A 144,179-nucleotide genomic window follows, 5' to 3' on the forward strand; every position below is an offset into this window, starting at 1 on the left:
CGGCTAAGGCTGCGGTCGTGCGCTCCTCTGTCCTATTAACCCTCTCTGCACCTTCCCAGAGGCATTTGCGCTCCAATCAGGTGTCGGCACAGGGTATATCAGGCGGCTCCTCCATATTGGTGGCGCCTGATTACCGTATGCATTCTGTACTCAGTTCTGGCCCCTTTCTGCCCTGTACTGCCAACCTGTCTGGTCTAGTCTTCCTGCCCGGTTCTACCTGTCTAATCTTCTCTGGTTCTTAGCCTGTGCGTCCATCTGAGTGTTTCCTCTTGAGCCGTCCCTCTTGGTGCCAGCTGTTACAGTACTTGACTCCCTCGGGTCAGCTGCTAACGATCCCTGTATAGGGGTTGGAACACCCAGGCCCGCTTGCCGTGGAAGCTTCAGAGCCCCGAACCAGAGGGTCCACTCTTGTAACACGTCTTTTTCTAGGCGTCACAACGCCTCTATGCAGGTGCGCTGACTTACTGCCCCGGTCGTGCGGCATGTTCCCCAGCATGCTGTCTGTGTCTCGGCTGCCCTGTTTTTAAAGGGTCAGCGCACGTGCCTGCAAGATGGCTCTCAGCAAATAGCTGAGACCGATTTAGGGGAAACTGATCTCTTGCCACCCTCACTCCAAGATACTTACTCAATATGGGCTCAGTTCTGACTGTCCCCAGCAGACAGATGTTACCCTTTCCCAGGCTCCTGGGCTTGCATGGGCCGGTGTGATACCCGCAGTAGGGCAGAGTCTCGTACGAAGTCCTGGGTGGCTGTATAATGCTCGATCAAGCTAACCACCTGGTCTTGGTTACCGGGTCCCCTTTCCCCACCCAATGCAGTTTTGGATGCTCACAGAGTTCACACCAAAAGGTCAACTATTACCTTCTCTACCATACGGGGTGGGCTCAAGGTCTCAGGCTGGAGACACTTATTCACTAACCACAAGGTGTCATACGCCTGGGACCCAGCGGGTCGGGTCTCCACAAAAGACCATTGATACCACACGTTGTGCTTGTACATAAGTATTAAACCCCAGTAGGGCAAGAATCTCACATTTGAATTTCTCATAGTCTGGAGCATCCTCCCGACTGAGGTCAAAGTAGACCTTCTGGGCATCTTCCATCAGGAACTTGGCGAGCACTTCAGTCCACTTGACATGCAGTTTTCTTTGGGGTATGCCTTTAGTTCACCGTGCCCGCATTCTCAACCATATGTAATGCAGCGGTGTTCACACAGTGTGATAAAGAGGCAGTGACCCAGGTTTGTTCAACTTAAAAGTATTTAATTTCAAAACTCACAAAGTAAAGGCAAACATTATCCTTCAGATTGCAGTCGGGACATCCAATACTGTCAGTTCCAAACCGATTGCCATGGGCGACTGCACCGCCATATCACTCGTGGGTGCATCAATTGTGTTGCCTTCTCTGGCCTGTGTTCAGTATTCATGCAGACCAGTACTGCACAGAGCTCTTTACTCTGCTTCTAGCAATACACAAACTGACACACCCAAACCTAAACTCAAAGTTTAAATGTGAATTGTGGACATGGACCACTCACAAAACCCAGAGTGGAGGGAGAGATCCATCCCACTACCATCCTGTAGATCTCTCTAAAAATTAAAGCCCATATTACATAGTTACATAGTTATTAGGGTTGAAGGAAGACTTTAAAGGGACTCTGTCACCTGAATTTGGCGGGCTCTGTTAATGGTCAGATGGGCGGTGTTTTCTGTTCTTTCATGCACCCCTTCCTTTCCCGCTGGCCGCAATATTGTCTTGAATTTGATTAGGTTTCCTCCGTAGTACACGTGTGCGCAATGCAATCTCGCCTTGCGCACGCGCAGTATGCTTTGCCCAACTGCGGGCAAAGCCGAAAAGCATTAATGCGCATGTGCCGGCGCACTATGTCCCGAAGCACAGCGAAATACTTCCGGGACATAGTGCGCCGGCACTATGGTAATTTTTATGGTAATTTTGAAGCCAAACACAAAAGTGAATCCAAAATAAAGGACAATTATGAAGAAACAATTGATATGTCGGTTTTATATGCAGCCCTGTGTCTGGCACACCGGACTGATGTACACTTCTGGTGCACAGACAGGCAAACGTACAACAAGTTGTCAAAGAGGAAACTACTACCGCCTGGCGGGCTAATGCGTCAGGAAGCAGTTGTCATGAAAATGTCTCTGCTTGTATTTTTATGAATAATTGCAATAAATTACAGTCTTTACTTGAGTTTCCCTCTAGTCCAGATGCGGATTGTTCTCAATATCCAGGATGCCCCGTTTCCTGCAGGGATGTCGGCGCAGATGTTTCCTGCTGGGTAAGGTGCCAAGTATCTTCTGTTTAGTTATTATTTTAGGCTGGAGCTGCGCATAGGCTTTTCCTGATTTACAGATGTAATGACATAACCGATATGCCTAACACAGGGGCCACGTACATTGACTGCAACATATAAAGGGTGAAGCAGTGGAAATCTGAAGTTTCTTCAATTCCTTAAAGCAGAAAAGTGGTTGTGTACAGCCGTTGTCCTGCTCATCTGTACATCTCTCATAGTCACGGGAGGTCCAAAGTTCCAAAGAGGACTTTATAGTCTTTACCTGGAAGAGTATACAATTGTAGTAGATGCTGCTGTACACTAGCATGAACCATGAAACCTTCCAGGCAAAGTGTTTCTCAGTCTGATGCTGAGGTTTGGCACGAGATCTATGAGACTTTAAAACTAAGGGGAATATGTTGTTTTATTTTAAAGTGTGCCTGCTCTAAAGAAGTGGACCTGTTTTAAAGAAAAAACAGTATAGGGCTGGGTTGTGAACAGTAATCAATATATTAATTCGTAATTGACAAAATTGCTCTGAACAGCAGCATGGACCAGTCATGGTCTGTACTGTCACCTGGTTTCCTGCCTCCATTATGGAACCATATTACAACACTACCTTAGCTAATGAAGAATTCAACCAGGGAAATCTTGGCCCATGGCCAATAATATTAGAGATATAGAAAAGCAGTTTTTTTGTGCAATTCTGATTAATTGGAGGTACTCTTCACTATTCCACCTTCATGAGAAAAAGACAGAACGTTTACTGTATAGTTTTAGTTTTAGATTATTTTAAAGTTAATTGTTAAGTAACAGATACATTCTTGAGTCAACATGTTACCATGCTCTGATTATTACATCACGCCCTTTTCTAATTTTCTTTTTCCACATTTCCTCACCTATTCTGTGACTCTGCACTATAGCTAAAAATGTGAATCCACCATCAAAAATTCTCTCCATAAAAAATGATTTTACAATCCAACATGTGAGATAGCGCTCCCTGAGTGTGTTGAGGGACACTCGCTTGGCAACAGAATTAAAGCACGTTTTCTCACAAAACAGTCTATCCGGTTTATTAAACATCAGAAATCGCACCAAGATCAGTTCATTATTTACATCAACGGAACATAATAACCACCGACAATCTGTTCCACTGGCAGATACTTCTCTGCCCGTAACCCCCTTTATCTGGAGTTACCTTACAGGAGCTCCTGCTCCACACAGTGACTCCTGTCAGTACTGGTTCCCAGGGCAAAGCTGCCTTACTGGGATCACTGTTCTTGTGACCAGGGCACTCCCGGCAGTCCAGACCCGCAGTAGGAACTGTAGCTCCCCACCAGAGTAGCCATCACAGGCTCTGCAGATACGGCCTCTCTGTACACTATTCAGTAAGTCCAGTCCCAGGCACTTTCAACATACAGGCCATCAGTCCATGGCCTCAAGATGTGCTTCCATGAATCCAGTCCACCCCAGGACGTTCCAACACATAGGCCATCCAGGTGTAATGTGCTGCTGCAGTGCAGTATGGAGCAACCTCCACCAGGGGGTGCTGGATAAGGAAAGGAGGCTGAACACACAGCACAGCTACACTGAACAACAACACAGGTGTAACAGGTAATGAAAGGGACATGAAACAGTCCAAGGTCATACACGGAGATAGCAGTGCGGTACAGAAGGGGCGAGCAGAGAATCGTCGGGGACAAGCAAGACGTCAGAACCTACCAGGAACGAAGTAACCAAAACGTGAGACGAAAAACGGAGTCGGGGTACAGGCCAAAAGTCAGAACAAGTATTATACGGGTGCAGGCAGTCAGAGGCAAAGAGGAACACTAGAACAGGGATCCAGGTCAGGAGCTCAAACAGTGCAGGATGAACTATGGCTGACACTGGCCCACAGGCTGCAGAGGACTTAAATAGCTCAGCCAGCTCCAGGGTGAGGCAGAAAGGATTAGCTCCCACATGACCAGTCCAGAGACAAGAGAGCTGAACATAATCTCAGAACTGGATCATGACACCAGGACTTTACACACTGACCATTCTGGTCCATACACTCTGGACATGTGACCCAAACCGTGGTCACATTATGTACCCGTAACCACCCCCATAGGTGGGAGGTGTGTGAGGTTAGCCAGTCCCGCCCAGCTCTCCGACTAACCGTGCAAGCCTCCTTTTTAACTATACAAATACTTGTGGGACTACAGGTCCCAGAACAACAATACTACAGGCTTCAAGCACAGACTTCCTCTGCGACACATACCGGCCCTTTACAATCAAGCCGGACACTGTTTCATTATCACCATTACAGACACCCCTCCATGCGTATCCTGAGGAGCACATACAGCGCCCCCTGGCTGTAACATGGGTCACTGCATCACAAACATTAAAAGTCACAGAATTCAACACCAATATGAATCTCAAACTAATTTCAGTCATTAGTCAATGCATACAAAATTGTGACGGCTAAGTGGTTGCAGTGGAGTTGTTGTAGTAGTGATCTGCAGTTTTCTGTATTACGTGTGTGTTTATCTTCTGGTCCCTATTCCCATTAAGTTTATTCCTCCCTATCCCTATCCTCCTCCCTATTGTTGGTTAGTACTTTTGTATGATAGATTTTCTGTTATCCCTGTTTTGCCTTTGTGTCTTGTTTACCTTACATTTCTGTTCCATGTCTCAAAGAGTGGGAGACGGGACAGATTAGGGTTTAACATAAGCATAGCAATGTCAGAAACCTGGGCCTCTCTACCTTCAAGAGTACCCCTGGGACAGGGATTGTTAGGGTCACAGCTCCAGGAACAGTTTCAGGCCTCTCTCTTTTACTGAACACCGTCACAGCGTGACACAAAAACACACCAAAAATGCACCTAACCCGGAGGTATTTGAGGCTGCATTTTCCTGCCAAGAGATGCCAAAATGGAGCAGAAATGTCTGCACACAAAATCCTCAACATGTGCACATACCCTTTAGGCCTCTTTCACACTTGTCGGCAGTGTCCTGGCCTAATGCGTCAGGAAGACGTACCGACAGATGTGTACAAAATAGTGTTAAAACGTACGCAACGCATCCAGTGTTATGACTGATGTGTCGCCTGAGTTTTTATGTTGTAAATTTGGGATTTCGTATTCCGAGGATGAGAGAGAGAGACTTTTCTCCTGGTTGGAATATGCTTCCAAGCATGCTCAGATCTAAAAACTGCATCTGTCACTGGATTCCTGCGTTTCACAGTGTGTGCAGGATCCAGTGTCCATAGGCTCCCATTCTGTGGAACGACGTATGCCGCAGGAGGCGTCGGGGAACGTTTTTCCACTGCAGACAAAAAACGTTTCATGGAACGTTTTTTTGAAAAGACGGTCCGTCAAATTCCGCGGGATCCAGTGCACGACGGATGAAACGTGTGGCCATCCGTCGCTAATACAAGTCTAAGAAAATGCAGGATCCTGCAAATTTTTTTTTGCAGGATCCTGTTTTCTCAAAAAACGACGTATCTCGACGGGACTACAAAGGCTACTTTCACACTTCCGTCGGTACGGGCCCATCGCAATGCGTCGGGCTGACGCACCGACGGACGTTGTGAAATAACTGCAAGACGTGGGCAGCGGATGCAGTTTTTCAATGCATCCGCTGCCCATTCTGCAGTCTGAGGAGGAGGGGGCGGAGTTTCGGCCGCGCATGCACGGTCGAAAATGGCGGACACATCCCACAAAAAAAGTTACATTGAACTTTTTTTGTGCGTCGCGTCCGCCAAAACACGACGGATCCGACGGATGCGACGTGTGCCCATCCGTTGCGATCCGTCGCTAATACAAGTGTATGGGCAAAAAACGCATCCTGCAAGCACATTTGCAGGATCCGTTTTTTGCCAATAACGACGGATTGCGACGGAGGACAAGAGACGGAAGTGTGAAAGTAGCCAAAGACGGAAGTATGAAAGAGGTCTTACTTCCATGGTTGGTCTGAATGTCACTGTGAAACAGTTGCAGTTCCATTATTGTTACATTTTTTCTATCACGTTTGCTACAGTATTCTGACTGGTAAGTGCTTGCTGATCTTTTTGTAGCCTTCACCTTTCTTGTGTAAAGAAATTATTTTCTTTCTCAAGTATTGTGACATTTCTCTTGCATGTGGTGCCACAGAAATAAAAAGTGTTTTCCTTTTTCCTTAACAGCCTTTTATAATCAACTGCCTGCTGGAAACCTATTTAATGAAAATTACCTGTGGTTGAATTCTTGTTCATTAGAATTTTGAAGTCTAAGCTTTAGCTTTGCTACTATGACTTTCAATAGGGAGTACTAATTTTTCGCAACATGGTCCTGAATGAATATATTAGGAAAATTATTTTTTTAACTGTGCAAAATAACAAATCTTATTTGTAATCAATGACCCACATTGGTGGGATGTTTTGAAATATGGCATCCCATAGAAAATGATGATTCTGAAAAAAAACTAAAGCTTTTCTGACAAATCTGTTTGTGCGTATTTATGCTGAGCACTATATACATATCATCACTATCACCAAATCAGAGATGGATAGTGTGATCTGATGCTGATGTAAATTGACCTCTAATCTTTTTGGAAGATTTTCTGGGCTCTTTGGTTACCATTTGAATTATCTGTCTCTTCAATTTGTCGCCAATTTTCCTCTTGTGGCCACCTCCAGGGAGGTTGGCTACAGTCTCATAGACAATAAACTTCAGAATAATATGTGCAACAGGAGTATTATGTAGTAACAGGAACATTAAGCTGTTTGGAGATGGTATTACTTTTAGGATGTTTGTCTATAAATATAGGTGCTTCTCACAAAATTAGAATATCATCAAAAATTAATTTATTTCAGTTCTTCAATACAAAATGTAAAACTCATATATTATGTAGTGTCATTACAGAGTGATCTATTTCAAGTGTTTATTTATGTTAATATTGATGATTATGGCTTACAGCCAATGAAAACCCAAAAGTCATTATCTCAGTAAATTAGAATACTTTATAACACCAGCTTGATTGAAAACAAAAACATTATTTTAAAATCCGAAAAGTTGGCCTACTGAAATGTATGTTCAGTAAATGCACTCAATACTTGGTCCGGGCTCCTTTTGCATCAATTACTGCATCAATGTGGCGTGGCATGGAGGCGATCAGCCTGTGGCACTGCTGAGGTGTTATAGAAGCCCAGGTTGCTTTGATTGCAGCCTTCAGCTCGTCTGCATTTTTGGGTCTGGTGTCTCTCATCTTCCTTTTGACAATACCAGGCGAGTTTGCTGCCCAATCAAGCACAGTGATAGTGTTGTTTTTAAACTAGGTATTGGTACTTTTGGCAGTGTGGACAGGTGCCAAGTCCTGCTGGAGAATGAAATTTCCATCTCCAAAAAGCTTGTTGGCAGAGGGAAGCATGAAGTGCTCTAAAATTTCCTGGTAGACGGCTGCGCTGACTTTGGTCTTGACTTACACCAGCAGATGACATGGCTCCCCAAGCCATCACTGTTTGTGGAAACTTCACACCAGACCTCAAGCAGCTTGGATTGTGGCCTCTCCACTCTTCCTCCAGACTCTTGGACCGTGATTTCCAAATAAAATGCAATATTTACTTTCATCTGACAACAACACCTTGGACCACTGAGCAACAGTCCAGTTCTTTTTCTCCTTGGCCCAGGTAAGAGGCTTCTGGCGTTGTCTATTGGTCACGAGTGGCTTGACACAAGGAAGGTGACACTTGTAGCACATGTCCTGGATATGTCTGTGTGGTGGCTCTTGAAGCAATGACTCCAGCAGCAGTCCACTCCTTGTGAATCTCCCTAAATTTTTGAATGGCGTTTTCTGAACAATTAGTAACATAGTAACATAGTAACATAGTTAGTAAGGCCGAAAAAAGACATTTGTCCATCCAGTTCAGCCTATATTCCATCATAATAAATACCCAGATCTACGTCCTTCTACAGAACCTAATAATTGTATGATACAATATTGTTCTGCTCCAGGAAGACATCCAGGCCTCTCTTGAACCCCTCGACTGAGTTCGCCATCACCACCTCCTCAGGCAAGCAATTCCAGATTCTCACTGCCCTAACAGTAAAGAATCCTCTTCTATGTTGGTGGAAAAACCTTCTCTCCTCCAGACGCAAAGAATGCCCCCTTGTGCCCGTCACCTTCCTTGGTATAAACAGATCCTCAGCGAGATATTTGTATTGTCCCCTTATATACTTATACATGGTTATTAGATCGCCCCTCAGTCGTCTTTTTTCTAGACTAAATAATCCTAATTTCGCTAATCTATCTGGGTATTGTAGTTCTCCCATCCCCTTTATTAATTTTGTTGCCCTCCTTTGTACTCTCTCTAGTTCCATTATATCCTTCCTGAGCACCGGTGCCCAAAACTGGACACAGTACTCCATGTGCGGTCTAACTAGGGATTTGTACAGAGGCAGTATAATGCTCTCATCATGTGTATCCAGACCTCTTTTAATGCACCCCATGATCCTGTTTGCCTTGGCAGCTGCTGCCTGGCACTGGCTGCTCCAGGTAAGTTTATCATTAACTAGGATCCCCAAGTCCTTCTCCCTGTCAGATTTACCCAGTGGTTTCCCGTTCAGTGTGTAATGGTGATATTGATTCCCTCTTCCCATGTGTATAACCTTACATTTATCATTGTTAAACCTCATCTGCCACCTTTCAGCCCAAGTTTCCAACTTATCCAGATCCATCTGTAGCAGAATACTATCTTCTCTTGTATTAACTGCTTTACATAGTTTTGTATCATCTGCAAATATCGATATTTTACTGTGTAAACCTTCTACCAGATCATTAATGAATATGTTGAAGAGAACAGGTCCCAATACTGACCCCTGCGGTACCCCACTGGTCACAGCGACCCAGTTAGAGACTATACCATTTATAACCACCCTCTGCTTTCTATCACTAAGCCAGTTACTAACCCATTTACACACATTTTCCCCCAGACCAAGCATTCTCATTTTGTGTACCAACCTCTTGTGTGGCACGGTATCAAACGCTTTGGAAAAATCGAGATATACCACGTCCAATGACTCACCGTGGTCCAGTCTATAGCTTACCTCTTCATAAAAACTGATTAGATTGGTTTGACAGGAGCGATTTCTCATAAACCCATGCTGATATGGAGTTAAACAGTTATTCTCATTGAGATAATCCAGAATAACATCCCTCAGAAACCCTTCAAATATTTTACCAACAATAGAGGTTAGACTTACTGGCCTATAATTTCCAGGTTCACTTTTAGAGCCCTTTTTGAATATTGGCACCACATTTGCTATGCGCCAGTCCTGCGGAACAGACCCTGTCGCTATAGAGTCACTAAAAATAAGAAATAATGGTTTATCTATTACATTACTTAGTTCTCTTAGTACTCGTGGGTGTATGCCATCCGGACCCGGAGATTTATCTATTTTAATCTTATTTAGCCGGTTTCGCACCTCTTCTTGGGTTAGATTGGTGACCCTTAATATAGGGTTTTCATTGTTTCTTGGGATTTCACCTAGCATTTCATTTTCCACCGTGAATACCGTGGAGAAGAAGGTGTTTAATATGTTAGCTTTTTCCTCGTCATCTACAACCATTCTTTCCTCACTATTTTTTAAGGGGCCTACATTTTCAGTTTTTATTCTTTTACTATTGATATAGTTGAAGAACAGTTTGGGATTAGTTTTACTCTCCTTAGCAATGTGCTTCTCTGTTTCCTTTTTGGCAGCTTTAATTAGTTTTTTAGATAAAGTATTTTTCTCCCTATAGTTTTTTAGAGCTTCAATGGTGCCATCCTGCTTTAGTAGTGCAAATGCTTTCTTTTTACTGTTAATTGCCCGTCTTACTTCTTTGTTTAGCCACATTGGGTTTTTCCTATTTCTAGTCCTTTTATTCCCACAAGGTATAAACCGCTTACACTGCCTATTTAGGATGTTCTTAAACATTTCCCATTTATTATCTGTATTCTCATTTCTGAGGATATTGTCCCAGTCTACCAGATTAAGGGCATCTCTAAGCTGTTCAAACTTTGCCTTCCTAAAGTTCAATGTTTTTGTGACTCCCTGACAAGTCCCCCTAGTGAAAGACAGGTGAAACTGCACAATATTGTGGTCGCTATTTCCTAAATGCCCAACCACCTGCAGATTTGTAATTCTGTCAGGTCTATTAGATAGTATTAGGTCTAAAAGTGCTGCTCCTCTGGTTGGATTCTGCACCAATTGTGAAAGATAATTTTTCTTGGTTATTAGCAGAAACCTGTTGCCTTTATGGGTTTCACAGGTTTCTGTTTCCCAGTTAATATCCGGGTAGTTAAAGTCCCCCATAACCAGGACCTCATTATGGGTTGCAGCTTCATCTATCTGCTTTAGAAGTAGACTTTCCATGCTTTCTGTTATATTTGGGGGTTTGTAACAGACCCCAATGAGAATTTTGTTACCATTTTTCCCTCCATGAATTTCAACCCATATGGACTCGACATCCTCATTCCCTTCGCTAATATCCTCCCTTAAAGTGGACTTTAGACAAGACTTTACATAGAGACAAACCCCTCCTCCTCTCCGATTTTTACGATCCTTTCTAAACAGACTGTAACCCTGTAAGTTAACTGCCCAGTCATAGCTTTCATCTAACCATGTCTCGGTTATTCCCACTATGTCAAAGTTACCTGTAGATATTTCTGCTTCTAGTTCTTCCATCTTGTTTGTCAGGCTTCTGGCGTTTGCGAGCATGCAGTTTAGAGGATTTTGTTTTGTTCCAATCACCTCACTGTGAATTGTTTTAGAAATGTTCTTACCTCCCTTCTGAGTATGTTTTCCTGGGTCGTCTTTGTTCGAGTCTAATGTTTTTCTTCCCGTCCCCTCTTCTTCTAGTTTAACGCCCTCCTGATGAGTGTAGCGAGTCTTCTGGCGAATGTGTGTTTCCCAGGTTTGTTGAGGTGTAGTCCGTCTCTGGCGAGGAGTCCATCATACCAGTAATTCACACCGTGGTCCAGGAATCCAAATCCTTGTTGTCTGCACCATCGTCTTAGCCAGTTGTTTGCATCAAGGATCCTGTTCCATCTCCTGGTGCCATGCCCGTCTACTGGAAGGATAGAAGAAAAAACTACCTGTGCATCCAGTTCCTTTACTTTCTTCCCCAACTCTTCAAAGTCCTTGCAGATTGTCGGTAGGTCCTTCCTTGCCGTGTCATTGGTGCCAACATGTATCAGAAGAAATGGGTGGACGTCCTTGGAGCTGAAGAGCTTTGGTATCCTATCGGTCACATCCTTGATCATCGCACCTGGAAGGCAGCATACTTCTCTTGCAGTTATGTCCGGTCTGCAGATGGCTGCTTCGGTGCCTCTCAGTAGTGAGTCTCCCACCACCACCACTCTTCGTTGCTTCTTGGCTGTACTTTTTGCTGTCACTTGTTGCTGTGTGCCCTTTTCTTTTTTGCTTGCTGGTATTGCTTCATTCTTAGGTGTGCCATCTTCATCCTCTACAAAGATTTGATATCGGTTCTTCAGTTGTGTGGTTGGTGATTTCTCCATGGTCTTCTTGCTTCTTTTGGTCACATGCTTCCACTCATCTGCTTTTGGAGGTTCTCTGACACTTTTTGCACCTTCTGTGACCAGTAGAGATGCTTCTGTTCTGTCTAGAAAGTCTTCATTCTCTTTGATGAGTTTCAAAGTTGCTATTCTTTCTTCCAGACCCCGCACCTTTTCTTCTAAAAGGGCCACTAGTCTACACTTCTGACAGGTGAAATTGGATTCTTCTTCTGGTCGATCTGTGAACATGTAGCACATGCTGCAGCTCACCATGTAGGTTGTCACATCTGCCATGTTGCTCCTAGATCCTGCTGACTTGCTGTGTGTTTTCCTTCTTGTGTAATCTACTCAGCCAAGCTCTCTTGCAATAATGTCCTACAGGCAAAAATTCGCGCGCCTTACGGCGCGCGGTTTGGTGATGCTTTCGAAGCAGCTGGTCCCGGCTGTACCCAACGATCTTCTAGCTTAGGGAGACTTCGCTTCTCCCAGAAGGCACCTGGAATATGCAAATTAGCCTCCTGAAGCTTGAATCCCTGGTTGTAAGGTGAATTAATAATTAACAAGAGGTGATTGGTATGGTTCTGTTAAAGGAAGAAAATTCCACAATGGTCACTGAAATAACTTGAAACTGACAAAAGTAATTTTCAATTTAAATTGGCTGAATGTCAACTAATGAAAATCAGACATTATATTTGAATTGTGGTTCAACAGAAAAAAACAACAAAAACAAATGAAAACAAACAAATAAATATTGGACACAACTGTTCCCGCATCACCGGGATCCCGGTTATCCCGGTGATGCGGTTATCCCGGTTGCTTGTGCACCTTTCTCTACCACACTTTTTCCTTCCACTCAACTTTCCATTAATATGCTTGGATACAGCACTCTCAACAGCCAGCTTCTTTAGCAATGATCTTTTGTGGCTTACCCTCATTTTGGAATGTGTTAATGACTGCCTTCTGGACATCTGACAAGTCAGCAATCTTCCCCATGATTGTTGAGCCTACTGAAACAGACTAAGGGACCTTTTTAAACGCTTAGGAAGCCTTTGCAGGTGTTTTTTGTCAATTATTCTAATTTACTGATATAATGACTTTTGGGTTTAACTTCTTGATTATATTTTAATTTTGTGAGAAGCTCCTGTATCTTTCACATTTCCTGAGACAACTCTTTTCTTAGCTTTCTTTGTTCCTTGTTCATTGTGGTCACACCATGACACCAAACAGCAAAATGACTACTTTTCACCCTTCAAATATCCAGACTGATTACAAGTTTATACAGGAAAGATATATATCTTGGTACCGTGTTAGCCAGTAGATAGAAAAATATTTAGAATTGAGAGTCCTCAGTGGTTGGTACCTTTTAATGGGTATCTGAAAAGAAGGTAATAAATTGCAAGCTTTCGAGACTACACAGGTCTCTTCATCAGGCACAGACTAAAGCAAATTCTGAAGAATCACATATTTATACGCATCACAGCACAGAGCTGTCATTATGCGAGAGTGCTAAGTGATAAACAGTTGTGTCCAATATTTATTTGTTTGTTTTCATTTGTTTTTGTTGTTTTTTTCTGTTGAACCACAATTCAAATATAATGTCTGATTTTCATTAGTTGACATTCAGCCAATTTAAATTGAAAATTACTTTTGTCAGTTTCAAGTTATTTCAGTGACCATTGTGGAATTTTCTTCCTTTAACAGAACCATACCAATCACCTCTTGTTAATTATTAATTCACCTTACAAGGCATGATACAAACGCTTCATGTTGAGGACTGAATAAAGTATAGAACACAATTCATTTTTCAATATTTATTTTAAATTCATAAATTCAATTCACTGTTTAGAAATTAAGCACATCCTATATAAAGATTTGAGCTAACATTGTGGAATCCGTGCAGATATCCCACATGTAATGTTACCAGTGTAACATAGTAATTCTCTAGTTTAGAGTTATTATCAAAAACCGTACGGACTGAATATTAGCTCCTGCTTACATTTGTATATAAACTCTCTCTGTTCTCCAGGCATGATATACTTACGATCCTCTACTCTAGAGAACATATTTGATATATAATGTTATATTACGTAATTACTCTTTGTACAATTAATAACCTGAGAGTCTAGACTATTGTCTTCTGATATGTTCACATGTGAATGTAGACAATTCACCATATTAATGGTCCTTTCGACTTTTCATCCAGTTTCTGATCTGCTCGACCTGTGCGACCACGCAGCTCTTTGCCGTGCCCCCTGCTGCAGTGTACTGTTCCACGCTGTTAGTATAGTTCCACAATTTAGACACGTCACTGGCAAATAGTGGACTGCATAAAATAGAGGCAGAACATAAAAATTAAGATATGGTAATATAAGAAATACGGAAGATATTCAGAGCAGTTTTGTCGATGACCTTCCGCAACCTCTTGCAATTAGGCGGGTAGGGTCTTCCAACAAGGCTGAGACGCCACACATATTTAATCATGAAACAATCACATGTATGTGCTAATTTCATAACTTTGATATGACTGTCGTGCTCCAATTTAGCACTAATAAAGGATTATTCTCCTTTCTGTTGTTTATAGCCTGTTACTTTGGAGAACAGCAGCAGAACATGCCCCGTGCTTACCGCAAGCTCTTTTCAATTGCGCTTGTAAGAACAGTTTGAAGCTGGCAGGGAGATTGATGGAGCGTGCGGTTACCTGTTAATCCGACCAGCTTCAGCGCATTGCTTACAAGCTAGGCAGCAGCGGTAGTCGGTCTCCTAGGCAACGAGCTGTAAACAACAGATATATTACTGCAAATTGTAATAAGCAGTAAGGCTAAGTTCACACTAGGCGTTTTTGTTGCTTTTTTTATGCTACTTTTCAGCTGTGTTTTACAATACCAGCAAATCTCATGCACACACATTGTTTTTTTATTTTTCAACACTAAATTTTATCAGTTTGCACAAGTGACAAATCTAGCATGCCAAAACCGCTGAAAAAAATGCCAGAAAAACCAAAGAAAACATGCTTTTTTTCTGCATCTTCTTTCCTACAAAAGATCAGTTTTTCCTGCAGAAAAAAAAATGCTGGAAAAAACCCTAAATTGTAAAGTGCTTGTTCTTATAAGCGCTATCCGACAGTATCCATCTATGAAGATGGGAAAAACCCTTAAATTATTATTTTAGAGGATTGAGTATTTTACATTTTAATGTTAAATAATCCAAAGCTTTGATGTGTGTGATGAAACCCTGAAAAACTGTAGAGGAGTTATGGTATGCCTCTGAATAGGGTATAAGAAGGAGCAGCCCACATACAAGTATGATCGGGGCTATCTGGGGGGCTCGTAACGCTGAAGTGCTCCCTGGTCACTGCAGTAAAGCTATGCACCACCCCTGCCTATCTGCTCTTTAGTGACAGCCAATCGAGAGCCCAGTATCTGAATGATATGAATTAATCTGTATAGTTGCTTTAGACAAAAAATGGTAGGACATTATGAATGGAAACGATTTACAAAGTTTCTACATTTTTCCTTTTAGATGCATTTGAGCAATACAAATTGGTAGAATGTGGACATAGCCCTAAGAAAGAGTAATACAGGCCTTATATATCGATGACCTATCTTCAGATAGGTCATCAATATATAGGATAGGTCATCAATATCAGATCAGCTCCAAACACAGTCTAGAGACCATCCTTGGATACTACAGCTCAGCTCCCATTCACTTCAATAAGAGCCAAGGTAGGACATCAAGATCTAAGCCCAGGGCAACCAATTTAAAGCCTTTACTGCCAGTGATCATCCGAAATTCTACACCACTCTCCATCTAATGATGGCAGAAGGACCTTCAACCAGAGGAGGGAGAGTCAGAATTAGCCTGTGGTTTATGAAATAGGTGCAAAGCTAAACATACTGTCACCAGTCTCATACCTGATACTCTTCAAATCCTCCAGTGACAGTTTATTGATTGCGAGGCCCTTGGTTTCCGCTAGCTGAACAACCTTTCCAGAGATTCCATGTGCTTGCCTGAAGGGCATCTATAATACAAAAACATCCAGTCACAGGAAACCATTACTAGCTTAGGCTGGGGTAATGATTTTCCTCCAGTCACTGCACTATCCCAAACATTTACTGCTGGTAAATATCACATTGTATGACAATAAATCAAATAACGTATTTTTCGAACTATAAGACACGCTTTTTTCCCCAAAAAATTTGGTAGGAAAATGATGAGGGGGTGTCTTATAGTCTGAATGTACCGCTTGCTGTGTGAGGGATGGCGGCCGTGGTGGTGGAGCAGGGTCACTGGAGGTAGGAGCAGGATCACCGTTGCAGGAAAGCTGGTAGCAGAAGGAGCAGTGAATATTCATTTCTCCATTAAAGGGAATGAATATTCACTGCTCCCCACTCCCATAATCCCGCAACCACCACTTGGCTCCAAAGTCAGTGATAGTAAATGATGGTCAAGATTTTTACTATCCCTAATGCTGGCGTCGAGAGGTCAGCGGGATAATGGACATGGGGAGCAGTGAATATTAATTTCCCTTTAATGAGAAAATCAATATTCACTGCTCCTGCTGTTGTGACCCCAATGGCGAGGGTCTCAGAGGAACGTGGAAGTCTGCAAGATACAAAAATCCAGCTCATAGGGCAGTGGTAACTGGGTTGACCATATATCTACTCCTAACGCCAACACTAGAAGTAGCCGGGGGTCATACCTACGTTGATCCTAGATGACTCGCGCCAGCCGGAGAATCTAAATACCCCTAGTAGAGGAAAACAAAGACCTCTCTTGCCTCCAGAGAAAGGGACCCCAAAGCAGGATAGAAGCCCCCCACAAATAATAACGGTGAGGTAAGAGGAAATGACAAACACAGAAATGAACCAGGTTTAGCACAGAGAGGCCCGCTAACTAATAGCAGAATATAGAAAGGTAACTTATATGGTCAACAAAAAACCCTATCAAAAATCCACACTGGAAATTCAAGAACCCCCGAACCGTCTAACGGTCCGGGGGGAGAACACCAGCGCCCTAGAGCTTCCAGCAAAAGTCAGGATACAGATTAGGAACAAGCTGGACAAAAATACAAAACCAAAAACAAATAGCAAAAAGCAAAGTAAATGACTTAGCTGAATAACCGGACCAGGATCAGTAGACAAGAGCACAGCAGATTAGCTCTGATAACTACGTTGCCAGGCATAGAACTGAGTGTCCAGGGAGCTTATAAAGCAACGCCCCTAACTAACGACCCAGGTGCGGATAAAAGGAAAGACAGAAAAACCAGAGTCAAAAAACTAGTAACCACCAGAGGGAGCCAAAAAGCAAATTCACAACAGTACCCCCCCCTTAGTGAGGGGTCACCGAACCCTCACCACGACCACCAGGGCGATCAGGATGAGCGGCATGAAAGGCACGAACTAAATCGGCCGCATGAACATCAGAGGCGACCACCCAGGAATTATCCTCCTGACCATAGCCCTTCCACTTGACCAGGTACTGAAGTCTTCGCCTGGAGAGGCGAGAATCCAAGATCTTCTCCACCACGTACTCCAACTCGCCCTCAACCAACACCGGAGCAGGAGGCTCAGCAGAAGGAACTACAGGCACAACGTACCGCCGCAACAAGGACCTATGAAATACATTGTGAATAGCAAACGACACAGGAAGATCCAGACGAAAAGATACAGGATTAAGGATTTCCAATATCTTGTAAGGACCAATAAAACGAGGTTTAAATTTGGGAGAGGAGACCTTCATAGGAACAAAGCGGGAAGAAAGCCATACCAAATCCCCAACGCGTAGTCGGGGACCCACACCGCGGCGGCGGTTGGCAAAGCGCTGAGCCCTCTCCTGTGACAACTTCAAGTTGTCCACCACATGATTCCAGATCCGCTGCAACCTATCCACCACAGAATCCACCCCAGGACAGTCAGAAGACTCCACATGACCTGAAGAAAAGCGAGGATGGAAACCAGTGTTGCAGAAAAAAGGCGAAACCAAGGTGGCGGAACTAGCCCGATTATTAAGGGCAAACTCAGCCAACGGCAAGAATGTCACCCAATCGTCCTGATCAGCAGAGACAAAACACCTCAAATAAGCCTCCAAAGTCTGATTGGTTCGCTCCGTCTGTCCATTAGTCTGAGGATGGAAAGCAGAGGAAAACGACAAATCAATGCCCATCCTACTACAAAAGGATCGCCAGAACCTGGAAACGAACTGGGATCCTCTATCTGACACAATATTCTCAGGGATGCCGTGCAAACGAACCACGTTCTGGAAAAACACAGGAACCAGATCGGAAGAGGAAGGCAGCTTAGGCAAAGGAACCAAATGGACCATCTTGGAGAAGCGATCACATATCACCCAGATAACAGACATGCCCTGAGATAGCGGAAGATCAGAAATGAAATCCATGGAGATATGTGTCCAAGGTCTCTTCGGGACAGGCAAGGGCAAGAGCAACCCGCTGGCACGAGAACAGCAAGGCTTAGCTCTAGCACAAGTCCCACAGGACTGCACAAATGACCGCACATCCCTTGACAAAGAAGGCCACCAAAAGGACCTGGCCACCAGATCTCTGGTGCCAAAAATTCCCGGGTGACCTGCCAACACCGAGGAATGAACCTCGGAAATGACTCTGCTGGTCCACTTATCCGGAACAAACAGTCTGTCAGGTGGACAAGACTCAGGCCTATCAGCTTGAAATCTCTGCAACACACGTCGCAGATCCGGAGAAATAGCTGATAAGATAACTCCATCCTTAAGAATACCAACAGGATCAGCGACTCCAGGAGCATCAGGCACAAAGCTCCTAGAAAGAGCATCGGCCTTCACATTCTTTGAACCTGGTAAATACGAGACAACAAAATCAAAGCGGGAGAAAAACAATGACCAGCGGGCCTGTCTCGGATTAAGGCGTTTAGCAGACTCGAGATACATCAGATTTTTGTGATCAGTCAAGACCACCACACGATGCTTAGCACCCTCGAGCCAATGACGCCACTCCTCAAATGCCCACTTCATGGCCAACAACTCCCGATTGCCCACATCATAATTTCGCTCGGCAGGCGAAAACTTCCTAGAGAAAAAGGCACAAGGTTTCATAACAGAGCAACCAGGGCCTCTCTGCGACAAAACGGCCCCTGCTCCAATCTCCGAAGCATCCACCTCAACCTGAAAGGGAAGTGAGACATCGGGCTGGCACAAAACAGGCGCCGAAGTAAACCGGCGTTTCAACTCCTGGAAAGCCTCCACGGCAGCAGGAGCCCAGTTAGCTACATCGGAGCCCTTCTTGGTCATATCCGTCAAAGGTTTCACAACGCTAGAAAAATTAGCGATAAAACGACGGTAGAAGTTAGCGAAACCCAAGAACTTCTGAAGACTCTTAACTGACGAGGGCTGAGTCCAATCAAGAATAGCTCGGACCTTGACCGGGTCCATCTCCACAGCAGAAGGGGAAAAAATAAACCCCAAAAAGGGAACCTTCTGTACACCAAAGAGACACTTTGAGCCTTTGACAAACAAAGAATTTTCACGCAAAATTTTAAAGACCAACCTGACCTGCTCCACATGCGAGTCCCAATCATCAGAAAAAACCAAAATATCATCCAGATAAACGATCAAAAATTTATCCAGATACTTCCGGAAAATGTCATGCATAAAGGACTGAAAAACTGAAGGCGCATTGGAGAGCCCAAAAGGCATCACCAAGTACTCAAAATGACCTTCGGGCGTATTGAATGCGGTTTTCCATTCATCACCTTGCTTAATGCGCACAAGGTTGTACGCACCACGAAGGTCTATCTTGGTGAACCACTTGGCACCTTTAATTCGGGCAAACAAGTCAGACAACAGCGGCAGAGGATACTGAAATTTGACAGTGATCTTATTTAAAAGCCGATAATCAATACAAGGCCTCAAAGATCCGTCCTTTTTAGCCACAAAAAAGAATCCTGCACCAAGAGGGGAAGAAGACGGACGAATATGTCCTTTCTCCAAAGACTCCTTGATATACGAACGCATAGCGGTATGTTCAGGTACCGACAGATTAAAGAGTCTTCCCTTAGGAAATTTACTGCCTGGAATCAAATCTATAGCACAGTCACAGTCCCTATGAGGAGGCAATGCACTGGACCTGGACTCGCTAAAGACATCCTGATAATCAGACAAATACTCCGGAACTTCCGAAGGCGTAGAAGAAGCAATAGACACAGGCAGGATATCCCCATGAATACCACGACAGCCCCAACTAGAAACTGACATAGCCTTCCAGTCCAGGACGGGATTATGGGTCTGTAACCATGGCAGCCCTAAAACAACCAAATCATGCATTTTATGTAAAACAAGAAAACGTATCACCTCGCGGTGTTCAGGAGTCATGCACATGGTAACCTGTGTCCAATACTGCGGTTTATTTGCTGCCAATGGCGTAGCATCAATACCCCTAAGAGGAATAGGATTTTCTAATGGTTCAAGAGTAAAACCACAGCGCTTAGCAAATGACAGATCCATAAGACTCAGGGCAGCACCTGAATCTACAAACGCCATGACAGGATAAGACGACAGTGAGCAAATCAAAGTCACAGACAGAATAAATTTAGGTTGCAAATTTCCAGCGGTGACCGGACCAACAACCTTAGCTATACGTTTAGAGCATGCTGAGATAACATGTGTAGAATCACCACAGTAGTAGCACAAGCCATTCCGGCGTCTATGAATTTTCCGCTCATTTCTGGTCAGGATTCTATCACATTGCATTAAATCAGGTGTCTGTTCAGACAACACCATGAGGGAATTTGCGGTTTTTCTATCACATTGCACCGAATTAGGTGTCTGTTCAGACAACACCATGAGGGAATTTGCGGTCTTGCGCTCCCGCAATCGCCGGTCAATTTGAATAGCCAGTGCCATAGCATCATTCAGACCTGTGGGAATGGGAAAACCCACCATAACATCTTTAATGGCATCAGAAAGACCATTTCTAAAATTAGCGGCCAGTGCACAGTCGTTCCAATGTGTCAGCACGGACCATTTCCGAAATTTTTGGCAATACACTTCAGCCTCGTCCTGCCCCTGAGACATAGCCAGCAGGGCCTTTTCTGCCTGAATCTCAAGATTGGGTTCCTCATAAAGTAAACCGAGCGCCAGAAAAAACGCATCAATATCAGCCAATGCCGGATCTCCTGGCGCCAGCGAAAAAGCCCAATCTTGAGGGTCACCCCGTAAGAACGAAATAACAATTTTTACTTGCTGAGCGGAGTCTCCAGATGAACAGGGTCTCAGGGACAAAAACAATTTACAATTATTCTTGAAATTCCTAAACTTAAACCTGTCTCCGGAAAACAGTTCAGGAATCGGTATCTTAGGTTCTGACCCAGGACTTCTGATAACATAATCTTGTAAGCCCTGCACACGAGTAGCCAGCTGGTCCACACTTGTAATCAAGGTCTGGACATTCATGTCTGCAGCAAGCATAAGCCACTCTGAGGTAAAGGGGATGAAGAAAAAAAAAAAAAAAAAAAAAAAAAAAAATGAGAGAGGAGAAAAAAAAAAAACTCAGAATCTTCTTTCTTATAATCCCTCTTTTGCAATGCATTAAACATTTAATATTGTCCTGGCAAACTGTTGTGACCCCAATGGCGAGGGTCTCAGAGGAACGTGGAAGTCTGCAAGATACAAAAATCCAGCTCATAGGGCAGTGGTAACTGGGTTGACCATATAAAGCCCCCCACAAATAATAACGGTGAGGTAAGAGGAAATGACAAACACAGAAATGAACCAGGTTTAGCACAGAGAGGCCCGCTAACTAATAGCAGAATATAGAAAGGTAACTTATATGGTCAACAAAAAACCCTATCAAAAATCCACACTGGAAATTCAAGAACCCCCGAACCGTCTAACGGTCCGGGGGGAGAACACCAGCGCCCTAGAGCTTCCAGCAAAAGTCAGGATACAGATTAGGAACAAGCTGGACAAAAATACAAAACCAAAAACAAATAGCAAAAAGCAAAGTAAATGACTTAGCTGAATAACCGGACCAGGATCAGTAGACAAGAGCACAGCAGATTAGCTCTGATAACTACGTTGCCAGGCATAGAACTGAGTGTCCAGGGAGCTTATAAAGCAACGCCCCTAACTAACGACCCAGGTGCGGATAAAAGGAAAGACAGAAAAACCAGAGTCAAAAAACTAGTAACCACCAGAGGGAGCCAAAAAGCAAATTCACAACATCCTGCGCTCAGTGTGCCTGTGAGTCAGGTGCCGGAATCAGAAGAAGACGACGTGCGCCAAGGGAGCGAATGATAGATGAGTAGAAATTGTTTAATGTGTAAAAAAAAAAAAAAGGCATAATGGGAGGCATATATACCAGGATGGGCCCATGATGGGGGACAAATATACCAGGATGGGGACATATATATATATATATATATACGGATGGGGGGCCCAGGATGGGGGCATTATTACAGAATTGGGGGACATTCGGCAGCAGACCCCCCCATAACAGTGCGTCATGACCACATTGTTTGATTCTTTTTTTTTTACTATTTTGTTCCTCTAAATCCTAGATACATCTTATAGTCCGAAAAATAAGATAATTCCTCAGGATAGGGTAACATTTTATAGTTTACATATTTCCACTGCAAATCTATAGCATTTCAAAAGCCATATATGTGCTGCAGATTATGCTGTGGATTTACCATGGCATTAACCCTGGAAAACGCCTGGATGTTTTTTTCTAGATCCATCTAGATGTATTGGACTACCACTGATAGCCAGCAATCCTTGTTGGCATTCCTGGGACTGGTTATGTATAACATGTATAATACACAACCCTTATGTAGATCAGGCACCACTTACCCCTTTCCTGACTAAATAATAAGCAATGTCCGTGGCCAACATATCTGGACTCAGCGCTTTCTCCATTGCCTCTTTGTTAATCTAGAATACAAAATTCCAAATATCTCAGTATGTGCTATTCCATATAGCTTGTAAATTACTGCAGAAATCCATACACAAAGCGCTACCAGAAAATACAGCTATGAAATGTGTTATGTTCAGTCCTGCACAAATCCAAAAATATTGCTGAAGGCGTCAATGAGTCTCTATATACTTAATGAATCTGGAGTTTGGCTTTCATCATATTGTAGGGAAGATCTATAACTGAGATCACGGTAGATAGCACCTATTTATGGACATATACAATGCATGTAAAAATTTGAGCACATCTGGTCAAAATGACTGTTATTGTAAACAGTTAAACAAGTTGAAGATGAAATGATCTCTAAAAGGCCTAAAGTTAAAGATGACATTTCCTTTATATTTTAGGCACAAAAAAAATTCTGTTTTTTAACTTTTAAAAATTACAAAAAGGAAAATGGGCTGATGCAAAAGTCTGGGCATCCTTGGAGATTTGTGTGCTCAGATAATTTTGACCAAGGTTTAAAGTTTCAGACCTTAATTAGCCTGTTAGGGTTATGGCTTGTTCACTATCATTGTTAGGAAAAGCCAGGTGATGCAAATTAACTAGCTTTATAAAAACCCAGCTTCCTCTAATCTTGTGCCAAAAAACTGCAGCCATAAGTTCTTCTCAGCAGCTGCCTAGCACTCTGAAAATTGTGGATGCCCACAAAGCAGAAGAAGGGTATAAGAAGATAGAAAAGCTTTTTCAAGTTGCCCTTTCCTCAGTTTAAAATGTAATAGAGAAATGGCAGTTAACAGTGACAGTGGAGGCCAAGATAAGGCCTGGAAGACCAAGAAAATTTTCCGTGAAAGCTGCCAGCATGATTGCTACAGAGGCAAATCAGAACACCCTCTTGAATGCAAAAGACCTTCAGAAAGATTTAGCAGACTCGAGTTGTGGTAAATTGTTCTACTGTTCAGAGACACGTGTACAAATATGGCCTTCATGGAAGAGTCATCAGAAGAAAACCTCTCGTGCGTTCTCAAAATTAAAAAAAAGTACAGGATTTCAGGAACAGAACATCTCACCAACCATTAAGCATGGGGGTGGATCATTCATGCTTTGGGGCTGTGTTGAAGCCAATGGCATGAGGAACATTTCACGGGTAGAGGGCAGAATGGATTCAATTAAATTTCAACAACTTCTTGATGCAAGCATAACACCATCTGTAACAAGCTGAAGTTGGAAAGATGATGGCTTCTGCAAATGGATAATGATCCTAAACAAAAGTCAAAATCCACAATAGACTACCTCAAAATGCGAAAGTTGAAGGTTTTACAATGGCCCTCACGGTTCTCTGATCTGATCAATCTTGAAAATCTGTGGCTAGACCTCAAAAAAGCAGTCCATGAAAGATGACCCAGGAATCTCACAGAACTAGAAGAATTTTCCTAGGAAAAATGGCTGAAAATCAATCAAAGAAGAACTGAAAAACTGTTGTCTGGCTCCAAAAAGCGCTTACAAGCTGTGATACTTGCAAAAGGTGGCCTACTAGGTACTAACAATGCAAATTTTTGCATCGGCCCATTTTCCCTTTTTGTAATTTTTAAAATGTAAGAGATGAAACACATGTTTTGCCTAAAATACAAAGGAAATGTGTCATCTTTAACTTTAGGCCTTTTAGAGATCATTTCATCTTCAACTTGCTTAACTGTTCACAATAACAGTAATTTTGACCAGGGATATCCAACTTTTTACATGCCACTGTACATATCTTGTAGTTGTAGATCAGTAATTTACATAAACTCTCATAAAAATCGTGATTAAAGCGATAGATAAAACAAGAGATTTACCTGTAGTGTGGAAATCACACCGGATGCCACCTGAAGCACTGCACATATGGTATCATAGACATCAAACATGGCCTCCTTGTCTTCCTATATGCCAAAATACACGTGCTTTTAATAACCAATTTATTTGTACCACCATTAATATTGTAAGTAAAAGTACTGTTGCTTCCATGTGATAAGGTATTAAAAGAGATGGCTTTTATAACATTTTGGTGGAATAGTCCATGTATAATATCAGAAAAAAATAAGCACATGTATGGCCACCATAAGGTGTTCCATTCAAAGGATGAGCATTATGGTGAATGATGGCATATTTACAAATGGATGCTTTAGAATTTTTCAAAGTCATACTTGCCTGTAGGTCCTTGTTATATGTACTTGGAAGGCCTTTCAGTGTCATCAGGAAACCAGAGCACTTGAAAAGAAATACATTTAGAACAAGTTTAGAATATTTCACTCAAACCATTTCCCCAAGTATAGCGAGTAATCCAGTGTATGACTAAAGATACTTGTCAACCTAGAGGCACACTGATGGGTGAGCTTTAGGTCTTCATATATAGAAATCAGAAATAGGGCTATATCCAAATCATGGATTTGGTAGAAAATTATACTGGCAATATATTTTACTAATACTAATAATATATTACTTTATGTTTTTTTCTACCCCAGACTCTGGCGTAATTACAGCAATAAACATGATGTTACCAGACTCTGAAATCTGCCATTCAGGATTCGAATAATGAATTCATTAACTTGTTCCTGTTCCTAATAGATGGTGCTCTATTTTTACCTGTCTGATGTGCTTTGATACCCTTTTAAGCACATGAGAAAATATATCTAATTTTTTGGGGCTACACATAATCTGGATTAAAGGGAACCTGTCATGTAATATAACCCCATTAACAAGTAGATATGGGGTTAATCTGCAGGTTAAGGGTAAGTGCACACGTATTTTGGAGCTCTGCGGATTTTTCCGCAGCGGATTTGAGAAATCCGCAGGTAAAAGGCACTGCGTTTTACCTGCGGATTTACTGCGGTTTTTATGCGGATTTTGTGCGGATTCCACTGCGGTTTTACACCTGCGGATTCCTATAGAGGAGCAGGTGTAAACCAAAGCGGAATCCGCACAAAGAATTGAAATGCTATGGAATGTAACCCGCAGTTTTTCTGCAGCATGCACACTGCGGATTGCGGTTTCCATAGGTTTACATTGTACTCTAAACGCATTCAAAGTTGCTGCGGACCCGCAGCTGCAGATCCGCTGCGGATCCGCAGCAAAATCCGCAACGTGTACACATAGTCTAATAGCGTTCTGAACCTGCCCAGTGCTCACACTTATTGCCCCTCTGCCAGGAGGAAATTAACTTTATTCCCCCTGGCAGTATTCGGCTTACAGTCATACATAGGGGCGGCGCCGAAACGTGTTCAGTTACCCTTATGTGTATAGAGAGAACTGGCTGTAACCGCATCCCTGGCACTGACTGACAGCAGGCCCTAATGCTGAGCTGCTGTCAGTCAGTGCTGGGATCGTGGTTACAGCTGTAGCTTTATATACTTAGAAATATACTGTGCCGACGCCACACCTATGACTGGAAGCTGAACACTCCCGGGGGAAATAAAGTTAATTTCCTCCTGGCAGTGGGGCTCTCAGTGTGGACACCGCATGGTGTCAGAACGCTATTAACCTGCAGATTAACCCCATATCTGCACGTTATTTCACATGGCAGATTCCCTTTAAATTATGATGCTTTTACACTTCCGCAATCTACTTATTTGGTTCCAATTTAGTTAAAGTGAATGTGTCAACAGAAAATTAACTATTTTTTTATCAGGTTTTTAAATTAAATATGCTTATATTGCTTATATTTCCTTCATAAAGTTATTCTTCTTATTTTTCACATCACTGTATATATAAAAATAAAAGAGAAATCTGGCAGTTTTCACACTGGCCACTAAACTCAATACTGGACTCATACTTGTTCTTTTCAGCAGCCAAATAGACATAGGCAGCGCTAGGCTGAATCTGCCTCTTGACTTTTATAGAAGCATTTCTGGTCATGTGCTGATCCAGTTGGGGGCAGATATACAGCATTATAGAATGCTGTATATCAGCCCTCAAAGGCGGTGGCCTTAAGTCGTATCAGGCAAACCAGGTGTCAGGTTCCCTTTAAACAAGTTATCCTTCACTGCAAACCTTATGAGTGCCAAGTTTTGTCTACTATACTATTTACGGATTGGAACCCTACAGGAGTGCCGTATTGTTTTCAACACTGTATAGGGAATGTGTCATTAACCCCTCTGTGACCTTAGACGTACTATCCCGTCGAGGTGCCCTGGGCTTATCTGACCCTGGACGGGATAGTACGTCATAGCCGATCGGCCGCGCTCACGGGGGGAGCGCGGCCGATCGCGGCCGGGTGTCAGCTGCTTATCGCAGCTGACATCCGGCACTATGTGCCAGGAGCGGTCACGGACCGCCCCCGGCACATTAACCCCTGGCACACCGCGATCAAAGATGATCGCGATGTGCCGGCGGTGCAGGGAAGCACCGCGCAGGGAGGGGGCTCCCTGCGGGCTTCCCTGAGACCCCCGGAGCAACGCGATGTGATCGCGTTGCTGCGAGGGTCTCACCTCCCTCCCTGCTCCCTCCAGCCCCGGATCCAAGATGGCCGCGGATCCGGGTCCTGCAGGGAGGGAGGTGGCTTCACAGAGCCTGCTCAGAGCAGGTACTGTGAAGCCTGCAGCGCTGCATGTCAGATCAGTGATCTGACAGAGTGCTGTGCAAACTGTCAGATCACTGATCTGTGATGTCCCCCCCTGGGACAAAGTAAAAAAGTAAAAAAAAAATTTTCCAAATGTGTAAAAAAAATAAAAAAAAATATTCCAAAATAATGAAAAAAAACAAAAATATTATTCCCATAAATACATTTCTTCATCTAAATAAAAAAAAAAAAACAATAAAAGTACACATATTTAGTATCGCCGCGTCCGTAACGACCCGACCTATAAAACTGTCCCACTAGTTAACCCCTTCAGTAAACACCGTAAGAAAAAAAAAAAAAAAAAACGAGGCAAAAAACAACGCTTTATTATCATACCGCCGAACAAAAAGTGGAATAACACGCGATCAAAAGGACAGATATAAATAACCATGGTACCGCTGAAAGCGTCATATTGTCCCGCAAAAAAAGAGCCGCCATACAGCATCATCAGCAAAAAAATAAAAAAGTTATAGTCCTGAGAATAAAGCGATGCAAAAATAATTATTTTTTCTGTAAAATAGTTTTTATCGTATAAAAGCGCCAAACCATAAAAAAATGATATAAATGAGGTATCGCTGTAATCGTACTGACCCGAAGAATAAAACTGATTTATCAATTTTACCAAACGCGGAACGGTATAAACGCCTCCCCCAATAGAAATTCATGAATAGCTGGCTTTTGGTCATTCTTCCTCACAAAAATCGGAATAAAAAGCGATCAAAAAATGTCACGTGCCCAAAAATGTTTTCAATAAAAACGTCAACTCGTCCCGCAAAAAAACAAGACCTCACATGACTCTGTGGACCAAAATATGGAAAAATTATAGCTCTCAAAATGTGGTATTGCAAAAAATATTTTTTGCAATAAAAAGGGTCTTTCAGTGTGTGACGGCTGCCAATCATAAAAATCCGCTAAAAAAACTCGCTATAAAAGTAAATCAAACCCCCCTTCATCACCCCCTTAGTTAGGGAAAAATAAAAAAAAATGTATTTATTTCCATTTTCCCATTAGGGCTAGGGTTAGGGCTAGGGTTAGGGCTAGGGTTAGGGCTAGGGTTAGGGTTAGGGTTGGGGCTACAGTTAGGGTTGGGGCTAAAGTTAGGGTTAGGGTTTAGATTACATTTACAGTTGGGAATAGGGTTGGGATTAGGGTTAGGGGTGTGTCAGGGTTAGAGGTGTGGTTAGGGTTACCGTTGGAATTAGGGTTAGGGGTGTGTTTAGATTAGGGTTTCAGTTATAATTGGGGGGTTTCCACTGTTTCGGCACATCAGGGGCTCTCCAAACACGACATGGCGTCCGATCTCAATTCCAGCCAATTCTGCGTTGAAAAAGTAAAACAGTGCTCCTTCCCTTCCGAGCTCTCCTGTGTGCCCAAACAGGGGTTTACCCCAACATATGGGGTATCAGCGTACTCAGGACAAATTGGACAACAACTTTTGTGGACCAATTTCTCCTGTTACCCTTGGGAAAATACAAAACTGGGGGCTAAAAAATAATTTTTGTGGGAAAACAAAAAGATTTTTTATTTTCACGGCTCTGCGTTATAAACTGTAGTGAAACACTTGGGGGTTCAAAGTTCTCACAACACATCTAGATAAGTTCATTGAGGGGTCTAGTTTCCAATATGGGGTCACTTGTGGGGGGTTTCTACTGTTTAGGTACATTAGGGTCTCTGCAAACGCAATGTGACGCCTGCAGACCAATCCATCTAAGTCTGCATTCCAAATGATGCTCCTTCCCTTCCGAGCCCTCCCATGCGCCCAAACGGTGGTTCCCCCCCACATATCGGGTATCAGCGTACTCAGGACAAATTGGACAACAACATTTAGGGTCCAATTTCTCCTGCTAACCTTGGAAAAATACAAAACTGGGGGCTAAAATATAATTTTTGTGGAAAAAAAAATATTTTTTATTTGCATGGCTCTGCGTTATAAACTGTAGTGAAATACTTGGGGGTTCAAAGCTCTCACAACACATCAAGATGAGTTCCTTAGGGGGTCTACTTTCCAAAATGGTGTCACTTGTGGGGGGTTTCTACTGTTTAGGTACATTAGGAGCTCTGCAAACGCAATGTGACGCCTGCAGACCATTCCATCTAAGTCTGCATTCCAAATGGCGCTCCTTCCCTTCCGAGCCCTCCCATGCGCCCAAACGGTGGTTCCCCCCCACATATGGGGTATCAGCGTACTCAGGACAAATTGGACAACAACTTTTGGGGTCCAATTTCTCCTGTTACCCTAGGGAAAATACAAAACTGGGGGCTAAAAAATAATTTTTGTGGGAAAAAAATTTTGTTTTATTTTTATGGCTCTGCATTATAAACTTCTGTGAAGCCCTTGGTGGGTCAAAGTGCTCACCACACATCCAGATAAGTTCCTTAGGGGGTCTACTTTCCAAAATGGTGTCACTTGTGGGGGGTTTCAATGTTTAGGCACATCAGTGGCTCTCCAAACGCAACATGGCGTCCCATCTCAATTCCTGTCAATTTTGCATTGAAAAGTCAAACGGCGCTCCTTCCCTTCCGAGCTCTCCCATGCGCCCAAACAGTGGTTTACTGCCACATATGGGGTATCAGCGTACTCGGGACAAATTGGACAACAACTTTTGAGGTCCAATTTCTTCTCTTACCCTTGGAAAAATAAAAAATTGGGGGCAAAAATATAATTTTTGTGAAAAAATATGATTTTTTATTTTTACGGTTCTGCATTATAAACTTCTGTGAAGCACTTGGTGGGTCAAAGTGCTCACCACACCTCTAGATAAGTTCCTTAGGGGGTCTACTTTCCAAAATGGTGTCACTTGTGGGGGGTTTCAATGTTTAGGCACATCAGTGGCTCTCCAAACGCAACATGGTGTCCCATCTCAATTTCTGTCAATTTTGCATTGAAAAGTCAAACTGCGCTCCTTCCCTTCCGAGCTCTCCCATGCGCCCAAACAGTGGTTTACTGCCACATATGGGGTATCAGCGTACTCAGGACAAATTGGACAACAACTTTTGAGGTCCAATTTCTTCTCTTACCCTTGGAAAAATAAAAAATTGGGGGCAAAAATATAATTTTTGTGAAAAAATATGATTTTTTATTTTTACGGTTCTGCATTATAAACTTCTGTGAAGCACTTGGTGGGTCAAAGTGCTCACCACACATCCAGATAAGTTCCTTAGGGGGTCTACTTTCCAAAATGGTGTCACTTGTGGGGGGTTTCAATGTTTAGGCACATCAGTGGCTCTCCAAACGCAACATGGCGTCCAATCTCAATTCCTGTCAATTTTGCATTGAAAAGTCAAATAGCGCTCCTTCCCTTCCGAGCTCTCCCATGCGTCCAAACAGTGGTTTACTGCCACATATGGGGTATCAGCGTACTCAGGACAAATTGGACAACAACTTTTTGGGTCCAATTTCTCCTGTTACCCTTGGTAAAATAAAACAAATTGGAGCTGAAGTAAATTTTTTGTGTAAAAAAGTTAAATGTTCATTTTTATTTAAACATTCCAAAAATTCCTATTAAACACCTGAAGGGTTAATAAACTTCTTGAATGTGGTTTTGAGCACCTTGAGGGGTGCAGTTTTTAGAATGGTGTCACACTTGGGCATTTTCTATCATATAGACCCCTCAAAATGACTTCAAATGAGACGTGGTCCCTAAAAAAAAATGGTGTTGTAAAAATGAGAAATTGCTGGTCAACTTTTAACCCTTATAACTCCCTAACAAAAAAAAAAATTGGTTCCAAAATTATGCTGATGTAAAGGAGACATGTGGGAAATGTTACTTATTAAGTATTTTGTGTGACATATCTCTGTGATTTAATTGCATAAAAATTCAAAGTTTGAAAATTGCGAAATTTTCAAAATTTTCGCCAAATTTCCGTTTTTTTCACAAATAAACGCAGGTACTATCAAAGAAATTTTACCACTATCATGAAGTACAATATGTCACGAGAAAACAGTGTCAGAATCACCAGGATCCGTTGAAGCGTTTCGGAGTTATAACCTCATAAAGGGACAGTGGTCAGAATTGTAAAAATTGGCCTGGTCATTGACGTGCAAACCACCCTTGGGGTAAAGGGGTTAATAGGCAACCTGTATCAAAATTAACGTTTCAGTTCTACATTTGGACCTTCATCAGAACTGATTGCCAGCAGAGTGTCTGGGTAAAAAGTCTTGCTATAGCGCTGGGTGCTACGACGCACGTTGCTCTGGTATAGCACCATTGCAAACCTCCTGAGTGCCAAGTTTTATCTACTACATTCCCTATAGAGGTCATATAATTGCAGATGAAAGTGAAGGAAATTTTTGGTCAGTCCTGGTGGGCTAACTAATTAGTCTACTGTGTGAGTTGGTGCTATAAGATTGTCAACTGGCATCAATATTCATGAATTAGAAGGAAGTTGCCAGACCCTTTAGGATATCCTTTTTTTCTGTTAGATTGTGCCAACATATTCCATGGCACTGTTCACAAAGAGCAATAGCTCACGTAACCCCTTTCCCACTCACAGTCAGTCAAGCACAGACACACCAGGACAGCTGATCTATCAAAAAGTAGGAGTGAGAGAAGAAACCAAAGTACCCAAGCACATAAGAAGAAGGTAAAAAGGAGTGTGCCAACAGTTATCAATATATTATTGAAACTAGGATAAGGATGTAGTGTTATATGAAAATAACTGTAGCATCTACATTGCAAGCATGTGTCCCACTACAACAATGTAAAGTTGATACACAGAAATATTGTAGTGATAAGTCTATTGCCCATACTCGGCCAAAGACACGTCCAGCTTTGCTGCGGATTAGTTCCAAACTGTCCGGGTTTTTCTTCTGAGGCATTAAACTACTCCCAGTACTGGGGAGAAATAAGATGAAAATTGAAGTATTAATTTTTATGATGTATGCACCACACTTCACAGCATTAAAAAGTTGTCAAATCTCATTAAAGGAAAGCTGTCAGTTGATTCATGCTGATTAAACTTCAGGCAGGGACAGGCTCGCTTATTGTAGGCATCTATGTTTTATTCTGATTCCCTGCAGTGTTTCCGAAAAAATGTACCTAAGAAGGGGATAAACAGTCATCAAGGGGGGTGTCCACTGTCTTCTGCACTACCGGCTAAAAGACAAATAAAGGAGAATTTTTTGATTCTAGATAGCAGAAAAAAGGAATTTCACTGCAGTTTGTAGGTCTTTAAGGGAATTTTTCAGCAGTATTTTTTGTTATATAATCTGAGAGCACCATAATGTAGGAGCAGAAACCATGATTTTCAGGGATGTGTCTCTAACTCGACTGTCTTTTTCTGTTTCAATACAATCAGTGTTTAATCAGCAGGGGATTATCACTATAGGACAACTGGCCTCGTGCCTTCTAGTCCAACCATGCCCCCAGCACTGATTAGCACCTCTCTCACTATACAATGTACATAGAAAGCTGTGGTGTAGGTGGAATTATACACAGCTCAACATCTGAGCCTTGCTAGATCTGCATCAGAGAACACTATGACTCTATCTTAACTACTGCAACCAATAAACTAAGCAGTAAATTGCTGGAATAAGGGTCTCTGTCCCTACCTTATGATGCTGTCAGATTGCATAGTACATCCTGATGACAGATCACCTTTAACATTGTAAGTGTTGGTAATATGGTACGCTATGTATAAACCACCAACCTGTAAGAGTCAGAGAGGGTAACAAAGCTGAACTCCTTAGTGCTGTAAATAATAAGATCTTCGGACATCTTACTAAGGTGAGTCATGCACAGAGAGGCCCAGAAAAGAAATTCCGCTGAAACCAAATCAGATGTATTTTGAGTGAATAGTAGCAAAGCGTGCAGCTCAGCGTATGTCAGCCGTGGCTTTCCTACCCTTGTTCTAACATAATTGTACAGTACAAGCACAACTTTTGTAATACATTGTCATAATGAGACCTCCACTCTGTCTTATGGAGAGAGGTAGTTACACAATAAATCATCTGTAGATCCTTTTATATGTATATATTACAGAACAAACCTTCTCTGCTCCTGTTTTACAAACTTACAGAGATTAAATAAATCAATAGAAAACGATTTCATATGTATATCTAAAGTATTTAGATTTTCGGAGAAAAATGTGTTGGTTTTACCTATAAAGTCTCGCTCACTGGTGGCATCCATGCTGTTCAGGCTCATTGAGTCAAATTTAAGTTCTGTCGATAATAAGTTTCCAAATTTAGATTCTTTAAGTTCAACACAGTTTATCATAAAGATGGCAGGCGAATAATGCTAACCACTTGGAGAGCTGAATTAATTCCTTAAGGGGTTATCCCACAAACAAAATACATTTAATCAATAGATCTTGGAATAAAAATAAGTTCAACAATTGGATGTGTAAAAAAAATGTCCCTGTGCTGAGATAATCTTATAAATGTGCCCCTGCTGTGTACTGTGTAATGGCTGTGTTTGACTATACAGGAACATGAACAACCAAAAAAGAGAGCCGAACAACCGCTAGGTGCGGCAATGGATACTATATGTAACTAGGTAAAACATGAATGGTGACCATATACATAAAATCCATACAAGACGTGGGTAATAATGAGTATAAATTTTATTGAAAATACTACATATAAATAGTACCAAATACGTACAGGACATAAGTGAAAAAGCAAGACACAGCTAAAAAGAGCAGCGCATCAGATGTAACCACGCATGGAAAGACTGCACAAAAAAAACGCGGATCACTGCTACACAGCCCACAGCCCCTGAAGCTTCGAAGCCAAGGGGTGAAACGCGCGTCAGGCTTTCTGCTCCCTGCTTGCATGCCGGCACCCTGTTGCTAAGATGTCGCAAGGTATCAGTATTCACTAGTTCATTTTCATTTTGATGTTATGATCTGTTTTACCTTGTGTAACGTGGTGCAGTTTCGCAGCCCAGTACCCTGGGTTAGCTCTGACACCACTTAGCTCGCTCCTTCACCTATCATCCTCCATGAGATGTTGTATTGGTCATTTGCAGGCGTCATTTTTTGCATCTAAGCTTCAGGGGCTGTGGGCTGTGTAGCAGTGTGTCTTGCTTTTTCACTTATGTCCTGTACGTATTTGGTACTATTTATATGTAGTATTTTCAATAAAATTTATACTCATTATTACCCCCGTCTTGTAAATGCAGCATCAATAGTAAAAAATTGGTCACACAGGGTTAATATCTGCGTTAATGGAGTGCGTTACACTGCGGTCCATTAACGCTGGCATTAACCCTGTGTGAGGGCTGACTGGAGGGGAGTATGGAGCAGGCACTGACTGCGGGGAGGAAGGAGCAGCCATTTTGCCGGCGGACTGTGCCCGTCGTGGCAATGGTCGTGGGCGTTTTGCCACGACCAATCAGCGACTTGGATTTCCATGACAGACAGAGGCCGCGACCAATGAATATCCGTGACAGACAGACAGACAGAAGGACAGACAGAAAGACGGAAGTGACCCTTAGACAATTATATAGTAGATTATAAAGCTGAGTATCTCAGGTTTATAACACCTAGGTCCCGTCTCATAAAGGCTGTCGATTTTCTATCCGGTCTTGATGAGGGACGTGGTGGAATCAGATGCTCCTGATTCATGAAAAGGTGCACAGTTCTTCATAAATCTGGAGCGTCTGACGAGTGGCGTGTGCCTCAGTAGGCCACGCCAGAAATCTGAATCCAGTCAGGAGGTGGAGTGAGATTTCTGTCATGAGTTAGACGAGCTGTGGCGTCACCCCAACACTACGCCCTGTCTTGCCTCAACTCTACCCTTTTCAGTGCAACTGGGAGAAACTGGCATGAAGACGCCAACATTTTGCCACTCTTAAAAGCTTTTACAACACTTTTTGGTGTAAAAGCTTTGATAAATTGGGGCCCATGTTTGCACATAACTTATTAAGACTACTCCTCCTGTCAGAGCATGGACTAGTTACAAGTATTCACAACAATGATCAATAGAGTAGCTTAGAAATAGAATCACGTATTGCGTAAGGGATGCCAAATATAAAGCGCTCATCTATATATAAAAATAAAAATTATTATTATTATTATCATCTATCTGCCCTGAGCCTTTAGTTTATATCTATGCTGATGATAGTTTGGAGCTGTGCTTTCAGTATGCATTTCCCATGCAAAGAGTATATGGCTAATTAAATTAAATACCTTGTCCCTAATGGCCTCAATAGTGAGACTGAACTATTTGCATTCTAAACATAGAAGGAAATATGGTTCAATGCTATTAATGAAGGAAATAAAAACTTAATTATCTAATAACCAGAGTTGCAGTGTTACGGATATATGTTATTTTGCAGAAGAATAACGTGGTAAACCACAAGTACCATTGCAACTCCAACGTCGATCTGCTCCTCCAGTGATAACGCACTGGAGAAAGTGGGACAGCTTGAAATTCTATCCTCGGCGTAAGACTCTGTACACAAGGAATACTATAAGTGCCATTGTGGATATCATACTGAAGGCAAGCACTGGATAGTGGAACTCCACCTTTATGAGGCAAAGGTACAAATGGATGGATAATGGCAATCAGTGTAGATAGGTGAGCGATTGGTATATGGCTTCTTAAGTATAGACTATTGTCATACTCATGACTAGTATATGGTTTGACAGAAGGATTAGTCTAAAAAGTCTCTAATAATTTGGGCACAAGACTACCAGGAAAGTGACTATTTAGATAACTAGGCATGTGCATCTACAATTATTTTAATAAATCTGATATCATTAGCTGCTGTGACAGGGCCAGGAGGACCATCAAAATTTGTGATCCAGTTTCCACTAAATCTATACTGTACATAAAAGAAAAAATAATAAAATTGCACCTTTACGAAGAAGTTCTCTGTCTATTCCTAAGGGATTTCCAGCTATTGCGCCACTGAAGGAAAAAAAAATAGAATGAATAAACATCTTTATTTAAAAAGGTATGTCCATCTTAGCAATCATTTTTGTTATCATCCGACGCATCAAAAATTAAAAATGGTACAATATGAAAATCTGGATTAAAAATATCAAAATTGTATGTAGTATAATTCTGAAGTTATAATTCTTTACTTCTCTCTCCTACCTAGGAATAATTGTCCTGGTTTTCACGGCTATCTCTGACTAGCTGTAAAACTGGCCAACTTTAGGTCAATTGAACTACTATGGATGCCACTTTTACTATCCAAAAATACTATCCCAATGGTACAGTAGAGTATGGCTTTACTGCTGTGACTTCACACCTAGTGTCCCGCTTAGGTTTGGGCGGCTTAGACACTGGCTCACTGTTAGTCAGTGTCTCTCTCCAATGGCTTTTGCTCTTGACGTTTCGGGCTTTAAAAGCAGGCAGGGTGCGCATGTCCAGCTGCTGAAATGAAGGGGTATATGGCTGTCTGCTACTAACCACAAGGAAAAATTCCACATTTAGCCTAGTGGATCAGGCATAGATGGAGCTATGAGGAACAGGCAATGGAGGAGTATGCCATTCACATAGGGAGAGACCTAACCAAGCACACCCTGTCTGATCATGAAAAACCACTGGCTTGGCTGGTGGTTTAACACCTGTTGACAAACCTAGTATCTGCATTCACTGACAGAATTATTGACCATTCCAATCCATCAATTTAGCAGCTAGGAAGGACATGGGACCCAGGTGGGATTACCACCAGAGATAAGACATTTATTTGGATTAAATGTCATTCATGGGAAAACACCTTGTACGTAGTTCCCAGAAAGGTTGGTAACATTATAAGAGCTCCTGAGTACTGACCCAATAAATTTATTGCTGGGACCCACTGTTGCCCAATAGATGCAGTGGCCGCACCCAGAATAAGGGGTGGCCGATCCCTAGTTTCTATTTAATGCTATGTAGCAAGTGATGTAGCAATGGATGTGAGTTAGAAGGATTAGCGTTGCTGCCATGATGAGGCCACTGCTAGTGACTTCTTCAAAAGGGTTTTTCAAAAATACAACTTTATGGGCTTCCTTTAGGGCCACACTATATATGATGATGTCATTAGGGTGATGATGATATCAAAACAGGAATGATGTGACAGGGGGCTCGAAACCATAATGTCAGTGACATTGCCTAATGTGTCCCATTTTAAGAACCCAGAATGACTAGCACTGATGGCACAGATCACTGGGAAGAGTAGTTGGGGGGCTGGAGTGTGGTGACCTCACAAGTGGTGTCTTCCCTATAAACTGAATGTCAGTGACGTGGGGTCCCCCCTTTAAGGCTCCATAGAAAATATGATGTCATTGTCTCGCTAATTATCGGTAGGGTGGAGGCATTTCAGGGAACCCAGCTGGCGAGTTCCCATAACAGCATAAGAATATAAGATTACATTACAGGGTGGTGTTCTCAGATGGATAACAATGTAAATTTAGGAACTGCCAGTGACACTGCCTGATGTGTCCCCACAAAAAATGGCGATGTCAAAGGTAGGAGAGTGATGTGCAGAAACAACATAATGTGTGCCAGCCAAGAGGAATTAGAAAAAAATAATTATTTTGTTATGGCAGATAAAGCTCTTGAGTTTACAGGGGATGGATGCTGTACTGATCTCGAATAAGCTGCCCTCTTTATCTTCTGTGTTCCTCCAGAAGTAGTATCTACCACAGCATACAAAAGTCTTGTCTCATTCAAATGCTTTTCACTTTCCAAATTTATTAACTAAACAGTACTATTATCCACCTAGTAGCGTGTTGGACCTCCTTTTCTGTTAATATTATTCTGCAGGAATATCAGCCTATACGGACACGGTAACTTCTCTAATTAAGTGGTTCAAACCCAAGAAGGACAACATCTGCAAGGAGTTTGTATGTTCTCCCCGTGTTTGCGTGGGTTTCCTCCGGGTTCTCCGGTTTGATTTCACACTCCAAAGACATACTGATTATTCCAGACCTATCCATGTACACCAGTTACATTTGTACGTGTATTTTTCATGAACATTGCATTGGTGACCTGTGTTCATGCTTCTGAGATGGAAGCAAAGCTGAACTTTAGGATCCTAAAAAAGCACCAAAAACCTGCGTTTTTGACGATACTTAGTTTCTGCCAAGAGTGCAGGTTTTGCTGCAGGAAAAAAACGCTGAAAAATCATCTAGTGTGAACATAGCGTAAAGGTGCACGATTAACTTGGTTACAAATGCATTTCATTCAAAATAATAGTAATAATAATTACTTTACCTTCCTAGGGGTAAAACATTGATTCTCTTCTGTATCTCCCCAAGTCTCTCAGCATCCCTACATAATGCCACAGCATGGCTGAGAAATAAGGAAAAAAATAATTACCAATATTGATTATGGCTAGAATTATATATATGTCACTAAAAATGCATCATGGCTTCTGTAAGAAAAGACACAGTCAGGTGAGGGGCACATGAGTTGTATGAAGCCGAGATTAAGGAAAAACAGTCCGATACCTTAGTATCCAATGACTCCATCGAATAGGCTGTGCTCTCTGCATGTGAGTATACCCAGGGAATAAAATATCAACCTCTCTGTATTAAAAAAAAAAAAAGAAAAGCAAAATGTTTGAGCTGCGTAGAAAAACCTATAAAATAAATACTGAAAATAATAAAAATTATAATCTCATAATATTTAATAGGATGCAACTAAAACTTTTTTTAGAGACTCCTGACGTGTCATGGTCTTACTGGCCAATGGCACTGTTTTCTTCCTTTATGGGCTAGGTTTTGTCAGAGTGGTCTGCAGAGATTCCCAGCTACTGTTCTCTAAAGCAGTCTTTATAGTAGTGTTAGTTACAATCCCTGTATAGACATGTAGATTATAGGAAGCTGAATAAAATGATATCTTGATATCGACAATCTGATGTCTTATTCCAGAGAAATCCACATTTTTATTACATACAAATGAGTGGTTGTGATCTATGGACAGACATATATCTGTATGAAAATCTGCCTTCAGAGCGTATTTTAAATGAAAAGGGATGTTACCAGTGAGAGACATGCAATGACTGACACTTTGCTCTCATAATCACACACAGCTCTGCAGTGAGATCAGAACTAACACAGTACAGCAGAGCTAACACAGTAAAGCAGAGCTAATAAAGTGAGCAGAGCTAACACAGTACAGCAGAGCTAACACAGTAAAGCAGAGCTAATAAAGTGCAGCAGAGCTAACACAGTACAGCAGAGCTAACACAGTACAGCAGAGCTAACACAGTACAGCAGAGCTAACACAGAACAGCAGAGATAAAGTACAGCAGAGCTAACAGTACAGCAGAGCTAACACAGCACAGCAGAACTAAAAGTACAGCAGAGCTAACACAGTAAAGCAGAGCTAACAAAGTGCAGCAGAGCTAACACAGTACAGCAGAGCTAACAGTACAGCAGAGCTAACACAGTACAGCAGAGATAACAAAGTGCAGCAGAGCTAACAGTACAGCAGAGCTAACAGTACAGCAGAGCTAACACAGTGCAGCAGAGATAACAAAGTACAGCAGAACTAACAGTACAGCAGAGCTAACACAGAACAGCAGAACTAACAAAGTACAGCAGAGCTAACACAGTACAGCAGAGCTAACACAGTACAGCAGAGCTAACAGTACAGCAGAGCTAACAGTACAGCAGAGCTAACACAGTACAGCAGAGCTAACACAGTAAAGCAGAGCTAATAAAGTGAGCAGAGCTAACACAGTACAGCAGAGCTAACACAGTAAAGCAGAGCTAATAAAGTGCAGCAGAGCTAACACAGTACAGCAGAGCTAACACAGTACAGCAGAGCTAACACAGTACAGCAGAGCTAACACAGAACAGCAGAGATAAAGTACAGCAGAGCTAACAGTACAGCAGAGCTAACACAGCACAGCAGAACTAAAAGTACAGCAGAGCTAACACAGTAAAGCAGAGCTAACAAAGTGCAGCAGAGCTAACACAGTACAGCAGAGCTAACAGTACAGCAGAGCTAACACAGTACAGCAGAGATAACAAAGTGCAGCAGAGCTAACAGTACAGCAGAGCTAACAGTACAGCAGAGCTAACACAGTGCAGCAGAGATAACAAAGTACAGCAGAACTAACAGTACAGCAGAGCTAACACAGAACAGCAGAACTAACAAAGTACAGCAGAGCTAACACAGTACAGCAGAGCTAACACAGTACAGCAGAGCTAACAGTACAGCAGAGCTAACAGTACAGCAGAGCTAACACAGCACAGCAGAACTAACAGTACAGCAGAGCTAACACAGTACAGCAGAGCTAACACAGTAAAGCAGAGCTAATAAAGTGAGCAGAGCTAACACAGTACAGCAGAGCTAACACAGTAAAGCAGAGCTAATAAAGTGCAGCAGAGCTAACACAGTACAGCAGAGCTAACACAGTACAGCAGAGCTAACACAGAACAGCAGAGATAACAAAGTACAGCAGAGCTAACAGTACAGCAGAGCTAACACAGCACAGCAGAACTAAAAGTACAGCAGAGCTAACACAGAAAAAGCACAGCTAACACAGTACAGCAGAGCTAACAGTACAGCAGAGCTAACACAGTACAGCAGAGATAACAAAGTGCAGCAGAGCTAACAGTACAGCAGAGCTAACAGTACAGCAGAGCTAACACAGTGCAGCAGAGATAACAAAGTACAGCAGAACTAACAGTACAGCAGAGCTAACACAGAACAGCAGAACTAACAGTACAGCAGAGCTAACAGTACAGCAGAGCTAACAGTACAGCAGAGCTAACACAGCACAGCAGAACTAACAGTACAGCAGAGCTAACACAGTACAGCAGAGCTAACACAGTATAGCAGAAGTGATCTTTGTCTCATTACAAAAACATTCATAGCTGTCCTCTCACAGTGATTCAGATTCCATCTCACAGGCAGCCAGGGGAAGGACAGTATGGCAGAGATGACAGTGCTGTTAGAAAACAACTGCAAAAGTTGTTTTTTAGAACCTGTTATAATAGTTTGCTAACCATAGCTTTCTTCTTCTGAGTTACATTAAGGTTTAAGAAAAGGGCGGGAGAAAACTGTCCAGGTTACTGGGCAAAATATATTTACCTGAAGATCGTTTTCCAGCGTGAATCTGGATCTTATGGATTGGAGGAACAGTTGCCAGGCAGTTTCTGGCTGTATTCTGCCCTGGGCACAGCAGAGTTGATATCATTCGGACAGGAAACTGAAGAAAACTTTTTCCCACTCACCCATCCTCTTTTACTCAATTTCTGTCACTTTTGCTTTATTGAAGGGAGGTAACACACAACCTCCTGGCTTGGTGGTTTGTATGGAATATTTAATGATGGACTGGATGGCGAATCGAGTCGAGTAAGGACTGAGTCATTATCATTGTTATATTATTATAAAATTTTGTTGGTTTAATCGGTTACTATTTAATAATTATCCTTAATAAAGCACTGCAGCCTTTTTTAGCCAACCAGTTGCTGAGTCTTTTATGTATGACTAGATGGTGGCCCGATTCTAACACATCGGGTATTCTAGAATATGTATTTAGGTATGTATATAGCAGCCACATAGTATATAGCACAGTCCACGTTGTATATAGCAGACAAATACTACGTGGCCTGTGCTATATACTATGTGGCTGCTATATACATACATATTGTAGAATACCCAATGCCTTAATACAGGCCACGCAATATATAACAGTGGCCACGCAGTATATAACACAGCTATATACTATATAACACAGCCCACGCAGTATATAGCAGCCACGCAGTATATAACACAGGACACGCAGTATATAACACTGGCCACATAATATATAGCACAGCCCACGCAGTATATAGCAGCCATGTAGTATATAACACTGCCCACGCAGTATATAGCAGCCACGTAGTATATAACACTGCCCACGCAGTATATCACAGTGGCCACGTAACATTTAGCACAGCCCACGCAGTATATAGCAGCCACGTAGTATATAACACTGCCCACGTAGTATATAGCAGCCACGTAGTATATAACAGTGGCCATATAATAGCACAGCCCACGCAGTATATAGCACAGCCCACGGTGTATATCACACAGCCCACGCAGTATATAACACTGCCTATGTAGTATATAGCAGCCACGCGGTATCTAACACAGCCCACGTAGCATACAGCAGTGTGGGCACCATATCTCTGTTAAAATAATAATTAAAATAAAAAATAGTTATATACTCACCCCCTAGGATCCACCGAAGCTCCGGCGATACGCACGCGGCTGGCGCCATCTTCCGTTCCCAGGATGCATTGCGAAATTACCCAGATGACTTAGCAGTCTCGCGAGACCGCTAAGTCTTCTGGGTAATTTCGCAATGCATCACCGGGAACGGAATATGGTGGCAGGCGTGAGCGGCTCGGCAGACTACGGAGGGTGAGAATAGCAGGTATTTTGCTTTTTTATTATTTTTAACATTACATTTTTTTACTATTGATGCCGCATAGGCCGCATCAATAGTAAAAAGTTGGGGACACACCGGGTTAATAGCAGCGGTTAGGGAGTGCGTTACCTGCGGCATAACGCAGTCCGTTACCGCCGGCATTAACCCTGTGTGAGCGGTGACTGGAGGGGTGTATGCGGGCACCGGGCACTGACTGCGGGGAGTAAGGAGCGGCCATTTTCTTCCGGACTGTGCCCGTTGCTGATTGGTCGCGGCAAAACAGCCATGACCAATCAGCGACTTGGATTTCCATGACAGACAGAGGCCGCGACCAATGAATATCCGTGACAGAAAGAAGGACAGACGGAAGTGACCCTTAGACAATTATATAGTAGATATTGTGTTTGTAATGAGACAAGGTTCAACTCTGCTGTACTGTGTTGGTTACAATCAGGTACAGCTCTGCAGTAGAGCTTCCAACACTATGAGAGAACAACTGCTGCTGTAAATGTATGTTAATGAGGCAAAAGTCACTTCTGCTGTACTGTGTTAGTTCTGATACACGAGGGTTGTTATGTGTTCTGTTGTGAATTCTGTGGCAGAGCTCCCTCCTGTGGTCACAAGTGGTACTTCGGCTGATTCTCTCTGGGAGCTTCCGTTTGTGGAGGAAACTGGTACTGCTGCTTCTGAGTTTCCTCCCTCAGGTGATCTGGTGAGGTCGTTAGGTGCTTCTCTACTTAACCCCACCTAATGCTTTGATTCATGCTTCCTGTCTATGTTCCAGTGTTGGACTTGTGTTTCTCTGGATCATTCCTGTGGTCTGCTGCTCTGCATAGCTAAGTGCTTCTTTGCTATTTGTTGCTATTTTTTCTGTCCAGCTTGTCTATTTGTTTTGCTGGAAGCTCTGGGACGCAAAGGGTGTACCTCCGTGCCGTTAGTTCGGTACTGAGGGTCTTTTTGCCCCCTTTGCGTGGTTTTCTTTAGGGTTTTGTGTAGACCGCAAAGTTATCTTTCCTATCCTCGTTCTGTCTAGAATATCGGGCCTCACTTTGCTCAATCTATTTCATCCCTACGTTTGTCTTTTCATCTTACTCACAGTCATTATATGTGGGGGGGGCTGCCTTTTCCTTTGGGGTATTTCTCTGAGGCAAGGTAGGCTTATTTTTTCTATCTTCAGGCTAGTTAGTTTCTCAGGCTGTGCCGAGTTGCATAGGTAGCGTTAGGCGCAATCCACGGCTGCCTCTAGTTGTGTTTGGAGAGGATCAGGGATTGCGGTCTGCAGAGTTCCCACGTCTCAGAGCTCGTTCTATTATTTTGGGTTATTGTCAGATCACTGTATGCGCTCTGACCTCCATGTCCATTGTGATACTGAATTGCCTCTCACAACAGTACAGGAAGCCAAAAGTACTAATGATTCTCAATAGAGGGAAAAAAGAAGTTCTGAGACCATTTTTTTTTCTCTGCACTGTGTTTTATCTTTTTTTTCCCCTAGACATTTGGGTGGTTCAGTACACAGGTGTAGCGATGGACATTAGAAGTCTGTCTTCATGTGTGGATCAGCTCATGGCAAGAGTACAAAAGATTCAAGACACTATTGATCAGAAATGTATGTTAGAACCAAGAATTCCTATTCCTGATTTGTTTTTTTGGAGATAGAACTAAGTTTCTGAGTTTCAAAAATAATTGTAAGTTATTTCTGGCCTTGAAACCTCGTTCCTCTGGTGATCCAGTTCAACAGGTTTTGATTATTATTTCTTTTTTGCGCGGCGACCCTCAGGACTGGGCATTTTCTCTTGCGCCAGGAGATCCTGCATTGAGTAATATCAATGCGTTTTTCCTGGAGCTCGGATTGCTGTACGATGAGCCTAATTCAGTGGATCAGGCAGAAAAGAATTTGCTGGCTCTTTGTCAGGGTCAGGATGAGATAGAGGTATATTGCCAGAAATTTAGAAAATGGTCAGTGCTCACTCAATGGAATGAATCTGCGCTGGCAGCTATGTTCAGAAAGGGTCTCTCTGAAGCCCTTAAGGATGCCATGGCTACAAGCCCATAATCCAGTATTGGATTGGAAATCCATGTCGGTGTCCAGCTGGGGTTGTCAGGGGGTACATGGTGATGTTCCATTTTTGTCAATTTCGTCATCCACCCCTTCTGAGGTTCCAGAGTTCTTGTCTGATTACCGGGATGTATTTGATGAGCCCAAGTCCGATGCCCTACCTCCGCATAGGGATTGTGATTGTGCTATCAATTTGATTCCTGGTGGTAAATTCCCAAAAGGTCGACTGTTTAATTTATCCGTGCCTGAGCACGCCGCTATGCGCAGTTATGTGAAGGAATCCCTGGAGAAGGGGCATATTCGCACGTCATCGTCGCCATTAGGAGCAGGGTTCTTTTTTGTAGCCAAAAAGGATGGTTCGCTGAGACCTTGTATAGATTATCGCCTTCTTAATAAGATCACTGTTAAATTTCAGTACCCCTTGCCTTTGTTATCTGATTTGTTTGCTCGGATTAAGGGGGCTAGTTGGTTCACCAAGATTGATCTTCGTGGTGCGTATAATCTGGTGCGAATCAGGCGAGGCGATGAATGGAAAACTGCATTTAATACGCCCGAGGGTCATTTTGAGTATCTAGTGATGCCATTCGGACTTGCCAATGCTCCATCAGTGTTTCAGTCCTTTATGCATGACATCTTCCGAGAGTACCTGGATAAATTCCTGATTGTGTACTTGGATGACATTTTGATCTTCTCGGATGATTGGGAGTCTCATGTGAAACAGGTCAGAACGGTTTTTCAGGTCCTGCGTGCTAACTCTTTGTTTGTGAAGGGATCAAAGTGTCTCTTTGGTGTGCAGAAGGTTTCATTTTTGGGGTTCATCTTTTCCCCTTCTACTATCGAGATGGATCCTGTTAAGGTCCAAGCCATCCATGATTGGACTCAGCCGACATCTCTGAAAAGTCTGCAAAAGTTCCTGGGCTTTGCTAATTTTTATCGTCGCTTCATCTGCAATTTTTCTAGTATTGCCAAACCATTGACCGATTTGACCAAGAAGGGTGCTGATTTGGTCAGTTGGTCTTCTGCTGCTGTGGAAGCTTTTCAAGAGTTGAAGCGTCGTTTTTCTTCTGCCCCTGTGTTGTGTCAACCTGATGTTTCTCTTCCGTTCCAGGTCGAGGTTGATGCTTCTGAGATTGGAGCAGGGGCTGTTTTGTCGCAGAGAGGTTCTGATTGTTCAGTGATGAAACCATGCGCTTTTTTTTTCCAGGAAGTTTTCGCCTGCTGAGCGGAATTATGATGTGGGCAACCGAGAGTTGCTGGCCATGAAGTGGGCATTCGAGGAGTGGCGTCATTGGCTTGAAGGAGCTAAGCATCGCGTGGTGGTATTGACTGATCATAAGAACCTGACTTATCTCGAGTCTGCTAAGCGTTTGAATCCTAGACAGGCTCGTTGGTCGCTGTTTTTCGCCCGTTTTGACTTTGTGATTTCGTACCTTCCGGGCTCTAAAAATGTGAAGGCGGGTGCTCTGTCTAGGAGTTTTGTGCCCGACTCTCCGGGTTTATCTGAGCCGGCGGGTATCCTCAAGGAAGGAGTAATTGTGTCTGCCATCTCCCCTGATTTGCGGCGGGTGCTGCAAAAATTTCAGGCTAATAAACCTGATCGTTGTCCAGCGGAGAAACTGTTTGTCCCGGATAGGTGGACAAATAAAGTGATCTCTGAGGTTCATTGTTCGGTGTTGGCTGGTCATCCTGGAATCTTTGGTACCAGAGAGTTGGTGGCTAGATCCTTTTGGTGGCCGTCTCTGTCACGGGATGTGCGTTCTTTTGTGCAGTCCTGTGGGATTTCTGCTCGGGCTAAGCCCTGCTGTTCTCGTGCCAGTGGGTTGCTTTTGCCCTTGCCGGTCCCGAAGAGACCTTGGACACATATCTCTATTGATTTTATTTCAGATCTTCCCGTCTCTCAAAAGATGTCAGTCATTTGGGTGGTCTGTGATCGCTTTTCTAAGATGGTCCATCTGGTACCCTTGTCCAAGTTGCCTTCCTCCTCTGATTTGGTGCCATTGTTCTTCCAGCATGTGGTTCGTTTGCATGGCATTCCAGAGAATATCGTTTCTGGCAGAGGTTCCCAGTTTGTTTCGAGGTTTTGGCGAGCCTTTTGTGGTAGGATGGGCATTGACTTGTCTTTTTCCTCGGCTTTTCATCCTCAGACTAATGGCCAGACCGAACGAACCAATCAGACCTTGGAAACCTATCTGAGATGCTTTGTTTCTGCTGATCAGGATGACTGGGTGTCCTTTTTGCCTTTGGCTGAGTTCGCCCTTAATAATCGGGCCAGCTCGGCTACCTTGGTTTCGCCATTTTTCTGCAATTCTGGGTTCCATCCTCGTTTCTCTTCAGGACAGGTTGAGTCTTCGGACTGTCCTGGTGTGGATACTGTGGTGGACAGGTTGCAGCAGATTTGGACTCATGTAGTGGACAATTTGACCTTGTCCCAGGAGAAGGCTCAACGTTTCGCTAATCGCAGACGCCGTGTGGGTCCCCGACTTCGTGTTGGGGATCTGGTTTGGTTATCTTCTCGTCATATTCCTATGAAGGTTTCCTCTTGAAGTTTAAACCTCGTTTCATTGGTCCTTATAGGATTTCTGAGGTTATTAATCCTGTGTCTTTTCGTCTGACCCTCCCAGATTCTTTTTTCATACATAACGTCTTCCATAGGTCATTGTTGCGGAGATACGTGGCACCTATGGTTCCATCTGTTGACCCTCCTGCCCCGGTTTTGGTGGAGGGGGAATTGGAGTATATTGTGGAGAAGATTTTGGATTCTCGTGTTTCAAGACGGAGACTCCAGTATCTGGTTAAATGGAAGGGTTATGCTCAGGAGGATAATTCCTGGGTTTTTGCCTCTGATGTCCATGCTCCCGATCTTGTTCGTGCCTTTCATGTGGCTCATCCTGGTCGGCCTGGGGGCTCTGGTGAGGGTTCGGTGACCCCTCCTCAAGGGGGGGGGGGTACTGTTGTGAATTCTGTGGCAGAGCTCCCTCCTGTGGTCACAAGTGGTACTTCGGCTGATTCTCTCTGGGACCTTCCGTTTGTGGAGGAAACTGGTACTGCTGCTTCTGAGTTTCCTCCCTCAGGTGATCTGGTGAGGTCGTTAGGTGCTTCTCTACTTAACCCCACCTAATGCTTTGATTCATGCTTCCTGTCTATGTTCCAGTGTTGGACTTGTGTTTCTCTGGATCATTCCTGTGGTCTGCTGCTCTGCATAGCTATGTGCTTCTTTGCTATTTGTTGCTATTTTTTCTGTCCAGCTTGTCTATTTGTTTTGCTGGAAGCTCTGGGACGCAAAGGGTGTACCTCCGTGCCGTTAGTTCGGTACGGAGGGTCTTTTTGCCCCCTTTGCGTGGTTTTCTTTAGGGTTTTGTGTAGACCGCAAAGTTATCTTTCCTATCCTCGTTCTGTCTAGAATATCGGGCCTCACTTTGCTCAATCTATTTCATCCCTACGTTTGTCTTTTCATCTTACTCACAGTCATTATATGTGGGGGGCTGCCTTTTCCTTTGGGGTATTTCTCTGAGGCAAGGTAGGCTTATTTTTTCTATCTTCAGGCTAGTTAGTTTCTCAGGCTGTGCCGAGTTGCATAGGTAGCGTTAGGCGCAATCCACGGCTGCCTCTAGTTGTGTTTGGAGAGGATCAGGGATTGCGGTCTGCAGAGTTCCCACGTCTCAGAGCTCGTTCTATTATTTTGGGTTATTGTCAGATCACTGTATGTGCTCTGACCTCCATGTCCATTGTGATACTGAATTGCCTCTCACAACAGTGTTCCCCAGGATGTGCACAGAAACATACTATATCCATTAGAGAGCATTGTAATTACAGTCACAGCTGTGATTACAATGCAAAATAAAAGAGAATGTGGACTTGGTCATACTATTTGTCAGATTTAAGAAAACCTGACATGCGCTATTATTTTTGGAGAGATCTGTAGGATGGCAGTGGGATGGATCTCTCCCTCCACTTCGGGTCTTGGGAGTGGCCATGTCCGATTTAAATTTTTAATTAAGGTTTGGGTGTGTCTGTATTGGGTTTTGTAAGCAACAGAACTGGAGCTCTGTGCAGGCCTGTCTGTGTGAGACTAAATACAGACCAGAGGCTTGAGCAAGCCATTACTGCACCCACGGATTATACAGTGCTGTAGTTGTCCACGGCAACGGACTGACACGGATGTTCCGGCTGCCAACCGGAGGATAAAGTTTTGGATTTCTTGTAAGTAGGAAAATAAAGTCGCTTTAAGTTGAACCTTTCTGTGTCCCTGCATCATTACCGAACGGACAAGAAAGTTGCTGCCTTATAATATACAGTTAGGGCCAGAAATATTTGGACAGTGACACAAGTTTTGTTATTTTAGCTGTTTACAAAAACATGTTCAGAAATACAATTATATATATAATATGGGCTGAAAGTGCACACTCCCAGCTGCAATATGATAGTTTCCACATCCAAATCGGAGAAAGGGTTTAGGAATTATAGCTCTGTAATGCATAGCGTCCTCTTTTTCAAGGGACCAAAAGTAATTGGACAATGGACTCTAAGGGCTGCAATTAAATCTGAAGGCGTCTCCCTCGTTAACCTGTAATCAATGAAGTAGTTAAAAGGTCAGGGGTGGATTCCAGGTGTGTGGTTTTGCATTTGGAAGCTGTTGCTGTGAGCAGACAACATGCGGTCAAAGGAACTCTCAATTGAGGTGAAGCAGAACATCCTGAGGCTGAAAAAAAAGAAAAAATCCATCAGAGAGATAGCAGACATGCTTGGAGTAGCAAAATCAACAGTTGGGTACATTCTGAGAAAAAAGGAATTGACTGGTGAGCTTGGGAACTCAAAAAGGCCTGGGCGTCCACGGATGACAACAGTGGTGGATGATCGCCGCATACTTAATTTGGTGAAGAAGAACCCGTTCACAACATCAACTGAAGTCCAGAATACTCTCAGTGAAGTAGGTGTATCTGTCTCTAAGTCAACAGTAAAGAGAAGACTCCATGACAGTAAATACAAAGGGTTCACATCTAGATGCAAACCATTCATCAATACCAAAAATAGACAGGCCAGAGTTAAATTTGCAGAAAAACACCTCAAGAAGCCAGCTCAGTTCTGGAAAAGTATTCTATGGACAGATGAGACAAAGATCAACCTGTACCAGAATGATGGGAAGAAAAAAGTTTGGAGAAGAAAGGGAACGGCACATAATCCAAGGCACACCACATCCTCTGTAAAACATGGTGGAGGCAACGTGATGGCATGGGCATGCATGGCTTTCAATGGCACTGGGTCACTTGTGTTTATTGATGACATAAGAGCAGACAAGAGTAGCCGGATGAATTCTGAAGTGTACCGGGATATACTTTCAGCCCAGATTCAGCCAAATGCTGCAAAGTTGATTGGACGGCGCTTCATAGTACAGATGGACAATGACCCCAAGCATACAGCCAAAGCTACCCAGGAGTTCATGAGTGCCAAAAAGTGGAAAATTCTGCAATGGCCAAGTCAATCTCCAGATCTAAACCCAATTGAGCATGCATTTCACTTGCTCAAATCCAGACTTAAGATGGAAAGACCCACAAACAAGCAAGACCTGAAGGCTGCGGCTGTAAAGGCCTGGCAAAGCATTAAGAAGGAGGAAACCCAGCGTTTGGTGATGTCCATGGGTTCCAGACTTAAGGCAGTGATTGCCTCCAAAGGATTTGCAACAAAATATTGAAAATAAAAATATTTTGTTTGGGTTATGTTTATTTGTCCAATTACTTTTGACCTCCTAAAATGTGGAGTGTTTGTAAAGAAATGTGTACAATTCCTACATTTTCTATCAGATATTTTTGTTCAACCCTTCAAATTAAACGTTACAATCTGCACTTGAATTCTGTTGTAGAGGTTTCATTTCAAATCCAATGTGGTGGCATGCAGAGCCCAACTCGCGAAAATTGTGTCACTGTCCAAATATTTCTGGCCCTAACTGTATGTACTCAAAAGTTTACATACCCCGGCAGAATTATTGCTTTCTTGGCCTTTTTTCGGAGAATATGAATGATAACACCTAAAATCATGAGACGCACTTGGACGTTCCAACATGACAACGTTCCAAAACAAAAGGCCAAGTCGGCCTGTCATTGGCTACAGCAGAACAAAGTGAAGGTTCTGGAGTGGCCATCTCAGTCTCCTGACCTCAATATCATTGAGCCACTTTGCGGAGATTGTTGTGAATTCCGCTCTTGGGCTCCCTCCGGTGGTTGTAAGTGGCACTTTTGTGAGTTCGGCTATTGGGCTCCCTCTTGTGGTTTCTAGTGGTATGGCTGCTCCTTGGAGTTAGCTGTCATCAGCTGCCTCCACTTATCGTCTCTTCTGCTCGGCTATTTTAGTCTGGCTCTATCTTCAGCCAGTGCCACTTGTAAATGGTTCCTGGTTGGATTCACATCTCTTTGGAGTTCCCTGTTATCCTGACCAGTTCAGCTAAGCTAAAGGTACCGTCACACTAAGCGACGCTGCAGCGATACGACAACGATCCGGATCGCTGCAGCGTCGCTGTTTGGTCGCTGGAGAGCTGTCAGACAGCTCTCCAGCGACCAACTATGCCGGTAACCAGGGTAAACATCGGGTTACTAAGCGCAGGGCCGCGCTTAGTAACCCGATGTTTACCCTGGTTACCAACGTAAAAGTAAAAAAGAAACAAACACTACATACTTACCTTCCGCTGTCTGTCCCTCTGCGCTCTGCTTCTCTGCCCTGTGTAAGAACAGCGGCCGGAAAGCAGAGCGGTGACGTCACCACTCTGCTTTCCGGCCGCTGTGCTTACACAGGGCAGAGAAGCAGAGCGCCGAGGGACAGACAGCGGAAGGTAAGTATGTAGTGTTTGGTTTTTTTTTACTTTTACGCTGGTAACCAGGGTAAACATCGGGTTACTAAGTGCGGCCCTGCGCTTAGTAACCCGATGTTTACCCTGGTTACCAGCGAAGACATCGCTGAATCGGCGTCACACACGCCGATTCAGCGATGTCAGCAGGAAGTCCAGCGACTAAATAAAGTGCTGGACTTTCTGCAGCGACCAACGACATCACAGCAGGATTCTGATCGCTGCTGTGTGTCAAACTGAACGATATCGCTAGCCAGGACGCTGCAACGTCACGGATCGCTAGCGATATCGTTTAGTGTGACGGTACCTTTAGTTTTTGCTTGCCCTTTTCTGTCCATAGATTGTGGACTTATCCATTCTGTGCTTTCTATGTTTGTCCAGCTTATCAGTGTGAATTAATTCTGTCTTACTGGAAGCTCTGGGAGGCAGATTTGCCCTCCACACCTTTAGTCAGGTGTGGAGATTTTTTGTAAACTCTGCGTGGATTTTTGTAGGGTTTTATACTGACCGCACAGTATTCCATCCTGTCCTATCTATTTAGTTAGACTGGCCTCCTGTGCTCATCCTGGTTTCATTCTGTGTATGTCTTTTCCCTCTCCACTCACAGTCATTATTTGTGGGGGGCTAATCTATCCTTTGGGGATTTTCTCTGAGGCAAGATAGCTTTCCTGCTTCTATCTTTAGGGGTAGTTAGCTCTTAGGCTGTGACGAGATGCCTAGGGAGAGTTAGGAGCATTCCACGGCTACTTCTAGTGTTGTTTTGAGCTTAGGGACTGTGGTCAGTACAGTTACCACTTCCTTCAGAGCTCGTTCCATGTTGCTCCTAGACCACCGTATCATAACAGGAGATCTCAATCGCGCAGTTCATGCTAGACAGCGCAGGAATTTATAGAAACTGGAGACTTTTTGCCAAGAAGAGTGGGCAGTTTTACCATCTGAGAAAATAAAGAACCTCATCCACAACTACCACAAAAGTCTTCAAGCTTTCATTGATGTTATTGGGGGCAATACATGGCATTAAGAAATGGGTTATGTGAACTTTTGATCAGGGACATTTGGATGTTTTGGGCTGTCATTATGATTTAAAAAGAGAAAATACAGTAGTTTGACAATAAATGGCTTCACCCGACCACTAACCATGAGTGGAGAAAAAGTTTTAGTTTTGGTGTCATCATTCATATTCTCTGAAAAAAGGCCAAAAAAGCAAAAATTCTGAAATTCTGCCGGGGTATGTAAACTTTTGAGCACAACTGTTTATGTATATATATATGTATACACATACATAGATACACACAGCATTATGAAAAATATTTGCTTGACAGCCTATGGCCCTAATGTGGCTTGAAATCTATGGTATTTTTCACCATATCAGTCATCTTTGATCACATGCATTTGATCATATCATGGCAGATAAATAATAATAATAATAATAATAATTTTTATTTATATAGCGCCAACATATTCCGCAGCGCTTTACAAATTATAGAGGGGACTTGTACATACAATAGACATTACAGCATAACAGAAATACAGTTCAAAACAGATACCAAGAGGAGTGAGGGCCCTGCTCGTAAGCTTACAAACTATGAGGAAAAGGGGAGACACGAGAGGTGGATGGTAACAATTGCTATAGTTATTCGGACCAGCCATAGTGTAAGGCTTGGGTGTTCATGTAAAGCTGCATGAACCAGTTAATTAATTTTTTTTTTTTTTTAATATAGGCCACACAGGGAGTGTTAGGTTAATGCATTGAGGCGGTAGGCCAGTCTGAACAAATGAGTTTTTAGGGCACGCTTAAAACTGTGGGGATTGGGGATTAATCGTATTATCCTAGGTAGTGCATTCCAAAGAATCGGCGCAGCACGTGTAAAGTCTTGGAGACGGGAGTGGGAGGTTCTGATTATTGAGGATGCTAACCTGAGGTCATCAGCGGAGCGGAGGGCACGGGTAGGGTGGTAGACTGAGACCAGAGAGGAGATGTAGGGTGGTGCTGAGCCATGGAGTGCTTTGTGGATGAGGGTAGTAGTTTTGTACTGGATTCTTGAGTGGATGGGTAACCAGTGTAATGACTGGCACAAGGTAGAGGCATCGGTGTAACGGTTGGTGAGGAATATGATCCTGGCAGCAGCATTCAGGACAGATTGGAGCGGGGAGAGTTTGGTAAGAGGGAGGCCGATTAGTAGAGAGTTACAATAGTCCAGACGAGAATGAATAAGTGAAACAGTAAGAGTTTTTGCAGAGTCGAAAGTAAGAAAAGGGCGAATTCTAGAAATGTTTTTGAGATGCAGGTAAGAAGAGCGAGCCAGTGATCGGATGTGGGGGGTGAATGAAAGGTCAGAATCAAGGATGACCCCAAGGCAGCGGGCATGTTGCTTTGGAGTAATGGTGGAACCGCAAACGGAGATGGCAATGTCAGGCAAAGGTAGGTTAGTAGAGGGAGAAAACACGAGGAGTTCAGTTTTTGACAGGTTTAGTTTCAGATAGAGGGAGGACATGATGCTAGAGACAGCGGTAAGACAATCACTGGTGTTTTCTAATAAGGCAGGCGTGAGATCAGGAGAAGAAGTGTATAGTTGGGTGTCGTCAGCATAGAGATGGTACTGGAAGCCAAATCTACTGATTGTTTGTCCAATAGGGGCAGTATACAAAGAGAAGAGGAGGGGGCCTAGGACTGATCCTTGAGGAACCCCAACAGTAAGGGGAAGGTGAGAGGAGGAGGAACCAGCGAAACATACAGTGAAGGATCGGTCAGAGAGATAGGAGGAGAACCAGGAGAGAACGGTGTCCTTGAGGCCGATGGAGCGGAGCATAGTGAGGAGGAGCTGATGATCCACAGTATCAAATGCTGCAGAGAGATCCAAGAGAATTAGCATGGAGTAGTGACCATTAGATTTAGCTGTTAGTAGGTCATTAGAGACTTTAGTGAGGGCAGTTTCAGTAGAGTGTAAAGAGCGGAAACCAGATTGAAGAGGGTCGAGAAGAGAGTTATCTGAGAGATAGCGGGTAAGACGGGAGTGGACCAGGCGTTCGAGGAGTTTAGAGATGAAGGGAAGATTAGAGACAGGTCTATAATTAGCGGCACAGATAAATGCATTTGGTGGTTACATGGAGAAAAGATGGGAACTCTATGCAGGTATTTCTCTGCCATAGACTTTGGGGTGGAATGTCTCAAGGGTAGGCAGTTCTTCATATCTATTTATGCCAATGACAGAATGAAATACAATTCTGTTGCTCAGGTATACTGTACATGTGACATCAAAAGAGAATTTGCTTTACAGAGTACAAGGACAAATCAATTACACTGCAAGAAGAAAGAGTCAATGGGCCACGAAGTATGTTGCAAGAGAAGGTCACTAACCCTATGATTACAGACAGTGGTCCTTCATTTCACAATCTTGCCATGTGATGGCAGGTAATCTAATAAATAGCAAAAAAAAAAACAGCCAACAGATAAGTTCCTGAGCCATAATGCAAATTTTCTAGCTGGGTCACTACCTACAATTTGACTTTATGCCCCCTCTGACAACAGACCTGGGTGTAACTGAAACCGCTCCACTAGAACTACCATATAAGGACACATAATTAAACATTAAGAATAGACAACACTTGAAGTTTCCCATATATTGCTCTTTTGCTATAAGAGTGTGATATCATTTGTTTGGCAGAAATAATTGTTATTTTTACTCAAACCATATGGGAAATTAATGATAATAAATGGGGGAACTCATTACAATTTACATTTTAAAAAATACATTTAATTGCACAATAAATCAGAATATTGTTTACCCAAAAGCAGTGAGCCCAAATACCATCAGTATCATATGTGTGCATCCAGTCCTTTACCTGTAGCAAGAGAATGAATGAGTGGCTGCATTACAGCTCCAGAGCTCCCCGTTCCCAGGGAAAACTCATAGGAGTGTATGAAAGTATCCAACATGGCTGATCCTCCTTTTTTCTGAAATTTCACATTCAACATTGTTTGCTATACCCCATATACATTAGATTGTCAAAATTGCCAACTTTTGTTTACGCGCAATCAGGCAACCCCCAACATTGAAATGACATCAGTATTCTTGACTTACATGGCTGCCCTGTCAACCATAGTCCGGATAAGACGAGTCAGATGCAGGTATAAAACAGAGCAAGAATCCCGCAGCCATAATCTCATGTCAGTCACAACCTAAATTGAAAAATAAAAACATCACCACAAACTGGAATTTACCATAGCAAAAAAAAAAAAGGTTAAATATGACCAATGTCCATCAGGTTAAATCTAAATTTTTCTTGCATTGTTGATCTAGAGACAAGCGTGTCTCTTTAAAGAGATTTTAAAGGTAATCATGGGATTAATCTGCTGGTTAAAAGTGTTCTAACACAATGCAGCACCGGCACTGAGAGCCCCACTGCCGGGAGAAAATGAACTTTATTTTTTTTTTTAACTCAGATAGATTTTTATTAAGAATAATATCACAGTATTCATAATACAATAATACTTTCATTTTAGGTTTTAATAGGAACAAACCCCAACATCCCCAACTTTTCCCCCCTCCCACCCCCATCCCACTTAGACAGCTCACCATCCTACATTAACATATCCTCCAAAGATGCACATTAGCCATTATCCCAAACCGTAACCATGTAGCTAGTACTTCCTCCAGATAGAGGCCCCCGAAGCCTTTCCATTCTTATCTGCCTTCTAGTCCATTTCCAGCCAAGGGGTCCACAATTTGTCAAACACCCTCATTTTCCCCCTTTTCTTGTAAACCCCTTTTTCCAGAGCAAGACCATGCTTCACATATTTAAGATATTCTCCTCTTGAAGGCGGTTCCTCTTTTATCCAGTTCCTCACTATTACCTTTCGAGCCATATATATTAATCTAGCGATTGCTATTTTCAGGGTGTTATCCACTTTAATTTTGTCTACATAACCAAGCAAACAAACCACCGGTTCCCTTGGTACCACACATCTATAAGCTCCTTCCACACGACTCAAAACCACCAACCAAAAAGCAGCCAGTCTTGGACACGTCCACATCATGTGAAATATTCCCGCATTTTCATTCTTGCACCTCGGGCATTCAGAATTAGCTTGCAACCCTGCTTTATACAAAACATCCGGAGACTTATACACTCTATGTGGAATATAGAGCTGAGACAGCCTATACGGTTCACTCAGTGACAATTTTGGTATCCATTCCAACACAGGTTCCCACATTTCATCCTCCAAACGGCCTAGCCAATTTCCCATTTTAGCCCTCACATTGATCGGGAATCCCAATAAATAAGTATGTAACAGATCTCTATATAAGGAGGAGATAACCCCCCTCGTAGTCCCTTCTCCACACACATATTCCAGCATCAAATCTCCTTGAATTTTAAGGCAATCCCCACTGTTTTGAGCTCCAAACGCGTGCCTCATCTGCGCATACTGATACTCCCCGGAAGCCTTCAGACCATACTCCAATTGCAACTGGGAAAAGGATTTCAGCTCCCGCTGCTCCACTATCTGACAAACATATCATATTCCCTTGGCCTGCCATTCTGGTAGAACTCCCAACACCATAAACTCCGGTAAATTACTATTATACCATAACAGAGAAAACCTGGTCAGACATGTAACCCCACGAATTTGTTTAAATCTACCCCAGAGCTTATGTATCAGAAATATAGTTGGATAAATTTTCCCAAGCGCACCCAAGGATTCATCCTTTAAGCACTGTATCACTGGACATCTTTTCGCTATCTCCTCCATCAGATACTGTACCGCACTGGAAGACGCCTCATGCGCCCAGCCCTTTAAATGTTGGCACTGGGCCGCAAGAAAATATATTTCAGGGTTGGGCAAAGCCAATCCTCCATCTTCCGTGGGTCACTGAAGCGTCTCCAATCGGATGCTGTTTCCCCCATACTAAACTCCTGAATAAGGAGTTAATCTGCTGAAATTTCCCACGTGGTAGTCAAATAGGCGCGTTGTGAAGAACATATAATATCTTGGGCATCAGAACCATTTTAATGAGATTGACTCGGCCCACCACTGACAAATGTAATTTAATCCAAGAACCCACCTTCGCCTTAAGAGCCCCCAGAACAGGAGTCAGATTCTTATGCAGATAGTCTGCAACCAGCATAGAGACCCATATCCCCAAATATTTAAATTGATTTACTACCTTAAGTCGCCCTCCATCTACGGACTCACTCACCTCATCCCCTACATCGTCAACTTTAAACAAAATTGACTTACTCCAATTTATCGTCAACCCTGATAAAGAGCCAAATCTCTCAATAAGCCCAATGGCACTTCCCAAGGAAGCAATTGGATCACCCAAAAACAGTAGTATATCGTCCGCGTATAGCACTATCTTTTCTTCTATTGACTCATACTTGAACCCAGAGACCTCAGCAGACTGTCGAATTTTGGCGGCCAACGGTTCCACAGCCAAAGCAAACAAAAGAGTGGAGAGTGGACACCCCTGTCTCGTCCCTCTATGTAGCTTTATAGTGTGAGATAGCTCCCAGTTCACCCTAATTCTAGCCTTTGGTTGCGCATACAGCAGCTGAATCCAAGACACAAACTGTGAGCCAAAGCTCAAACAGTGTAAGACCTGCCACAAATATCCCCATTCTACACTATCAAAAGCCTTGTGCGCATCTAAGGATGCGATAACTCTCTGACCATGGTTGTCAGCCCTCAGCTCCACAATCATAAAAAGCCCTCTCAGATTAACTGCCATAGATCTGTCAGGCATAAAACCAGATTGATCTGAATGTACCAGTTTGGAGATAACACTCGTTAGTTGGGTCACCAACACCCTAGCCAGAAGCTTGACATCCATTGTGAGCAAAGAAATTGGAAGGTATGACTCAGGTTGCCGTAAATTTTTATCCTCCTTCGGAATTACCACTATTATGGCTTCTATCATGGAAGCTGGCGAAATCCCTCTACTCTTAGCCTCCTCCAAAACCATCCTTAATCTAGGCACTAACACTTCCCCCATACTTTTGTAAACTTCAGCAGGCAACCCGTCCACTCCTGGCACCTTTCCGTTTGCCATAGACTGTAATGCCCGACACAACGCCTCATCTGTAATAGGTGCCTCTAAACTTTCCCTATTATCATCATCCAACCTAGGCAACTCAAGTCCCTCTAAAAATGCCACTGTGTCTCCCACCGATGCATCCACACGAGAGGAGTATAGTTCTGCGTAAAATTCAGTGAAGAGTTTCAAGATCTCCGGAGTCTCCGAAAACTTCGTGCCACTCTCTGAAACCAGCGAATGGACAAACGAAGTACTCCTCTGGGCAGAAGCCACCAGCGACAGCATATGGCCCACAGTCTCCCCCTCCCGGTAACAAGCCAATCTCTGAAATTCCCGTTTCCTCTCTGCCTTTTCCAAAATAATTTTATCCATATGATTATGAGCTTCTTTTAACCTTTTCCCAGTCTCAGGGGTACCCAGTAAAGCCATCTCATCCTCCGCTTCCCGTAGCCCATCTACCGCTGCTTTCTCTGCCTGCTTTGCCCGCCGCTTACATCTACTGATATCTCTAAACAGCAACTCTCTCAAATACGCTTTCATAGCTTCCCATATAGTGAGAATATCCGCACTCCCCTCATTAAACACAAAAAATTCCTCCACCTCCCGCTTTATGTTGTCCAGATCCATACTATGCAACCAATTAGGGTGAATCTTCCACTCTCTCCTGCTTATGGCTTGTGTCCCCATCGATCGAAACTCCACCTCAATTGGACTATAATCTGAGAGAGCCCTTGGTAGATACCTCTCGTCTCCTACCATTGTGTCTAACAGTCGATTGCCAAGAGCCATATCTATTCTAGAAAGGGTATCATGAGCCAGTGAATAACAAGAATACCACCTCTCACCAACATATCTTACGCTCCATAAATCAATCATACCAATTTCCCGAACAGAGGTACCAAACGCAGTAATGTGACCTTCAGACCTATTCTGAATATTTTTATTTCTGTCCCAAAAATCATCACATATATTATTGAGGTCTCCAATAATAAAAAGCGGTATCGAGCCCCCACGTCCAACCAGCTCCAACACTTCTCTAATTTTCTTGCTGGAATAGGGAGGCGGAATGTACACCGCCGCTACACACAGCAGCACGCCATATATTTACTGTACATTTCACCACCACATATTGACCGTCCGCGTCAACATTCACTTCCACTTCCTCATAATCACACCCGCGGGAACCAATACGGACACTCCCCTTGAATACGTAGAGAAAGTAGAATGATCATTGCAGTACACCGTTTAAGCCCTTCTCCTCCCTCCATATTAACTATTACTGCACCATTTGGCCAATCAATGAAAATGACCAAGCTCAACACCTCAAAAGTTGAAAATAGTCCAATTATTGAGCAAGTATATTATATAAACAGTTCTCCTCCTCCAGAAACAAAGAAATAACACGTATCTGGGTCTCCATGGATTCTCAGTCTCCTTTAGCTTTTAATTTCTTAGCATTAATGTCAATCCACTGGGTAGCGTCCTCTGGTGTCAGAAAAAATGGATTTTGTCAAAGGCCACCACTCTTAGCTTTGCGGGAAACAACATAGAATATTGCACCCCCAGCTCCCTCAGTCGTCTCTTGACACCAGTAAACTTCATTCTCTGTTTCTAGACTGCAGCAGAATAATCCGGGTAAATGGCAATCATCTGTCCTCCAACCGTGAGATCCTCCATTTCTCTGGCCTTTCTGAGAACAATGTCCCTGTCTGTATAGTTCAGTATTTTGGCCAGCATGGTACGGGGGTTAGCTCCAGGGGCAGGGGGCTGCAGCGGGACCCTATGAGATCTCTAAACAGCAAAAACTTTTGTCAACACCTCGACCCCAATTTTCTCTCTCAGCCAACTTTCAATAAACTCAGTAGGGTTTCTCCCCTCCGTTTTTTCAGACAGCCCCACTATACGGAGGTTGTTTCTTCTGGATCTATTTTCCAGGTCCTCATTTTTTGCAGCCAGTTCTGATATCACTTGAGCAAGCTTTTTCTCCGCCTTTTGCAGCTGTACTACATGATCTTCTGCAGTGCTCACCCTATCCTCCACTACACCCATGCGTCTGTCCATCTTTTGTAGGGCAGCGTTTATCTGTGTAGTTTCCCCCTTAACCTCCTGCATCTGGAGGGTTAAGGCATTTAAGGATTGCTTACACGAGAAGACTAATGCAAAAAGATCCCTCAGGGTCGGCTCTCCTTCCGGCATCACTTTTTCTGGAGCCCCTGCTACCACCGCCTTAGTGCTTTCCCTTGCCCCCTTGTGTACCTCATTCTCCCCTGCAGAGATCGCTTCCTCCTCCTCCTTATCAGATCCATCTCCGGCAAGTGTCTCTGCCTCCTCCGCTTCTTCCACCCGGGCGAACTGTTTAAGCTTTGCAGCAACCTCCATGCGCCGCTGACATGCGGCGTTAGCTTTATCGGCATCTTCTCTGACCGTGGCGCCATCTTGGATAGCTTCTGCATCCCCAGCACCCGCATCTCTCTGCCTCCGTCGGGTCATCTCCTCCTTTCCCCAGCCTCCAAATTAGCACCGCTCCGCTCCTAGCACCTTCGGCCAGCAGGTATGGCACAATTTAGACCCCACAGCGGTGTCTGCACAGGATTTTAGCGGCAATAGCAGCGGGAGCGCTCTTCTATGCGTCCGCTCACATGGCCAGCTAGGACACGCCCCCAGAAAATGAACTTTATTCCCCCCAGAAGCTTTTGGCTTTCAGTCATAGGGATGGCACTTATACAGTTTCAGTCACCGCTCAATGTATAGAGAGCGTTGGCTGGGACCGTGCCACTGGCACTGTTTGACAGCAGGATCAGTATTAGAGCTGAAAAAAAGAATGAAGCAGAAATGACTGAGCAAAAAATGTCCACTTTTGAACTAGTAACAGGTCCTCTTTAAAGAAGTGCTCCCATCAAAATGTTTATCTACTTAATATATTGCGATCATTACACTATATAGCACTGTGTACTTACACTTGCTCATTTTGCCTTTCTACCAAGCTAATTCTAGCTCTATTCTAGGTCTATGACATCACGTGATTAAAAACTAGCTGAATCCTTGTAAGGTCCATGTAAAGACAGGAAATATTTTTTTCCTGCATGAGTCATCACTGCATGCAGGAAAAAAGAGTCTTCCTGTATCTACAAAGAACTGAGGAGTCAGCTAGTCAGTTTTTAATCACGTGATGTCATAAACCTAGAATAGAGCTAGAATTATCTTGGTAGAAAGGCAAAATGAGCAATTGTAAGTACGCAGTGCCATATAGTATGATGATCACAATATATTAAGAGGATAAAAATTTTGATGGGAGGAGTGCTTCTATAATAAAACAATGCTGTATAAATATGGCAAATATGTGAATTTTCTACTCCAGACCTACTCCTAAATTATATCGGTACCAATTCCCTCAAGGAGAACAATTTCTACAACTGAGACAGAGTATATGAAATCATTTGTGCTGGAAGCAATACCTGATCATTTCTGCTTCGTCCAGTATGAAGCTTTCCTGCAGGCTCACCTATAAGTTCCTAGGCATACAACAAAGAAAATAGGAATTACTGAAGAATCCACTCAGGCATATCCACTATATAAAAATATGTCCTTGCATTTGTTTGGAAGGAGGGGGAATAAGGAGCCCTGATTTAGGCTTCTAGTGAAATCTATACAATGGTAGATGGCTACCATACATGGCCAAAAATATGTGGACACCAAAGATTATTGTTGTGAATGAAATTCCGGCAATCTACACTGCTGTAGGGTATCAATGCAAAAATACCCAGACTCATACTGTTCAGTATGCCAAGCAATTAATGCCTAGATACTTACACACAACTCCATGAAAATGATATTCAAAAAGGAGAATCATTGGAGTTTTTGGCAAACTTTCTATAACAACCTTTATTGAAACAGACCATCAAACATACTGTAAATTAACAAACAAGATTTAAAAGATGTGATTAAAAAGGACGCCAACACTGGCCGCACTCAGTACTAAATGTAATACTAAAGGGCTTCAATCAACATTATATTTTAAGGACCCCATCACCTACAATGTCCATCCACCTGCTCCCGAAGGTTAATGGAGGGAGGACATTAATCAATATAGCCCAGTGGCTATTGTAGAATCTTCTCTGGGGATTCCTCTCCCATACTGCTCCCTTACTACATATGGTCACAAAAATCAACCTATGTTAAGTTGAATAAAAGGGTCATCTTACCCAGACTGAGGCACACTGCTGGAGGCACCCCGACGCACGTTTCGCCACTCTATAGCCTTGCTTTCTCAAGGGGAGGTGGTAGGTATGTACATTTACAAGCAAGAGTGGAAAATAAAGAAAAGCAAGAACATTTCTATGTCCATTTTTTCAGGTGAATGTGGTTACCTTGAGGCGCCGCTCATTAGCAGTGTGAATATCTTCATCAGCTTTGGTCAGGACGAAAGTGCCTTGAGACCATTCCTCATGGATCTAAAAGGAAACAAACGATTACTCTAACAATGATGAGTAATATGAGTGAAAGTAACAGTTCCTTATCTTTCACAGCAAAGTTTTCTAGATTAGGTTCAGGGGTGGTTCAACTGCACAGGGGCCGAGAGGGTAATGGGTGCCCTTTCCAACTATATTTTTTAGAAATAAAAGATTGCCATCACTGACCCTGACGAGTGCCCTAGGCACTCTATGGCCATAGGAAGTTATAGAGCTTGTGCAAAATACGAAGACACCCCGACCACTTGGATCCCAACAACAAGGCTCTGACGAGCCCTAACCAAATAGCGTGGACGCTGTATATGCGCTGACGTTTTTATTGATACCATTTTGGTGTAAATACAATGTTTTGACCGCCTAATATTGCAATGTTGCTGCAACCAAAAGAACCTAATTCTTGCGCTTTGATTTTTATCCCATTACGAAGTTTACCGATCTGATTAATTTACTTTATATTTTGATAGATCGGACATTTCCTAACATAGCAAAACCAAATATGTTTTTTTTTTATTGTTTTATTTTTAATGAGGCAAAAGGTGGGTGATTTGAATTTTGTGTTTTTTTAAATTTTTTTATAACTTTTTACTTTACTTAATAGTCCCCTTAGAAGACTTGAAGCAGCGATTGTCTGATCGCCTGTGGTATACACAGCGGGGCTGCAGCGCAGCTGTGTACAGCAGAAATAACAATCTCCTATGAGTGCCAGCCACGGGCTGGAGTTCACAGGAGATTCACAATGATAGCCACAAGGGTCTTCTATAGACCCCCGGCTGTCGGTACAGCTCATCAGTGCCCGGCGATCACGTGACAGGACCCCAATGAGTGGGACTTGTGACGTGCTTCCGGCCAGCGTGTGTTAAATGCCACATGCCGTGTAAAATTGACAGCAGCATTTAACTTATTTATCTCAGATCCACCCGCAGCTGTTAGAGGCACTTGATGGCTGATTAAATCAGCCATAAAGTGCAGGGAAAGATGTGGGCTAGGTAATGGAGCCTGCATCAAAGGCAGGGATACGGCTGATGACGTATATATATGTCATCGGTCATGAAGAGGTTAAAACCAACCATCAACATATCTGAGCATTCCTTCATGTGCTCAATCTGATGACTAAGTTGTGTGTCCAGGTCAAGGTTAATCACAGTGATTTATTTATTACCTGATCAAGGCCAGTGACAATCTGTTCCATCTCAGAATTGCTCACGAGCCCAGCTTTTTCCAGTGCTTTCACATATGCTTGGCTTCCTCTTATATCAGCTGACCACATCCTCTGGTCATATGACACTGAAGAATTGAACATTTCCATAATGGGATCTATGCTGCCAACAAATCTTCCACCCCACAACTTATCACCCTGTAAAGAAATAAAAAAGAAGCATTAACAATAAAAGCAAACAATGTGATAACAAATGTAAAATTAGAATTATTCTGCTTAAAGAGAATCTCACAGCAGTATTTCACCCCCCAAATTATTTATGCGTGCATATAGCTCTTTCAAAGACAATGTCAGGGCCATTCCATTCCTTTGTTGCATCGGCCCATTTTCCTTTTTGTAATTTTTAAAATGTAAAAGATGAAACTATATATATATTTTTTTTTTGCCTAAAATACAAAGGAAATGTGTGATCTATAACTTTAGCCCTTTTAGAGATCATTTCATCTTCAACTTGCTTAACTGTTCACAACAACAGTAATTATGACCAGGGGTGTCCAAACTTCTCCATGCCAATGTATAAACTTGTCTTAGCCTTTCTCTATATATTGTTTTACTTTTGACACATCATATGAAGACAGCAAGTACTGGAGACGGACATGATGGACGAAAGAATAGAAGGAACAAGGTGAAGAGAAAGACCAGCAACCCGAAGGCTTGATACTATCAAGATAACGGCAGAGAGGACCATAGTGGACCTATCTAGGCTTGCACAAGATTGAGGTTTCTACAGATCGTTCATCCATTAAGTCGCAATAGCTCAAGATCGAGACGAAAGCAGTTAACAGTTTAAAAAAAAAAAAAAAAAACAGTAGGGGAAAGTGGACAGTACAATTTGTAAAGTCATTTCTCCAGAATATGGCAATGCCCCATATGTGGTCAAAAACTAATGTTTAGACACATGAAAGGGATTAGAAGAGATGAAACACTAGCAAAGGATCAGCAATATTGTATTTTTATTAAAGAGAATCTGTCACCCCATTTTTGGCCTATAAGCTGCAGCCACCACCATCAGGGGCTTATCTATAGCATTCTGTAATGCTGTAGATAAGCCCTCGATGTATCCTGAAAGCTGAGAAAAAGAGGTTAGATTATACTCACCCAGGGGCGGTCCGGTGCGGTCTGATGGGCGTCGCGGTCCGGTCCGGTGCATCCTATCTTCTTGCGATGACGTCCTCTTCCTTGCTTTTGTCACGGCTCCTGCGCAAGCGTAATTCTCAGCGTAAAGTACTGCAGTGCGCAGGCGCCGGGCCTCTCTGACCTTTCCCGGCGTCTGCGCACTGCAGTACTTTGCTCTGCCCTCAACAGGGCAGATATAGTAAGCCTGCGCAGGAGCCGTGACAGGAAGCAAAGAAGAGGACGTCATCGCATGAAGATGGGAGGCACTGGACCCGGACCGCAACGCCCATCGGACCGGACCTCGCTGGAACCGCCCCTGGGTGAGTATAATCTAACTTGTTTTTCTTATCTTTCAGCTTACATCGGGGGACTTATCTACAGCATTACAGAATGCTGTAGATAAGCCCCTGATGGCCATGGCCGCAGCTTATAGGCCAAAAATGGAGTGACAGATTCACTTTAAAGATACATTTGATTATTATTATGGTTTTTTATGTACCATATTTTGTGAACTATAAGACGCACCCCAATTTTTGGGGAGGAAAATAGAAAAAAAAATGTTTTCATTAAATGGTGGTCCATTTTATAGTCCGATTTTACGGTAGCTTACCGGGGGGGCGGCTGTGGAGCGTGGTCACAGGAAAGAGAGTTGCTACTGCAGGAAGCTAGCAGGAGTGGAGCGATGCTGCGGGCCCCGGGCTAGATATTTTCTGAAAGTCCAGGGCACGCAGCCACGCACCGCTGGAACACCCCTCCTCCCAGCCCGGGGCCCGCAGTATCGACTCACCCCTGCCGCCATTGGGCTCCTGCAGCAGCGACCCTGCATCCCGTGGCCCAGCTCCACTGCAGCCCCCTCCTCCCCCGGTAAGCTACATTCGGATTATAAGACGCACCCACATTTTCCTCCAAAATTTGGAGGGAAATAAGTGCATTTTATAATCCGAAAAATATGGTATATAGCTCTTGGGTGTCTTTTAGATGTTTATTGTTATATTGGTCCCTTTGATCTATTCAGCAATTTTTGGATTATTGTGGTACCTCTGACTGGGTGAATATCAATTCAGAATTTGCTACAGGTTCATGGCAAAAAACAAAGCAGATTTTTTTTTTCCACTCAATTTATAGCCTGTATAGACATACCCTTAAACAAGTTGTCTTGCCTAAATGTTATCTTCACTTGGAGCTTTTATTCTTTAAAAATAACAAAATCTGCCATACTCACCTACTTTCACCCTGTGAATCAGCACAGTCAGGCCAATAAACAGCGAGAGGGAAACTGTGATACTTCCGCTGCAAGATTGGTCCACTTAGCGTCCTGGACTGGATCCAAGATGGTGACCAGAGTAGTGACTGTTCCACTAGGAACTGCAGTTTGGTCCACCACATGTCTCTCTATATTGAGAATGGCTGCTGCCGTTGAGCTGGATAAATACAATCTTGATTCTGTGAGAATAACAAAATCTGCCATATCCACCTGGTGTTATCCCTGTGGATCCAGTGCAAGATGCTGAATGGAGGATTAATCAGATGTTTCTCTGATGTTGTCCTGTTCTACTCACCTAACAGTCCTGTTACGGTGAAATAAGGACCTCATCACTTCTCATGCCGACCACCGAAAGGCTTGCGCTAGATCCATGCACGTGACAGCAGATGAGTAAGGCACACTTTGTTATCACAGAATCCAAGCCCCCAGTCAAGATAGAATTTAGCTTAGACAACCCCTTAAACGTTTTATTGATTTCAAAGTAGCGCACAGACGATATGAAGTCAACTATGAAACGAGCATGTTATATACAAACATTTTTATCTTTTAATGAAATAACTTAAAACTTAGTTAGGAATTTTTTAAGCCATAAGTATGATATTGAAAGACATTATACAAAATCTGAATAAATATTTTGTGAATTTATGTGAGGAAAAATATCTTTTGCAACACATAAAATACATTGTAATATTACAGGTATGCAAGGTCAACTATCAAATGAAGCAGTTGAATCTTACGCTGGAATTTGTACAGCATTATACCTGGCCAGAACATCATGTGCTATTGCAAAATTTTAGTGACATGTCTCTCTTTTTCAACTCAATAAAAAAAGCAGCTGTCCTAGAATGGATCTAAAACAACAAATTCACAAACTACGAGTCAAATGACTGATACCTATTGTGTAAGACTAGTCACAGGACTAACTGGACACCACGCAGTGTCATCCAGGATGGATGTCAACACAGAGGTTTATCTATTCGTGACCTTAACTAAACAAGAGAACAAACTAAATCTTTAAGTAAATCAACCCAGTTAAGGATAAATTATATCTCAGGTTGTGTTGATGAGCCTCAGAAGAATGCCTATAATGGTGCTATACAAGATAGCAATAGTACTTATTATGCAGCATTAATTATCATAACACACTAATTTGTACATATAGTCATATTTTTTTGTTGATGACTACTTAAAGTTTACCTGTTGTTTAAGATCACTGTTCGGAATAAGCTGATGTGTGTATACGAGGAATTGTTGCACACCTGTCCCAGATCCATGCTTTGCTTCGCTCATCCCAGGCCACTACACTTTCTTGTGCTCCACGTCGGGCTTTCCAAGTAGCTTAGCGTGTTCCCATGTGTTGTATTTCCTAGGCCTACTTAAGGCATCTTGAGACACACACCTGGATCTTAGTATTAAGACTTGCCAGTAACTCTTTTAGTTGTCTGTACACAGTACCTGTCAGTGATTTGTTTCCAGGACTTCATGCATTTGTCAGTGGCTTCCAGTAAATTCGCTACCTATCAGTGGTCTTCAGGACTTCCTGTTTGTCTGAAACTTAAAGTAACTCTGCCACAAGACAGCCTACGGCTTCCAGGATGTCTCCTGTCCTCTTGCAGCTTCCAGGACTTTATTAAGACATTTACTTTGCCTTTGCTACGTGTCCGCCTGTGGCTTCTAGGAGACACACGCCTGCTGCACCAAAGCCCGTGGTGTTATGATCTGGTAATTCAGTACCACAATGGACATAGAAGTCAGAACACATACAGTGACCTGACAATAACCCAAAAACATAGAACGAGCTCTGAGACGTGGGAACTCTGCTGACCGCAATCCCTAATCCTCTCCAACCACACTAGAGGCAGCCGTGGATTGCGCCTAACGCTCCCTATGCAACTCGGCACAGCCTGAGCAACTAGCTAGCCTGAAGATAGAAAATAAGCCTACCTTGCCTCAGAGAAATACCCCAAAGGAAAAGGCAGCCCCCACATATAATGACTGTGAGTTAAGATGAAAAGACAAACGTAGAGATGAAATAGATTTAGCAAAGTGAGGCCCGACTTTCTGAACAGAGCGAGGATAGGAAAGGTAACTTTGCGGTCAACACTAAACCCTACAAAACACCACGCAAAGGGGGCAAAAAGACCCTCCGTACCGAACTAACGGCACGGAGGTACACCCTCTGCGTCCCAAAGCTTCCAGCAAGCAAGAAAAACAAATAAGCAAGCTGGACAGAACAAAACAGCAAACAAAATAGCAAAAGCGGAACTTAGCTATGCAGAGCAGCAGGCCACAGGAACGATCCAGGAGGAAACAGGTCCAATACTAGAACATTGACTGGAGGCCAGGATCAAAGCACTAGGTGGAGTTAAATAGAGCAGCACCTAACGACTTCACCACATCACCTGAGGAAGGAAACTCAGAAGCCGCAGTACCACTCTCCTCCACCAACGGAAGCTCACAGAGAGAATCAGCCGAAGTACCACTTGTGACTACAGGAGGGAGCTCTGCCACAGAATTCACAACACCGTGGCCCTTGTGCCCACCTGGACTTTGGGCTTAGAGGATCATCCTCACCAATTAAGTCCATGTTAAGTTACAGGAATAACACTATTTCCGGCCATTTTATGACTTGAAGTTGACTTTTTCATCAGTTTTTCTCTCTGCAGGCTCTAACTCAATTTTTCAGTTGTCTCCGAGCCAGTGGATGGAATCAAGCTGCTATGATGTCTTCCATACTTTGTATACTCAGACATAGGGATTCCTACTCTTCTGTCATTCTGTGGCAAATGTTCAGAAGCAGCAAAGAGAATAGTAGTACAAAGCGGTGTAGCTCTGAATCCAGAATTGGGATAAAATAAAACACTTATCAGGAACTGGCACACCATCTGTGTGTGTCTTTTTGCTTCTCTCTTCCTCTGCTCCTTTCTCCTGCCCTCTTCCTAGACTTTAATAGGCAGCTAAAATGTGATCCCTCACTCAATCCTAGACTACTAATACCTTAATGTGTCTTCAGGACTTCCTGTTTGTCTGAAACTTAAAGTAACTCTGCCACAAGACAGCCTGCGGCTTCCAGGATGTCTCCTGTCCTCTTGCAGCTTCCGGGACTTTATTAAGACATTTACTTTGCCTTTGCTACGTGTCCGCCTGTGGCTTCTAGGAGACACACGCCTGCTGCACCAAAGCCTGTGGCCCTTGTGCCCACCTGGAATTTGGGCTTAGAGGATCATCCTCACCAATTAAGTCCATGTTAAGTTACAGGAATAACACTATTTCCGGCCATTTTATGACTTGAAGTTGACTTTTTCATCAGTTTTTCTCTCTGCAGGCTCTAACTCAATTTTTCAGTTGTCTCCGAGCCAGTGGATGGAATCAAGCTGCTATGATGTCTTCCATACTTTGTATACTCAGACATAGGGATTCCTACTCTTCTGTCATTCTGTGGCAAATGTTCAGAAGCAGCAAAGAGAATAGTAGTACAAAGTGGTGTAGCTCTGAATCCAGAATTGGGATAAAATAAAACACTTATCAGGAGCTGGCACACCATCTGTGTGTGTCTTTTTGCTTCTCTCTTCCTCTGCTCCTTTCTCCTGCCCTCTTCCTAGACTTCAATAGGCAGCTAAAATGTGATCCCTCACTCAATCCTAGACTACTAATACCTTAATGTGTTATAACAGAAGTTGTGCTGAGCGTTATAGTTGTGCTATATGCTCTGCTGCTCATCAGAACTCTCACTCAAGGATGAATGCCCTCCCTGCTGGGAAATGGGAAGTAAGCAGACTGAATAGCTCTGGGCTGCTCAAGAGACAACTTGAAAATACCACTTTAAAGACATAAAACATCTAACTCGATAACGACTGTAAAGCGCTGTGGAATTAATGGCGCTATATAAGTGAGTAAAATAAATAAATGAAAACTCATTTGACAGGTTTATACTAATTGTTTTACTTTGCAACCTGCACAAAGAAGGCATGAAAGAAATGCATTTTTTCCAGATAATTGTAACATCATACCTCTGCTGCCATCTTGATAAATTAGGATCTTCAGAGAAATGTCTGGAAAAAAATATATTTTATTTATTAAAATGTTTTAAAAGTCCAGCAATTATCAAATTAATTTTCTCAAAGTAATTATCCATTAGAGAACTGAACACAGCTTTGGCAAACAGCTCTTAGCCCTGATATAATGCAATCACATGCACATGTGTCTCCATCTATGAAAGGAGGATGGGGGAGGTGAGGGGAAGGGTGACCCTAATGAGTTGCCCAATACCAGGGAGAACAAAAAAGGAACAGCCAGAAAACTGTACACCCATTAACATTTGATGATTGAATTGCTAATGTCTATGAACAGCTTGATAAAAAGACCTGCTGTGTCCTACTCCTAAGTGCAAAGCTAGAATCCACATAACAGCGATGTTCATTGGAACATTACATTTCCCCCATGCCAGTGACATGTTGTAATTCAGGAAACATATTTTAAAATCCGTTAAACCAGCCTGGAGTAAATGAGTAATAAGCAACCAACAATCCTCATCTGTTCACTGTTCAACTATAAGAAAAAACATTTTAGAACATTCTGCCAAACGTAACTTTCTATGGAGGTGAGCACAGCGAGGCTAACTGAATTCTATACGAATCTGGGTCGTGTAAAGGGTTACATGAGCGTGGTGTGCCCCTTCAAATATAATGATGGTGGAAGGAACACAGACTTACACAGGGGACAGATACTAATGTCCTTACAAGAGGCAACAGCTTAAACAGAAGTCGGCGACCGGCATAACCATCATTTACAAAACTTTCTGCTGTTCGCAATAAACCAATCAAATAAGAACAATGTAGAGCTCAAAATAACTAATATAACAAGTGTTTTCTCCAAATTCAACACAAAATGCCACTTTACATTTCAGAGGAAAACATGCTTCAACCCCTTCATGACCGGGCTATTTTTCCCTGGTTTTCTTTTTTTTCGTTTTCACCTCCCCTTCTTCCAAGATCCATAACTTTTTTTTATATATTTCCGCTCACATGGCCGTATGAGGGCTTGTTTTATTGAGGGACGAGTTGTAATTTTGAAAGACAAGATTCATTTTATCACTTGATCCACTGGAACACTGTAAACAAAAATCCACGTGCATCAAACCCACGTAAAAATTGCAATTCCACAATTTAAAAAAAAAATTTAATTTATAATGTTTTTATTTGCCATGTTCACCAGACAGTAAAACTGACATGGTAATATGGTTCTTCAGGTCAATACGATTACGCTGATAGAAAACATGTATAGGTATTTTTTTTTTATTTCAGTGTTCAAAAAAAAAATTCAGGAAACTTGTAAACAAAATATATATCTGTTTTCTTATTTATTTATTTTATTTTTTAATGGTCCAAAAGAGCAAGTGATTTGAACTTTTGTATTTTGTTTTTAAAACTTTTTTTTTACTTTTTACTGTATTTAATATTCCTGCTAGGGAACTTGGTGCTGTGATCACGCCATTGGGCGCAAGGAATAACGTGTCCACCTGCGTTCGTTAAATGCTGCGGCTGTTAGAGGCAGGTGATGGCTGAATAAATCATCCATCATCTGCCAGGAAAGATGCAGGCTTGGCTTGTGAGTCCGCGTCCAAGGCAGGAAAATGACCTTTGATGTTACTGTAGGTCATGTGTCATGAGGGGGTTAAAAGGTGGCCGGAAACCACATGGGTGACTAGTTGAAAAGGCCAGACCTAGGCTGTTGCCAATTTCCTCTACAAGGAACACAGGGTGAGACCTGTCACAGTAATGGAGCGGGGTGGGGAACAACCATTTAGTCTAGTCACCCATCAAGCTTAATTTCCAGCTGGTTTTTAAAGTTATACAGCCATTGTCTGATAAATGCTGCCTGGTACAGATCAGGAAACTCACACGACAGGGAGGGCAGGTAGCCCCCAACTCCTGTATCAAAACACTTCTTCTTGGAGCATAACAGTGACTATAATATGTTAAGAGTCACATCCATTGAACAGATCCCTCCGTCATTAGCCAGGTATAGATATCTCAGCAGAAGAGAGATGCATTGGAATCTTAGACTTGACTGCCTAACCACTAAAGGGTTACACCTGCCTGTGGTGAAAGTTGTACAACAGGTTTTCGGTTTTTTTTTTGCAAGGCTGTACATTGGTGGTGGTAACACCCTGCCCCAGGAATGGATACCATAACTGCATGCAGTCTTGTGAGGGTGAATAAGGGTGATGAAGGGAGGGGTGTTAAAAATTAAAAGAAAGAGTCAAAACTCTATGTTTGCAATTGGATATGTTTTTATGTCTGAGGAAGGGGGTTTCTCAACAAAACGCATTGCAATTGTTCTTAAGCTGACATTAACTAACTGTTTTCGCCATACCCATTGGTATCCGTCGGACTGATCCATCATTACTTAGAGCAAGAGGAGTTACCGGTATGCAGATGTACCACAATCCTGCTGACCCACCATTCTGATAGCGCAAGAAGAGCTGCACACCACATCCAGTGGGGCTACAGCAGTCTGAGCACCACAACTGACGACATAATTGATAGGGTTCCTTTGCCTCCTCCCTGTCATGTGAGTTTCCTTATCTGCACCATTACCTTCCACACTTTAAGAATTGTCGGCTGGCACTTTTTCTTTCTTTTCTGCTTGTTTCAGTGCCTAAAGAACCGGAGGGCAGAGCAGAGTGCAAATTACCTACAAAAGGGAAAGTGTGCTGAATTAGAAAGAGATCCCAGAGTGAGTAAAACAAACCACGAAATACAAAATAAAGAATTAAGTACGTACTGTATATGCCACTTACTTCCTAAAAAGAAACAGAAGATAAGAGTAGGATAAAGAACATAAACACAAGAGAGCTAAACCCTAGCTGGTATTTTACTGACTGGATTAACCTACACAGTATGGTTAGTAGTTGGACATCCAAATGAGACTATCACCAGCAGGAAATACCAGAAGGAGGAAAGAATTTAAAGCTACGCTCAAAAGGTGCTAGGGAAGACAAATGAGTAAATGAAAACACCCATTACCCTTAAAAGACTGAAGCAATGATAACAGAAATTAAACACACAAAAAAGTGTATCTGCTGTGGCTCAGTGGACAGATTAGACTACAAGCACAGGCTCAAGAATTCGAACCGAGACTCATGGAAATTGGACCTTATAACAGGACAATAATTCCAAGCATACCTCAAAGTCCACTAAGACTTGGTTTCAGAAGTCCTGGAAGATACTGGAATAGTCATCACAGTCGCCTGACAAACCCCACAGAAAATCTTTGAAGTACTTGAAGAAGGCGGTTGCAGGGTAGAAACCCAAGAATACTGGTAAACCAGATACCATTGCCCATGAGTAATTGCTGCCAGATGCTGTTGTCTAGCTATGTATCACCTTTCTAGCAGGTCACATCAGCAAAAAGAAACTCTGCTAAGTACTAAGGATGCTTGTCATGAACTGCTAGGATAATTCTGAGACTGGAGTAGTCAGTTAAAGTGGCAATTTGTGACAAGATGAATTTGGAGAAACCACTTCTTATATTAGTTGCTGACTTATCTAAATGTTTTTTTTATTGGTTTATTGCAAGCAACCGAAAGTTTGTAAATTTTTCTAATAAATCTAACATGTAATGAAGATGAAGAATTCTGATTGTAACTGTACATGTGATGGAACATTATGATTGGGCAACTGCCCTCTGTATACTTGTTCATAAAGTGGTGTCACTTTCACTTGATTCCGGCCACTCTTTTGTGGTTTTCTTGCACTCTCTTCGGCTTTGCTCAGTTCAGCCGCTATCTTGATAGTAAAGCAAGTCACTAGCACCTCTAGCAATCTTGTGGGTTACTGACCCAGTTACTGTGTATTAGTCCCTCATACTCAGGCACCAGTATACAGCTATGTCTAGCGTTGCAATCCTCTCCATACTCAGGCACCAGTATACAGCTATGTCTAGTGTTGCATTCCTCTCCATACTCAGGCGCCAGTATACAGCTATGTCTAGCGTTGCATTCCTCTCCATACTCAGGCACCAGTATATAGCCATGTCTAGTGTTGCATTCCTCTCCACACTCAGGCACCAGTATACAGCTATGTCTAGCGTTGCAATCCTCTCCATACTCAGGCACCAGTATACAGCTATGTCTAGTGTTGCATTCCTCTCCATACTCAGGCACCAGTATACAGCCATGTCTAGCGTTGCATTCCTCTCCATACTCAGGCACCAGTATATAGCCATGTCTAGCGTTGCATTCCTCTCCATACTCAGGCACCAGTATACAGCTATGTCTAGTGTTGCATTCCTCTCCACACTCAGGCACCAGTATACAGCCATGTCTAGCGTTGCATTCCTCTCCATACTCAGGCACCAGTATACAGCCATGTCTAGCGTTGCATTCCTCTTCATACTCAGGCACCAGTATACAGCCATGTCTAGCGTTGCAATCCTCTCCATACTCAGGCACCAGTATACAGCTATGTCTAGTGTTGCATTCCTCTCCATACTCAGGCACCAGTATACAGCCATGTCTAGCGTTGCATTCCTCTCCATACTCAGGCACCAGTATACAGCCATGTCTAGCGTTGCATTCCTCTTCATACTCAGGCGCCAGTATATAGCTATGTCTAGCGTTGCATTCCTCTCCATACTCAGGCACCAGTATACAGCCATGTCTAGCGTTGCATTCCTCTCCATACTCAGGCACCAGTATACAGCCATGTCTAGTGTTGCATTTCTCTCCATACTCAGGCACCAGTATACAGCCATGTCTAGCGTTGCATTCCTCTCCACACTCAGGCACTAGTATACAGCCATGTCTAGTGTTGCAATCCTCTCCATACTCAGGCACCAGTATACAGCTATGTCTAGTGTTGCATTTCTCTCCATACTCAGGCACCAGTATACAGCCATGTCTAGCGTTGCATTCCTCTCCATACTCAGGCACCAGTATACAGCCATGTCTAGCGTTGCATTCCTCTCCACACTCAGGCACTAGTATACAGCCATGTCTAGTGTTGCAATCCTCTCCATACTCAGGCACCAGTAGCTGCTCAAACACATTGGTGAATTGCCAAACACTCTGCTCCTAGGAGTTTCTCATTGACATCTACTCATAAAATGAAAAGCCACGCTTAAAAGGACATTATAGGTAATCCTGGTTCCCAACATGCAGCCATTCTGAATTTTTGGTCTGTTTCCTCCACATAGACACACTAAAAGTAATGTATGGGCTTGAAAAACTAACCATTTTATTTCCTTTCATTTCACAATCAGCGAGCAAAAGTGTGAAGAAGAATTACAGACAAATTGCCCAACGCTAAAGAAACCCCTAAAGTAATAATTATAGCCTTAGTCGCCTGATGAAGCCAGTAGGGGAAACGTGTTGGGGAGGATAATGAGCTTTTATGTTAATTGCATAGGTGAAGAGAGGTTATAACACTAGTTATAACTAATACATGCTAGAGAAGAATAATACTACAGCAGAGTCGGAGACATAGATAACGTCCCTTGGGGAGTACTGCGGAGGGAGAGCCCCACGAAAGATGAGCCCATCCCTATCTGAGATGCCTATTCTCACACTGTGCGCTTTATCCCTATTATTCATTAACACAATAAGAGTTCTATATTAATCAAGGTCTTTAGTTGGAGGGTTTCTTTTGCCTTAGGCGATGTGTGATTGATGACGCATTAGCCCTACGCTGACAGTGATTTGTTTGCCAAGAATACCAGCCTTCCCCAACCCTTCCGATGGCGGCACTGACATCCGCTCTCTCGCAGTGCGACTGTACCCGGACCACCGACATTGTGATTTCCATGGATTGTATATACAGTATTTAGGTCCAATCATTGGGGCACTATGTGTGTGCCCATCCCTCAATGGGTATGTAACACTGACCTGATGGGCACCAGCTAGTCTGGTAAATGGCCTCCAGTTGTACAGCCAATGCCCCCACGACATAGTACACATAGCAGGTGGCAGGTTGTGTCCTAAGCAATCGGTGTCACCAAAGGGATGGGAACAAGAACTGATGAAAACAATGGGAGCTGTCCAATGATTCCTACACCTAGAATGTGGCATTACGTGAGAGGAGAGCGCAGTGTCTGTGACAGCTCCTCCACAGTGGCACTCACCTGGCACTCAGGTGTCTTCCTTCAACTGGTCACTGATCGGGACCGGCCACTGAGTCTGCCAGTGTGCGGTGACGTCACCGGCCCGCCCCCTCCTGCCTCACTGCCCAATCACAGGGGAGGCGGCTGTCAGTGCGGTCCTAGCGCCCTCCTGGTGAGTGCGGCGACAGTGTCTGCTGCGAGCGATCCCTGACACACTCTGTGGCACATGGAGGATCTCAGATCGCCCCTGCAATGACGACTATAGACATGCACTGCTGATCGGCTCCATCTATTTACTGCGGCTCGGGGACAATCGGAACCTTGTCACAGGATCTGGTTTCCGGGGGGATGGATATGATGTAACACCGCGGAGACTCGGCAGCATGGAAGTGTAAGGTGTATGTGTGTATGTGTACTGGGGCTGAGCACGGGTTATTGGCGGTGATCACAGTGCCGGTGACTGCCAGGATGGCGGCCCCGGGGCGGGCTGCTGGAGCGGAGGCCGCCACTCCGGTGTGTGCATGCAACCGGGAAAGGCTCATAGCCATCACCATGAGAAAAACAGTCTGATGCCAGAGCAGGAAAGAGGGACGAGTACAATCCGATGTCCATGAATGTTAACATGAGCTTTTCCATAGAGCAATTCTCACAGTTTTCGAAGGAAATATTCTGCTTAGAGATTAGCTAGATATACAGATAGATACAAAAAGATTGATCTAAATCTGTGCATGATACATATAATCAGTACTTTTGTGTGTAGTTTATTGTACATGTTTTTTTTAGCAAATGAATTTTTTTCAGTAAAAAATTGTTTGTGGGACCCCCTGACATTTTCTTACCAGCAGCGGGAAAGCCGACAGCTGGGGGCTGATGTTTAGAGCCTGGGAAAGGGGTAATACCCATGGAGCTTCCCAGGCTATTAATATCAGCTAAGAGCTGTATACTAAGCATTTGCGCGTTATTAACCCCTTCAAGACCCAGCCTATTTTGACCTTAAAGACCTTGCCGTTTTTTGCAATTCTGACCAGTGTCCCTTTATGAGGTAATAACTCAGGAACGCTTCAACGGATCCTAGCGGTTCTGAGATTGTTTTTTCGTGACATATTGGGCTTCATGTTAGTGGTAAATTTAGGTCAATAAATTCTGCATTTATTTGTGATAAACACGGAAATTTGGCGAAAATTTTGAAAATTTCGCAATTTTCACATTTTGAATTTTTATTCTGTTAAACCAGAGAGTTATGAGACACAAAATAGTTAATAAATAACATTTCCCACATGTTTACTTTACATCAGCACAATTTTGGAAACAAAATTTTTTTTTGTTAGGAAGTTATAAGGGTTAAAATTCGACCAGCGATTTGTCATTTTTACAACGAAATTTACAAAACCATTTTTTTTAGGGACCACCTCACATTTGAAGTCAGTTTGAGGGGTCTATATGGCTGAAAATACCCAAAAGTGACACCATTCTAAAAACTGCACCCCTCAAGGTACTCAAAACCACATTCAAGAAGTTTATTAACCCTTCAGGTGCTTCACAGCAGCAGAAGCAACATGGAAGGAAAAAATGAACATTTAACTTTTTAGTCACAAAAATTATCTTTTAGCAACAATTTTTTTATTTTCCCAATGGTAAAAGGAGAAACTGAACCACGAAAGTTGTTGTCCAATTTGTCCTGAGTACGCTGATACCTCATATGTGGGGGTAAACCACTGTTTTGGCGCACGGCAGGGCTTGGAAGGGAAGGAGCGCCATTTGACTTTTTGAATCAAAAATTGGCTCCACTCTTTAGCTGACACCATGTCACGTTTGGAGAGCCCCCGTGTGCCTAAAAATTGGAGCTCCCCCACAAGTGACCCCATTTTGGAAACTAGACGCCCCAAGGAACTTATCTAGATGCATAGTGAGCACTTTGAACCCCCAGGTGCTTCACAAATTGATCCGTAAAAATGAAAAAGTACTTTTTTTTCACAAAAAAATTCTTTTAGCCTCAATTTTTTCATTTTCACATGGGCAACAGGATAAAATGGATCCTAAAATGTGTTGGGCAATTTCTCCTGAGTACACCAATACCTCACATGTGGAGGTAAACCACTGTTTGGGCACATGGTAAGGCTCGGAAGGGAAGGAGCGCCATTTGACTTTTTGAATGAAAAATTATTTCCATCGTTAGCGGACACCATGTCGCGTTTGGATAGCTCCTGTGTGCCTAAACATTGGCGCTCCCCCACAAGTGACCCCATTTTGGAAACTAGACCCCCCAAGGAACTAATTTAGATGCCTAGTGAGCACTTTAAACCCTCAGGTGCTTCACAAATTGATCTGTAAAAATGAAAAAGTAATTTTTTTTCAAAAAAAAATTCTTTTCGCCTCAATTTTTTCATTTTCACATGGGCAGTAGGATAAAATGGATCATAAAATTTGTTGGGCAATTTCTCCCGAGTACGCCGATACCTCATATGTGGGGGTAAACCACTGTTTGGGCACTCGGCAGGGCTCGGAAGAGAAGGCGCGCCATTTGACTTTTTGAATGGAAAATTAGCTCCAATTGTTAGCGGACACCATGTCGCGTTTGGAGAGCCCCTGTGTGCCTAAACATTGGAGCTCCCGCACAAGTGACCCCATTTTGGAAACTAGACCCCCCAAGGAACTTATCTAGATGCATATTGAGCACTTTAAACCCCCAGGTGCTTCACAGAAGTTTATAACGCAGAGCCATGAAAATAAAAAATAATTTTTCTTTCCTCAAAAATGATTTTTTAGCCTGGAATTTCCTATTTTGCCAAGGATAATAGGAGAAATTGGACCCCAAATATTGTTGTCCAGTTTGTCCTGAGTACGCTGATACCCCATATGTGGGGGTAAACCACTGTTTGGGCGCACGGCAGGGCTCGGAAGGGATGGCACGCCATTTGGCTTTTTAAATGGAAAATTAGCTCCAATCATTAGCGGACACCATGTCACGTTTGGAGAGCCCCTGTGTGCCTAAACATTGGAGATCCCCCAGAAATGACACCATTTTAGAAACTAGACCCCCAAAGGAACTAATCTAGATGTGTGGTGAGGACTTTGAACCCCCAAGTGCTTCACAGAAGTTTATAACGCAGAGCCATGAAAATAAAAAAAAAAAATTATTTTCTCAAAAATGATCTTTTAGCCTGCAATTTTTTATTTTCCCAAGGGTAACAGGAGAAATTTGACCCCAATATTTGTTGTCCAGTTTCTCCTGAGTACGGTGATACCCCATATGTGGGGGTAAACTACTGTTTGGGCACATGCCGGGGCTTGGAATTGAAGTAGTGACGTTTTGAAATGCAGACTTTGATGGAATGCTCTGCGGGCGTCACGTTGCGTTTGCAGAGCCCCTGATGTGCCTAAACAGTAGAAACCCCCCACAAGTGACCCCATTTTGGAAACTAGACCCTGAAAGGAACTTATCTAGATGTGTGGTGAGCACTTTGAACCCCCAAGTGCTTCATAGAAGTTTATAATGCAGAGCCGTGAAAATAATAAATACGTTTTCTTTCCTCAAAAATAATTATTTAGCCCAGAATTTTTTATTTTCCCAAGGGTTACAGGAGAAATTGGACCCCAAAAGTTGTTGTCCAGTTTCTCCTGAGTACGCTGATACCCCATATGTGGGGGTAAACCACTGTTTGGGCACACGTCGGGGCTCAGAAGGGAAGTAGTGACTTTTGAAATGCAGACTTTGATGGAATGGTCTGCGGGTGTCACGTTGCGTTTGCAGAGCCCCTGGTGTGCCTAAACAGTAGAAACCCCCCACAAGTGACCCCATTTTAGAAACTAGACCCCCCAAGGAACTTATCTAGATATGTGGTGAGCACTTTGAACCCCCAAGTGCTTCACAGACGTTTACAACGCAGAGCCGTGAAAATAAAAAATCGTTTTTCTTTCCTCAAAAATTATGTTTTAGCAAGCATTTTTTTAGATTCACAAGGGTAACAGGAGAAATTGGACCCCAGTAATTGTTGCGCAGTTTGTCCTGAGTATGCTGGTACCCCATATGTGGGGGTAAACCACTGTTTGGGCACACGTCAGGGCTCGGAAGTGAGGGAGCACCATTTGACTTTTTGAATACGAGATTGGCTGGAATCAATGGTGGCGCCATGTTGCGTTTGGAGACCCCTGATGTGCCTAAACAGTGGTAACCCCTCAATTCTAACTCCAACACTAACCCCAACACACCCCTAACCCTAATCCCAACTGTAGCCATAATCCTAATCACAACCCTAACCCCAACACACCCCTAACCACAACCCTAACCCCAACACACCCCTAACCACAACCCTAATTCCAACCCTAACCCTAAGGCTATGTGCCCACGTTGCGGATTCGTGTGAGATATTTCCGCACCATTTTTGAAAAATCTGCGGGTAAAAGGCACTGTGTTTTACCTGCGGATTTTCCGCGGATTTCCAGTGTTTTTTGTGCGGATTTCACCTGCGGATTCCTATTGAGGAACAGGTGTAAAACGCTGCGGAATCCGCACAAAGAATTGACATGCTGCGGAAAATACAACGCAGCGTTCCCGCGCGGTATTTTCCGCACCATGGGCACAGCGGATTTGGTTTTTCATATGTTTACATGGTACTGTAAACCTGATGGAACACTGCTGCGAATCCGCAGCCAAATCCGCACCGTGTGCACATAGCCTAATTCTAAAGGTATGTGCACACGCTGCGGAAAACGCTGCGGATCCGCAGCAGTTTCCCATGAGTGTACAGTTCAATGTAAACCTATGGGAAACAAAAATCGCTGTACACATGCTGCGGAAAAACTGCACGGAAACGCAGCGGTTTACATTCCGCAGCATGTCACTTCTTTGTGCGGATTCCGCAGCGGTTTTACAACTGCTCCAATAGAAAATCGCAATTGTAAAACCGCAGTGAAATGCGCAGAAAAAAACGCGGTAAATCCGCCATAAATCCGCAGCGGTTTAGCACTGCGGATTTATCAAATCCGCAGCGGAAAAATCCGCAGAGGACCAGAATACGTGTGCACATTCCTAACTTTAACCCTAGCCCTAACCCTAGCCCTAACCCTACCCCTAGCCCTACCCCTAACCCTAGCCCTACCCCTAACCCTACCCCTAACCCTACCCCTAACCCTAACCCTATTCTAACATTAGTGGAAAAAAAAAATTTTCTTTATTTTTTTATTGTCCCTACCTATGGGGGTGACAAAGGGGGGGGGGGTCATTTATTATTTTTTTTATTTTGATCACTGAGATAGATTATATCTCAGTGATCAAAATGCACTTTGGAACGAATCTGCCGGCCGGCAGATTCGGCGGGCGCACTGCACATGCGCCCGCCATTTTGGAAGATGGCGGCGCCCGGGAGAAGACGGACGGGACCACGGCTGGATCGGTAAGTATGATAGGGTGGGGGGGGACCACGGGGGGGGGATCGGAGCACGGGGGGGGGGAATCGGAGCGCGGGAGGGGTGGAACGGAGCGCGGGGAGCGTGGAACGGAGCACGGGGGGGCTGGAATGGAGCACGGGGGGGTGGAACGGAGCACGGGGGGGGGTGGATCGGAGTGCAGGGGGGGTGATTGGAGCACGGGGGGGTGATTGGAGCACGGGGGGAGCGGACACGAGCACGGGGGGGAGCGGAGCACAGGGCGGAGGGGAGCCGGAGCAGTGTACCGGCCAGATCGGGGGGGTGGAGGGGCGATCGGAGGGGTGGGGTGGGGGCACACTAGTATTTCCAGCCATGGCCGATGATATTTCAGCATCGGCCATGGCTGGATTGTAATATTTCACCCGTTATAATGGGTGAAATATTACAAATCGCTCTGATTGGCAGTTTCACTTTCAACAGCCAATCAGAGCGATCGTAGCCACGAGGGGGTGAAGCCACCCCCCCTGGGCTAAACTACCACTCCCCCTGTCCCTGCAGATCGGGTGAAATGGGAGTTAACCCTTTCACCCGATCTGCAGGGACGCGATCTTTCCATGACGCCGCATAGGCGTCATGGGTCGGAATGGCACCGACTTTCATGACGCCTACGTGGCGTCATGGGTCGGGAAGGGGTTAAAATGGGGGACCCCCCAAAAAAATGAAGTAGGGTCCCTCCTATAATTATTAAGCAACAAAAGCTAGTCAGACAGCTGTGGGCTGATATTAATAGCCTAGGAAGGGGCCATGGATAATGCCCCCTCCCCCCAGGCTAAAAATATCAGCTGTCAGCCACCCCAGAAAAGGCGCATCTCAAAGATGCACTAATTCTGACACTTAGCAATCTGTCAATGACAGCCACAGAGGTCTGTTGCAGATCTCTGGCTGTCATGCCGACCCATCGGTGACCCGCAATCATGTCACCGATGGGTGGGATTAGTGACGCGCTTCCTACAAATGCAAGTTAAATGCTGCTGTCAGAGATTGAAATTTGCATTGAACTAGATAACAGCCACAGGTGGATCGCGATTCCATCATCGGCTATTGCGGGCACATGTCAGCTGTATAGATCAGCTTTTATGTGCCCGGAAAGGTTCGGGCTCAGCACTAGAGCCCACCCCAAACGGGGAATCCGACATGTGCGTACTATTACACTAACACTGAGTACAGAGGAGCAGTCACGATATCATATTAGCTTTTGGGAGTTAATACTACACTGGCTATAAAGCCATGTTCACATGTTGAGTATTTGGTGAGTTTTTTTTTTACCTCAAAATCTGTAAGCCAAAACCAGGAGAGGTAAAGTATAATAGAAACATGTCGCCACTCTTATTTTTCATCCACTCCTGGTCTTGGCTTACAAATACTGAGGTAAAAAACTCACCAAATACTAATAGTGTGCACGTGGCCTAAAAGTTTGTACAGAGAACGGAGAATTGGCAGCACAGCTTACTACGGGAACAGTCCGAGTTGGTGCCAGGAGGAGCTCAGGATTCTATCGAAGAACCTGCAACATGTACAAAATCAGCTCAAATTTATCAGTAAAAAGTTTTTTTTTTATTGCTTTACTTGAACAAAGTTTCCTTAGTTTTCTTCTGACATGCATGAAGATTTCATAATGTATCATTATTGTAATAATTGTTTTTCTGTAATTGTAGGAAAGATGCAAATGCAGCGCTGCTAAGCAATTTTGAGGTATGTACATACTGTGCATTCTTACTGTCTCTGTGTTTTTGATGAACTACAGTGGGGCAAAAAAGTATTTAGTCAGTCAGCAATAGTGCAAGTTCCACCACTTAAAAAGATGAGGCGTCTGTAATTTACATCATAGGTAGACCTCAACTATGGGAGACAAACTGAGAAAAAAAAATCCAGAAAATCACATTTTTTTTTTATCATTTTTTTGCATATTATGGTGGAAAATAAGTATTTGGTCAGAAACAAACAATCAAGATTTCTGGCTCTCACAGACCTGTAACTTCTTCTTTAAGAGTCTCCTCTTTCCTCCACTCATTACCTGTAGTAATGGCACCTGTTTAAACTTGTTATCAGTATAAAAAGACACCTGTGCACACCCTCAAACAGTCTGACTCCAAACTCCACTATGGTGAAGACCAAAGAGCTGTCAAAGGACACCAGAAACAAAATTGTAGCCCTGCACCAGGCTGGGAAGACTGAATCTGCAATAGCCAACCAGCTTGGAGTGAAGAAATCAACAGTGGGAGCAATAATTAGAAAATGGAAGACATACAAGACCACTGACAATCTCCCTCGATCTGGGGCTCCACGCAAAATCCCACCCCGTGGGGTCAGAATGATCACAAGAACGGTGAGCAAAAATCCCAGAACCACGCGGGGGGACCTAGTGAATGAACTGCAGAGAGCTGGGACCAATGTAACAAGGCCTACCATAAGTAACACACTACACCACCATGGACTCAGATCCTGCAGTGCCAGACGTGTCCCACTGCTTAAGCCAGTACATGTCCGGGCCCGTCTGAAGTTTGCTAGAGAGCATTTGGATGATCCAGAGGAGTTTTGGGAGAATGTCCTATGGTCTGATGAAACCAAACTGGAACTGTTTGGTAGAAACACAACTTGTCGTGTTTGGAGGAAAAAGAATACTGAGTTGCATCCATCAAACACCATACCTACTGTAAAGCATGGTGGTGGAAACATCATGCTTTGGGGCTGTTTCTCTGCAAAGGGACCAAGACGACTGATCCGGGTACATGAAAGAATGAATGGGGCCATGTATCGTGAGATTTTGAGTGCAAACCTCCTTCCATCAGCAAGGGCATTGAAGATGAAACGTGGCTGGGTCTTTCAACATGACAATGATCCAAAGCACACCGCCAGGGCAACGAAGGAGTGGCTTCGTAAGAAGCATTTCAAGGTCCTGGAGTGGCCTAGCCAGTCTCCAGATCTCAACCCTATAGAAAACCTTTGGAGGGAGTTGAAAGTCCGTGTTGCCAAGCGAAAAGCCAAAAACATCACTGCTCTAGAGGAGATCTGCATGGAGGAATGGGCCAACATACCAACAACAGTGTGTGGCAACCTTGTGAAGACTTACAGAAAACGTTTGACCTCTGTCATTGCCAACAAAGGATATATTACAAAGTATTGAGATGAAATTTTGTTTCTGACCAAATACTTATTTTCCACCATAATATGCAAATAAAATGTTAAAAAAACAGACAATGTGATTTTCTGGATTTTTTTTTCTCAGTTTGTCTCCCATAGTTGAGGTCTACCTATGATGTAAATTACAGACGCCTCTCATCTTTTTAAGTGGTGGAACTTGCACTATTGCTGACTGACTAAATACTTTTTTGCCCCACTGTATATGTCAGAGAATTGCGATATGAGCTACTCCATGATACACTTGCTGTGCCGATCTCACAGGAGTATCTGGGCTGAGGGCAGACATGCTGTGTGCACTGTGTCCTTCTGACAGAACTGTGGAAAGCCGCTATGAGATCGGCCTACTGACACCTCTGTTACTACTATACATATATTCTCGCTCGCTGGCATCCGGGACAGGTTTCTCTGCGTTCCTTTTGGTAAAATCCTATTCTGCCCCAATATATATTTTGTCTAACACCAGCGCAAAGTCACTGGCCTGCTTCCTTAACTCTTAAGTCCACGTGCACACATTCAGTATTTGGTGAGTTTTTTTACCTCAGTATCTGTAAGCCAAAACCAGGAGTGGGTGATAAATGCAGAAGTGGTGCATATGTTTCTATTATATTTTTCCTCTGATTGTTCCACTCCTGGTTTTGGCTTACAAATACTGTGGTAAAATACTGACCAAATACTGATAATGTGAACGAGGCCTAAGTTTGTCTAAAGGGGCACAACAAACCCTCAACCACTGCTCAAAACTTGCTTTTTATGATATTGGTGGTTAATAAGAAAGGGTGGCTCAGGACCCCCGTGCCAGTATTTGGGTAGGGGCGCATCAATGTCACTTTGAGATCTGACATTTATCACCTTTACTGTGATAGATGATAACTATTACATAGTAACATAGTAAGGTCAAAAAAAGACATTTGTCCATCCAGTTCAGCCTATATTCCTTCAGAATAAATCCCCAGACCTACGTCCTTCTAAAGAACTTAATAACTGTAAGATATAATATTGTTACACTCCAGGAAGACATCCAGGCCTCTCTTGAACCCCTCGACTGAGTTCGCCATCACCACCTCCTCAGGCAAGAAATTCCAGATTTTCACTGCCCTAACAGTAAAGAATCCTCTTCTATATTGATGGAAAAACCTTCTCTCCTCCAGACGCAGAGAATGCCCCCTTGTGACTGGAAAACTGAAAGTGTGCTTAAAGAGAACCTGTCACCTAGAATAAGCCCAATTTACCCGCAGATAAAGTGGCAATTTGTAGGCAAATATTTCTTACATAATGTTACTTTTCAGAAAGCACAACTACAGGGAGAAATGGAGTATTATTCTCTCTGCATTCGCCCCCTTCCAGTTATCGGAGTTATGCAGGGGACTGCTGATCACTGCTCACTATGCAGTGAGTTCAGTGTAATTCCTCCCCCTGCACCTTGTGTGACAGCCTGCTCTGCACCCACTCGCTACACACAGACTCTGCCGAGTAGGCTGTCAATCAAGGTCTAGGGGAGTGATAACATTGCGCGCAACTTAGAGTGAATTGTGACTGTAGACACTGCCTGCACTGCCCAAATGACTGGAAGCGAGAGGCTGCAGGGAGGATATAACTTAATATTCTCCCTTTAGCTGCCGCTCCATTAAGCCTGCCAGGCATGATGAAATGCTATTTACTTCCAGATTACTTCTATATCTGCAGGTAAATAGCATTTTTGGAGATGACAGGTTCCCTCTTTAAGAGTTATCAAAACTTAATATTAATGGCATATCCCTAAGATGTGATAATAATGTGTGATTTGTTGTTTGTCTGCCTGTGGAGAAGCTCATCGATAAGCTGTACCACTTTTTATGTCTAGTATTGGAGTTTATTTATGTCAGAACATAACATTAGTGTTAAAGGGGTTTTGCAGTACAACAATATTAATGATCTATCCTAAGTTAATTAATCAGTATCAGAACTGAGGGGTTTCCAGCACCCACTAATCAGCCCCAGCAGTGGTCGAGAAAAACGGACAAGCGCGATCCGATAAAAAAATCTCATTGTAGTCGGACTATTGTTAATCTATGAGTCCCTGCTCATCTGCGATTTTTTTTTTTTTTTTTTTCTCAGCTGGAATTAGGCTGAGAAAAAAATCGCAACATTGCGTGATGAATTACCTTCTTTTAAAGGGAACCTGTCACCTGAATTTGGCGGGACCGGTTTTTTTTGGTCATATGGGCGGAGTTTTCAGGTGTTTGATTCACCCTTTCCTTACCCGCTGGCTGCATGCTGGCCGCAATATTGGATTGAAGTTCATTCTCTGTCCTCCGTAGTACACGCCTGCACAAGGCAAGATTGCTCTTTTATTGATTCTGAATTAGCCAAAAAGTTATACTCTCCTTGCGGCCAATCCACTGTAGCCAATGTCCCCTGTAAAAGAATTAACCCCTTCCCGACCCATGACGCCACGTAGGCGTCATGAAAGTCGGTGCCAATCCGACCTATGACGCCTATGTGGCGTCATGGAAAGATCACATCCTTGCAAATCGGGTGAAAGGGTTAACTCTAATTACACCCGATCTGCAGGGACAGGGGGAGTGGTAGTACTGCCCAGGGGGGTGGCTTCACCCCCCTCCCCCCCCGTGGCTACGATCGCTCTGATTGCCAGTTTCACTTTCAACAGCCAATCAGAGCGATTTGTAATATTTCACCTATTAAAACTGGTGAAATATTTCAATCCAGCCATGGCCGATGCTGCAATATCATCGGCCATGGCTGGAAACACTGGTCTGCCCCTCCCCCCCCCCCCACCGCCACCAATTGTCCCCTCCCCCCCAGTCACCCGATCAGTCCTGTACACTGCTCTGCTAACCTCCGTCCTCCTGTCCGCTCCCCCCGTGCTCCAATCCCACCCCCGTGCTCCAATCCACCCCCCCTGCGCTCCGCTCTCCGATCCACCCCTCCGTGCTCCCCCCCCACCCCATCATACTTACCGAGCCTCCCGGGGTCCGTCCGTCCTCTCCATGGGCGCCGCCATCTTCCAAAATGGCCGGCAGATTCGTTTCAAGTGCATTTTGATCACAGTGATCAAAATAAAAAAAATACTAAATGACCCCCCCCCCCCCCCCCTTTGTCACCCCCATAGGTAGGGACAATAATAAAATAAAGAATTTTTTTTTTTTCTTGCACTAAGGTTAGGGTCAGGGTTTCGTTATGTGCACACGTATTCTGGTCCTCTGCGGATTTTTCCACAGCGGATTTCATAAATCCGCAGTGCTAAACCGCTGCGGATGTATCGCGGATTTACCGCAGTTTTTCATGCGCATTTCGCTGCGGTTTTACAACTGCAGTTTACTATTGGAGCAGTTGTAAAACCGCTGCGGAATCCGCAGAAAGAAGTGACATGCTGCGGAATGTAAACCCCTGCGTTTCCGTGCAGTTTTTCCACAGCATGTGTACAGCGATTTTTGTTTTCCATAGGTTTACATTGAACTGTAAACTCATGGGAAACTGCTGCGGATCCGCAGCGTTTTCCGCAGTGTGTGCACATACCTTTAGAATTAGGCTATGTGCACACTGTGCGGATTTGGCTGTGGATTGGCCGCTGCGGATCCGCAGCAGAGTTCCATCAGGTTTACAGTACCATGTAAACCTATGGAAAACCAAATCCGCTGTGCCCATGGTGTGGAAAATACCGCGTGGGAACGCTGTGTTGTATTTTCCGCAGCATGTCAATTCTTTGTGCGGATTCTGCAGCGTTTTACACCTGTTCCTCAATAGGAATCCGCAGGTGAAATCCGCACAAAAAACACTGGAAATCCGCGGTAAATCCACAGGTAAAACGCAGTGCCTTTTACCCACGGATTTTTCAAAAATGGTGCTGAAAAATCTCACACGAATCCGCAACGTGGGCACATAGCCTTAGGGTTAGGGTTGGAATTAGGGTTGTGGTTAGGGTTAGGGGTGTGTTGGGGTTAGGGTTGTGATTAGGGTTATGGCTACAGTTGGGATTAGAGTTAGGGGTGTGTTGGGGTTAGTGTTGGAGGTAGAATCGAGGGGTTACCACTGTTTAGGCACATCAGGGGTCTCCAAACGCAACATGGCGCCACCATTGATTCCAGCCAATCTTGTATTCAAAAAGTCAAATGGTGCTCCCTCACTTCCGAGCCCGACGTGTGCCCAAACAGTGGGTTACCCCCACATATGGGGTACCAGCATACTCAGGACAAACTGTGCAACAATTATTGGGGTCCAATTTCTCCAGTTACCCTTGTGAAAATAAAAAATTGCTTGCTAAAACATCATTTTTGAGGAAAGAAAAATGATTTTTTATTTTCACGGCTCTGCGTTGTAAACGTCTGTGAAGCACTTGGGGGTTCAAAATGCTCACCACATATCTAGATAAGTTCCTTGGGGGGGTCTAGTTTACAAAATGGGGTCACTTGTGGGGGGTTTCTACTGTTTAGGCACACCAGGGGCTCTGCAAACGCAACATGACGCCCGCAGACCATTCCATCAAAGTCTGCATTTCAAAAGTCACTACTTCCCTTCTGAGCCCTGACGTGTGCCCAAACAGTGGTTTACCCCCACACATGGGGTATTGGCGTACTCAGGAGAAACTGGACAACAAATATTGGGGTCAAATTTCTCCTGTTACCCTTGAGAAAATTAAAAAATTCTGGGCTAAAAAATTATTTTTGAGGAAAGAAAACGTATTTATTATTTTCACGGCTCTGCGTTATAAACTTCTGTGAAGCACTTTGGGGTTCAAAGTGCTCACCACACATCTAGATAAGTTCCTTTCGGGGTCTAGTTTCCAAAATAGGGTCACTTGTGGGGAGTTTCTACTGTTTAGGCACCTCAGGGGCTCTGCAAACGCAACGTGACGCCCGCAGAGCATTCCATCAAAGTCTGCATTTCAAAACATCACTACTTCCCTTCCAAACCCCGACGTGTGCCCAAACAGTGGTTTACCCCCACATATGGGGTATCAGCTTACTGAGGAGAAACTGGACAACAACTTTTGGGGTCCAATTTCTCCTTTTACCCTTGGCAAAATAGGAAATTCCAGGCTAAAAAACAATTTTGAGGAAAGAAAAATTATTTTTTATTTTCATGGCTCTGCGTTATAAACTTCTGTGAAGCACCTGGGGGTTTAAAGTGCTCAATATGCATCTAGATAAGTTCCTTGGGGGGTCTAGTTTCCAAAATGGGGTCACTTGTGGGGGAGCTCCAATGTTTAGGCACACAGGGGCTCTCCAAATGCGACATGGTGTCCGCTAACGATGGAGATAATTTTTCATTCAAAAAGTCAAATGGCGCTCCTTCCCTTCCGAGCCTTACCATGTGCCCAAACAGTGGTTTACCCCCACATGTGAGGTATCGGTGTACTCAGGAGAAATTGCCCAACAAATTTTAGGATCCATTTTATCCTGTTGCCCATGTGAAAATGAAAAAATTGAGGCTAAAAGATTTTTTTGTGAAATAATAAAAGTACTTTTTCATTTTTACGGATCAATTTGTGAAGCACCTGAGGGTTTAAAGTGCTCACTATGCATCTAGATAAGTTCCTTGGGGCGTCTGGTTTCCAAAATGGGGTCACTTGTGGGGGAGCTCCAATTTTTAGGCACACGAGGGCTCTCCAAACGCGACAAGGTGTCCGCTAAAGAGTGGAGCCAATTTTTCATTCAAAAAGTCAAATGGCGCTCCTTCCCTTCCAAGCCCTGCCGTGCGCCCAAACAGTGGTTTACCCCCACATATGATGTATCAGCGTACTCAGGACAAATTGGACAACAACTTTCGTGGTTCAGTTTCTCCTTTTACCATTGGGAAAATAAAAAAAATTGTTGCTAAAAGATAATTTTTGTGACTAAAAAGTTAAATGTTCATTTTTTCCTTCCATGTTGCTTCTGCTGCTGTGAAGCACCTGAAGGGTTAATAAACTTCTTGAATGTGGTTTTGTACACCTTGAGGGGTGCAGTTTTTAGAATGGTGTCACTTTTGGGTATTTTCAGCCATATAGACCCCTCAAACTGACTTCAAATGTGAGGTGGTCCCTAAAAAAAATGGTTTTGTAAATTTCGTTGTAAAAATGAGAAATCGCTGGTCAAATTTTAACCCTTATAACTTCCTAGCAAAAAAAAATTTTGTTTCCAAAATTGTGTTGATGTAAAGTAGACATGTGGGAAATGTTATTTATTAACTATTTTGTGTCACATACGGTAACTCTCTGGTTTAACAGAATAAAAATTCAAAATGTGAAAATTGCGAAATTTTCAAAATTTTTGCCAAATTTCTGTTTTTATCACAAATAAACACAGAATTTATTGACCTAAATTTACCACTAACATGAAGCCCAATATGTCACGAAAAAACAATCTCAGAACCGCTATGATCCATTGAAGCGTTCCTGAGTTATTACCTCATAAAGGGACACTGGTCAGAATTGCAAGAAACGGCCAGGTCATTAAGGTCAAAATAGGCTGGGTCATGAAGGGGTTAATATAATAAACAACCATATTACTCACCGGTGCGACGAGAAGATAATTCAATTTTTTGCCATGAGCTGTAATGCTGTAGATAAGCCCCCAATGTATCCTGAAAGATGAGAAAAAGAGGTTAGGTTGTGCTCACCCAGGGGCTGTCACGCTGCGTTCGCGGTCCGGGGCCTCATATCTTCTTACGATGACGTCCTCTTCTTGTCTTCACACTCCGGCGCAGGCGTACTTTGCCCTGTTGAGGGCAGAGCAAAGTACTGCAGTGCGCAGGTGCCGGGTCTCTCTGACCTTTCCCAGACAAAGTACGCCTGCGCCGGAGCCGCAGCCTGAAGACAAGAAGAGGACTTCATCGTAAGAAGATGGGAGGCCCCGGATCAGACCGCGACGCCCATCGCAGCGGGACCGCCCCTGGGTGAGTATAATCTAACCTCTTTTTCTCATCTTTAAGGTTACTTCATGCAGCTTTATATGAACACCCGAGCCTTACACTATGGCTGGTCCGAATAACTAAAGCAATTGTTACCATCCACCTCTCGTGTCTCCCCTTTTCCTCATAGTCTGTAAGTTTGCGAGCAGGGCCCTCATTCCTCTTGGTATCCATTTTGAACTGTAATTTCTGTTATGCTGTAATGTCTATTGTCTGTACAAGTCCCCTCTATAACTTGTAAAGCGCTGCGGAATGTGTTGGCGCTATATAAATAAAATTATTATTATTACTTCAGGGGCTTATCTACAGCATTCCAGAATGCTGTAGATAAGCCCCTGATGCTGGTGAGCTTACCTCACCATCGATTTTGGGGGTGACAGGTTCCCTTTAAAAACCTTTCATTGTATCCACTATAAGTTTTATTTAATGATTTGCCTAGTTTAAGATCGGGACAGGGCATGAAACTTTAAGTTTATTTGGAAAATATAGACTCTATGCTTCAGACCACAGGTTGAACAGATCTGAATTTGAGATTTTCTTATTGACACTGCTCATATGGTTACAAGTGCTTCTCACTAAATTAGAATACCATCAAAAAGTTAATTTATTTCAGTTATTTATTTTCAGTTCATTTTATATTGCCTTACAGCCAATATAAAATGAGTTTCACTTTTGTAGTGAAGAACTGAAATAAATTCACTTTTTGATGATTTTCTGATATAATGAGAACCACTTGTATATTATGAAATATGATCCCTTTGAAGTTCCAACTTGAATTTTTGTACAGATGTGGCTAGGAGCATAGGAGACACGTTATTTTGTTAAAAATTTTATATCCTATAGTTTTTTTTGGAAATGCTTTTCACAATTTAGCGTTTGTGTCCGCATGGATAAAATATTAATAAAGATATTCTTGTGACATATCAAATGGAAGCCTGCACAGTTCTTAGTGTAATGGTGTTTTTTCTGTTTCTTCATCTTGATTCTGACCTAAGTTATGAGGAGAAACGTATAGGCATACAACACACTAATTCCCATTGTTTCAAAACTTTGAAAATTACTTTAAAAAAATAAAATAAATTAACATATAATTTTTTTTTTCCTTCACATTTTGCATTTGCTAGCACACTATTACCAGAGAAAAAACATCTCAAAAGAATTAAAAATACGAGTATAGAGGACATATTAATTGGTTCATTTGACAAGGAATGACCCATGTGTCCTAACATGACAGTAAAATATGCAATTTATTCCATGATGAAATAAACCTGTACAAAGATCTGTGTGCAAAAAATAAAAGTCCATGGGTATCAGAATGTGGTGACAAAAAAATTGTCATTTTTTATTGTGTGCAAAAGTAATAAAATATTTTTCTACCACTTTTAAGTGCACTGAAAAATGCCAATGCCTTTAATGCTGCTCCATATAACTTACTAGGGAGAGTTCATGGAAGCCAATATAAAAAAAGTGGCCTCTATGTATACAGACTGAGGGAGACAAATGGGGTCCGTGCTATGTGCAATGCTCCTTTAGAGGCCATGATTGTGTGCAGTAACTGGCATGTATACATAGTAGGATATAAGTAATAGGTGTGACATTCATTCTGACAAGCTTTTTTCCCGGTATCAAAGGTATATCAGTTACTTACAGACCTAAAAGCACAGCAAAGAGATGGAAGAAAAAACAAGAACAGCGTTGGCCAGCAGAATCTTAATACGATCATGTATGAGGTGAGCCTTGGCATTCTTGGGTTGGGCCTTTTGGATTCTTATTTTTAGACTTGTTTTATTGAAGATTATGTAACATAATAAGTTTACAACATAGAACCGAAGAACAAACAGCATTTCTACCTTGTGGATTCTTTAGAAGTATCATGTCATAGTGGAAAGAAGTTGTCAGTTTTATACTTTTAACATAAAATCTGAGCATTTTCTTTTTCTCATTTTCCTAAATATTTTATTCTTGCCAACGCTTTGTTTTTTAAGTTTGTATTCTAATCATGGAAGATGAAACTGATAATTTCCAACTAATTTGGAATGAGCCCTGAGAAATACAAATGAGCGCTTGGTGAAAATGTAGCCTCATGTCATACCCACCTTTAACACTAGAGGGAGCCCTATGATTTAAGAACTTTTATTTTCTTGTTTTTTTGGGGGGGGGGGGGATGTCATTCTGTGCCTATTTATGTTCTGTTTGAACTGTTTGATCAAAAATTGTCTAGAAACACTATATTAGTGTTTGCTGGAAACAACAAGGGTGATCCACAGTCAGTGATGGTTTGGGGAGCCATGTCATCTGCTGGTGTAGGTCCACTGTGTTCTATCAAGACCAAAGTCAGCACAGCCGTCTGCCAGGAAATTTCAGAGCACTTCATGCTTCCCTCGGCCAACAAGCTTTTTGGAGATGGAAATTTCATTCTCCAGCAGGACTTGGCACCTGTCCACACTGCCAAAAGTACCAATACCTGGTTTAAGAACAACAGCATCGCTGTGCTTGATTGGGCAGCAAACTCACCTGACCTTAACCCCATAGAGAATCTATGGGGTATTGTCAAGAGGAAGATGAGAGACACCAGACCCAACAATGCAGATGACCTGAAGGCTGCTATCAAAGCAACCTGGGCTTCCATAACACCTCAGCAGTGCCACAGGCTGATTGCCTCCATGCCGCATTGATGCAGTAATTGATGCAAAAGGAGCCCCGACCAAGTATTGAGTGCAATTACTGAACATACATTTCAGTAGGAAAGCATTTCGGATTTAAAATAATTTTTTCAAGTTGGTGTTATGAAGTATTCTAATTTACTGAGATAATGACTTTTGGGTTTTCATTGGCTGTAAGCCATAATCATCAACATTAACAGAAATAAACACATGAAATAGATCACTCTGTTTGTAATGACTAATATGAGTTTCACTTTTTGTATTGAAGAACTGAAATTAACTTTTTGATATTCTAATTATGTGAGATGCACCTGCATGTACTGGTAGCAAGATGATACTGCTTAAAGGGGTTGTCTACTACTCTGAGAAACCCTTCTCAATCTTATTTTATTGGATAGTATCTTTGAATTTGTTTTTAATAGCAAATATCCTTTTAAAGGGAATCTGTTATCAGATTCATGTTGTCCAAACAGCAAGCAGCATAAATCAGAGCTTGGCTGTGTCATTATAGCCAGTTATAATATTCTGCCAGGACCATAGCCAGAGACGAGGCTAGTCCGGTGGTGCCAGCTCTTTCCTGTGCTCCTCCATGTGATTGATAGGTCTCTTTCTTGTGTCTACACAGGGAGAGGCCTGCCAATCATGTCCAGCAACTCTGGAAGAAGCAGGCCAGTGGAGGCCCCAATCTAGTCCGGTCTCTGGCTGTGGTCCCCAGTCGGCTCTTTTCAGCTCCACTCCATGTGATTGGCAGTTCTCTTATGTATACATAGGGAGAGTCATGTCAATCATCTGCAGTAAAGGTACCGTCACATTAAGCGACGCTGCAGCGATATAGGCAACGATGCCGATCGCTGCAGCGTCGCTGTTTCGTCGCTATGTGGTCGCTGGAGAGCTGTCACACAGACAGCTCTCCAGCGACCAACGATGCCAAAGTCCCCTGGTAACCAGGGTAAACATCGGGTTACTAAGCGCAGGGCCGCGCTTAGTAACCCGATGTTTACCCTGGTTACCATTGTAAATGTAAAAAAAGAACCAAACACTACATACTTACATTCCGGTGTCTGGCCCCCGGCGTCAGCTTCCCTGCACTGTCTCAGCGCCGGCCGTAAAGCAGAGCGGTGACGTCACCGCTGTGCTTTACGGCCGGCCGGCGCTCACAGTCAGTGCGGGAAGCTGACGGCGAGGGGACAGACACCGGAATGTAAGTATGTACTGTTTGTTTTTTTTTACATTTACAATGGTAAACATCGGGTTACTAAGCGCGGCCCTGCGCTTAGTAACCCGATGTTTACCCTGGTTACCAGTGATGACATTGCTGAATCGGCGTCACACACGTCGATTCAGCGATGTCTGCAGGGAGTCCAGCGACGAAATAAAGTTCTGGCCTTTCTGCTCCGACCAACGATGTCACAGCAGGATCCAGATCGCTGCTGCGTGTCAAACACAACGATATCGCTATCCAGGACGCTGCAACATCACGGATCGCTAGCGATATCGTTGTTAAGTCGCTCAGTGTGAAGGTACCTTAACTCTGGGAGAATCAGGCCAGTGGTGGCCCCAATCTAGTCCGGTCTCTGGCTGTGGTCCCCAGTCTGCTGTTTTCAGCTCCACTCCATGTGATTGGCAGGTCTCTTCCTTGTGTATACATGGGGAGAGTCATGTCAATCATCTGCAGTAACTCTGGGAGAAGCAGGCCAGTGGAGGCCCCAATCTAGTCCGGTCTCTGGCTGTGGTCCCTAGTCGGCTCTTTTCAGCTCCACTCCATGTGATTGGCAGGTCTCTTATGTATACATGGGGAGAGTCATGTCAATCATCTGCAGTAACTCTGGGAGAATCAGGCCAGTTGTGGCCCCAATCTAGTCCGGTCTCTGGCTGTGGTCCCTAGTCGGCTCTTTTCAGCTCCACTCCATGTGATTGGCAGGTCTCTTCCTTGTGTATACATGGGGAGAGTCATGTCAATCATCTGCAGTAACTCTGGGAGAATCAGGCCAGTGGTGGCCCCAATCTAGTCCGGTCTCTGGCTGTGGTCCCCAGTCGGCTGTTTTCAGCTCCACTCCATGTGATTGGCAGGTCTCTTCCTTGTGTATACATGGGGAGAGTCATGTCAATCATCTGCAGTATCTCTGGGAGAATCAGGCCAGTGGTGGGCCCAATCTAGTCCGGTCTCTGGCTGTGGTCCCCAGTCGGCTGTTTTCAGCTCCACTCCATGTGATTGGCAGGTCTCTTATGTATACATGGGGAGAGTCCTGTCAATCATCTGCAGTAACTCTGGGAGAATCAGGCCAGTGGTGGCCCCAATCTAGCCCGGTCTCTGGCTGTGGTCCCCAGTCGGCTCTTTTCAGCTCCACTCCATTTGATTGGCAGGTCTCTTCCTTGTGTATACATGGGGAGAGTCCTGTCAATCATCTGCAGTAACCCTGGGAGAATCAGGCCAGTGGTGGCCCCAATCAAGCCCGGTCTCTGGCTGTGGTCCCCAGTCGGCTGTTTTCAGCTCCACTCCATGTGATTGACAGGTCTCTTCCTTGTGTATACATGGGGAGAGTCATGTCAATCATCTGCAGTATCTCTGGGAGAATCAGGCCAGTGGTGGCCCCAATCTAGTCCGGTATCTGGCTGTGGTCCCCAGTCTGCTGTTTTCAGCTCCACTTCATGTGATTGACAGGTCTCTTCCTTGTGTATACATGGGGAGAGTCTTGTCAATCATCTGCAGTATCTCTGGGAGAATCAGGCCAGTGGTGGCCCCAATCTAGTCCGGTATCTGGCTGTGGTCCCCAGTCTGCTGTTTTCAGCTCCACTCCATGTGATTGACAGGTCTCTTCCTTGTGTATACATGGGGAGAGTCATGTCAATCATCTGCAGTATCTTTGGGAGAATCAGGCCAGTGGTGGCCCCAATCTAGTCCGGTATCTGGCTGTGGTGCCCAGTCGGCTCTTTTCAGCTCCACTCCATGTGATTGGCAGGTCTCTTCCTTCCGTTTACATGGGGAGAGTCATGTCAATCATCTGCAGTAACTCTGGGAGAATCAGGCCAGTGGTGGCCCCAATCTAGCCCGGTCTCTGGCTGTGGTCCCCAGTCGGCTCTTTTCAGCTCCACTCCATGTGATTGACAGGTCTCTTCCTTGTATATACATGGGGAGAGTCATGTCAATCATCTGCAGTATCTCTGGGAGAATCAGGCCAGTGGTGGGCCCAATCTAGTCCGGTATCTGGCTGTGGTCCCCAGTCGGCTCTTTTCAGCTCCACTCCATTTGATTGGCAGGTCTCTTCCTTGTGTATACATGGGGAGAGTCCTGTCAATCATCTGCAGTAACCCTGGGAGAATCAGGCCAGTGGTGGCCCCAATCAAGCCCGGTCTCTGGCTGTGGTCCCCAGTCGGCTGTTTTCAGCTCCACTCCATGTGATTGACAGGTCTCTTCCTTGTGTATACATGGGGAGAGTCCTGTCAATCATCTGCAGTATCTCTGGGAGAATCAGGCCAGTGGTGGCCCCAATCTAGTCCGGTATCTGGCTGTGGTCCCCAGTCTGCTGTTTTCAGCTCCACTTCATGTGATTGACAGGTCTCTTCCTTGTGTATACATGGGGAGAGTCATGTCAATCATCTGCAGTATCTTTGGGAGAATCAGGCCAGTGGTGGCCCCAATCTAGTCCGGTATCTGGCTGTGGTGCCCAGTCGGCTCTTTTCAGCTCCACTCCATGTGATTGGCAGGTCTCTTCCTTCCGTTTACATGGGGAGAGTCATGTCAATCATCTGCAGTAACCCTGGTAGAAGCAGGCCAGTGGTGGCCCCAATCCAGTCCGGTCTCTGGCTATGGTTCCCAGCCCGCTGTAATTGATGGGTTTCTCCCTCCTGTGTACATAGGGAGAAGTCTGTCAGTCATCTGCAGCAGCTCTGGGAGATGCCATCAGGAATTTCACCACACACTCTTGTTTCACAAAATGCAAATTCTTTATTTCTACCTGTAGGTAAAACAGAGCTGTCTCAAAGACTCTATTTTAATCATGAAAATGCAAAGTTCAGATAATTATGTTATTGTTTAAGGAGTGTACATTCCAATTTTCACTTATATGTGGCTGCTAATGTTTCATTTCTTAAACATCTATTTATGTTGGGCCACATATTGGGGCTGCGACAGCCAAGACTGTCATAACCATCTCTGCCACTGGAAACTATGAATGTTTATTGAACCTATGATAAAATATAGAATTTTTAATAAAAATGTCTGATTATATCTTTCTTGATCTCATAAAATTCTTGATCTTTTCGTAGACATTAAAATACTTGTCTAACAGTCCCTGTCAACGACAAAGTCCTGAAATAGTGCAAGACTTCCTTACTGCCCTGAAAGGACATAAGCTAACCAAGTAAGTGCGATTTAGTAAACTAAAATGTTAGAGGATACAACTTCGACATAGAAGAAAATGATTTGTACATAAGTTACTCGTTACCGTTAAGGAATAACATTGCACTTAGTGTTGGTCTGCAGTCATTATTCCTTCATTTCAGACCACTGATGTGCAGTTTCCAGCCTGATACAAGTTTCAGATTTTTTTCTCTAGTGTGAGTGTCTCTCCCTGTAATGTAGGCTGGATGTTTATCCATGCTGTTGTTGTATTTCTGCTGTCCACTGCAGAACTATGTACAACCCTTAGCTACTCCTGAGACTGTCTCTACGGCAGTATGTTTTTATTTTGCAATGTAATGTTCGGACTGGCCGTGGGTCTCCTGCCCCAATCTCCATACTCTTTCATGCTTATGATTAATTTTATTAAACTTTCAGTACATCTGTGAGCCCCTGCCCTGTCCTTTTTTTATCTAATTGTTTAGAATGGTATTCTGGCATCGACAATAGTAGAAAAGGTATTTAATATGTGATATTAATATAATTGCACATGTCCTAATAAATACTGAAAGTAACACACTGGTAACTCAATACTAGGAAAAATTATCAATGATGAAAGTAGAAAAACCAGAGGGGATCCTAAAAATAAAGGACCTCTATATATCACATGACAATAAAATAGAGTAGGGAGTAATAAGCCTACACAGAATATATTTTTAGGAGACGTGCTGTGCCACAAAATGATGAGAGGGGGTAAAGGGCATACTGGCACTTGCCTATGAGGCTTTCTGTACTCAGACTGCAATACACTGATGCATGAAACTGGACAAATTTTGAGAGCCGAGAGAGAGCCTAGAAAGCCTCATCTGTACCATGTTTTTTGCACAGTACTCAGATAAAGGACTTAAGGGTATGTGCACACGTCTGTTTGAGGTCTGCGGATTTTTCCGCAGCGGATTTGTGAAAACCGCAGGTAAAAGGCACCGCGTTTTACCTGCAGACTTATTGCGGATTTTGTGTGGATTCCCCTGCGGATTCCTATTGTGGAGCTGGTGTAAACCGCTGTGGAATCCGCACAAAGAATTGACATGCTGCGGAATGTAAACCGCTGCGTTTTTTCCCGCAGCATGTGCACTGCGGATTGCGTTTCCCATAGGTTTACATTGTACTGTAAACACATGGGAAACTGCTGCGGACCTGCAGCAAAATCCGCAGCGTGTGAACATAGCCTAAAGGTACTCTTCATCAACAGAGTTGTGGAACATTTTTTAATAAAGAATATTTGGAAAGTTGCTTAACTTTGTCTTCCCCAGATTTTTTATTTTTTTTGCATGCTAAATACAATCTCCCAGAATTAAACTGGAAACTCTGCAAAGAGATAAAACAATGGGTGGCCTTGCAGTCCCAAATCCGTGGGTTCATTACATGGCTGCTCAGCTCCAGCACATTCGTGAGTAGGACGACTAGGGAGGGAGAGGGGGAGTCCAGCGTCTACTACTCCAATCACATTTTAAATCACTCGCTCTATGAAGCATTGAAGGCTCACAAATTTAAGATGCCCTATTTCAGAACCCCAACTACACTGTTAATACGCAAACTTTGGGGGACAGTGAAGAAACTACAAGGTATACCCTAATCTATATAATTTGGAAGGGTTTAAAAACTGGAGTCTAAGGCTGTGTGCCCACATTGCGTTTTGTATGCGTTTCCGCCGCGTTTTTGCCGCAGCGGAAACGCTTAAACGCATTCCCATGGAATCTTATGGGATTCCGCAGTTGCTGTGCCCATGCTGCGGATTTTTCCGCTGCGGAATCGCATAGCGGTAAAATCCGCAGCATGTTAATTATTTCTGCGGAATCGCGGCGTAGGATTGCATTGAAACGCTCACTTTACGCATGTGGCTATGCCCACCATGCGTAAAATGAGCGCTTCGTGTGCGGATGGTACCCAGGTCTGGAGGAGAGGAGACTCTCCTCCAGGCCCTTGGGAACCATATTTCTGTAAAAAAAAAAAAAAAAAGAATTAAAATAAAAAATAAGGATATACTTACCTTCTGATGGCCCCCAGAGTCCTCCCCAGAGTCCTCCCGCCTCTCAGCGGTGCACGCGGCGGCATCCGTTCCCAGGGATGCATTGCGCGAATCACCTGAGATGACGTCGTGGTCACGCGACCGTGATGTCACAAAGGTCCTTCGTGCAAAGCATCCCTGGGAACGGAACAAACCGGGAGTGCTGCTGAGGAGATCGGGGGCCGTCGGAAGGTGAGAATAACAATATTTTTTTATATTATTTTTAACATTCTATCCTTTACTATTGATGCTGCACTATGCTTGACAAGTATGACCAACCTGTCAATCACTTCTCCAAGTGATGCTTCTAAAAACGCTTGCAAAACGCGTATGTTTCGCAGGAAAATGCATGTGAATTCCGCATGCGTTTTACCCGTGGCAGGGAGTTGCGGAAATGTTGCACATTTCCGCAGCATTTCTGCAGCGTGGGCACAAAGCCTAAAAGGAGTAGAAAGATTTACACATGTTTTAGAGGGAAACACACTCAAAGAGTTCTCTCAAATACAAAATGAACATGGACTACCAACACGGAATTTTATAAGGCTCTTTAGTTACGACATGCATATCAGGCAGAGGGTCCCATCCTAAATAACGGAGTGACTAAAAATGATGTAATACAGAGAATAGCCAGCTCACATAATTCTGGGGGACTAATCTCATTACTATACAGGTATCTGTTGTACCTTATATTAATAAACACCCCATACGGTCAAAAGAAAAATGGGAGGGTATGATAGGCCCTATTGCAGAGGGACTGTGGTCTGAAATACTGGGAAGAGTTCCACAGTTGTCTTTTTGTGAATCCCATAGTTTTTCATATAGAACACCCCAATTTCTCCACAATATAGGGCTTAGACCAGACTTCCTATGTTCTAGATGTAAAACATACCCAGCTAATATGCATCATATAATGAGGACATGCTCCGTTTTGGAAACTTTCTGGAAGGATGTAATAGTGATCATAAATAGAACATACTCAGTCGATACAGATTCTTCACCATTAGTATCTATACTGGGACATATAGAAGATCTGAGCACTGACGAACATGGCACAATAGCTTTAGCACACATGTTATACATGGCCAGGAAACTGATAGCCCGGCATTGGTTATCAGAGCACGCAGCCACAGTAACAGAATTTATAGATAAAATTAATTGGCTATTAAATCTGAAAGCATATATTTGAAAGGGAAGGCCATCTCCAAATTCGAAAAATATGGCCTCCATGGATTGACTACTCTGGTCTAGCATCTAGAGAACTGCAAAGAGTTCTACTAGGTTTGTACATCAGCACAATTTTGGAAGCTACATTTTTTTTGCTAGGAAGTTATAAGGGTTAAAAGTTGACCAGCGATTTCTCATTTTTCCAACAAAATTTACAAAACCATTTTTTTAGGGACCACCTCACATTTGAAGTGAGTTTGGGGGGTCAATATAACAGAAAATACCCAAAAGTGACACCATTCTAAAAACTGCACCCATCAAGGTGCGCAAAACCACATTCAAGAAGTTTATTAACCCTTCAGGTGCTTCACAAGAACTAAAGCAATGTGGAGGGAAACAAAATGAACATTTTACTTTTTTCACACACAAAATTCCTTTGAACCCAATTTTTTTATTTTCACAAGGGTATCAGGAGAAAATTGACCACAAAATTTGTTGTGCAATTTCTCCTGAGTAAGCCGATACCCTGTATGTGGGGGAAAGCCACTGTTTGGACGCATGGCTGGGCTCAGAAGGGTGAGAGCACCGTTTGACCTTTTTGAATGCAAAATTGGCCGGAATCAATGGTGGCGCCACGTCATGTTTGGAGACCCCCTGATGTACCTAAACAGTGGAACTCCCCCAAATTCTAACACCAACCCCATCCCCAACACACCCCTAAACCTAACCCCAACACACCCCTAATCCCAACCCTAACACACCCCTAACTGTAGCCCCAACCCTAACCGTAGCCCCAAGCCTAGCCTTAGCCCATAAAAAACCCTAGTTTTAGCCCAACTTTAACCCCAATGGAAAAATGGAAATATATATTTTTTTAATTTCATTATTTTTACCTAACTAAGGGGGTTTTATTTACTATTTTCTTTTCTTTTGATCACTGTGATGGGGTCTATCGCAGTGATCAAAATGAACCATTAGGAAAAATTTCCTATTGTTGCCGGGTGAGGAATGTGGAAGGGAAAAAATGAACATTTTACTTTCTCACAAAAAAATTTACTTTTGGAACCAATTTTTTTTTATTTTCACAAGGGTGTCAGGAGAAAATGGACCACAAAATTTGTTGTGCAATTTCTCCTGAGTACACCGATACCCCATATGTGGGGGTAAACCACTGTTGCATGGCAGGGCTCAGAAGGGAGTGAGCACCTTTTGACTTTTTGAACGCAAAATTGGCTCCAATCAATGGTGGTGCCATGTCGCGTTTGGAGACCCCCTGATGTACCTAAACAGGGGAAACCTCTTAATTCTAACTCCAACCCTAACCCCAACACATCCCTAACCCCAACCCTAACCACAAACCAAACCCCACCACACCCCTAACTCTAACACACCCCTAACCCTAGCCCTAACTTTAGCCCAACTCACTTTAGCCCAACTCTAACCCTAATGGAAAAATGGAATTAATTTTTTTAACTTACCGTATATACTCGAGTATAAGCCGAGAATTTGAGCCCATTTTTTAAGGCTGAAATTGCCCCTCTCGGCTTATACTCGAGTCATACCCAGGGGTCGGCCGGAGGGGGAGCAGCAGCTGTCTCATAATACTCACCTGCTCCTGGTGCAGTCCCTGGACGTCCCTGGTTCTCCGGGCGCTGGCAGCTTCTTCCTGTAGTGAGCGATCACATGGTACCGCTCATTACAGTAATGAATATGGACTCCCATAGGGGTGGAGCCGCATATTCATTACTGTAATGTGCGGTACCATGTGACCGCTCAATACAGGAAGAAGCTGCCGGAGAACCAGGGACACCGCGCCAGGAGCAGGTGAGTATAACGCAGTGCGCGATATTCACCTGCTCCCCGTTCCACCGACGGCCGCCGCTGCGTTTTCCCCATCCTCTGCATTGACGCTCAGGTAAGATGGCGCGGTGATGCGATTATTGTGTGCGCCGCCCTCTGCCTGAACGTCAGTACAGATGACACAGCGGCGGCTGTCGGTGGAACGCGGACCGGTGAATATAGCAAGTGCCCGGGGCCTGAGAGGTGAGTATGTCATTTTTATTTTTTTTTATTTTTTGTCGCAGCAACAGCATATGGGGCAAATGTCTGTATGGAGCATCTTATGGGGCCATGTGCAGCATTATATGGGGCAAATATCTGTATGGGTCCATGTGCAGCATTATATGGGGCAAATATCTGTATGGGGCCATGTGCAGCATTATATGGGGCAAATATCTGTATAGGGCCATGTGCAGCATTATATAGGGCAAATATCTCTATAGGGCATCTTATGGCGCCATGTGCAGCATTATATGGGACAAATGTGTCTATGGAGCATCTTATGGGGCCATTATTAACCTTTGTGCAGCATTATATGGAGCATCTTATGGGACCCATCATGAACTGTATGGATCATCTTATGGGGCCCATCATGAACTGTATGGAGCATCTTATGGGGCCCATCATGAACTGTATGGAGCATTTTATGGGGCTCCTGATTCAATATGGATATTCAAAAACACTTTACCTACTGATATCTCAATTAATTTTACTTTTATTGGTATCTATTTTTATTTTTGAAATTTACCGGTAGCTGCTGCATTTTCCATCCTAGGCTTATACTCAAGTCATTAAGTTTTCCCATTTTTTTGTGGCAAAATTAGGGGGGTCGGCTTATACTCTAGTATATACTGTAATTATTTTTACCTAACAAAGGGAGTTTTAGTTACTATTTTTTTTTTATTTTGATCACTGTGATAGGGTCTTTTCACTGTGATTAAAAAGGAACCAATAGGAAAATTGTCCTATTGTTGCTGCTGTTGTCTGTTCTGTTCCTGATCTATGGATCTCGGCTTTTAGTTGAGCTGAATCTGTGCTGCACTTCATGTACATGCTCAGTAGTGAGGCAGTGCTGTGGAGTCGGAGGTTTGACTTATCGATTCCACAGCCCTGTTAATTTCAAGAGCCAGAACTTTTCTTATTTTTCTGTTGACTTCAATCTGTAAAAACATCTTTTTCTTTAATTCTGCACAATTAACTGTGCGGCATAAATAATATACTTGTTGTTTTTCTTTGAGCTGGTACTATAATAGCAAAACTATATCTATATTTTTTTTTACGTTTTGCTACCTTGGCACAAAAATAGCACAGTTCATGGGAATAATAGTTTTTTTTTTTGTTTTATATCGCCATATTCCAGGAACTATAACTTTTTTTTTTTTTTTATAGATAATTTTTTTGCTGATTAGGCTGTCTAAGGGCCTGTTTGTGAGACAGGCATATTGTAATACAAACATTTTGGATACATTTAAATTAGTTGATTAGTTTGAGTTGGTAGGGACAAGTCTTATTTTTTTTGTGTATTTTGTGATGTAAGTACCGTATATACTCAAATATAAGCATCTTATGGGGCCCATCATGAACTGTATGGAGCATTATATGGGGCTCCTGATTCAATATGGATATTCAAAAACACTTAACCTACTGATGTCTCAATCAATTTTACTTTTATTAGTATCTATTTTTATTTTTGACATTTACCGGTAGCTGCTGCATTTTCCACCCTAGGCTTATACGTGAGTCAATACGTTTTCCCAGTTTTTTGTGGCAAAATTAGGGGGGTCGGCTTATACTCGGGTCGGCTTATACTCGAGTATATACGGGTAATATGTTAACTTTGTACAAGTCCTTACACAATAGGATTCGTTTACTTCCCCAGTTATGCAAAACATTGTTTTGGTGAGTTTTTTGTGCATACAATTGTTTATTAAATCACAGGCGCACATACCATCTATTTACTGTAGTTGTTCCTAGCAATTAATGATGCTGCTGCGTACAAAAAAATATCGAAAGTGCTTAAAATATATTTATATTTTACTTCCACAGAGCAGAAAAACTACAGCTGCTTAACCACCGACCTATAACGGCCGTAGAAATTCAACTGGTACGTACAGATGTATTATAGTTGGAGGAAAGATATTTGAACTCAATAGATTTGTCCCTTTTATTCTTAAAGGGATTTTCCCCACAAAGTTAATTTTACTCAACATTTTAGTCAATAGATCTTTAAATAATAATGAATTCCACAATTGGATGTGTTCTACAAAAATATCCCTGTGCTGAGATAATGTTATAAATGTGCCCCTGCTGTGTACTGTGGTTGTGTGTGACCGTGCAGGAACATGGCCTGATCATAACACAGCTCCTGGGCAGGGTGGAAGCAAACGAGTATACAGACAGGACAGCATGAGGTCACAGATCCACACTAGAAATGATTCTGTTAAATTAAAGAGGTCGTCCGGTGAAAGCAAGTTATCCTTTATCTATAGGCGGTAATTGGTTGATCATTGGAGGTCCAATCGAAGCTGAGATAAAATATATTGCTTAGAAAAAAAAAAGGCATCAAAATGTTTTGCCTCAGAAAAAGAATCAGCTGTGATCCTGTGATAACCTATCAGTATACTCTTTTGCATCCTCCCCTGCCCAGGAGATGTGATATGATCAGACCATGTCCCTGCACAGTCAGACACAGCCATTACACAGTACACAGCAGGGGCACAGTTATAAGATTATCTCAGCACAAGAAAACCATTTTTAACACCTCCAATTGTAAAACTTACTATTATTCCAAGATCTATTAATTAAAAGTACTTTGTTCATAAGAGCATACATAGAGAAGAAATTCAGTAGTTATTGATGACTCAGAAGGTGAAAGCTACTCCAAAATGATTCTCCCATGAAATTAAAATTAGGAAAGTGCTAGCATATATAGGTATATAGGTCTTTAATTCATCCCTTTCTGACACTTTTCAGGAGCTTTATTAAATATTAAGGCCCCGACTCAGCAAGACTGGTGGTGTTGACACTAGTCTAAATGAGGAATCAGTAGCATAGGACGACTGGTGTACATCTTGGTGTGCGCCTGGCCACAAATCCTATTCCAGTACATGATGGTGTAAGAATTGAGGTGTAAAGAATTGTGCTGCTAGCCTCTGTCCTACCTCAGCTCTGCTTGCTTTGTTGGAGCTGGGTGAAAATGTCAGAGAATGCCATAAGTCACAATATTTTTAGTGCAAGTTGCAGCAAAATTTTGCGACTCTCTAAAGCTTTTTACAGCAGTATGATGGTGTAAAAGCTTTGATGAATTGGGCCCTAAGACTGATGCACTTTGATTTATTCCAGTCTTAATAAAAAGTATTTTGGCATAAGATTAATTAAGAGGCGTACGCTTGGAGAAAATTAGACGTCTTGCATGCTCTGTGTGAGGCAGAAATATAAACTTATGCCAACCGTGGGCTGGCGTAGATTTGCGTTATAATTTACGTCTCTTTCTGACATAAGCGATATTAATGTTCCAGGCTGTGCCCATTTTTACTACTCCACCCACTTTAATTAAAAAATAGAATGAGTGGTGGAAAAAGTTTAAAAAGTGTCAGATGATGGTGTACAATAGGTGTGTGCGGTAATTTGCAATATTTTATTTGTATAACCGTAATAATGTCCCCCATGTGTCTAATAATGAATGCCATTAACCCCTACCTAATAGATGGTGGAGGAAAGTGAAGAAAGGCTGACAGAGGAGCAGATTGAGCAGCTCATTCACACCATCACTAATATTATTCCCGGGGACCCAGCAGCTGAGGCACAGGAGCAAACCGAAATGGAAGAGGATGGATGACATTGCCTAGAATAATCAGATTTTTACACTATGCACTATTCCAGATTTGGTGTGTTCGGTATTCTGCATAGAAAACTTATACTGTTATACACTAGATTATCATTTCATCTGTTTTTTTTATTAATATATTGTTATTATTTGATCCATTCTCCAAACTAAATGTTTTGAGAGTTTCTTTAGTAAATAAATCCAATTTTAGTTACAGAGCGGTGTACATATTTTACATCCTTGTTGCCAGTTGTTTCGTTACATCTTGCTGGACCAGGACATGACCTACCTGTCTGTTGCTGTTACACTGGTGAATGTTTATTAACCCTGTTGCTACTGATGGGATAGGGCTGTTTCAATAGATATTTTTGTATTTCCCTTTATGCATTCCTTTATTGGAATCAAGAAAGGCAACAATATCACCAGTGCTAGATAAGGGGTTCTCCAGTCAAAACTGATAAGTCTACAGTCACTCTGTGACATGAATTCCACCAGTGTACATACTGTGTGCTACAGGGATTCTCCGGTTTCAGACCCGGGAACAAGATAAATTGATGTGCTGCGGTCTGGAAAGACGCGCTGCTTGTCCGTCTCCTCAGGTAAGCCGCGGGCGTCGGTGCACGCATAGTGGACATGAGATTTCTTCCACTATGCTGTAGCATCTGGCCGCTGCGGGTTGGATGCAGCATTCAACCCGCAGCGTTTACTGAGCGTGGGAGCGTACCCTGAGAGTCTGAAGAGTGATGACATCACTGAGAAGAGGAGCAGAACAGCACTGCATCTCAGAGAGAGCAACAGAAGGTTAGTCTATTAATACACTCACACTACATTACATGCACATATACACATAATGAATGAATAAAAACGTAATGGGAGTGCTTCTTTAAGGAAAAAAAGATTAAAATGTTAATAATGCATCATAGCTTACGTTTAGGGTTCCAAATACAAATTTGAACAGAGTCTAGTAAAAACAATTTTTTTTAACTTTAACACATATATCGATTGTGATGCATGCTAAAAACAACAACAAAAAACTCATGGTCTCTGTGTACCTGACCTGCACAATTTTTAAGTATGTGCCATGCACGTACAATGGTTTTAAAATGGTATAAAATACAAAATTACATAGGTGGATTGTCGGGTGCGGCCGAAGTGACGTTGAAAGTTTGGTTTCGGCATCTAAACTTGACCCTGAACATGACCCCCAACCCCAATAGAAGTCAATAGGGACTCACGCTACGGTGCTTTAAAGAGGTTGAAAAGTGGATATAGTAAGGACTAAGGGGCTACAAAAGAAAGCAAAAAGGGGTTAATAGGACAATTGCCCAGCAAATAAACGTGGATAGAAAAATGACTTAAAATAACATCAAATTAAAAAATAAGAATCTTGAACCTGGAGGCGAAGGTCCAAGTGGAGGCGCACGTGTAGGTGGAAGAGGCAGGTGAGGAGGAATCCAATACTGTTTTTAAAGGGGTGGTGGTTAGAGAATTTGCTTAAAAGAACATAGAATTTAAAAAAAATAATCTAGAATCAGCAGCGGAGGTTCAAGTGGAGGAGGTGGACGTGGCGGAGTAGGTTGAAGAGGAGGTAACCAACACTGTTATTTAGTTTTGTAATTTGGGGAGGAGGCACCCAAATAAAGAGAATGGCAAATAGAGTGGGACACTGGCTTTGTGCGGCTGGTATAGTTGTCTAGGCAGCCAAAGGTATGAACAACTCCATGCCTGCTTCATTTTAATGAATGTTAGCTTTCCCACGTTGGTTGTGGACAGATGTATACACGTGTCTGTGATCACACCCCCTGTCGTTCTATACACACGTTGCGACCGTACACTTCCCGCAGGGCAGGCCAACACCTCCAAGGTATAAAGGGCAAGCTCAGGCCATGTGTCCAATTTGGAGACCCAGATGTTATATGGGGCAGACTTATCAGTACATGGAGACGTGTGGACACATACTCTTCCATCATGTTGTTATAACTCTGCCTCTTGCTAATACTGACCGTATCAGATGATGTGTCGGATGTTGTAGCGTGCCGATAACCCTGCATTCTGAGGTAGTGGCGGTGCCCCAGCTGCATTGGCGACTTCCTCAACTTTGTTCTTCTACTGAGCCCCCGCTGTCAGGTGGAAACGCAGTCAGTAGTGCCTCTACCAGCGTGCTCTTGTCTAAACACATTTTATGATCCTGCTCCAGTGACAGAAGTAATGTTGGTGCGTTTTCCTTGTAGAGGGGATCCAGCAGGGTGGCCACCCAGTAATTGGCACTGGTAACATGCTGGGCCACTCTGCTGTCTTTGCGCAGGCACAACAGCATGTACAGCGGGTGACAGTCTTCCCAGAAGAAACGACAAGTTGTCTTTGATGTGAGGTGTATAGTCTTGGTCCTTTGTATCACCCCAGCCATGCTCCAGTGATGTCTATGAGCTGCTTTGAGTGCCACCCAGCTGTGAGCATGGTTCCTCATCTTCCAAAACTGTTCCCTGACTGGACAGTTATGCACCTGGCTGCGGTTGGTACAGGAACCCACCCTCCGAGCCATGTGTGGACCACAGGACTGATAAGGTAGTGAATGGTCCCTCTTTCTTCTGCTCCTCTTCCTTCTGTGCCACCACCTCATCCATCATCACCTGAAGTTTTTTTTTTTACAAGAGTCATAGAAGTGGTATACTAACTCTTGATGATGTCATCAGCATTGGCCATGTTGGTAGAGTGTTTTAAGCAGCGCAACATTGCACACATATCCAGCATGGAGGCCTACTCATTAGTGGTGAAGTGTTGGTGTTCTGCAGACACTCAGCCGGGCGTGCTGCAGCTGAAATTCCACTATTGCCTGCTGCTGCTCGCACAGTCTCTCCAGCATATGCAAAGTGGAGTTCCACCTTGTTGATACGTTGCATATAAGGTAGTGAGCGTGAAGGCAGAAGTGATTCTGCAGCGCAGACAGATGAGCAGCAGCAGGGTGAAAATGCTGAAATCACGCTAATACTGTCCGCACGTTCAGCATCTTTGACACAAGCGCGTAATTTTTCAGGAAGCTCTGAACCACCAAATTCAGCACATGTGCCAGGCAAGGAATATGCGTCAAACCGGCTAGTCGCAGAGTTGCTACGAGATTTTGACTGTTGTTCCACACCAGGCTTGAGGTTCACCGGCACCAACCACTCATCAGTCTGCTGTTTGATCCCTGTCCTCCGCTTCCACAGATGAGTTTCAGAGTGTCGTTTACTCTTTGTGCTGAAGTTGGTGGTGCATATCTTGCTGTGACCAGATGAGGAAGTGGAATTAGAGGATTATGCAGCCTGAGCAGAGAAATGTCCAGCAATTCTCAGTGGTGGTAGGACATGAGCTAGAACGCCTTCTGCCTCTACATTTACCCAGTGGGCATTTAGGGAGATGTAACGTCCCTGGCCATGGTTACTGTTCCGCATATCAGTGGGTATGTGGACCTTGCCACTGATGGCGTTGCACAGTGCACACCTGATTTGCTCTGCAACGTGTATGCAGGGCTGGGATGACCCACCTGAAAAAGTAGTGGCAACTGGGAGATTTTTAAAACTATCCATCTCCACCAGCTGGACTGGGGTATTTCCTCTTTTGAGGGTTTGGGGGGTGAAGAGCTGAACACTTGCACGAGATGATCTGTGACACTGATGGTGGTTGTGGTGCTGCTGTCACATTCTCTCTTGCGGAAAGGCAGGTAGCCCTGTTGATCGGAACTGGGAGGAAGATGCCAAGACTGCAGCAGAAGAGGGAGCAGGAGGAGGCTCAAATCTGTCATGCTTTTTAAGGTGTATACTCCATTGCACCTCGTGCTTGGAATTCAGATGCCTCGTTATTCAGATTGTGCTCAGGTTCAGAAGATTTATGCCTCGCTTCAGGCTTTGACCTCACATCGTGCAAACCACCCGTTGGTTGTCGTCAGCACATTGGCTGAATAAAAGGAACATCGGGGAGCTCCTTTGAGCTTGCTTTTGTTTGCTCATTTCTTTGGAGTGGTGGTCAGTAGCAGCCAATGCACTGGCTAGGGGCTGTCCGCTATGCTTTTGCACCCTGCTCCCTCTTTTGCTGGACAGCATGACCACCTCTTCCTCCTAACTGCGCACGTCTCTAGGATGGCCTTCGCTCCATGTGGGGTCTAGGACCTAATCATTCATGCATCACCTTCCACCCACTCCTCACCCCTGCCCTTATTGTCAGCCTGCACACTGCTAAAAGACACTGCAGTTGGCAACTGTGTTTCGTCATCCTTTGACATTTGCTGCAGTGGTCCTTTCACCATGTGCCCTAGCTCTCCCACATATGCACCCTCCAACATAACAAGTGGTTGGGCATTAGTGCATTCAATCTCTTCCACTTCTGGGGCAGGGCCGGGTGGATGTGCCACAGAACTCCAGCCAGCAAAGTCATCATAAAGCAGAAGACACTGCTGCATGACTTAGGGCTCAGACTGCTTAGCTAATTTGCACGGGGGTAAAGTGGAAGCCAGATGGTCATGGTCCTGAGATGCCAACTCTGCAGGATACTGGGTGGAAGATAATGTGTGGAAACGAGGCACTCTCAGCCATCCAATCTTAGCACCGCCTCAATATGTTCTGGCATCACCATTCATGTAGTTGTACTGGGCTCTACGAAATGACTCAGAATGTACTATCACCTGTGCGCACCAGAGGAAAGTGTTTCATTTGGGCACATAGCAAGCACAGAACAACCATGTCCTTGCCCTGCAGCAGCTACACCAGCACCGCCACATTAACATCCCCTATTTGATGCTCTTCATTTTTGTGGTTTTGAAGCACACTGCGTCCACAGACATGGCAGAGTAGAACCATTTGTTTTTACGCACACTACTCCCCGAGAGACAGGTGCAGAGTAGTGATGAGCGAACATGCTTGAATAACATCTTATATGAGCGTGCTCAGGCTTGGATAAGACATTATCCAAGCACGTTCGCTCATCACTAGTGCAGAGTATAAAAAATTGGTTTTAAGCACACTACTCCCACAGAGACAGATGCAGAGTAGAAAACATTGATTGTAGGCACGCTACTACCACAGACACGGGTGCAGAGTACACACAGAGGCTTTTTGTAAAAATACGCGCACAAAAAACTTAATACTATTCCTCAATTCAGCTGTGTCCTGTCCCTAAGCAGAGCAGAATGGCGGTGTCATCCGAGAGCAGGCATTTATACAGGCCGTGTCATGTGGTGTGCTGGACAATCTCAGCAACGCCAATACTTTACTTTGCAGTTCGGGTTTGCTCATCATTACATACAGGTGCTTCTCACAAAATTAGAATATCATCAAAAAGTTAATTTATTTCAGTTCTTCAATACAAAAAGTGAAACTCATATAGAGTTATTACAAACCGAGTGATCTATTTCAAGTGTTTATTTCTGTTAATGTTGATGATTATTGCTTACAGCAGATGACATGGCTCCCCAAACCATCACTGATGGTGGAAACTTCACACTAGACCTCAAGCAGCTTGGATTGTGTGCCTCTCCACTCTTCCTCCAGACTCTGGGACCTTGATTTCCAAATGAAATGCAAAATTTAATTTCATCTGTAAACACCTTGGACCACTGAGCAACAGTCCAGTTCTTTTTCTCCTTGGCCCAGGTAAGACGCTCCTGGTGTCAAGCCACTCATGGTTAACAAACGGGCAATCCCTGAATGTGTTGAGGCAGCCAAACAGCCATGAGACATCCAGCCACAGCGACTTGAAAATAGTTTTCGAGCACGCCAAAGAGACTCTATTAGCACACGAGCATATTCGGATAACACATTATCCGAATATGTTGGCTGATCACTATTTAAGAGCAATAGACTCTATCTCCAAGGTAAAAAGCATTGCGGATAATAGACACCCCTGACTGTTTCCCCTCCCCAAATCAAATTAAGATTCTATTCACAAAAACACTGGCATGCCACTTACTATAAAGTAGTTTAATCCAGCTGCAGAATTTATCATTAAACTCGCAGGAACACTTGATGTAAATATTCCCATTCCATGGAGTCAAAGGCTTGCCGTATCTACAGTAATTGTGCAAAAGCTCATGGTTCCTTACACAATATTTGTGACCAATTTGGGTCAATAATTAAGCTCTCCATATATTAGGTAAGGTCGATATCTGGCATAAAGCAAGTTTGTTCCTCATGATTTATATCTAAGATTAGTACTTTTAATCTGTATGCCATAACTATTGTGGGTATTTTTTTAATACTTATTTAAAAGAGATAAAGGGTGATAGGAGCTACATTCTTCGGTTGACTTATCTGGCTTGGGGATGACCACGCATCACAAAAGGATAGGGGTAGTGAACCTCTTGACTGGGCCTCAGAAAGGGTTTGTAATAGGATTGGACCTATTTTATGGATATATGGTATCTTTTGTATAATTATGTTGGCATACCATCAGGCCCGGGAACTTTCCCACTTAAAATGACTTTATGGCATCACAAACATCATCCAAATGAATATCCTTGACCAGAAGTAACTGACTCTCAGTAGTGAGTTTGAGAAACTTAATATGATCTAGATACTCATTAATCTCTGCAATTGTATGACACAGCTGGGAACCTTAACCCTGCTGTTCTGTTGGTCAAAAATGACCGACTTTGAACTTCAATATTCTTTAAAATATTCAAGATGCGGCTCTGAAACCCGTGGCCGACCGACCCATCCTCATGTAAGTCAATCAACCACAAGTTTCAGAACCGCATCTTGAACACCCCAAAAAATACCAAAGTTCAAAATAGGTCTCCCCAGACCGAACAGAACAGCAGGGTTAAAGGGAACCTGTCACCCCGTTTTTTCAGTACGAGATAAAAATACTGTTAAATAGGGCCTGAGCTGTGTGTTACTATAGTGTATTTTGTGTACCCTGATTCCCCACCTATGCTGCCGAAATAACTTACCAAAGTCGCCGTTTTCGCCTGTCAATCAGGCTGGTCAGGTCATATGGGTGTGGCGACATCGCTGTTTCTTCCCCCAGATCTTGCATATCTTTCCGTTGGTGGCGTAGTGGTTTGCGCATGCCCAACTTCTGAGTCCACTGCACAGGGCATTTTTACTGCTTTTTTTTTCTACAGCAAAACCTGATTTCTTGGCAAGAAAGAAGCTGCGGCAAAAAGGCAGGTGTTTTTTTTTTTTTTTAATTTGTTTATTAAGCAATAGTGATGAGCGAGTGTACTTGTCGCTCGGCTTGTCTCCGAGTATTTGCAACTGCTCGGAGATTTCGTTTTTGTTGACGCAGCTGCATGATTTACGGCTGCTAGCCAGCATGAGTACATGTGGCAGTTGCTTGGTTGCTAGGGAATCCCCACATGTATTCAAGCCGTCCATCCGCTGTAAATCATGCAGCTGAGGCAATGAAAACTAAATCTCCGAGCAGTTACAAATACCACCCGAGCAACGAGTACACTCGCTCATCACTAAACAACAAAGAAAGGAAAACATACACATTTTGCATATGACCAGATCAGCATATACTCCCTCATCATAATAGTTATGGAAAACAGTAAGTGTATATAATGAGTTTTCGATAATACAAATCCCAATGCATATACTTGGTCATACAGAACTTTAAATATTACAGTACATCTAAAGTACCTATCCTATCTTCAAAATGGAACACTAAAACTACCTTACTGCCAAAGACAATTTCCATATTGTTAACAATATTATGCTACTGTGTTGTGTGAGCCAATGTATATTTTACCACTATCTCTGGCATATTGGAGCTAGGTCATTAACCACGCGATGACATAGTGAAATACGATGAGTTCCATATATCACAATTTTTATTAAATTTCCCTAAGCAGCCCCTGCTTTGGTATAATGTTCGCTCATAAGGTATAATTGAGTTTACCATTTCTATCCGGGCCCTGAGAGATGGAGGCGTATTACCCATCCAGCGTAAGGCTAATATTTTTTCTCTCAGAAAGATTTTAACATGTTGCCCCCACATCTCTTCCTCCAGCACTCCAAATAAGCATACTAATGGATTCAAAGGGACGGGAATATGTACAAGAGAGGTCAACAACGAAGTTGGCTTGTTCCAAAAAGACAGGATAACTGGAAATCCCCATACCATATATATATATATATATATATATATATATAAAATCTGCATCCTCTGTATGGCATCTTAGGCATTCTGAAGAATGAGACCACCCCATTCTAAATAGTCGTTTCGGGGTTAAATATGATTGGTGTATTATATACATTTGGACCATTTTATTATTAGCCGACGGAGATACCTTAGTTGGGGATTCAAGGATCGTCTCCCAGTCCTCATCTTGAAGATCCGGAACCAGGAGTCTCCATTTTTCTCTTACTGTCAATGAAGCAGAATCAGCGCCTACGGATAACATGTATGTATGTAAAGCGGAGATAAGACCACTGGGTCCCTGTGATTTAAGGATCCCTATTAGTGGGAAGGATGATATTATTTGCGCCAGATTTACATTACTTAAATGTGATTGAATTGCTGATCTGAGTTGCAGATAGCGAAAGAACTGGGGTCTCGGAATATTATACTTGATTTGCAGTTATTGAAAAGACATTAGATCGCCCTGGTCCTGTAAATCAGGAACCGAGGAGACACCATGTGAAGTCCAGAATTGAGCGGACGGATGATTTAATATCCCTGGGAAGTACATGTTATTCCATAATGGCATTTCGGCTATAATACCATCAAAGTGGACTACCTTTTTTTACCTGTTTCCAGACCTACCTTACTTACCGAAGTAGTGGTAGTAATCTAGGGGGATTGGGTCTATCTGCTTCCACAAAACCCAAAGGGCAATCAATCTTCGCAGCATGGGCCAGGTGGCTTTCTGAAGTTTGGTAAATAACCCCTGGGCATCCATTTACCCAAAGCTCTGATATTTCCTGCCAAATAATACAGAAAAAAATCTGGTAAAGCCGCTCCTCCCATTTGTTTAGACCTATGCAGGGTAGATATTCTGAGTTTAGGTCTAGCTTTCCCCCATATAAAGGACGAAGTTAATGAGTTTAAACTTGAGAAGAAAGATCTAGGAACCGGTACTGCACTATGTTGAAGGGAGTAATTAAGCTTCGAAAGTAGTATCATTTTAATCAATTTATACGTCCAGAGACAGATAGTGTTAGTTTACTCCATACAGCGAATTTATGCTTTACGAAGTCCAGCAGCGGGAGAATATTAAGTTGTAGATCAAGTCTACTGCATTTTGGCACAATTATTCCTAAGTATTTAAAATTACACACAACAGGCAATGTGGATAACATTTCAAGATCTGTTGGACCATGGGAGAGAGGCATTAAAGCGGATTTATCCCAATCTATAATATAACGCTGGGAGCGTCACTCTGTCCGAAGCCTCTATAGACTGCGCAAGCGCAAGCGCCGGCGCAGTCTGGGCCTAACAGAGCGACGCTCCCGGGAGATCGCGGTGTGCGTTCACATTGAACACACACCGCGATCTCCACCGCAGAAGCAGGGACCGCCAGGAGGGTGAGTATCGGCCTATATTCACCTGTCCCCGTTCCATCGCTGAGCGGCGCCATCTTCCCGGTCTTCGGTCTGTGGCCTTCAGTTCAGAGGGCGCGATGACGCGCTTAATGCGCGCCGGCGCCGCCCTCTGACTGAACAGTCACAGCCAGGAGACCGGGAAGATGGCGGCGCGCAGCGATGGAACGCCGGACAGGTGAGTATAGTACGTGCTGGGGGGCCTGAGCTGGCGGCGATACCGGCACCTGACCCCCACAGTGTGCCGGTGTCCCCGCCTGCTCAGGCCCCCCAGCACTCGGCGCCGAGCGGGTCAGAGGCAGTATGGGGACGCAGGATGGAGCAGCACATAAGGATGGGGACGCAGGATGCAGCAGCACATAAGGATGGGGACGCAGGATGGAGCAGCACATAAGGATGGGGACGCAGGATGGGAGCAGCACATAAGGATGGGGACGCAGGATGCAGCAGCACATAAGGATGGGGACGCAGGATGCAGCAGCACATAAGGATGGGGACGCAGGATGGAGCAGCACATAAAAATGGGGACACAGGATGGAGCAGCACATAAGGATGGGGACGCAGGATGCAGCAGCACATAAGGATGGGGACGCAGGATGGAGCAGCACATAAGGATGGGGACGCAGGATGGAGCAGCACATAAGGATGGGGACGCAGGATGGAGCAGCACATAAGGATGGGGACGCAGGATGGAGCAGCACATAAGGATGGGGACGCAGGATGCAGCAGCACATAAGGATGGGGACGCAGGATGGAGCAGCACATAAAAATGGGGACACAGGATGGAGCAGCACATAAGGATGGGGACGCAGGATGGAGCAGCACATAAAAATGGGGACACAGGATGGAGCAGCACATAAGGATGGGGACGCAGGATGCAGCAGCACATAAGGATGGGGACGCAGGATGCAGCAGCACATAAGGATGGGGACGCAGGATGGAGCAGCACATAAAAATGGGGACACAGGATGGAGCAGCACATAAGGATGGGGACGCAGGATGCAGCAGCACATAAGGATGGGGACGCAGGATGGAGCAGCACATAAAAATGGGGACACAGGATGGAGCAGCACATAAGGATGGGGACGCAGGATGGAGCAGCACATAAGGATGGGGACGCAGGATGGAGCAGCACATAAGGATGGGGACGCAGGATGGAGCAGCACATAAGGATGGGGACGCAGGATGGAACAGCACATAAGGATGGGGACGCAGGATGGAGCAGCACATAAGGATGGGGACGCAGGATGGAGCAGCACATAAGGATGGGGACGCAGGATGGAGCAGCACATAAGGATGGGGACGCAGGATGCAGCAGCACATAAGGATGGGGACGCAGGATGGGAGCAGCACATAAAAATGGGGACACAGGATGGAGCAGCACATAAGGATGGGGATGCAGGATGCAGCAGCACATAAGGATGGGGACGCAGGATGGAGCAGCACATAAAAATGGGGACACAGGATGGAGCAGCACATAAGGATGGGGACGCAGGATGCAGCAGCACATAAGGATGGGGACGCAGGATGCAGCAGCACATAAGGATGGGGACGCAGGATGGAGCAGCACATAAAAATGGGGACACAGGATGGAGCAGCACATAAGGATGGGGACGCAGGATGCAGCAGCACATAAGGATGGGGACGCAGGATGGAGCAGCACATAAAAATGGGGACACAGGATGGAGCAGCACATAAGGATGGGGACGCAGGATGCAGCAGCACATAAGGATGGGGACGCAGGATGGAGCAGCACATAAGGATGGGGACGCAGGATGCAGCAGCACATAAGGATGGGGACGCAGGATGGAGCAGCACATAACAGTATGGGGACGCAGGATGGAGCAGGACATAAGGATGGGGACGCAGGATGGAGCAGCACATAAGGATGGGGACGCAGGATGGAGCAGCACATAAGGATGGGGACGCAGGATGCAGCAGCACATAAGGATGGGGACGCAGGATGCAGCAGCACATAAGGATGGGGACGCAGGATGCAGCAGCACATAAGGATGGGGACGCAGGATGCAGCAGCACATAAGGATGGGGACGCAGGATGCAGCAGCACATAAGGATGGGGACGCAGGATGCAGCAGCGCATGACAGGATGGGGACGCAGGATGCAGCAGCACATAAGGATGGGGACGCAGGATGCAGCAGCGCATGACAGGATGGGGACGCATGATGGAGCAGCGCATGACAGGATGGGGACGCAGGATGGAGCAGCGCATCACAGGATGGGGACGCAGGATGGGAGCAGCGCATCACAGGATGGGAGCAGCGCATCACTGGATGGGGACGCAGAATGAGAGCAGCGCATGACAGGATGGGGACGCAGGATGGGAGCAGCGCATGACAGGAAAGGGAACGCAGGATGGAGCAGCGCATGACAGGATGGGGACGCAGGATGGAGCAGCACAATGCAGGATGGGGACGCAGGATGGAGCAGCGCATGACAGGATGGGGACGCAGGATGGAGCAGCACATACCAGGATGGAGACAATATACCAATATAAATGCTCGCCACCCGGGCGTAGAACGGGTTCAATAGCTAGTTAATATATAATCCCGAGTGCTTACTAAATCCATCTATAGTGGTGATCACATGCGGTAATGTCTCCTCTACTTCATCTATAAATATCCACATATAAGCCATTAATGTCAAGGCGGTCTGCTATTCTTATACCTTTAATAGCTGGAGTGGATCTCATACATGTCGCTAGTGCTTCAATCGCAAGAGCAAAGAGGGCCAGAGAAAAGGACATCCTTGACGTGTTCCCCTTTCTAAGGAGAGCGTCTCGGATATAGAATTATTTATAATAAATTTAGGACCAAATTGAAATCTCTGTAGACATGCAGATTGAAAAGGCCAGTCAAGAGAATCGAATGCCTTAGCAGCTTCCAGCGAGGCCATAGCCCACTTGTTCTCTAATACCAGTGAGTAGGGTTGAGCGAAACGGGTCGAACATTTTCAAAAGTCTCCGACTTTTGACAAAGTCGGGTTTTATGAAACCCGATCCGACCCCTGTGCGGGGTCGGCCATGCGGTACGCGACTTTCGCGCCAAAGTCGCGTTTCAATGACGCGAAAAGCGCCATTTCTCAGCCAATGAAGGTAAACGCAGAGTGTGGGCAGCGTGATGACACAGGTCCTGGTCCCCACCATCTTAGAGAAGGGCATTGCAGTGATTGGCTTGCTGTCCGCGGCGTCACAGGGGCTATAAAGGGGCGTTCCCGCTGACCGCCATGTTACTGCTGCTGATCTGAGCCTAGGGAGAGGTTGCTGCCGCTTCGTCAGAAGCAGGGATAGCGTTAGGCAGGGTCCATTAACCACCAAACCGCTTGTGCTGTAGCGATTTCCACTGCCCAACACCACCTTCGGTGTGCAGGGACAGTGGAAGCTACATTTTATTTATTTTTTTCCCCTCAGCGCTGTAGCTCATTGGGCTGCCCTAGAAGGCTCCCTGATAGCTGCATTGCTGTGTGTACGCCGCTGTGCAAACCAACTGCTTTTTTCAAAGCACTAATCCTCTTGTTCCTTCCTTTCTGCACAGCTATCTTGTTTGTTTGTCCACACTTTTTATTTAACCCCTTCATGACCCAGCCTATTTTGACCTTAATGACCTGGCCGTTTTTTGCAATTCTGACCAGTGTCCCTTTATGAGGTAATAACTCAGGAACGCTTCAACGGATCCTAGCGGTTCTGAGATTGTTTTTTCGTGACATATTGGGCTTCATGTTAGTGGTAAATTTAGGTCAATAAATTCTGCGTTTATTTGTGATAAAAACGGAAATTTGGCGAAAATTTTGAAAATTTCGCAATTTTCACATTTTGAATTTTTATTCTGTTAAACCAGAGAGTTATGTGACACAAAATAGTTAATAAATAACATTTCCCACATGTCTACTTTACACCAGCACAATTTTGGAAACAAAATTTTTTTTTGCTAGGAAGTTATAAGAGTTAAAATTTGACCAGCGATTTCTCATTTTTACAACGAAATTTACAAAACCATTTTTTTTAGGGACCACCTCACATTTGAAGTCAGTTTGAGGGGTCTATATGGCTGAAAATACCCAAAAGTGACACCATTCTAAAAAATGCACCCCTCAAGGTGCACAAAACCACATTCAAGAAGTTTTTTAACCCTTCAGGTGCTTCACAGCAGCAGAAGCAACATGGAAGGAAAAAATGAACATTTAACTTTTTAGTCACAAAAATTATCTTTTAGCAACATTTTTTTTATTTTCCCAATGGTACAAGGAGAAACTGAACCACGAAAGTTGTTGTCCAATTTGTCCTGAGTACGCTGATACCTCATATGTGGTCGTAAACCACTGTTTGGGCGCACGGCAGGGCTTGGAAGGGAAGGAGCGCCATTTGACTTTTTGAATGAAAAATTGGCTCCACTCTTTAGCGGACACCATGTCACGTTTGGAGAGCCCCCGTGTGCCTAAAAATTGGAGCTCCCCCACACGTGACCCCATTTTGGAAACTAGACGCCCCAAGGAACTTATCTAGATGCATAGTGAGAACTTTGAACCCCCGGGGGCTTCACAAATTGATCCGTAAAAATGAAAAAGTACTTTTTTTTCACAAAAAAATTCTTTTAGCCTCAATTTTTTTCATTTTCACATGGGTAACAGGATAAAATGGATCCTAAAATTTGTTGGGCAATTTCTCATGAGTACGCCGATACCTCACATGTGGGGGTAAACCACTGTTTGGGCACATGGTAAGGTTCGGAAGGGAAGGAGCGCCATTTGACTTTTTGAATGAAAAATTATCTCCATCGTTAGCGGACACCATGTCGTGTTTGGAGAGCCCCCGTGTGCCTAAACATTGGAGCTCCCCCACAAATGACCCCATTTTGGAAACTAGACCCCCCAAGGAACTTATCTAGATGCATATTGAGCACTTTAAACCCTCAGGTGCTTCACAAATTGATCTGTAAAAATGAAAAAGTACTTTTTTTTTCACAAAAAAATTCTTTTCGCCTCAGTTTTTCATTTTCACATGGGCAATAGGATAAAATGAATCCTAAAATTTGTTGGGCAATTTCTCCCGAGTACGCCGATACCTCATATGTGGGGGTAAACCACTGTTTGGGCACACGGCAGGGCTCGGAAGGGAAGGCGCGCCATTTGACTTTTTGAATGGAAAATTAGCTCCAATTGTTAGCGGACACCATGTCGCGTTTAGAGAGCCCCTGTGTGCCTATGCATTGGAGCTCCCCCACAAGTGACCCCATTTTGGAAACTAGACCCCCCAAGGAACTTATCTAGATGCATATTGAGCACTTTAAACCCCCAGGTGCTTCACAGAAGTTTATAATGCAGAGCCATGAAAATAAAAAATAATTTTTCTTTCCTCAAAAATGATTTTTAGCCTGGAATTTCCTATTTTGCCAAGGGTAATAGGAGAAATTGGACCGCAAATGTTGTTGTCCAGTTTGTCCTGAGTACGCTGATACCCCATATGTGGGGGTAAACCACTGTTTGGGCGCACGGCAGGGCTCGGAAGGGAAGGCACGCCAATTGGCTTTTTAAATGGAAAATTAGCTCCAATCATTAGCGGACACCATGTCACGTTTGGAGAGCCCCTGTGTGCCTAAACATTGGAGATCCCCCACATATGACCCCATTTTGGAAACTAGACCCCTAAAGGAACTAATCTAGATGTGTGGTGAGGACTTTGAACTTCCAAGTGCTTCACAGAAGTTTATAACGCAGAGCCATGAAAATAAAATAAAAATTTTATTTTCTCTAAAATGATTTTTTAGCCTGCAATTTATTATTTTCCCAAGGGTAAAAGGAGAAATTTGACCCCAAAAGTTGTTGTACAGTTTCTCCTGAGTACGCTGATACCCCATATGTGGGGGTAAACCACAGTTTGGGCACATGTCGGGGCTCGGAAGTCAAGTAGTGACATTTTGAAATGCAGACTTTGATGGAATGCTCTGCGGGCGTTACGTTGCGTTTGCAGAGCCCCTGATGTGGCTAAACAGTAGAAACCCCCCACAAGTGACCCCATTTTAGAAACTAGACCCCGAAAGGAACTTATCTAGATGTGAGGTGAGCACTTTGAACCCCCAAGTGCTTCACAGAAGTTTATAACACAGAGCAGTGAAAATAATAAATACGTTTTCTTTCCTCAAAAATAATTTTTTAGCCCAGAATTTTTTATTTTCCCAAGGGTTACAGGAGAAATTGGACCCCAAAAGTTGTTGTCCAGTTTCTCCTGAGTACGCTGATACCCCATATGTGGGGGTAAACCACTGTTTGGGCACACGTCGGGGCTCAGAAGGGAAGTAGTGACTTTTGAAATGCAGACTTTGATGGAATGGTCTGCGGGCGTCACGTTGCGTTTGCAGAGCCCCTGGTGTGCCTAAACAGTAGAAACCCCCCACAAGTGACCCCATTTTGGAAACTAGACCCCCCAAGGAACTTATCTAGATATGTGGTGAGCACTTTGAACCCCCAAGTGCTTCACAGACGTTTACAACGCAGAGCCGTGAAAATAAAAAATCATTTTTCTTTCCTCAAAAATGATGTTTTAGCAAGCAATTTTTTATTTTCTCAAGGGTAACAGGAGAAATTGGACCCCAGTAATTGTTGCCCAGTTTGTCCTGAGTACGCTGATACCCCATATGTGGGGGTAAACCACTGTTTGGGCACATGTCGGGGCTCGGAAGTCAAGTAGTGACGTTTTGAAATGCAGACTTTGATGGAATGGTCTGCGGGCGTCACGTTGCGTTTGCAGAGCCCCTGGTGTGCCTAAACAGTAGAAACCCCCCACAAGTGACCCCATTTTGGAAACTAGACCCCCCAAGGAACTTATCTAGATATGTGGTGAGCACTTTGAACCCCCAAGTGCTTCACAGACGTTTACAACGCAGAGCCGTGAAAATAAAAAATCATTTTTCTTTCCTCAAAAATGATGTTTTAGCAAGCAATTTTTTATTTTCTCAAGGGTAACAGGAGAAATTGGACCCCAGTAATTGTTGCCCAGTTTGTCCTGAGTACGCTGATACCCCATATGTGGGGGTAAACCACTGTTTGGGCACATGTCGGGGCTCGGAAGTCAAGTAGTGACGTTTTGAAATGCAGACTTTGATGGAATGGTCTGCGGGCGTCACGTTGCGTTTGCAGAGCCCCTGGTGTGCCTAAACAGTAGAAACCCCCCACAAGTGACCCCATTTTGGAAACTAGACCCCCCAAGGAACTTATCTAGATATGTGGTGAGCACTTTGAACCCCCAAGTGCTTCACAGACGTTTACAACGCAGAGCCGTGAAAATAAAAAATCATTTTACTTTCCTCAAAAATGATGTTTTAGCAAGCAATTTTTTATTTTCTCAAGGGTAACAGGAGAAATTGGACCCCAGTAATTGTTGCCCAGTTTGTCCTGAGTACACTGATACCCCATATGTGGGGGTAAACCACTGTTTGGGCACACGTCGGGGCTCGGAAGGGAAGGAGCACCATTTGACTTTTTGAATGAAAGATTGGCTGGAATCAATGGTGGCGCCATGTTGCGTTTGGAGACCCCTGATGTGCCTAAACAGTGGAAACCCCTCAATTCTAACGCCAACACACCCCTAACCCTTATCCCAACTGTAGCCGTAACCCTAACCACAACCCTAACCGCAACACACCCCTAACCACAACCCTAACCCCAACACACCCCTAACCCTAACCACAACCCTAATTCCAACCCAACCCTAACCCTAAGGCTATGTACCCACGTTGCGGATTCGTGTGAGATTTTTCCGCACCATTTTTGAAAAATCCGCGGGTAAAAGGCACTGCGTTTTACCTGCGGATTTACTGCGGATTTCACCTGCGGATTCCTATTGAGGAATAGGTGTAAAACGCTGCGGAATCCGCACAAAGAATTGACATGCTGCGGAAAATACAACGCAGCGTTTCCGTGCGGTATTTTCCGCACCATGGGCACAGCGGATTTGGTTTTCCATAGGTTTACATGGTACTGTAAACCTGATGGAACACTGCTGCGGATCCGCAGCGGCCAATCCGCTGCGGATCCGCAGCCAAATCCGCACCGTGTGCACATAGCCTAATTCTAAAGGTATGTGCACACGCTTCGGAAAACGCTGCGGATCCGCAGCAGTTTCCCATGAGTTTACATTTCAATGTAAACCTATGGGAAACAAAAATCGCTGTACACATGCTGCGGAAAAACTGCACGGAAACGCAGCGGTTTACATTCCGCAGCATGTCACTTCTTTCTGCGGATTCCACAGCGGTTTTACAACTGCTCCAATAGAAAATCGCAGTTGTAAAACCGCAGTGAAATGCGCAGAAAAACCGCGGTAAATCTGCCATAAATCCGCAGCGGTTTAGCACTGCGGATTTATCAAATCCGCTGCGGAAAAATCCGCAGAGGACCAGAATACGTGTGCACATACCGAAACCCTAACCCTACCCCTAACCCTACCCCTAACCCTACCCCTACCCCTAACCCTACCCCTAACCCTACCCCTAACCCTACCCCTAACCCTACCCCTAACCCTACCCCTAACCCTAACCCTACCCCTAACCCTACCCCTAACCCTAACCCTAGTTCTAACTCCAACCTTAGTGAAAAAAAAAAAAAATTCTTTATTTTATTATTGTCCCTATCTATGGGGGACAAATGGGGGGGGTCATTTACTGTTTTTTTATTTTGACCACTGTGATAGATTATATCACAGTGATCAAAATTCACATTGGAACGAATCTGCCGGCCGGCAGATTCGGCGGGCGCACTGCGCATGCGCCCGCCATTTTGGAACATGGCGGCGCTCGGGGAAGAAGACGGACGGGACCCCGCCAGGATCGGTAAGTATAAGGGGGGGAGATCAGGGCACAGGGGGGGAGATCAGGGCACGGGGGGGCGTCGGAGCACGGGGGGGGAGGGATCGGAGCATGGGGGAGAGTGATCGGTGTGCGGGCGGGTGGATCGGTGTGCAGGGGGGGGGGATCGGTGTGCAGGGGGGGTGGTTCGGAGCACGGGGGGGGATCGGAGTGCGGGGGGGTTTGATTGGAGCACGGGGGGGTGTGATTGGAGCACGGGGGGAGCGGGCAGGAGGACGGGGGAGCGGAGCACAGGACGGAGGGGAGCGGACCACAGATCGGGGGGCTGGGGGGGCGATCGGAGGGGTGGGGTGGGGGCACATTAGTATTTCCAGCCATGGCCGATGATATTGCAGCATCGGCCATGGCTGGATTGTAATATTTCACCATTTTTTTAGGTGAAATATTACAAATCGCTCTGATTGGCAGTTTCACTTTCAACAGCCAATCAGAGCGATCGTAGCCACGAGGGGGTGAAGCCACCCCCCCTGGGCTAAACTACCACTCCCCCTGTCCCTGCAGATCGGGTGAAATGGGAGTTAACCCTTTCACCCGGCCTGCAGGGACGCGATCTTTCTGTGACACAGCATATGCGTCACAGGTCGGATTGGCACCGACTTTCATGACGCATACGCTGTGTCACAGGTCGGGAAGGGGTTAATTTGTGCATCAGTCCACTCCTTATTGCTGCCTGCCATACCTGGCTGAGATTACTGCAGGGAGATAGTAATTGAAGGACAGTTCCTTTTTTTTTTTTTTTTTTGTGGGAGATTAAGATTGGCATTTCTGCTAGAGTGCCATCCCTGTCTGTGTCATCTCTCACTCAGTGGGCCATAGAAAGCCTATTTATTTTTTTGCTTGATTTGGGTTCTAAAATCTACCTGAAAAAATCACTACATCAATCAGTGGGAGAAAAATATTGGCCTCAGGGCTTGTGTGCCACTCCTTACTCCTGTGTGTGCCATCTCTCAGTGGGCCATAGAAAGCCTATTTATTTTTTTGCTTGATTTGGGTTCCAAAATCTACCTGAAAAAATCAATAAATCAATCAGTGGGAGATTAATATTGGCCTTTGGGCTTGTGTGCCAGTCCTAAGCGTGCCATCTCTCTCTCTCAGATAGTGGGCCATAGAAAGCCTATTTATTATTTTTTTTATTGGGTTTATAAATTTTCCCTGGAAAAAAAAAAAAAAGTGGGAGATTAATATTGGCCTCTGGGCTTGTGTGCCAGTCCTGAGCGTGCCATCTCTCTCACAAATAGTGGGCCATAGAAAGCCTATTTATTTTTTTGGTTGATTTGGGTTCTAAATTCTACCTGAAAAAATCAATAAATCAATCAGTGGGAGATAAATATTGGCCTCTGGGCTTGTGTCCCACTCCTGACTCCTGTGTGCGTCCTCTCTCACTCACTGGGCCCTAGAAAGGCTATTTTATGTTTTATTTGTTTTCTAATTTCTCCCTGAAAAAATCATTTCATTTTATTTGGTTTATAAATTCTTCCTTAAAAAATCATTTTTTTTTTTTTTTTCTAAAGTTTCCTTTTTAAAAAAAAAAACACAAATCAGTGGGAGATTAATATTTACATTTGCGCTTCAGTGACAGTCCTGCGTGTGTGGCATCTCTCTCATTTGTTGCCACCAACAACAGAGTGTGTAACATTGTGCCTGATTTTCGTTGTGGTCTCACCCACCTGTAAAGGGGTAGCTAAATCATACTGAAGTTATAGCTCACCGTGTAAGTTGTGTGACTGCAACAAATACCGTTAGTTTGGTAACGTTTTTAAAACAATGAGGAAGTCTGGTGGAAGAGGTCGTGGCCGGGGGCGTTCATTGTCAGCTGGTAATGAGGGTAGTGGTAGTGGTGGAGCATCAGGTGGTCGTGGGAAAAAAAATATTGCACCTAAGTCTGGAGCTGTGGAGTCAGGTTCGTCGTCTGGCTACACAAGGCCTCGAACGCTCCCTTTTCTGGGAGTAGGAAAACCGCTTTTAAAGCCGGAGCAGCAAGAGCAAGTTTTGGCTTATCTTGCTGACTCAGCCTCTAGCTCTTTTGCCTCCTCTCGTGAAACTGGTAAAAGTAAAAGCAGCGCGTCGTTAGTGGATGTTCACGGTCAGGGACAAGTCACTTCCTTGTCCTCTTCAGCAAAAACAACAACAGAGAAGAATGCAGCAGGCGACACAACGGGTTACTCCATGGAGCTCTTTACACATACCGTCCCTGGCTTAGAAAGTGAAGCAGTTAACAGTCCATGCCCATTACAAGTTGAATCTGACATGGAGTGCACTGATGCACAGCCACAGCCAGACTACTATGCTGGTCCTTTGACTCAGACCACAACATTGCCCTCGCAGGGTGCTGATCAAGAATCAGACCCTGATGAGACTATGTTGCCCCATCACGAACTCTATACCACCGACCGACAAGGTGACACAGACGAAGTTGCACACGAGCTACAAGAAGAGGTAATAGATGACCCAGTTCTTGACCCCGATTGGCAGCCATTGGGGGAACAGGGTGCAGGCGGCAGCAGTTCTGAAGCGGAGGAGGAGGGGCCGCAGCAGGCATCAACATCGCAACAGGTTCCATCTGCCGGGCCCGTATCTTGCCCAAAACGCGTGGCAAAGTCAAAACCTGTTGGAGGACAGCGTGGCCATCCGGTTAAAGCTCAGTCTGCAATGCCTGAAAAGGTATCCGATGCTAGAAAGAGTGCAGTCTGGCATTTTTTTAAACAACATCCAATTGATCAGCGCAAAGTCATCTGTCAAAAATGTTCAACTACCTTAAGCAGAGGGCAGAATCTGAAAAGTCTCAATACAAGTTGCATGCATAGACATTTAACCACCATGCATTTGCAAGCTTGGACTAACTACCAAACGTCCCTTAAGGTTGTAGCACCCTCGGCCAATGAAGCTAGTCATCAACGCAACATCCCTTCCGGCAGTGTAGGGCCACCATTTTCTGCATCACCTGCAGTATCTGTGCAGGTTTCTTTGCCAGGCCAAAGAAGTCAGGGTCAGGGAATCACCAGTTTCGTAGTAGGAAACACTGCATCTAGGGCACCGGCGGCAACAATACCATCTCCCACCGTCTCTCAGTCTGCCATGTCCACCGGCACCCCCGCTAGTTCCACGATCTCCAGCTCTCCAGTCCAGCTCACCCTACATGAGACTATGGTTAGAAAAAGGAAGTACTTAGCCTCGCATCCGCGTACACAGGGTTTGAACGCCCACATAGCTAGACTAATCTCGTTAGAGATGATGCCCTACCAGTTAGTTGAAAGCGAAGCTTTCAAAGCCCTGATGGACTACGCTGTACCACGCTATGAGCTACCCAGTCGACACTTTTTTTCCAGAAAAGCCATCCCAGCCCTCCACCAGCATGTTAAAGAGCGCATCGTCCATGCACTCAGGCAATCTGTGAGCACAAAGGTGCACCTGACAACAGATGCATGGACCAGTAGGCATGGCCAGGGACGTTACGTGTCCATCACGGCACACTGGGTAAATGTGGTGGATGCAGGGTCCACAGGGGACAGCAAGTTTGGGACAGTTCTGCTTAGCCCACGGTCTAGGAAACAGTTGGCTGTAGCCATTCGCACCCCCTCCTCCTCCTCCTCGTCCTCCTGCAGAAGCGAGACCTCGTCCACAGACCGCAGTCGCACAACCACTCCATCCGCAGCTGCCACTGTTGCACACCAGGTCTCCCATTATGGGGCAGCTACTGGCAAACGTCAGCAGGCTGTATTGGCTATGAAGTGTTTGGGCGACAACAGACACACCGCTGAAGTTCTGTCCGAGTTCTTGCAGAAAGAAACGCAGTCGTGGCTGGGCACTGTAGATCTTGAGGCAGGCAAGGTAGTGAGTGATAACGGAAGGAATTTCATGGCTGCCATCTCCATTTCCCAACTGAAACACATTCCTTGCCTGGCTCACACCTTAAACCTGGTGGTGCAGTGCTTCCTGAAAAGTTATCCGGGGTTATCCGACCTGCTCCTCAAAGTGCGTGGACTTTGCTCACATATCCGCCGTTCGCCCGTACACTCCAGCCGTATGCAGACCTATCAGCGTTCTTTGAACCTTCCCCAGCATCGCCTAATCATAGACGTTGCAACAAGGTGGAACTCAACACTGCACATGCTTCAGAGACTGTGTGAACAGAGGCGGGCTGTTATGTTTTTGTGGGAGGATACACATACACGGGCAGGCAGTAGGATGGCAGACATGGAGTTGTCAGGTGTGCAGTGGTCAAAGATTCAAGACATGTGTCAAGTCCTTCAGTGTTTTGAGGAATGCACACGGCTGGTTAGTGCAGACAACGCCATAATAAGCATGAGCATCCCCCTAATGCGTTTGCTGATGCAAAGTTTGACGCACATAAAGGATCAGGCGTCTGCAGCTGAGGAAGAGGAAAGCCTTGATGACAGTCAGCCATTGTCTGGCCAGGGCAGTGTACAGGACGAGGTAGCGGGCGAAGAGGAGGAGGAGGACGAGGAGGATGATGGGGATGATTATATTTTTAATGAGGAAGCTTTTCCGGGGCCAGTGGAAATTGTTGGCGCGGCAAGGCCGGGTTCTGGTTTTTGGAGGGACACAAGTGACGTGGATTTGCCTGAAACTGCCCCTCAACCAAGCACAACCACAGATTTGAGAACTGGAACTTTGGCCCACATGGCGGATTATGCCTTACGTATCCTCAAAAGGGACACACGCATAACAAAAATGATGAACGATGACGATTACTGGTTGGCCTGCCTCCTTGATCCTCGCTATAAAGGCAAATTGCAAAATATAATGCCACATGAGAACTTGGAACTAATATTAGCAACCAAACAATCAACTCTTGTTGACCGTTTGCTTCTGGCATTCCCTGCACACAGCGCCCGTGATCGTTCTAACACGAGCTGCAGGGGCCAGCAGACCAGAGGTGTTAGAGGGGCAGAAATCAGAAGTGTCGTTGGCCAGAGGGGTTTTCTGACCAGGTTGTGGAGTGATTTTGCTATGACCGCAGACAGGACAGGTACTGCAGCATCAATTCAAAGTGACAGGAGACAACATTTGTCCAGTATGGTTACTAACTATTTTTCATCCCTTATCGACGTTCTCCCTCAACCGTCATTCCCATTTGATTACTGGGCATCAAAATTAGACACCTGGCCAGAATTGGCAGAATATGCATTGCAGGAGCTTGCTTGCCCGGCAGCTAGTGTCCTATCAGAAAGAGTATTCAGTGCTGCAGGTTCAATACTAACAGAAAAAAGGACTCGTCTGGCTACCCAAAATGTAGATGATCTAACCTTCATTAAAATGAACCACAACTGGATTTCGAAATCTTTTGCCCCACCTTGCCCGGCTGACACCTAGCTTTCCTATGTAAAGGTCTTGCCTGTGGACTATTCTGAACGACTTTTCCAATCTCGTAATTTGCAGCACCTGATTGTCCAGCATCCGACATGTTAACACCTCCCTAAATGGCCAAAGTCCCCACACGGGGCCGTGGTATCGCCACTTGGCGCCAGCACCCGTGAGAGTACTGTTTGTCTGAAGAGGTGGGTGTGCCCGCTTTTGGTCAACGGCACTGCCACTAGGTCCCTCATAGTACAATAAAGTGTCTGGCGGTGGTGGTGCGCACCCAACGTCAGACACACCGTTGTAATATGAGGGGCCCTGGGCCTGTACCGCCGGCCACAAGACAGTCCCCCCCCCCCCCCAGGTCAAACAGTGCTCTACCACTTGCAAAAATTTTCTCTCACAGCTCCACCAATGTTTAGTCTATGCGCTGACATCCTTCAATGCCTGGCAATGTCAATACCATTGTATTGACATTTTTCTTATGTTAGGCCTTCAAAGCCTGTCTGCGGTCACTCCTTCCACTAGGCCTCCACTGACCTGTCTACTGCTGCCCGTGTTCCCCTGGAACCAATTTTAAATTGCCTACAGCCAGCCCAATTTATTATGTTAGGGCTTCGAAGCCTGTCTGCGGTCCCTCCTTCCACTAGGCCTCCACTGACCTGTCTACTGCTGCCCGAGTTCCCCTGGAACCAATTTTAAATTGCCTACAGCCCGCCCACTTTATTATGTTAGGGCTTCGAAGCCTGTCTGCGGTCCCTCCTTCCACTAGGCCTCCACTGACCTGTCTACTGCCGCCCGTGTTCCCCTGGAACCCATTGTAAATTGCCTACAGCCAGCCCAATTTATTATGTTAGGGCTTCGAAGCCTGTCTGCGGTCCCTCCTTCCACTAGGCCTCCACTGACCTGTCTACTGCTGCCCGGGTTCCCCTGGAACCAATTTTAAATTGCCTACAGCCAGCCCAATTTATTATGTTAGGGCTTCGAAGCCTGTCTGCGGTCCCTCCTTCCACTAGGCCTCCACTGACCTGTCTACTGCCGCCCGTGTTCCCCTGGAACCAATTGTAAATTGCCTACAGCCAGGCCAATTTATTATGTTAGGGCTTCGAAGCCTGTCTGCGGTCCCTCCTTCCACTAGGCTTCCACTGACCTGTCTACTGCTGCCCGGGTTCCCCTGGAACCAATTTTAAATTGCCTACAGCCAGCCCAATTTATTATGTTAGGGCTTCGAAGCCTGTCTGCGGTCCCTCCTTCCACTAGGCCTCCACTGACCTGTCTACTGCTGCCCGGGTTCCCCTGGAACCAATTTTAAATTGCCTACAGCCAGCCCAATTTATTATGTTAGGGCTTCGAAGCCTGTCTGCGGTCCCTCCTTCCACTAGGCCTCCACTGACCTGTCTACTGCTGCCCGGGTTCCCCTGGAACCAATTTTAAATTGCCTACAGCCAGCCCAATTTATTATGTTAGGGCTTCGAAGCCTGTCTGCGGTCCCTCCTTGCACTAGGCCTCCACTGACCTGTCTACTGCTGCCCGGGTTCCCCTGGAACCAATTTTAAATTGCCTACAGCCAGCCCAATTTATTATGTTAGGGCTTTGAAGCCTGTCTGCGGTCCCTCCTTCCACTAGGCCTCCACTGACCTGTCTACTGCTGCCCGGGTTCCCCTGGAACCAATTTTAAATTGCCTACAGCCAGCCCAATTTATTATGTTAGGGCTTCGAAGCCTGTCTGCGGTCCCTCCTTCCACTAGGCCTCCACTGACCTGTCTACTGCTGCCCGTGTACCCCTTGAACCAACATCAGAAAATATAAAAATAAGTATTTTTAAGAAAATACTGGAGAGATATCAAATGCAGACATTTTAACATTAAAAACAAACACATACAACAAAAATCTGGTACAGTACTAAAAATGGCCACCAGCTACAATAACTTTCTCCTGCAAGTAGTTAACTGAAAGTTTTTTTCAATTTAAAACACAGATATGGCATCCACCGAGTGTTGTCCTGTCGCGTCTTCTTTATATTATTGCCAAGAAGATGCAAAACAATGAAAATAATAAAATCATTATTTACCAAAAAAATAGAGTAAGTCAAAACCACATTGCAAATAAACATTCATTACAAATAAAGAAGCAGGGCGCGTCCGAGGGTGAGTATATACCTAATAAGAATATAATCACCCTCGGACGCGCCCTGCTTCTTTCCGACAGCCTTCCTTCCTAAGAATCAGCCCTTCCGTGGTGTAGAGAGAGGGTGTGTTACACTCCAAGGTGTTCCCCAGCTTGCCTTTCCTGAGCTTCGATCTTCATGCTCTCGTTTAGTAGTTGTCGGAAAGTAGGCTGCATTAGGCCTACAAAATGGGTATGGGGTGGAGAGAGATGGTGTGTTACACTCCAAGGTGTTCTCCAGGTTTCCTCGCCATTGCTTCAATCTTCCGACTCTCGTTTAGTAGTTGTAGAAAACTACACTGCATTAGGCCTACAAAATGGGTATCGGGTGGAGAGAGATGGTGTGTTACACTCCAAGGTGTTCCCCAGGTTGCCTTGCCATTGCTTCGGTCTTCCGACTCTCATTTAGTAGTTGTAGAAAACTACACTGCATTAGGCCTACAAAATGGGTATGGGGTGGAGAGAGATGGTGTGTTACACTCCAAGGTGTTCCCCAGGTTGCCTTGCCATTGCTTCGGTCTTCCGACTCTCGTTTAGTAGTTGTAGAAAACTACACAGCATTAGGCCTACAAAATCGGTATGGGGTAGAGAGAGATGGTGTGTTACACTCCAAGGTGTTCTCCAGGTTTCCTCGCCATTGCTTCGATCTTCCGACTCTCGTTTAGTAGTTGTAGAAAACTACACTGCATTAGGCCTACAAAATGGGTATCGGGTGGAGAGAGATGGTGTGTTACACTCCAAGGTGTTCCCCAGGTTGCCTTGCCATTGCTTCGGTCTTCCGACTCTCGTTTAGTAGTTGTAGAAAACTACACAGCATTAGGCCTACAAAATGGGTATGGGGTGGAGAGAGATGGTGTGTTACACTCCAAGGTGTTCTCCAGGTTTCCTCGCCATTGCTTCGATCTTCCGACTCTCGTTTAGTAGTTGTAGAAAACTACACTGCATTAGGCCTACAAAATGGGTATCGGGTGGAGAGAGATGGTGTGTTACACTCCAAGGTGTTCCCCAGGTTGCCTTGCCATTGCTTCGGTCTTCCGACTCTCGTTTAGTAGTTGTAGAAAACTACACAGCATTAGGCCTACAAAATGGGTATGGGGTGGAGAGAGATGGTGTGTTCCACTCCAAGGTGTTCTCCAGGTTGCCTTTCCTGAGCTTCTATCTTCAGGCTCTCGTTAAATTGTGGTTAAATGGAACAACTGCATTTGGCGTACTAGTTGGTTTGGGGCCTACTAACAGTGTCTGCCGCTCCTTGCTGTTCTCCTGGTTTCCTGTCCTGAAATTCCGTTTTCAGGCGCTCGTTAAGTAGTTGTTAATGTTAGACTGCATTTGGCCTACTAGTTGGGTTGGGGGCTACTATCGGTGTCTGCCACTCCTTGCTGTTCTCCTCCACTGAACAAAGCTGTGCCGCCTGTTTTCTACAGTTGCCAATTTTGAACTGCATTTCGACTACTTACTGATTTGGGCCTACTCTCTGTGTCAGCCTCTCATTCCAGTTGTCCTCCACTGCAATGCCCCCTGGTTATTCCTGTGTTACCAATTTTGAACTGCATTTAGCCCACTTTATTATTTGGGCCTATATCTGTGTTTCCTCCTCATCCTGCCCATTGCCCAGCCAGTGATAGATGAGTCTGCTGGTACATTGACCCATAACGCAACATTCCCCGTGCACGCTACACAACAACATTGTGACCCTGCTGAAAGTCAGGTTGCTCTTCCCGCATACCATACCACCTTACACGGGGACAAAGAGGAAGGTGCAGATGAAAGTGCAGGTTCCTTCATCAGGTGGGGGGAGGAATACTAGTTGGCGACGTCACTGGCACAGGGCCTCTCATAGTACGCAAAAGTGTTGCTGCCGGTGGGAGGCGCCCCCGCCGTGCAAACACACCGCTGTACTTTGAGGGGCCCTGTGCCAGTGCCAATGCCAACGAGTGGGCCCCCCCTGCTTGCTCAGGTTCACAGCACTTGCAAAGTTGAAATACTTACCTCTCCCTGCTCCACTGCCGTGACGTGGTCCAGATTTCCTGGGCCCACTAATTACTTGAACCAGCCCTACCCACCACAACTTTAGCCAAATGAACCCCAATTTCAAATGCCTTCCAATTATTATAAGGTAAATTACGCTTGACAAGCTTCATTAAGAAAAATGGATGGTTTTGACATTAAAATGGGCACTCTAGGTGTTTTCCTGGCCCCCACTCACTGCCGACTATGCTGCCCTTTGACTTGCATTGGGTTTCGTGTTTCGGTCGATTCCGACTTAACGTCATAATCGGCTGATTTCACTCGACCCGACTTTTGAGATAGTCGGGTTTCGCGAAACCTGGCTCGACTCTAAAAAGGTCAAGGTCGCTCAACTCTATTTCTCACACTGGGCCCTACATTATGCTGCAAAATTTGTTGGTAGTCTTCAGACTTCATAATGCCATGCACACGGTCAAGTAGTCCAGTGCCAGAGGCAGCAATGCAACCCCAAAACATCAGGGAACCTCTGCCATGTTTGACTGTAAGGACCGGGTTCTTTTCTTTGAATGCCTCTTTTTTTCTCCTGTAAACTCTATGTTGATGCCTTTGCCCAAAAAGCTCTACTTTTGTCTCTTCTGACCAGAGAACATTCTTCCAAAACGTTTTAGGCTTTTTCAGGTAAGTTTTGGCAAACTCCAGCCTGGCTTTTTATGTCTCGGGGTAAGAAGTGGGGTCTTCCTGGGTCTCCTACCATACAGTCCTTTTTCATTCAGACGCCGATGGATAGTACGGGTTGACACTGTTGTACCCTCGGACTGCAGGGCAGCTTGAACTTGTTTGGATGTTAGTCGAGGTTCTTTATCCAACATCCGCACAATCTTGCGTTGAAATCTCTTGTCAATTTTTCTTTTCCGTCCACATCTAGGGAGGTTAGCCACAGTGCCATGGGCTTTAAACTTCTTGATGACACTGCGCACGGTAGACACAGGAACATTCAGGTCTTTGGAGATGGACTTGTAGCCTTGAGATTGCTCATGCTTCCTCACAATTTGGTTTCTCAAGTCCTCAGACAGTTCTTTGGTCTTCTTTCTTTTCTCCATGCTCAATGTGGTACACACAAGGACACAGGACAGAGGTTGAGCCAACTTTAATCCATGTCAACTGGCTGCAAGTGTGATTTAGTTATTGCCAACACCTGTTAGGTGCCACAGGTAAGTTACAGGTGCTGATAATTACACAAATTAGAGAAGCATCACATGATTTTTTGAACAGTGCCAATACTTTTGTCCACCCCTTTTTTATGTTTGCTGTGGAATAATATCCAATTTGGCTTTAGGACAATTCTTTTTGTGTTTTTTCATTTAAGACAAATAAAATGAAGATAATAATACCAAAGAATTTGTGTTTGCAATCATTTTCAGGAAGAAAATGAGTATTATCTGACAGAATTGCAGGGGTGTCAATACTTTTGGCCATGACTGTATATATATATATATATATATATATATATATAAATATATAATATATATATATATAAATATAATATATATATATATATATATATGTATTTATATTTCATACAGCGCCAGCAGAAAAGCCGATAATTAAATTGCCGGCTTTTGCTATCTCCTTCCCAAACAAACATACAGTAAACCATTTAATATACCTTATTTTTTTAACATATTCCTCACTAATAATGTTCCAAGTGTCTGTGTGCAAAATTTGGGGGCTCTAGCTGTTAAAATAAAGGGTTAAATCACAGAAAAAATTGGCGTGGGCTCCCGCGCAATTTTCTCCGCCAGAGTGGGAAAGCCAGTGACTGAGGGCAGATATTAATAGCCTAGAGAGGGACCATGGTTATAGGAACCCCCTTGCTAAAAACATCTGCCCCCAGCCACCCCAGAAAAGGCACATCTGTAAGATGCACCTGGGATATGGGGTAATAAAGGGTTAATGTCACCTTGCTCGGGAGTGGGAAGAGAGTGGCCAAGTGCCAGAATAGGTGCATCTTACAAATGTGCCTTTTCTGGGGTGGTTGGGGGCAGATGTTTTTAGCCAGGGGGGGCCAATAACCGTGGTCCCTCTCTAGGCTATTAATATCTGCCCTCAGTGACTGCTTTCCCACTCCAGCGGAGAAAATTGCGCGGGAGCCCACGCCAATTTTTTCTGTGATTTAACCCTTTATTGTAACAGCTAGAGCCACCAAATTTTGCACACAGACACTTGGAACATTGTTAGTAAGGAATATGTTAAAAAATAAAGGATATGAAATGGTTTACTGTATGTAAACCATGTCTCATATCCTGTGGGGCTTAGGAAGGAGATAGCAAAAGCCGGCAATTGAATTACCGGCTTTTAAGCTATCTAGCGCTGTATTAAATATAAATATATATAAATATATAGAGTCATGGACAAAAGTTTTGAGAATGAGACAAATATTAATTTTTCCAAAGTCTACTGCTTCATTTTTTCTAATGGCAATTTGCATATACTCCTGAATGTCAGAGTGACCAGCTTAACAGCAATTACTGTACTTGCAAAGTCAATATTTGCCCAGAAAATGAACTTTAACCCCCAAAACACATTTCAACATCATTGCAGTCCTGCCTTAAAAGGAGCAGCTAACATTGTTTTAGTGATTGATCCATTAACACAGGTGTGGGTGTTGATGAGGACAGGGCTGGCGATCAATCAGTCATGATTAAGTAAGAATGACATCACTGGACACTTTAAAAGGAGGCTGGTGCTTGGTATCATTGTTTCTCTTCTGTTAACCATGGTTATCTCTAAAGAAACACATGCAGTCATCATTGCACTGCACAAAAATGGCCTAACAGGGAAGCGTATCGCAGCTACAAAGATTGCACTTCAGTCAACAATCTATCGCATCATCAAGAACTTCAAGGAGAGAGCTTCCATTGTTGTCAAAAAGGCTCCAGGGCGCCCAAGAAAGACCAGCAAGCACCAGGACCGTATCTTAAAACTGCTTCAGCTGCGGGATCGGACTACCAGCAGTGCCGAGCTTGCTCAGGAATGGCAGCAGGCTGGTGTGAGTGCTTCTGCACGCACTGTGAGGCGGAGACTCTTTGAGCAAGGCCTGGTTTCAAGGAGGGCAGCAAAGAAGCCACTTCTCTCCAGAAAAAAACATCAGGGACCGACTGATATTCTGCAAAAGGTACAGGGAGTGGACTGCTGAGGACTGGGGCAAAGTCATTTTCTCTGATGAATCCCCTTTTCGATTGTTTGGGACATCTGGAAAACAGCTTATTCGGAGAAGAAGAGGTGAGCGATACCACCAGTCTTGTCTCATGCCAACTGTAAAGCATCCTGAAACCATTCATGTGTGGAGTTGCTTCTCAGCCAAGGGAATCGGCTCACTCACACTCTTGCCTAAAAACACAGCCATGAATAAAGAATGGTACCAGAATGTCCTCCAAGAGCAACTTCTCCCAACCGTCCAAGAGCAGTCTGGCGCCCAGCAATGCCTTTTCCCTCATGATGGAGCACCTTGCCATAAAGCAAAAGTGATAACTAAATGGCTCATGGATTGCAGAGGTTTTGAAGAAGAAGGGATAGCACTGCAAATATTGACTTGCTGCATTAACTCATTATAACTGTCAATATAACCTATTGGTACTCATAATATGATTGCAATTATATTTCTGTATGTGATATAAACATCAGACAAACACTAATAAAAACCAGAGGGCAGCAGATCATGTGAAAATATAATTTTGGTGTCATTCTCAAAACTTGTGGCCATGACTGTATGTGTCTCAGTGACATATATATATATATATATATATATATATATATACAGTGGGGCAAAAAAGTATTTAGTCAGTCAGCAATAGTGCAAGTTCCACCACTTAAAAAGATGAGAGGCGTCTGTAATTTACATCATAGGTAGACCTCAACTATGGGAGACAAACTGAGAAAAAAAAATCCAGAAAATCACATTGTCTGTTTTTTTTACATTTTATTTGCATATTATGGTGGAAAATAAGTATTTGGTCAGAAACAAAATTTCATCTCAATACTTTGTAATATATCCTTTGTTGGCAATGACAGAGGTCAAACGTTTTCTGTAAGTCTTCACAAGGTTGCCACACACTGTTGTTGGTATGTTGGCCCATTCCTCCATGCAGATCTCCTCTAGAGCAGTGATGTTTTTGGCTTTTCGCTTGGCAACACGGACTTTCAACTCCAAAAGTTTTCTATAGGGTTGAGATCTGGAGACTGGCTAGGCCACTCCAGGACCTTGAAATGCTTCTTACGAAGCCACTCCTTCGTTGCCCTGGCGGTGTGCTTTGGATCATTGTCATGTTGAAAGACCCAGCCACGTTTCATCTTCAATGCCCTTGCTGATGGAAGGAGGTTTGCACTCAAAATCTCACGATACATGGCCCCATTCATTCTTTCATGTACCCGGATCAGTCGTCCTGGCCCCTTTGCAGAGAAACAGCCCCAAAGCATGATGTTTCCACCACCATGCTTTACAGTAGGTATGGTGTTTGATGGATGCAACTCAGTATTCTTTTCCCTCTAAACACGACAAGTTGTGTTTCTACCAAACAGTTCCAGTTTGGTTTCATCAGATCATAGGACATTCTCCCAAAACTCCTCTGGATCATCCAAATGCTCTCTAGCAAACTTCAGACGGGCCCGGACATGTACTGGCTTAAGCAGTGGGACACGTCTGGCACTGCAGGATCTGAGTCCATGGTGGCGTAGTGTGTTACTTATGGTAGGCCTTGTTACATTGGTCCCAGCTCTCTGCAGTTCATTCACTAGGTCCCCCCGCGTGGTTCTGGGATTTTTGCTCACCGTTCTTGTGATCATTCTGACCCCACGGGGTGGGATTTTGCGTGGAGCCCCAGATCGAGGGAGATTATCAGTGGTCTTGTATGTCTTCCATTTTCTAATTATTGCTCCCACTGTTGATTTCTTCACTCCAAGCTGGTTGGCTATTGCAGATTCAGTCTTCCCAGCCTGGTGCAGGGCTACAATTTTGTTTCTGGTGTCCTTTGACAGCTCTTTGGTCTTCACCATAGTGGAGTTTGGAGTCAGTCTGTTTGAGGGTGTGCACAGGTGTCTTTTTATACTGATAACAAGTTTAAACAGGTGCCATTACTACAGGTAATGAGTGGAGGAAAGAGCAGACTCTTAAAGAAGAAGTTACAGGTCTGTGAGAGCCAGAAATCTTGATTGTTTGTTTCTGACCAAATACTTATTTTCCACCATAATATGCAAAAAAAATGATAAAAAAACAGACAATGTGATTTTCTGGATTTTTTTTCTCAGTTTGTCTCCCATAGTTGAGGTCTACCTATGATGTAAATTACAGACGCCTCTCATCTTTTTAAGTGGTGGAACTTGCACTATTGCTGACTGACTAAATACTTTTTTGCCCCACTGTATATATATATATATATGACTGTATATATGTTTTCATGGATATTTGATCCATTATATGTCCGTTTTGCAAGCCGGCGACAAATTCTCGCTGTACGGATGCCATACGGATTACATACGGAGGTTTACATGCACAAAATACGCTGCCACACCCTGCCTACGGATGACATATGGATCACTATTTTGGGAAATATTTCTGCGTATTACGCATGTAAAATACGGACCGTATTTCCCTACGCTGAGTGTGACTCCGGCCTAAAGAGGGCTCAGCACTTAATCTGACATGCACAACTCCTTATTTGTGATTTGTTATGACAACTGTAGTCTCTCCCTCTAAGCAGTATAGAAGTATAATAAAAGTCTTACAGCAGACCCCAGCGTGGTAACCAATGTATCAGACCACCAGCTAATTGCTACAGGTCCTGCAGCCTCGGTCCAGGTAGTGGGAGCAGAGGGAAAAGCACTAGTGTTAGTGCAGATGCTGTGCCGGCCGGTGTTTTATGTTATTAATGAAGGGAGAGCACGGGGCCCGTCTCTCAGGGCTCAACCCACGCAATCCCCCTCGCGTACCTCCGGGAGTTCCACGCACTGTCCAGCCAGTTACTGAGACGGATGTCCTCACTCCGCGTCCTCCACCATCGAATATAGGTATATTTTTGAGTAAAATGTAAATTGTTCTTTTATTCTATAAACTTCTAACAGCATGTCTCCAAATTTCCAAGCAATAAATTTTGTATTTTTTTCTGACAAAGAAAAATGGGCAAATTTTTTAAAAAAACAGTGGTTTCAGACCTCAAAAAATGCAAAGAAAACAAGCTCATAGTCTTTTAGAAACAATACTAATGTTTTAACTCAGGAAGAGTTCAGAAATCAATATTTTGTGGAATAACCATGATTTTTAATCACAGCTTTCATGCATCTTTGCATGCTTTCCCCTAGCCTTTCATACTGCTTCTGGTGCAAAATTAAGCAGTTCTTTGTTTGATGGCTTGTGACTATCCACCGTCCTCTTGATTACATTCCACAGGTTTTTAATGGGGTTCAGGTCTGGAGATTGGGCTGCCCATGACATGGTTTTGATGTGGTGGTCTCTTAATTTTTGCCAGAGCTGTAGGTTTTAAATGTGTCCCAGACTACCAATTTGTCAGGAAAGTCAGTACTGGCCTGTAATGAACACCTCAAATTGGTCTGGGATTCTTTCTTGTTCTTTTATAAGGGATAACTAGAATAGGTGTATGTGAAAACTTTTGTGTCTATTAGGCCCTGCTAGTTGAAATTCTACTAACATTGCAGCATGGTTTGATATTGCTCTGGTGATAAGCTCTCTATTATTTAAATCTGAGAATACAGTTTCTAAGGCCTCCTTCACATGTACATGTCTCCAGGATATTGGCTCCTTTGCAGCCTAATAAGACCAGCCCTCAGCCGCTCCGCTTAGCCTCGACACTTCCCGATTGCCCTGGTGCGGTGGCAATCGGGGTAATGGGATTGTGGGGTTTATGTCAGCTATGTACTGTCCATTGACATCAAGCCCACGGGTTAGTAATGGAGAGGAGTTCATCAGACACCCGCATTAGTAACCCAGTAAGTAAAAAAGAGAAGAAAACACAGAAAAATCATTTTTATTAGAAAAAAAATCCCCACCCATTTCCCTCTTTCCCCTATTTATTAAATAAATAAATAATCCACAGGGTCCGCCGTAATCCATAATATCAAGGTCTCACAATCATCCCAGTAAGGTTATCTCACTTCACAGCTGCCAGTTCTCACAAGGACAGTGCCGTTGTAAACTGAGGTAACCTTACTGACATCACCTCAGTTCACAGTGGTCGGTTCTCATGAGGACACCCGGACTAATAAGCTCCATGGATATTAGCCCCTTCCCACCATAAGACCAGCTCACAGCTGTCTGCTTTCTCTTGGATGGTTATCAAAATAAGGGAGACCCCACATAGTTTTTTTCATGTATTTATTTATTAACAAGTATAGTAAAATACACCTGCAAGGGTAACCTTAGTTAATAGCCCCCAGATCTTCCAGCAGATGGAAACTCCTGTAACCTTATAGCCTTCCTTAAGGTTTGTGAGCCTCACAGGCAGGGCCACCATCAGGGCATTACAGCCATTACTACAGTATGGGACCCAGTGATGAGGAGCAAAAAGGGGGGCCCGAGCACGCTGGCAGCCCGGTCCACGCTCCGCTCGGGCCCACTGACATTTTGTTCAGGCTTCCGAATGCCAACAACACTGTGGTGTAAAGACACCTACAGTGTTGTAAATGCAGCAGAAATGGGCACTGTAGCTTTAAGCTGCGGCCTGGGCCCGGTGCATCATGGTCCAGTTCGTGGCGTCACATGCTGCCCTGCTCCACTTCCTCATTCCAGAGCAGAGCAGCGTGCGGTGTGCCACGTGGCTGCAGTCATGCGGATGGTGGATGGTGGACAAGAAGAAGCAGCGGGGGACTGGACAAGCCAACGGGGGACAGGCAGAGGTCGACGTGCAGGCTGCAGACCGGACGAGCAGGTGGAGGCGGCGGGCGAGCAGGGTGAGTACCGTGAGGTGTGAGATGACTCTAGGCTCAGAGGTGACTGACTGGGTGGGGCAGCCAGCAGGGGGCCCACATTCCAACAGGGCCTGGAGGGGGGGAGGGCTGCTGCAAATTCCAGCAGGGCCTGGAGGGGGGAGGGCTGCTGCACATTCCAACAGGGCCTGGAGGGGGGGAGGGCTGCTGCACAGTCCAGCAGGGCCCGGAGGGGGGGCTGCTGCACATTCCAACAGGGCCCGGGGGCTGCTGCACATTCCAACAGGGTCCCCAGGGGCTACTTCACATTCCAACAGGGCCCCCAGAGGCTGCTGCACATTC

At 44.1% G+C, this 144,179-nt stretch overlaps 2 protein-coding genes across 4 annotated transcripts; one reads left to right on the forward strand and one right to left on the reverse strand.

Moving 5' to 3' along the window:
• Positions 1-13,602: 13,602 nt before the first annotated feature.
• Positions 13,603-76,933, reverse strand: ASL (argininosuccinate lyase). 3 transcript variants are annotated; one of them, XM_069757376.1, is made up of 19 exons: positions 76,724-76,779; positions 73,388-73,406; positions 73,201-73,297; positions 70,612-70,653; positions 64,165-64,359; positions 62,904-62,987; positions 61,992-62,048; positions 55,582-55,679; positions 38,689-38,766; positions 38,453-38,530; positions 36,105-36,157; positions 33,401-33,463; positions 32,950-33,064; positions 32,051-32,135; positions 24,894-24,953; positions 24,542-24,625; positions 22,646-22,726; positions 15,718-15,824; positions 13,603-14,129 (listed from the first exon to the last, which is right to left on the reverse strand). In XM_069757376.1, exons 4-19 carry the CDS (start codon positions 70,621-70,623, stop codon positions 13,982-13,984), a joined length of 1,398 nt encoding a protein of 465 aa, XP_069613477.1. In that variant the 5' UTR covers positions 70,624-70,653; positions 73,201-73,297; positions 73,388-73,406; positions 76,724-76,779; the 3' UTR covers positions 13,603-13,981. The 3 variants fall into 3 exon arrangements, with proteins under 3 accessions (XP_069613477.1, XP_069613476.1, XP_069613478.1); XM_069757375.1 differs by lacking the exon at positions 73,388-73,406 and having other exon boundaries at positions 76,724-76,933; XM_069757377.1 differs by lacking the exons at positions 73,201-73,297; positions 73,388-73,406 and having other exon boundaries at positions 76,724-76,933.
• A 29-nt stretch (positions 76,934-76,962) lies between these two features.
• CRCP (CGRP receptor component) lies at positions 76,963-108,275 on the forward strand. Its single transcript, XM_069757379.1, has 6 exons — positions 76,963-77,093; positions 83,785-83,821; positions 93,790-93,888; positions 99,088-99,182; positions 106,278-106,335; positions 107,938-108,275. Exons 1-6 carry the CDS (start codon positions 77,086-77,088, stop codon positions 108,067-108,069), a joined length of 429 nt encoding a protein of 142 aa, XP_069613480.1. The 5' UTR covers positions 76,963-77,085; the 3' UTR covers positions 108,070-108,275.
• Positions 108,276-144,179: the final 35,904 nt, after the last annotated feature.

The sequence above is a fragment of the Ranitomeya imitator genome, chromosome 3 (genome assembly GCF_032444005.1).
Source record: "Ranitomeya imitator isolate aRanImi1 chromosome 3, aRanImi1.pri, whole genome shotgun sequence".
NCBI lineage: Eukaryota > Metazoa > Chordata > Amphibia > Anura > Dendrobatidae > Ranitomeya > Ranitomeya imitator.

Bases quoted from the DNA above. Each gene is read 5' to 3' on its own strand.
- ASL (XM_069757377.1), bottom strand. The intron at 24,626-24,893 runs GCAAGTATGACT...TTTGGCATATAG, and splicing joins CATATAACAAGGACCTACAG to GAAGACAAGGAGGCCATGTT. The intron at 22,727-24,541 runs GTAAATCTCTTG...TTTGTATTCTAG, and splicing joins GTGTGATTTCCACACTACAG to ATTAACAAAGAGGCAATGGA.
- CRCP (XM_069757379.1), top strand. The intron at 83,822-93,789 runs GTATGTACATAC...CCGGTATCAAAG, and splicing joins CGCTGCTAAGCAATTTTGAG to GTATATCAGTTACTTACAGA. The intron at 93,889-99,087 runs GTGAGCCTTGGC...ATCTTTTCGTAG, and splicing joins TTAATACGATCATGTATGAG to ACATTAAAATACTTGTCTAA.